This window comes from Balaenoptera acutorostrata, chromosome 6 (genome assembly GCF_949987535.1).
Source record: "Balaenoptera acutorostrata chromosome 6, mBalAcu1.1, whole genome shotgun sequence".
Taxonomy (NCBI): domain Eukaryota; kingdom Metazoa; phylum Chordata; class Mammalia; order Artiodactyla; family Balaenopteridae; genus Balaenoptera; species Balaenoptera acutorostrata.
Window position 1 is genome coordinate 24,641,559 of NC_080069.1, and position 144,179 is coordinate 24,785,737.

The 144,179-nt window shown below is 40.2% G+C and overlaps 1 protein-coding gene, 2 long non-coding RNA genes and 1 pseudogene across 3 annotated transcripts; 2 read left to right on the forward strand and 2 right to left on the reverse strand.

The window, feature by feature from the left end:
* The first annotated feature begins 4,498 nt into the window (after positions 1-4,498).
* Positions 4,499-59,716, forward strand: LOC130708335 (serine palmitoyltransferase 1-like; annotated as a pseudogene).
* A 362-nt stretch (positions 59,717-60,078) lies between these two features.
* On the reverse strand, positions 60,079-69,497 carry LOC130708344 (uncharacterized). Its single transcript, XR_009008564.1, has 2 exons — positions 69,066-69,497; positions 60,079-66,611 (listed from the first exon to the last, which is right to left on the reverse strand). It is a non-coding gene; the product is annotated as an uncharacterized LOC130708344 (long non-coding RNA).
* Positions 69,498-104,135: 34,638 nt separating this feature from the next.
* LOC130708399 (spermatogenesis-associated protein 31A1-like) lies at positions 104,136-109,333 on the forward strand. Its single transcript, XM_057548348.1, has 3 exons — positions 104,136-104,356; positions 104,940-104,991; positions 105,268-109,333. The coding sequence occupies exons 1-3, from the start codon at positions 104,335-104,337 to the stop codon at positions 109,331-109,333; spliced, it is 4,140 nt and encodes a 1,379-aa protein (XP_057404331.1). The 5' UTR covers positions 104,136-104,334.
* A 3,315-nt stretch (positions 109,334-112,648) lies between these two features.
* Positions 112,649-132,166, reverse strand: LOC130708346 (uncharacterized). The gene is made up of 4 exons (XR_009008566.1): positions 131,360-132,166; positions 118,548-118,611; positions 114,788-114,861; positions 112,649-114,672 (listed from the first exon to the last, which is right to left on the reverse strand). It is a non-coding gene; the product is annotated as an uncharacterized LOC130708346 (long non-coding RNA).
* Between the last annotated feature and the right edge of the window lie 12,013 nt (positions 132,167-144,179).

Below are 144,179 nucleotides of genomic sequence, written 5' to 3' on the forward strand. Positions count from 1 at the left end.
ACACAGAGAAAGAGGAGAAGACCATGTGAAGATGGAGATAGAAATTAGAGAGATGCAGCCACAAGCCAGGGAATGAATAGAGCCACCAGAACCTGGAAGAAGAAAGGACACATTCTCCCCTAAAGCCTTCAAAGTGAGTACAGCCCTGCAAACAGCTTGATTTTGGATTTTTGACCTCTCAGAATATAAGAAAATAAATTTCTCTTTTTTTTCCTCCCACCCCATTCGTGGTAATTTCTTATGACAGCCCTAGGAAACTAATACAGATTTTGGTACTAGGAAGTGAAGTGCTGCTGTAACAAATACCTAAAACTATGGAAGTGGCTTTGGAATTAGGTAATGGATAGAGGTTGGAAGAATTTTGAGGTGCATGAGAGAAAAAGATTTGAAGAGTCTGCAAGTAGAAATATGGGCTTTAAGGATAATCCTGGTGAGATCTCAGAAGAAAGTGAAGAGCATGGTAGAGAAAATGTCTGTCATCTTAGAGAATGGGGATCCCATCATGACCAGAATGTTAGTAAATATGGATGTTAAAGTCCTTTCTGTTGAGGGCTCAGAAGGAAATGTGGAACATGTTATTAGAAACTAGAGGAAAGGCAATGGTGGTGATACAGTGGCAAAGAACCTAACTGAATTGTGCCCTGTAGCTACGGTGGAAAGCAGAACTTTTAAGTAATGAACTTGGATAATTAGCTGAGGAAACTTCTAAGCAAAGTGTTGAAAGTGTGGTCTGGTTCCTTCATGCCGTTTCTTCAAAAATATGAGAGGAAAGAGGTAAATTGAGGAAGGAACTGTCAGGCAAAAAAGAACACAGCACTTGATGACTTGGGAGGTTCTTGGGTTATCCATATTGCAAAGGATGAAAAAATTAGTAGAGTCACTGTTGGGAAAGTATGCTCTGGAGAGAGGGCCAAGGATGCAGCTGGACAAACTTTTTGTAAAGAGATTAACTATGTGACTCATGGATCCACTCAATCATCTCAGCAGAGCCAGAAGTAGAGACGGGGTTATTCAGACAAGATCTCTGGAGGACTCTCTGTTTATGGCACAGTCTCATGACGTACATGGGAGACCCACAAGGTTTCTGAGAATGTTGTATCAGCAGAAACACGGTCAGCTTGGCCTGAAGGGACAGAGACAGGACAAAGTGAAAGAGTGCTGTTGAATTTCCAGAATTCTGTTGAATTTCCAGAGTTCTACAGGGCTGTTAAAGCTTCTTAGCTATAAGCATATGCTCCCCTTCAAGAAAAATGAAGAATGACTATAAGGGCAGAGCCATGGACTCAAGAGGTAGAAGCTGGAGGTGTAGGAGCAGAGACCTACCAATCTACCATAGGTGCAGAGGCCTATGGAGCTGTGTGCCCAGATGATGTAGCTTCATAACACAGAATTATTCTCAGGTCTTGAAACAAAATGAAACTGGCCCTGCTGGATTGCTAACTTTCTTGGGACTGATGACTCCTTTATTCCTTGCATTTTCTCCCTTTTGGAATGGAAATGTCTATCCTATTCCTGTCCCACCCTTGTATTTTGTATGTGACCTTCTGGCTTTACAGGTCAATAGATGGAGGATTTTGCCGTTGGATGGGTTATACCTAGAGATTCATTCATATCTGATTTAGATGACTTAGATGATGAGATTTTGGACTTTTTGAACTGATTTAGATGAGGGTTGAAACTTGTGGAAATGTTGGAACGGAGCAAATGTATTTTGCATGTGGGACAGATGTGAATTGTGGGCCAGAGATTGGACTGTAGCTGAGATGAATGGTGGGCCCCCAAAGTACATGTCCATGTCATAATCTCTGGAACCTGTGAATATGGTCTTATTTGGAAAAAGTTTCTTTGCAGATATAATTAAATTAAGGCTCTTGAGATGACATCAGCCTGGATTATCAGGATGGGTCCTAAATCCAATGACAAGTGTGTGTAAAGAGACACATATAGGACAGAGAAGATCATGTGAATACAGAGGCAGAGATTGTAGTTGTGCAGTCACAAGCGAAAGAATGCCAGGAGCCACCAGAAGCTGGAAGAGACAAGGAAGGATTATTCCCCAGAGTCTTTGGAGGGAGTGCAGCCCTGTCGACAACTTGATTTTGGACTTCTGGCCTCCAGAACTGTGAGAGAATAAATTTTTGTTGTTTCAAGCCACCCAGTTTCTGATAATTTGTTATGGCAACCTTAGGAAAATAATACAGGGACCATGCAAGAGTGCAAAAGCCTGCAAGGTTCCACAGGGTACCCATTCCAGTGATCTATTGTAGCAGATAACTTCTACATAGCAACCAATCCCAAAGCAGTGGCTTAGGACAATAACAATCATTTGTCTTGCTCACAAATTTTGGGGTTGTCTGAGCTTAGCTAGACATTTTTCACTCAAAGTCTCTCAGGTGGTTGAACCAGAGGGTGATTAGAGCCAGGGTCATCTTGAAGGCAACTTCCCTTACATGTCTGGCACCTGGACTGGTAAGACTCAAACAGCAGGGGGCTGGAGCAGGTGGGGTCACTTCACCATCTCTTTTCCTGTGTATGAGGTACCCACATGATCTCTCCACATGGCAGCAGCAATCTACTGTAGAAGTTGTCACAAGGTACACCCAGATTCAAGCAAAGAGAACATAGACTCTACCTCTTGATGGGTGTGTCAAAGAATTTGCACACAGTACCCTTGACTCAATCTAGAGGAGATGGTGAGGTTCACCCCTTCGAATTGTCTTGCTCTGTGCGGCCAGGAAGCTCCAATATTTTACACCCCAGCAACCATCAGTCACCCACCCAGTAAAGGGCTGCCTGAGAAAACATGTTCTCAGATCCTTCCAGTTCTCCATGAGAGTAGGAAACATGGGTTCTGGCAGCCTGAAGGTAGGCCTCTGAAAATTGCAGGAGCTGGCTGTTGGGAGTGAATGCACCTGGGTGAGGCAGCGTGCGCAAGCATGGTACTGGATCCCAGGGCACCAACACCATCGGGTACATAGTGGCAACTTCATGTGCAGTGCATAGTGCTGGTGCCATTTCACAGAATTTGGGAAAATCAGGATTACTCAGATAAATGGCACTGAGAAAAATGGTTATTCCTTTAGGAAAAAATAAAGGCCCATACCTCTCATCATACAAAAATATAATTTCCAGAATAATTAAAGAGCTAACTATAAACAACAAACTGAAGCATGGGAGGAAAACCTAAGTGTGGTGAAGATGGTCTTTCTAAGCAAGATACAAACCCACAGGCAATAAAGGAACAGACTGACACATTACATAAAAATTAAAATATAGGTATGACAAAAGACAATGTAAACAACTAGACAGAAATTGGGCAAAAATAATTGTCACATATGAAATAGGAAAATATAAGATATTCAGAATGCATAAAGAACTTCCATACATCCATTAGAAAGTGAAAAATAACTAATAGAAAACTGGGCAAAGAATATGAATTGATGATTCACAAACGGACTACAAATGTCAATAAACATATAAGAATAACCATGAATAATTTTACTTTCCAGCAGCAGGGAAAGTAAAATTCAGTGGAGACATTTTATCTCCATTAAATTAAATTGGCCAAAAATTTTAAAAGATTGATAATATCCATCATGAGATAGAGTGTGAATACACTTTCAAACATTTAAAATTGGTTGAGCCATTCTGGAGAGCAGTATGGCAGTATTTATCGACATTAGCGTGCATATTGAGTAAAATTCGACTTCGAGGAAACTTGTCAGATATACCCCAACACGCACAGAAAGACAATAGGGCACATCAATGTTTACTGTAGCATTGTTTGTAACAGGTGAAAAAGTAGAAAAAACCTAAGTGTTCACCAATAGGAAAATGTTTAAATAAAACGGAAAGAGAAATACACATAACAAATTATTCCAATCAATAGGCTTCTTCGTTGATTAAAAACACAAGATTTATAGCCAAAAAAAGAATGGAAGAAAAGCAATTGTAGAACAATATTGTCCCTATGCTCCCGGTTATATTGAAGAATTCCAACCGAAGTGTGTGTGCACACCACGTTGGGATACAGAGGCTCTTGAAGGTTCCACACCAAACTCCTATATGGCTTAACACCTGCAAATCCTTAGGCTAGGCTTTATACACAGTAAGTGCTATATAAGAGTTGTCTATTTTTTTTTACGATAATGCATTCCTGCATTACTTATGTAATTTAAAAGTAAAGAATATGTTTGCGATTGCATTAATAACTCCCTGCACCAAACTGCCTAACAAGCGCGAGGACCATTCATTAAAATCTCTCCATCCTGAGAGCCTAGCACGGGGTCTGGCACATAAGGGCCACGTTGTGAACACCTGCTGCGGGGACCAGCCTGCCGCTTCCCACCCCTCCCCGCACCCAAGCGAGACCTCAAGTTGACCTTCCACCCCGAAACTTTCCTCAGCCAGCGCAGCCACCGGCCGCCCAGTACGCAGGCGCGAGAAGGCGGGGCCCAACTCACGGCAGCCCCGCCTTCCGGGCGTGTCGACGTCACTGGACCGCGCCGCGCAATATCTGACGTGCCTGCGGCCCGCCTTCCGGAAGGAAACCCTGGCGGCTAACTATGGCGACGGTGGCGGAGCAGTGGGTGCTGGTGGAGATGGTCCAGGCGCTCTACGAGGTGAGCTTGGCGGCCCCAGGGGTCCACGACCACACCCAGCCCTGGGGAGGTGGGACGTTTTGTGTGGATTTTTGGTCTGAGGCCTGGGCAGGCCTGGCCCGGTTACGCCCGGACCCCCGGCGTCCCTCGCTGGAAAGGCTCATAGGCGCACCCATTTCCCAGTGGCGGAATGTAGGGAGGCACGGGCGGGAGCCGGAGCCGGGGGTCTCGTATTGCGCTGCTGCGAGCGCGGAGCCCTCTCCAGGTCCTGCCCGGATGCAGGAGAGAGGCTAGTCAAAAACAAGAGTTGGGACTGATGGTAAAACGGAGTGATGAAAGTAGAGTGGAAAATCTCAGTCTGGAGAGGTCCCAGGGAAGACAGGTTCTCGGAACTGTGGAGCAGGGAATAGAGGAAAGAATTGTAATAAGTTGGACTTTGTTTTTGTTGGGACGTGGGGTTAGAAAGGAAGCCGAATGATTTAGGTATGTGAAATAGTTTGTCATTCTTCCCGCCTACGTCCCATCTTCTGTCTTGTAAAGATAAAATTATTTTAGTAAAAATTTAAAGAAAGACCAGTTCGGAGCTTTTTTGAAAGGCCAGCTGTTTCAAGTAGGTAAAATAATATGAAATTTAAATGTCAGTCTTGGAGAATGTTCATTCATTTGACATTTAGTGAGTTTCCATGCACTGTGCAATGGAACTTTCTGCGTGTTCTCTGAGCTGTTCAGTACAGTAGCCCACTAACCACATGTGGCTGTTAAGCACTTGAAACGTGGCTAGTGCAACTGAGGGGCTGAATTTTTCATTTAATTTAATTTAGATGTGTATTGAAATAGTTGAATGATGCTAGTGACTACAGTATTGGACAGCAGAGATCTAGATGCTAGGAATAGTGCAATGAGGGAACCGGTAGAAGTCCCTGTGCTTACAGAGCTTACATTCACTTAAAGTGAATCTGTTTTCTTTTGATAATTTTCTTAAAACTTAATATAGCGTTTACTGGTAAGGGTGATGATGCAAGATGTATTATTGCAAAACCCATCAGGACTTTTTGAAAAAAAAAACAGTTAGGAGAGCAAATAGAGCTTAGGTGATGTCCAACCTTAGGTAGATTATAGTGACTAAGAAGAACCACTAAAATCTATGATTTCTTTCTTAGAAATGAATAATTTCTACTATATGTTGTTGCTGCCTTTTTGAAGACTGCCCTTTGACTATGTAACTTCTCATACCCTGGTATTGACCATGAGTGAGACTTGAGAGAAGGTCTCCTTGATGTAACATTTCCTAGGGAAGAAATGAAGCCACATTTATGATTTTTATTAATTCAGTAGACATTTCAACTTTTCTTAGGATTTCTTTGTGGAGTGGAATGTTTAGTGACTTGGACTTATGTTTGTCAACTATAATCCAATTATTGATAAAACCAAAAGGATTTTTTTAGTCGAGTCCTCATTCTTAAATGAATTATAGTCAGGAGGGATCAGCAAATTTTAAAAATAGTCTTAGATTTCTGGTTTTGCTTCTAATTTCTGTGCACAGTGTATGCAGAATTTGAGGAGTCTTGCTGTGTACCCATACATATGTAACATGTATGTAGTTTTAAAGTTATTTGTCCAATGACCTGAAAGTTTATTTATGAAATAGTCAGCAGTTTCCCTGGTCCCCGCTTCTGAACTTTTTTAACTATCGTGAATCATCATTGCTTTTTTTTTGTCTAATGTTTGAAAATAATTTGTATTTACGTTTCTAAATACCTCTTTTTTTTTAACATCTTTATTGGAGTATAATTGCTTTACAATGGTGTGTTAGTTTCTGCTTTATAACAAAGTGAATCAGCTGTACATGTACATATCTCTTCCCTCTTGCATAAATACCTCTTTTAAATGACTTTTCAATGACAACCTATTGGAATGTAGCACCCGATAACTGACTTATGGAGGTTTAGTTGATACCTGGAATCTTTTATATGCACTTACTGTATCTAGTTGTGTAAGACATAGAAGTCAGCCTGGCTTTTATCCTGGAAATGTTCAGTTGAAAAGAAGACCTGATGTGGATAATTTCATTAAAGTACCTTTGTGGATGTTGACATGGAACACACTACATACTTTCGGGGAACTGTGGTAGAAAAGAGACCTGCTATTTCTTTAAGCACTTATAAAGTCTTTTTTTCTCTGCCACGTTCCAAGGAGAATTTAAAGAGGCCTATTGGGGATACAGGAAATATAGTAAGTTGTGCAAAAGTCTTTGAGAATTATGGAAACTGGTGTCCAAATAATTCTCAATTTATCCATGGTATGTGGGGGTTGTAGAAGGCTTGTGAAGCTGTGAAATGTTTGTTACAGTCATTTCCCACCAGTAAAAATATAAATTACCTGAAGGATCTGATAGTTGATATTGTTTGACTATTGGAATTCTGTGTCAGATTTAATTTTAAAAATTAATTTTATTCCTAAAGATGTTTTTATTCCTAACGCTGCAGTTTTAGAGATTTTTCATGTAGGAGAAATTGCCTTCTGTTAGAAATGGGAAAAGGAATGAGTAGAAATGAAGTGAGCTTTGAAAGTAAATTTTAAGAAGTAATAAATAGGTTAAAGGTCATGGGAGCAGTATATGCAAGTGAATTAAATTTTATGTGCAGGTTTTGCAAATGTTTATTTCACTTCTTGTTTTTGCTTCTGTTTTTGACTGACTCCTAGGCTCCTGCTTATCATCTTATTTTGGAAGGAATTTTAATACTCTGGATAATCAGACTTCTTTTCTCTAAAACTTACAAGTTACAAGAACGATCTGATCTTACAGTCAAGGTAAGAAGTTAAATCTCTATTTTATTATTTGGTGTATGATTATAGTTGCTACATCTTTCGAAAAAGGACTTGTGGTGGCTCAACTATAAATGTTAAAATATTTTCTGGAATGTAAGGAAATCAGGGTAAGCAAAATACGGGGAAGCCAGGGATAAAGTGAATACACAAAGGAGTACCATGTTACAGGCCTTTATACTTTGCTAGGAGTAAACAGCAGCCTGGGAACGTACTAGATGCTGGACGGGAAGCATGGATGCATGCTGCATTTCAAATGTCCGTATACAAGAAAGATTACATGAGTTGCTTGGGAAAAGCACCACTGTTCCTGAAGCCTGAATGAAAGTTTTCCCTGTAGTCTTTATAAAGGAAATTCAGAGTTAGAAAGAATCCTCCCCATCCCACTGCTCTCCACCTTCCCACCCCAAATCAAATTTTGATGTGTTCTGTATGGTAAGGGACCCAGCTCCAGCCCAAGCTAGGCAAACCTTAGGAAGCAGAAGTGTCGAGAGGACTTGCAGTCCTGCCCACTTCGAGTCTGTTAGTATGAGGGACCAAGGGGTTTGTGGCATCCCCTACCTTCTCACGCACGTAGGAACGCTTAGTAACTGTGCCCCAGGTGTGAGAGGAAGAGCAGTTTTGACTGCAGTGTGGTTTCTGTAGCTTGGATTGTTTCCTTATCCGGCCTCTGTAGCAGTGTGCCAGAATACTACTTAGGGATACAGAGACGGTGAGAGATGTTTTCCCACAAAAATGCCTGAAACTTTGGTTCACAAGGCAGCATTGAGTGCGGCACAATGATGGAGCACAGCTCTCTTCTGGAGCATTCACAGAAGGAAGTGCAAGTGGAATGGAATTACAGCAATGTGGCGATTGTTTCCCTGGTTTCACTGGCTGCCCCTGCTGTCCTGATCATTCATATTTGTCATGAGATGGTCAGGCAGTATCCCCCCTAGGGGACAAGGGATATGCAGCAGATGGTTCTTAGGGCAAATAAGTTTTGGAAACCTGGGTAAAGAAGACTAAAGAGGTGTCTCATTGCATGATTTCTTGTAACCTTTAATATGACAGTGGCTATCTGAACTGCTGTTTGGAGAACTGCCCTAAACTTGACCGTAGATCCGCAGCCCCGCCTGTGTTTTATGAATACCGTGTGAGGCGAGTGTGCCATAGGACACACCTCTGATGGTGTCGCAGCAGGATCGGGCTCTCCGGGCCAGAAGCCCTGTCGCTGCTCTTTTCCCTTGGTATTCAGGAACTCCACGTGAATGACCGTGAGGCCATGGAATAGATTTCTAGCCCAGCTTTTTAAGGGGTTGATCATTGCTAATATTCTTAGTTTCAGTTTAAACAAGTCAGTCCACACAAATATGCATTTTAAAAGAAGGATACTGAAACATAATTTTAGGATAACCCTCTAAAAGCAGAACTTACCTAGAGCAAGATTCAGTAATCACTGACATCTTACCCTAAAAGCTGTGGAAGAAAAAAAAACGATATGAGTGTTTCTAAAGCTTAACTTATGGCAGCAAAGAAGAAATGCCCTTCTCAGTTTTATAGGTCTGCAGAGTCTCTTTTTTTATTATTAATTAATTAATTTTATTTTTGGCTGCGTTGGGTCTTCGTTGCTGCGCGTGGGCTTGCTCTAGTTGCAGCGAGCGGGGGCTACTCTTCGTTGAGGTGCGCAGGCTTCTCATTATGGTGGCTTCCGTTGTTGCGGAGCACGGGCTCTAGGTGTGCGGGCTTCAGTAGTTGTGGCAGGCAGGCTCAGTAGCTGTGGCTCACGCGCTATAGAGTACAGCCTCAGTGGTTGTGGTGCACGGGCTTAGTTGCTCTGCAGCATGTGGAATCTTCCCGGACCAGGGCTTGAACCCATATCCCCTGCATTGGCAAGCGGATTCTTAACCACTGCACCACCAAGGAAGTCCCCTGCAGAGACTCTTGAATACCAGGCAATCTTGAGTTGATTCTCAAATCTGTCTCTGTGGTAGCAAGTGGACAGTATGCATGATACATACTTCAGGCTTGTTCAGGCTGCTGTTCTGTGCAGTCATTGGCAGAAATAGATGAGGAATTTATTGGCTGATTTATTCAGCCAGCATTTTTGAGTGCCTGAGCATCAGGTGAATAAGCTCCTAGCCATGCCCTAAAATTGCCTATTCTAGGATTGCCTATTCTCTATTTCTATTGGAGAAAAGTGCACAGAAGCATTTAACAGGAGTGTGAAAATAGAAGTATTGAGAGTGGGCCTATGTAAGGCAAGAATTACTGTGGCTGTCATGTTCATCAGGTGCCTCATCTCATCCTGTACATCCAGACTACATTTTCAAAATTACATTGTTTTCTAGTTCAAGAAAGGATAAGAAACTCAAAATAGTCAAAATACTTGGAATGCATGAAATAACAGGTAAAAGGAATAAAGTGGTTTTTTATGAGAAATTTCCAAACAACTAAATCCTATTACAATAATTATTATAAGAGAGTCTTTTGGTATATTTCAGTTACTTCTGAATCCTTGCCAATGGCTTGTAGAAACAGTGCTTTGTAGTCTAGTTGATCCCTTCCTGTGACAGTCATGCCTGTAAGAACTTAAGGCATGGCTGTCTGTCATATCTTGCAGTAGAGGCTGAGCTCCCTTACCTGCAGTCATGCCTCTCACCTTTGTGTTATAGACTTTTTGTTTTATCATCAGTAGCAGTTATACTTCCTACTTCCCACAGTGAAAAATCCTGAACATAGAAATACAGTTTTTAAGAAATTTCCAGTCAGCCACAAAGCTTCATGGAAAAAGAGCCTTTAGCCTGAGATAAGGAAAGAGGTGAGGGGTTAAGTGCACAAAACTCAATAGTGATTCTGTGTCATTTCCAGGCACAGCAGCTGGACGTGTGTGTCTAGCAGTGTGTTCATTATGATGGTTCCATTACAACAAACAGCTTAGATACCGCTAGAGTTGCTGTCCAGTAATTAGCACTGCACTGTATTTTAACTGCTTTTCTCCTGTAGGAAAAGGAAGAATTGATTGAAGAGTGGCAACCAGAACCTCTTGTTCCTCCTGTCTCAAAAGACCATCCTGCTCTCAACTACAACATCGTTTCAGGGTAAATTGTTTTTGCTAGTCAAGGGCTTATATTTGGATTCCTGTAGGAAACCAAAGTATACAGTGGTTTATATAGTATTCCTTTTTTAACTGAAATAAGATTTTTAGAAATTTCTGGAGATCAGAAACTGCTTTTTAATAGTCTCCAATTTGGGTTTCTGAGTTTGTCCCTTTTTAAAAATATATATATATATATATATTTTTTAAAGTAATACACACATGTAATATTTCAAATGGGAAGACAGTTAAAATGAAAAACAGCATTCCTACTTTTTCCCACCTGGATTGTTTCTGATTTTAGATCTGTTGAAGGTTACCTTCATAGCTAGATATTAGCAGTATGCTTACACTACTGTTTCTTGATTGATTAATGATAGGCAGTGCCTGTTGACTTTCACAATATGAATTATGAAACTTCAGCTCACTTATGCTACCTACCTCCTGGCTTCCAATGTTTTATTTATTTTTATTTTTATTTCTTAAATTTAAGTATACAGAAAATATCAGGCACATATGTATCTGCCACCCAGAAGTAATAGGTGTTAACATTTTGCTCTCTTTACTTTAAATCTATTTTTTAAAAGAAATAAAACATTAGAAATGCAGTTGACCCTTGAACAGTATGGGGGTTAGGGGCCCTGACCCTCTGGGCAGTCAAAAACCTGCATATAAATTAGAGTCAGCCCTCCAGATACGCAGTTCCTCCAGATATGTGGTTCTACATCCATGGATTCAAGCAACTGTGGATCATGTAGTACAGTAGTATCTACTGTTGAAAAAATCTGTGTATAAGTGGACCTGCACAGTTCAAACCCATGTTGTTCAGGGGTCAAGTGTATCACTAAAGAAATCCCTTCCCATCTATCACTTACTCTTGCCTCCCAGGCAAGATAACCACCATCTTGAAGTTGGTAGATGTTTTTCCTTTGCTTATATTTATACTTTTGCCACAGCATGCCTGTTGCCATGAAAGTGTTTAGTATTCTATTTAAAAATATGATGTAGGATAGTCTCCTGAGTATGTCCTTCTACTTCTGGTCTGATCTGAGAGAGGCTTGTATTCTTCACTTTCGTGAATTTCTTTGGTCTCATGAAAGTTTTACTTGTCCTGAAATCAGACTTACCAATCATTAATGTTATGGTTATAAAATCCTTCCTACCACAAAGGTCTAATTTGCCTGTTTTCCATATGACAGTTAGTTGTCCCAACATTATTAGTTGAATAGTCCATTTTTTACCTACTGATTGGAAATTTCCCTTCTTTCATATGTCAAGTTCCCTTATAAAGGATCTGTTTCTGGCTTTATTTCTATTCTTTTGGTATATTTATCTCTCCCTGTGCCAGAACCTCGCTTATACCACAGCTTAATAATAGGCCTTGACTAGAGTGAGTCCTTCACCTCCTTGTTCTTCACAATTGTCTAGGCTATCCTTGACTCTTCACTATGAGTTTAGGTTTAGCTGCTCAGATTTGACCAGAAAATGGGTTTGGGTTTGTGACTAGTAATGCATTGAATTTATGGATTAATTTGGAGAGAATTGGTATATTGCTAATACTGAATCTCTTCACCACGTACCTTGTGTGTCACTTGTATACTTAGGTCTTTTATGTCTCTGAGAGAAGTTACATAACGTTCTTCATAAAGATTTTGCTTACCTTTTTTTTCCCTACTTTTTATTTGGAAATAATAGTAGATTCACATGCAGTTGTAAGAAATAATACAGAGAGATTTCATATACCCTTCATCAGTTTCCCCCAATGGTAACATCTTGCTTAACTATAGTACAGTATCACAACCAGGAAATTAACATTGCATATCTTTTAATAGCTTCGTCTCTGGGTTCCAAAGAGTTTTCACTTCTGTCATGAGGCATCATTTTCTTCTTGTTTCTGTGTTATTGCATTGGCTAGGATACCTACCATGCAGTGTTGAATAGGAGTGGTAACAAGGGCCTCTGTATCTTGTTCCGGATGGCTTTTAAGGGATAACCTGTATGGTGTTATAGGCCTTCCTTTCTCTTCCTAGTTTGCTAAGGGAACTTTTTGTTAGTTTTAAAGTCAGTGTTAAATTTTATTAATTTTTTTTTTTATTTATTGAGATGGTTGTGACTTTTCTCCTCTAATCCATTGCTATATTAAATTGTGCTGATCGATGTTTTTTACATTAATTAAGCATATACATAAATTTTTATGAGAAAAATTGCAAGCAACCATGCCACTCATCCTCACCCCAGATCTCAGCTCTGTAGACTTGCAGAAAGATGGGAGATTTACTCTCCGGAAAGGCTAAATATCAATTGAAAGTCCTAAGAATGTGTGAGGAGGCGGGTGCCATTCTCGAACAGAAAGCAAGTATATAGTGAATAATGGGATGCTAATCCCGTTTCCTCCAACGCAGCTTTCAGAACGTTGGCAACCAGATTTATATCCTCATATACACCTCACTGGAGGATTCCTCTCTGGTGAAACTCAAAGTCAAGAGAATAAAAACAGAAAATTTTGAGTTTGGGGTCTCCACAGATGAATAAACAAGTCTGTGTCTCATTATCATAGAGTGAAGCCCACCATTTACAAAGAAGCCAAGCCCATTTACACAGTGCTTGCAATTAGCATTTCAGTGTCTTACTCTTAAAAATGTGTGGACAACCTTAAATTATGGTCCATTGATTTTCAACAGAATGCTGAGACAATTCAGTAGGGAAAGAATACTCTTTTTAACAGATTGTGATGGGACAACGGGATATACACATGTAAAAGAATGATGATGGACCCTGACCTCACACCATGTGTAAAAATTAGCTCAAAATTAATCATGGGCTTAAATTTAAGAGCAAAAACTATAAGTTCTTAGTTTAGAAGAAAGAAAACAAAAGAGTAAATCTTCATAATCTTGGATTGGCCAGAGATTTTTAGATACGACACAAAAGCACAAGCAGCAAAAGAAAAAATAGACAAACTGGACTTCATTAAAATTAAAAAACATTTGTGCTTCAAAGTCCACTACTAGAGAAATGATACAAAACCCCACAAAATGGAAGAAAATATTTTCAAGTCATATATTTGTTAAGGGGCTAGTATCCAAAATATTAAATATATAAAAAGAACTCTTACAACTCAGTGATAAATCCTATTTAAGCATGACTATTTGGTTAATTTTTATTAATTGTTGTATTTTTTTTTTTTTTTGCTAATATTTGGTATTTTTAGCATCAGTATTGAAAAATGAGTTTAGTCTTTTTCTTTTCCCTTACTGTGCTGGCCCAGCTTTGGTATCAGAGGTATATTAGTCTTATAGTTTTCGTGGCAACATTATTTGTGTTTGTTCTGTTGAGCATAGATTTTTAATCATGAATTTAATGTCTTCAGTGAGTTTTTTTTTTTTTTTTTTTTTTTAAGGATTTTCTTTTTAATTAATTTATTTATTTATTTTTGTCTGTATTGGGTCTTCAGTTCGTGCGAGGGCTTTCTCCAGTTGCGGCAAGCGGGGGCCACTCTTCATCGCGGTGCGGGGACCGCTCTTCATCGCGGTGCGCGGGCCTTTCTCCATCGCGGCCCCTCCCGTTGCGGGGCACAGGCTCCAGATGCGCAGGCTCAGCAATTGTGGCTCACGGGCCCAGCTGCTCCGTGGCATGTGGGATCTTCCCAGACCAGGGCTCGAACCCGTGTCCCCTGCATTAGCAGGCAGATTCTCAACCACTGCGCCACCAGGGAAGCCCTTCAGTGAGTTTTTAAAGCTGTTCATATTTCCTTTTTGAGTACGTTTTTGTTACTGCCATTTAGTAATTGTTCATTTCTTCTTTTGTTTTCAAATGCATTGGCATGAAGTAGTTCATAGAAGTAGTTCATGAAGTAGTTCATAGTAGCTCCTTTCATATTACTTCTTCTGCCCTGGGTCCTGGAGTGTTTGAGATTTTGTGTGCAGTCTCTGTTTCCCACAGCACTCTGGCTCTCCCTAGAGGAAGCTCCACTGACCTTCAAAACCAAATGTTTGGGACTTCCCTGGTGGTCCAGTACGAATCCACCTTACAGTGCAGGGGACCCGGGTTCAATCTCTGGTCAGGGAACTAAGATCCCCCATGCAGTGTTGCAACTAAGCCCATGCACCAAAACTACACCGAGCCCACGCGCCTCAACTAGAGAGCCCACGTGCTGCCAACTACAGAGCCCATGCGCTCTGGAACCCCTGCGCCACAACTACAGAGCCCACACACCCCAGAGCCTGCGCGCCACAACTAGAGAAGAGAAAATCTGCACACCACAACTTGAGAGAAGCCCACGTGCCACAACGAAAAATCCCGCATGCCTCAATGAAGATCCCGCATGCCTCAACTAAGACCTGGTGCAGCCAAAAATAAATAAAATAAGTAAATAAATAATAAATTAAAAAAACAAACGCAAATGTTTTGGGGGTTCATCTTCCTGGTGCAGGACATCCAGGCTGGGGAACCTCTTGTCGGGCTCAGACCCCTCACTCCTTGGGAAGGGCTTCTGCAATTGTAATTATTCTCCCATTTGTGGATCACCTACCTGCGGGTATCGGTCTTGACTATACCATGTCTGCACCTCGCCTACCCATCTCATTGTGATTCCTTCTTTATATCTTTAGTTGTGGAAGATTTTGTCTGCTAGTCTTCAGGTCATTCTTATTGATAGCTGCTCTGTAAATAGTTGTAATTTTGGTGTGCCCATGGGAGGAGGTGAGCTCAGGGTCTTCCTAGTCTGCCATCTTGGCCACTCCCAATGCAATAAATTATTATTTATTTATTTATTTTTGGCTCCGTTGGGCCTTCATTGGTGCACGTGGGCTTTCTCTAGTTGTGGCAAGTAGGGACTACTCTTCGTTGTGGTGCACAGGCTTCTTGCTGTGGTGGCTTCTCTTGTTGAGGGCTCTAGGCGCACAGGCTTCAGTAGTTGCAGCATGTGGGCTCAGTAGTTGCAGCACACGGGCCCTAGAGCGTGCAGCTTCAGTAGTTGCGGTGCGTGGGCTCAGTAGTTGTGGCTCGAAGGCTCTAGAGTGCAGGCTCAGTAGTTGTGGAGCACGGGCTTAGTTGTTCTGTGGCATGCGGGATCTTCCCCGACCAGGGATCAAACCTGTGTCCTCTGCATTGGCAGGTGCATTCTTAACCACTGCGCTACCAGAGAAGTCCCAATAAATTATTTTTTAATTAAGGTGTGTACATTGTTTTTTAGACATAATGCTGCTGTACACTTAATAGACTACAGTATGGAGTAAACATAACTTACATGCACTGGGAAACCAAAAAATTCATGTGGTTCTCTTGATTGCTATACTTGCTTCATTGCGGTGGTCTGGAACCGACCCCGCAGTATCTCTGAGGTGTTCCTGTATACACAATTTTCTTGAGTTCTGGATTCTTTCAGTCGTCCGGTTGTCTGTTCTCCCTCAAGTGCCAAACCTGTTGTTAATGGGGGTCTGTAGTATTAGTTTATTTCTGGTAAAGCACCATTGTCCTATTTCTAAGTTCACTTATGTGATTACTGACTCTCACTAATAGTGTGGTTGTGGGTTTTGGCTGGGAAGGGTTTTATTTTCCCTCCTTTGACTCTTCTGAAGCCTTGTTGTGGAGATGTCTTTCTGTATCGGTTTTATTTGCCTCTGTGAGCAACTTTGAAGTGTCTTCAGCTCCAGTATTCCTGTGTTAAGTGCCCTGTCTGGCTTACTGCTGCAAGCCTGCGTGGGGCACAGGTGCTAGCCTTCCACTTCTCGTGGAAACTGTTTTCCTTTCCTGCCCCATGTGCTAGGCAGAAACAAGGTGTCTGCATCCCTACGTCATGCTGGCAGCTTATCGACTCTGGTCAGGGGCTTTGGGTGTACTTATTCCTGATAGTTTGATTTCTCTGTGTGTCACAGTTTTTGTAGAATGGCCTCAACTTTCACAGCAGCAACCGTTAGTACAGACTTGTCTACGTGGATATTTTGCTTTTTCATCTTTTTGTGGGTGCCAACACCTCCACATCAGGGAGGACTTACGAAACTAAAGAAGTCCTGGGAAGTGGGAAACTCAATAACAGTGGATTATTTGAAAGAGAAGAAGCTCTTGAAGCAATAGGAAAAAAGAAGAAAATATGTAATGAACACCTCTTACAAAGACAAGTTGAGAGATGAAGAAATTGAGGCTTATGCAGGCCAGGTAACATCCCTGAGTTTCTGAAGTGGTCAGTAGCCATAATACTGACGGGACCTGCCTGACTCCACAACCATGTTCTTTTCACCGAGTCTTGTGTGAGTTCATCTGCTTTTGTGAATTTACTTCAAGTAGTCATTCTTTTCCTTCCCTGGTTTCCCAGCATCTTTCGTTATTTTTCTCATAGAAAACCAGTTCTGTTAAAACATACCAGTGAGAGTGGTGTTCCCCCGTCTTTTCTGACCACAGTGCATTTTACAGAGCAGCCCAGTGCACAGAGCAATGCATGTGTAGAACAGTTCCGTGCCACCGTCCTTTCCCTGGCCCTGTTGGTGCATTTCCATTCCATCCTATTCTTATGGTTTACTTTAGGTGAAATAGGCTGGCTGTGACTAAGTGAATTGATCTCACAACCCTTTAATAGCTCATGTCCCATAGTTTGGCCAGTGTTTTTGAAGCATGACTTAAAGCTAGAGTATTTGTCAGCAGAGGACATAATAGGTTGTCTCCTCAAGAGCCCATCTCTTGTCTCAGCTGAACTCAATCCATGCTTCTCCTATGCAACTGGCCACTCTATTTTCCCCCCTTTTTGGATGAGGGGGATTCCTTTTAAATGGTATTCCAGCATTAACTTTAGAAATTGGGAACAGCGCTTACTTATTCTTTTGGTGGCTTCCTGTAGGTAACATGTAATTTTTTTTAATATTTATTTATTTTTATTTATTTATTTATTTTGGCTACGCCGGGTCTTAGTTGCTGCATGCGGACTTCTTAGTTGCTGCATGCAGACTTCTTAGTTGCAGCGTGCATGCGTGATCTAGTTCCCCACCAGGGATCAAACCCAGGCCCCCTGCATCGCGAACGCAGAGTCTTACCCACTGGACCACCGGGGACGTCCTAGTAACATGTATTTTTAAACCACTTAACTGTAAGATTGTTGCTTGCTCTGCCTCTTCATACCTTTGATCTTGATCTTCTTATGTTTCCTCCCTGTGTGTCTCATTCCAGGTACTTTATTTAGCAGCTTCTTTCTTAAGTGAGTTTTAGAGCTAAAGCAGCGGTGTGCCAGTAATCTAGGCGCCGTGGACTTCTAGCTCACTTCTTTATCTGAGTAGTGCGGGGCGACCTATTAAGAGTAGAGCTGATGACCGAGTGTCTGACTTTTAATATGCTACTGTCTAATTCTACTTCTTAAGAATAAAAAGAGAGAGAGGAGGCTAGAGTGCAAACAGAGTAGAATGGCAACACTTGGGTGTCCTGTCGCCTTCCCTCTTCTGGACAGCTGATAATGTGTGTCCTGTAACAAGAATGACTGCTGAAGTATACCAGTCTTGTCTCTTTCCCCAGCCCTCCAAGCCATAACATTGTGGTGAATGGAAAAGAATGTATAAACTTTGCCTCATTCAATTTTCTTGGACTGTTGGATAACCCTAGGCTCAAGGTAAGTAGCACATATGCTGAAGTGGACAGATAACATGACTGACATAAGCATCTGGACATAAAATAAGAGACAAATGCAGAATATCAGAAAGGGCTGTGTAAGTACTTACTCTTGACTCTTTAGTGACAGAGCTGTAACCTAGTTTTCAACAAAGGGAGGCAAGGGTGTCCTAATGTGGCTTCGTGTTGGGTGACAACCAGAGAACTACATGAACCAGACCCAGGTAATAGTTGGAGACGTATCTAGGAAATTGCTTCATCTCCTGTTGGGATTGTGGGCCAGTAAACATTTTTTGAGGAAAGACCTATGCCCACAAATGCCAGAAAGTGCGAATGCATTGAGTTAACCAGGTTTTAATGATCAAGCTAATATAACTTTTCCATGTTTTAAGTCGTATACCTAAGTCTTCCCATCCCTCTTTTCTTTATATCCTGTTAGAATGGTCTTAGTACTAAGAAAGGGAAAGCCAGGGTACTGGGGAGCTATGTGGGTTAAAGAATAGGAAATGTCATTTTTAAACTGTCGAAGATATATTATTACAGTCTAATTTTTTTTTTTTACTTTCACGAAGGCGGCAGCTTTGGCATCTCTAAAGAAGTGTGGTGTGGGAACTTGTGGACCTAGAGGATTTTAGGGCACATTTGGTATGTTTTCTGTCATATTTTTCAGACTCCTGCTTTCAAGAATTAAGATTCAGTTTGATTTCAGAACTCCTTGGAAAAGGTATCCTTAATGAGTTGTGGTAATAAGCTGGCGAACTTTCTAGATTTTGTGTTTGAGATCATTGGTAGGAGCTGCACTGGTCTGGGGCTGACTGTCCCTGTGGAGAAGAGCCATAGGTACCTAAGGCACACTGTCTCAGTAGGGCGGAGCCCGAGCTCTTGCTGCATTTGCCCCAGGAGACAGTGGTGTGAGGAAACTGTTTCTGCCGGGCATGACAGTTGTAAGGGGAGGCGTCCGGCTGTGAGTGGCTCTGCTCTTGGTAGTCGTGCAGGAGCCCAGATTCTCCCTGTCTCGTTGCTCTAGGCCTGAGGGCACCATCTTTGTCTGTGTGGCCGAAGCCAGGTGATGAGTATGGGGGAGCAGGCGTGCAGGGCATGGGTACCTGTTCAGGTGGGCGGGTGGGGTTGCTCATCATTCTGCCCACATTCTGTTGGTGAGAACATAACCCAGGTCACGTCTCCCAGCAGAGGGGCTGGAAAGTTGCTCTAGCTGGGCGGCCACCACGTGCCGGGAGGAAAGTGAGAACGGATTTGGGGGATGGGGCAGGTCATACACTGTGTAGCCCTTTTCTTTCTGGAATGAAGACAAAGGATCATTGATTTCCTTGTGTGTGAATGACCTGGAGATGGGCTAACTACATATTAGGATGAGAGTGTGATTTCAAACACTATGAACTCCCTAAATCAGAGTCATCAAAGAAGACCCTGGAATTTTATGGTGGTTTTTTATTAAACGTATATTGTTCTTTGCTTCTGAAAATTTCAAAAATGTTGTTAAATAATTTTCCAAATGAGTGTATTACTGGAAATAACATTCTGGTTTACAAAATGTCAGAGGGTAGGGACAATGGGGCCAGGGAAGTCTCTTTTGTCTTCTCTACTTATTTTCATTTCTGGGTCTTTGTTGTTTTCACTTTAACAGTTAAGATGTTTTTATTTAAGGGAGCACCTTTCTTTATCCCTTAGCTAATTTAGTGGTTAAATTATTTTTATTGGAAACAGATGATGGGAGTTGGTGTCCAAGAATCCTACAGCTGGAAAGGATCTTTAAAATCTTGTATTCCAGCATCCCAGCTAGTCAGAAGAATAGAAAGCTCAGAGAGGTTAAGTGACTTCCTCATGGTCACATAGCTAATTAATTTCAGCCCTAAAACTAGAAAATAAGTATTCTGATTTGCAATATTAATGGCAAGCTCAAAGACTTAAAAGAGCTCAGATCAGAGGCTCCCTCTTTCCTCTAGCCTAGTGCAAACATGATTTGTTTGCCTGCTTTTTATTGGTAGGGTATTATTTCCTTCATAAGAATTAGAAAACCAGAAAAGGCATTTTTTTTACAGGGTTGTTTGTTGTAATCTGATCAACAAGGCTTTCTTTCCATGATCTGCTTGCGGGGTAAAGAAATTTTTTCTTGAAAGCCTCTCTTTCTAGTAGATTTTATTTGCATGTGTGGCCTTGGCTCTTGCTCGGGAGTTAAATCTGAGAAGACCGATAAGAGATTTATTGCTAAATTTAGTGGAAAAAAAGTTTCAAATCTTCAAGACCAGTTTTCCCAGAGCTATGGAAATATGTTGTTTTAATTGCCCAGTCAATTTTTCATTTGGGTCACCTGAAATACGTGTAATAGGATGCTGTGTGCCTCTAAACTTGGGGAGGGGGGTCGTTAAATTAATGATTTAAAAATTTTTTAAGTTAAATATAGTTGACATACAATATTATGTTAGTTTCAGGTATACTATATAGTGATTTGACATGCATGCATTATGAAATGATCACCATGGTAAGTCTAGTAACTGTCTGTCCCCAAAGTTATTACAATATTTTTGGCCATATTCCTTATGCTGTATGTTACATCACCATTGCTTATTTATTTTATAACTGGAGCTTTGTACCTCTTAATCCCCTACACCTAATTTTCCCCACCCCTGATCCCCTTTCCCTCTGGCAACCACCCCTTTGTTCTGTGTTTCTATGAGTCTGTTTTCATTTTGTTTTATTTTGTTTGTTTTGTTGTTTAGATTCCACATATTAGTGAGATCATATGCTATTTGTCTTTCTCTGTCCAACTTATTTCACTTTTCATAAAACCCTCTTGATCCATCCTAAATTAATTTTCTTGATTGAATAATTCAATCCATGATATAAACCTCAAAGATTTAAAGAGATAGTGAAGTCTTCTCCCCACTGCCATTCCACCCCCAAAAAAGCCAGCTGCTATCAGTAGTTTCTTGTTCATTCTTCCAGGCTTTTTTCAGTGTGTGCAAACCACTTCCATACATTTTCCCCCCCGTTTTACAAAAATGGTAGCATACCACATACATGTGGTGTGCTGTTCAAGTGCGTTTTAAATTTAAATTGGATTTCATCTTTCAAGTGTCTGAATAGGCCACCAGAGTCAATATAATGAACACATAATTGTGTATTAGCTACTCTGAACTACTTATTGGTCACTGTGTCATCCTTATCCTAATGTAGTAGAAGGTTCAAACAGACTGTGGTATCTGGACAAAGGTTGAAGGTTAATTGGCAGTGTGATGGTTTTGTAATAAGACACCAAACCTACAGCTTGGAGTAATGTGTATTGTTTTTTGAGTACATTGTCCTTCCTGTAAACTTGTTTTGTTCCTTTTCAGCAGTTGCCCATGCTTGCTTATCATCTTTTTTCCTTTCTTTATGTGTATATCGTATGTATTTTTACTTGGTTTTCCAACAGGGTATTTTCTGTGTTTTTCCTTATTCTGGAACTAATCACTTAAATTACTGTAGTTGTGTTAAATTACCTTGAAATTTCAGTGTTAGATAAGTTCAAGAAGCTACTTGAGGTCAGCTAAGGCTATATTTTAAATCTCTAAAATACCCTTGGGACTTCCCTGGTGGCACAGTGGTTAAGAATCCGCCTGCCAATGCAGGGGACACAGGTTCGAGCCCTGGTCCAGGAAGATCCCACATGCCACGGAGCAACTAAGCCTGTGTGCCATGACTACTGAAGCCCGTGCACCACAACTACTGAAGCCCGCGTGCCTAGAGCCTGTGCTCTGCAACAAAGAGTAGCCCCCACTCGCCACAACTAGAGAAAGCCTGCGCACAGCAACGAAGACCCAACACAGCCAAAAATAAATAAATAAATTTATTTTAAAAATAAAAAAAATAAAATACCCTCTATAATTCAATTATTCTGAATATTTAGGGTACGTTTGCCCTTTGTACTGAGCATTAAAGCAGAAGTGAACTTCCCTTTCCTCTCATTTTAGTAGCTTACATGTGAGGCTAGGGTCTCTTTCCCAGGCCCAACCAAAAGGTTGCTTTTGATTTTGGCTTTTTCTTTTCCTGGAAGTACTAATATCACTCAGGCATCTGTTTTCAGTGATGAAAATGCTCCCTCTTTTAGCTCTTTTCTCAACTTTTCAGATAGTGAATGAAAATCACTTATTGGAAAAGTAAATTTCCTTATTAAAACATTTTCTGTTTATTATTTCATAGTAACATAATAGATGATACTAGATGATTAACACAGAAAAAGAAAATTGACAGTTGAATTAAAATTCTTCTAGTTTCTTAGGCTAAATGTTCTCCTGCCTCCTGAAGGCCCAGCAGGTTCTTAAAATAGTCTTGTGAGGACTGTGTGGATCCGAAGTTTTCCACCTTCTCATCTTATTGTTTTAATGTGTAGTTTAGAATCAGTCAAGTGATTTTATCAGGTTGTGGAGCCTTCCTTTCCTCTAAGGCTAATGGGGCCCCTATGCACTTTGCTAGTTTCTCTTGTTGAACCTCTCTGATTGTTTTGTTTGTAATGCATTCAGATCTCATTTACATGTGGTTTATCCCTGTGCCTGGGATCTGCTTTGCATACATGATGCCTACTTGACTCTTTGGTCTTAAACTAAATCAAAAGACAATTAGTGGCAGAGTTTCATGGTGAGAGATAGTGGCATGTAATTGTGTTCTAGAGCCAATAGTAAACAATTGTTCATTTGTTTATTTTAAAAAATATTTTCTCTCTGTTGTAGGACCATGACTACATGTTTTAGTAGGAAGGGCATTTGGTCATAAAATTCCTAGATCTGCCACTTCTTCCTACCAGTCATGGAATTGTAGTTTTCGCAGTGTAGGCAGGGAATGATCTTAGTTGCACAACTTAGAACATTTTGGTAAGAATCACATAAGATACCGTATGTGAAAACATTCTGGAAAACATTCAGCACTGTTTTTAATGTTCTAATGAGTACATAGGTGATATTTGTACTTTTAAGAAAATTGTCCAAGTCTCAAAGGATTTAAAAAAAGTATGTAACACAAAAATATGGAGATTTTAAGAGAAAATATAGTTGGTTGTTTTTAAACTGTTCTAAAGTTGGGTATTTCATAGTCTTTCCTCTGAAAAACAATCAAGAAGGCCATAACACCTCCTTTTATTCTGATAAATAGGAACTTGAACAAGTGGCTTTAATATAAGATAGTCCTTAAATATCCAGGATTTGGATAACTTAATTAGCAGATAGCGTACCTTTTTTCCTTCTAAAAGATTACTTTTTTTTATTCTACAAATATTGAGTTAATTGAACAAACACCAGCATGTTGCTTTTTCGATGCCAGACATCGTTCTGAGTGTTTTATAAGCATTCTCTTGCGGTTCTCCTAACAATCCTTTGAGGCAGGTAGAACTGTTAACCATTTGACAGGGGAAGGACCTGAGAGGCACAGAGCAGTTTTGGGCCTGTCCATGGTTCACACCTGGCAATGAGGGAGCCCAGATCTGAACCCCCTGTGATGACTGCCATGGCCAGGCCTTGTGTTTGGTGTGGGGCATCCTGCCCTGGCCTTGCCTCCCATCTGTTACGTTCTGGTGAGGGAGCAGGTGCCAGAAAGGGCAGCAAGTGCTGAGAAGACACAGAGGCTTTCTGGTCACCTTCCTCCGTGGCCTCTTGCCTACCATATTGGTTCCTAACAGTGAATGAGAGAATGACGCATGCAAATCTGTGGCACTAATTGTTGAAATGGATCATACACACAGAAGATAGGCATCCAAAGTTAAAGAACATGCCCTGGTAGTTTTTCTGTTTGCTGCCTCCCGCGCCCTTGGGTTAAGAGTTTCTTCCTTGCAGAGTAGCTATCAGACATCAAAAGAAGTTATGCAACTGTCCGTGTTTACCTGTCACAAAACCTGCTTTGCAAGGCTGACATCAGCTAAAACCCAGTGTCTTTAGATAGGAGGAGGAAAGGCCCATCTTTTTTAAACTTTTGGGACTAGGCAAGAACCAGTAAGTCATTGATTTATTGTAGAGGGATTCTTCTTACCACTTTATGGCAATGACATAAAAATGGCTATGAGTATGTATAATGAGAATACTAACATAATTTTTATCAACTGGGTAGCTAACTCTAAAGCCCTAAAACAAAGCCAAGATTGTTTTACTGTTTTATTGCTAATCAATGAGGAGAGTCATTTAGAGCTACAGAATGATTTAAAATCCTTTTTTGTAGTTGGCAAAAACAGTTTGTCTGTATCCATAGCATGTTTTTTCCTTTTTAAAATGGAGATACTGAATGAGAGCAATTCACTGTGGCTTGGGTTGTCCATCTGCTAGCTAAATTGTTGAGATTTGGGATAGATAATTCCCAGTTCAGAGGCAGCATTGTAATTTGAAGGAGGCCTCCTATGGGGGACCTGGCCTCCTGTCTCATCAGAAGTGAGAGGCAGCAGAGTGGTGGGGACCTATCTGTGGGCAGGGTGCTCAGAGAGCACTAACAAAGAGGAAAGGAAGACATGCCTGAGACACGCCCGTGCTCAGCTGCATGGACGTAGCTGGTTCTCTGGTGCTTTGCTGCTTTCCTCGTTCTTGCCAGACTTTGCCTGCAACACTTCCCTGGCAGCATATCTCGTGGAAGGGCGGGCAGTCAGGAGCAGGATCAAGTCTTCAGACTTGGTGGTGTTGATGTCACAGATTTGATGCTTGAAGAGCTAAGCACTCTTTTGGTGCCATTTTGATCAACCGGGATGCATTCTTCTACACGTTACTGTGAAATCTCATATTTATTTAGTGTTGCTCTAATGAAAGTGTCACTTCTATAAAAACGACTACCTGATTGGTAATGGAAATCAAATGGTATTTCATGTGTTTTTTATGCAATAAGCTATGTTGGTATACATTTTAACTTATAAATGGGAAGAAGCATGCCTAGTTGTTTATCATTACTTGATGGGATAAATTGGAATGGGATAAATAGTTCATTTTCACAATTCTATATCATCCTTTAAGAAGTCTACAAGTGAAGTGGTCTTCAGTTTATTTTATTATTTGGATATTGCTGCTAAATTTTCTAATTCCTCACTATACCTCTCTTGCCATCAAACTGAGGTGTCGTTCGGACCCTCTGTGTCGTCTCATCTCTCACTCAGTAGCTGGCGCCCACCCCAGCAGCCTTTGGTTCACAATCGAGGGACCTCTGTGCCTTTAGTCAGAAGCCACTGTGAATGTGTTGTAGTTCTGAGTGTAGAAGGGCCCCAAGTGCTTCAGACCAGGGGAGTGAAGGCACAGCTTAGCCTTGTATCTGCCCTCTGGGCTCCGAGTTCTCCATTGACAGCTGCCAGATGCTTCTCTTAGCTGTCTCACTTTGTCAAGTGGCAGAAACCCTATATTTCTCTTTGATCCAGTGCTTATCAGAGTATTTTTATGTGATACTTACTAAATGTTTGATTAACAATTGAATGAGATTGTTGGACAGCCCTCATTTAACTACTTATTAGAATTTAGTCCTTTGTGAAGTTGTATCTTTTATAATTCTTAATTTTGTCTTTTACTAGTTAAAAAGCATCACAGTAAGATTAACTTGCCTCTGATAAATCAGTGAGTGGGTTTACAGATTTTAGACACTTTATTCAAATGTTCTAAAAAGTTGTTTATTCCTGTTGCTGAGCTGACCTTACTCACTTGTTCCTCCCTGGAAGTTGGTGGAAATCTCACACTTAACAGCTAACCAGGTCTCTGTTGGAAATATTTAGTCCACTCAGTGTCCAGCCTTGTATCCAGCTGGGTGAAGTTGTTTCTTTTGTATATCTCAGTCCTGCAGGTCTTTTCCCTCTCCCCCTTCTCACCAGGAATGTCTCTGGTAGGGAGGGGCATACTTGGAGGGAAGGCTGATGCTGAAGGGGTCTCCTGGAGCGAGGCTCCCAGCCACAGGTCCTCGACATCTGAGCCGGAGGGCTCTGCCGGGCCATCAGCCCTCTCCACCGCCCCTCACTGGGGAACGTCTGGGTCCCCCTGCCACTGCCTACACTTCTGAGTTCCCCTCAGTGGACATGCCGTGGCTCTGAAAGTCTGCCTTTACTCCTCAGAGTTCCTCGTTTCTCCCATGAAGCTCCAAGGCTGGAGGGGCCTGGCTGCATCCTTCCTGTATCAACTTCTGAGTTCTCTTTGCGCAGAGCATGTGGTAAAACTCTGATCTCGTTCTCCAGACTTGGGTCCTGCTGTAGTTAAAAGAGCTAAAGAAAGTTTAAAAAAATTTTCTCTGCCTCATTTTAAGACACTTGGAAGTTTTCTAGTTCACAGCCAGCTGGTACACTATTTATTTTAGACATCGCTGGTCCCTCCATCCCAGGGTGTGAAGCCTCATGGCTTAGCCTGGGAAGGTGAAAGGCTATATGGAACGATGATGTAAGAGAGAAAAAAAAATACCAGTTTAATAATTACAGTTTATCCCTATAATTACATCAACATTCTTCTTAAGCTGCTTCCATAAAAGGACCATATTTCTCTTTGTACTATACGTTTGAATTCACCAGTACACTTCAAAAGAAATTTAGACAGAAACTCAGTACTGCAGAGTGATGGCAGGTGCCACCACTAAGTGCTGACACAAACTGTTAGAGGAGTGACCACCACAACTGAAAAAGTTCCTGTCTCTTGATGCAGAGTATGTGGGGTTCTTTTTAACTTAACTACTTTTCTTTTTTCTTTCTTTTCCTTTTAAAAGCTGGTTGACAGTTGTCTTCATGCCTGGTTTGGTCACTTCTCCTAAAATGCAAAACGGCGTTAATAAGTTAATGTCGTACATTGGTAAAGTCTTGGCATTGTTGGTTGAGGGAAGTTAAAGCAGGCAAGGTCACTGGACCTTGAATTCTTATTGCTAGAGTGATATAAAAGCAAAACCTAGAGTCAGAGCTGTCCCAGTCACATATTTATAGACAAATGAGTAGCTGATTCAGCTCACAGAGTATAGAAACAGTTTTGGCCCAGAATTATCTTAGTAGATATTGTATGACTTGTAACTTCAGAACAATTACATTTTGACCACAAGGTGACAGTATTAATAGCTAAACTGCTTATGTTATTTTATTTATTCTTTAGTCAAAGAAAAAGAATTATGAGACAGTTTAACCATTTAACTTTGTACTCTTGAACTAGATGTGCACTTGGATTTGGAAGACCGCCTGGCAAAATTTATGAAGACAGAAGAAGCCATTATATACTCATATGGATTTGCCACCATAGCCAGTGCTATTCCTGCTTACTCTAAGAGAGGGGACATTGTGTTTGTGTAAGTAATCTTTACTGACATTTCTTATCAGAATTCCTTTGGAAATAATATTGGCCCTCCTAGAGAATTCCTTTGTTAGAGGTCATCTGCCTAAAATAATATTGATTTTTTTTTTTTTTCATTTTTAAAGAAATATATAGTCACCCGGCCAAGTAGTTCTGCAGAACTAGTGAGACCTCCACTGGAAGGATGCCTTAAGGTGTCGGTACTTTGTTATCTGCCATTATGATTTTATTTATTGATGTTGAGAAGACCAAACTTATGTAGGAGCGGACCAGCCCTCTGTTTTCCCTGTGCAGCTCTGTGACAGTGTGGTGTCCTTGTGAGTCCATGGTCGTAGCCCACATAGCCACTCATACTACCTGATAAAGTCACTCCACTTCTCAGTACCCTCGCTGCAACTCTTGGTCTCTGCTGATCTTGCTTCATGGCTTGTTAAGAATATAGAAGTCATGAGTTGCAGACTTCCTTAACTTTCCAGGAACAAATGACACACTTGCATACATGTGCACTAAATGTATGGTGTTGCTTTTTACTGTGGAGGGGAAGAGCAGAGAGGAGTAGAGTGAGGGCTGGCATAGCCCAGGCAGCTGGTTATACCCGTCAGGAGCACCTGCCACTAGCCCGAGCCTCTGTTATCTTTTGAGTGGACAATTAAATGACTCTCTTAATTTAGGTCTCAGAGTGACTTTTGTTTCCTCTTTTCCTTTTTGACACCATAGCCAGACACTCCATTTAAGAGCTTCCATTGTTCCTAAAATAAATATCCAAGTTCTTATTATGATCTTGTACATTCTAGACTACTGTTTTAGGCCCATTTTCTACCATTTCCCCTTAGGTGGTCATGCTGTGTAGCCTTACCAGCCTTATATGCTAGTTTCCCCTCAAGGCCTTTGCACGTGCTAAGACCCTAAGTCCCTACGCCTAGAACGTTGTTCCTCCTCTCATCTCCTACTTAATTCCTGCTCATCCTGCACATGTACCACCTCTGCAGGAAAGCCTTCCCCAAGCTCTCAGACCAGGTCAAGACCCCTTGCTGCATGTGGAGAAAATTTTACAGCCAGAGGAGTTTGGTATCCTTGTGAATCCATGACCACGCAGGCATTTACGTGCCTGTCAGAATCACTGTTTCTCAAGCCTCCCTTAACTTACATATGCAGGTGTGTGCGTGTGTGCTCATGGGCGCCCGCACCGTCTGCTCTTGGCTCAGCTTGCCTCACGCTCACTGTACTCTTTTACACCACTTTCAACGGTTCATACCAGCCCGTTGCCTAGGATAGCATGTGCCATTTAGTGGTGCTCAGTAAATACCTTCAGTAAGAGAATGAATGGAGGCTGGAGCGCAAAAGAGGGGTCCAAGTGACTGGACTTCAGAGCCCGGCTCACCTCAGTCCCTGTACCATCCTGCTGCTTCTCACTCACTGTCGGAGCACCTGTAGTGCAACAAGCTCAAGCACACGCTGCAGGGCTGGCTCTTCCTGGGGGTTTTCAGCACGCTTGTGTCCCATTCTTCCCCACAGCCCTGTGACAGTTACCTGGGAGCACTCCAGCACATGGCCTGGGCCTGAGTAGAATTGTTTCCCAATGTGACCATGAAAATGAATGTTTCTATTAATTTCTTGCACATAGTTTAAAAAATCAGTAATAATAAAGACTCATCACAAATTTGAGAGCCAGTGATTTAAACAGTGATTCTAGGTTTTTAATAAAGCATAGTTGCAGACAACTACAATACAGTGTCAGCCAATATCGCTTTATACAAGCCCCCACCATAAATTCCTTTTTGAGTTTAAAGTCCAGAAGAAGTTTACAGTTACAGTTGAACTTGTATGCTTCCTTTGTCAGATAATAAATACTATATTGTCCTTTTGGTTTTCACTGCTAGGAAACCTAGTCTAAACTCACTTTCAAATCTTATGCCTGGTGTCTTAGAACTTCAGTTTCTAATGAGTCATTAGACAACTTAATTATTCCCTTATACATAATTTTAAATATTCCACCTGAAATTCATTTGAAAGTAGGAACACTAGAGGTAAAAATGGTGTTTAGTAAATTATTTGACAAATTGTTTTTGATAAATTCATTAGGCATAGACAATATGTTCGATGTTTTATTTTCTTTCTTTTGTAGTAAACAGTGATAATGCTTTGCCAGTAGGTCTCAGAACAATGGTTGTTTATATACCTAAGTCTTTCCTTGTCACTCTGTCTGTATATTACTTTGTGTACCGTTTTCTAATGAAATGTTTTATATTGAGATAATTGTGGATTCACATACACTTGTAAGAAATAATACAGAGATTTTATGTGCCCTTTACCCAGTCTTCCCCAATGGTCACCTCTTGCAAAACTGTAATACAGTTTGAAAAGTGGGATGTTGACATTGATAAAGTCAAGATAATCCCTCTTGTTGCCACACCCATATCCCTTCTACCCTACCCACTCTTTAGCCCCTGGCAACCACTAATCTGTTCTCCATTTCTGTAATTTCATGATTTCAAGATTGTTGTACAGGGACTTCCCTGTTGGCGCAGTGGTTGTGAATCCGCCTGCCAATGCAGGGGACACGGGTTCGAGCCCTGGTCCGGGAAGATCCCACATGCCACGGAGCAACTAAGCCCGTGCGCCACAACTACTGAGCCTGCGCTCTATAGCCCGCGAGCCACAACTACTGAAGCCCGCATGCCTAGAGCCTGTGCTCTGCAACAAGAGAAGCCACCGCAATGAGAAGCCTGCGCACCGCAATGAAGAGTAGCCCCCGCTCGCCGCCAACTAGAGAAAGCCAGTGCACAGCAACAAAGACCCAACACAGCCAAAAATAAATAAATAGATTAAAAAAAAAATGTACAAATGTGAGTCATACAGTAGGTAAAACATTTGAGGATTGGCTTTTCTCATTCAGCATTAATTATTTGGAGATTCTCCAGGGTTGTTATGTGAATCACGAGTTTGTGCCTTTTGATTGCTGAGTCATATTCCATGGTATGGATACACCACAGTTTGTTGAACCATTCACCTATTAAGGATATCAGAGTTGTTTCTAGTTTGGGGCTATTACAAATAAAGGTGCTGTAAATATTCATGTATAGCTTTTTCTGTGAACATAAGTTTTCATTTCTTTGAGGTATATGCCAAGGAATGCAGTTGCTGGTCATAAAGTATTGTGCGTTAAGTTTTTTAAGAAATTGCCAAACTTTTCCAGAGTGGCTGTATTATTTTACATTTCCATGAACAGTGTATAAGTGATCTAGTTTCTCCAACATCCTCAGGAGCATTTGGTGTTGTCGCTTTTTTTTTTTTTTTTTAGCCATACTCATAGGTGTGTACAGATATCTCATTGTAGTTTTAGTCTATATTTCCCTGATGCTACCATACTTACTGTTTTTAGGCTTTGGTCTTGGCATCAGGGTAATACTTCATAAAGTCAATTTGAAAGTGTTCCCTCTTTTATTTTCTGGAGAAACTGTATAAAACTGTTGTTAATTCTTTAAATGTTTGGTAGAGTTCTCCAGTAAAAACAGCTGGACCTCGAGATTTTTTTTTTTTTTGGAAGTATTTTTACTATGAATTTAATTTCCTTAGTACTTGTAAGGCTATTCAAATATTGAGTGAGTTGAAGTAGTTTGTGTTTTTCAAGGAGTTGGTCCATTTCTTCTAAATCGTCAAATTTGTATGTGTAGCATTGTTTGTGATATTCCCGTACTATCCTTCTAATGTCTGCAGATCCCTGTTTCCTTCCTAACTGGTAATTTCTGTCTGCTCTCTTTTTTGTCATTTTTGCTAGAGATTTGTCAATTTTATTGATCTTTTCAAAGAATCAGCTCCTTGTTTCATAGATTTTTCTACGTTGTATTTTTGTTTTCATTTCTACTGATTTCTGGTATTATTTCCTGCCTTCTGCTCATTTGCAGTTTAGTTTGCTCTTTCTAGGTTCTTGAGGTGAGAACTTCAATTACTGATTTGAGACTTTTCCTCATTTCTAATGTATTAGTGCTATGAATTTCCCTGTCATCACTGCTATAGTTGTGTTGCACAAATTTTGATGCGTTTATTTTCATTTTCGTTTAGTTCATTTTTGTGTTTTATTTCTCTTTGACCCATGAGTTATGTAGAAGTGTGTTGTTTAGTTTCCAAGCATTTGGAAATTTTTAATTTGTTACAGTTTGTTTTATGGCTCATGATGTGGTCTATCTTGGAATATGTTCCATAGTCACTTAAGAAAGAATATTCTGGCAAATACAGAGAAAAGGCCACGTGAGGACACCAGTGAGAAGGTATCACTCCATGATAGGACACATGTGATTAATTTCCTTCTTTATACATTTCTGTTTTTCATATAATAGTATTCAATGATCAAATGTTACACTGATCATTATTTTTTAAAAGTCACTGGTATGCAAATTAAAAACCAGAAAAAACATACAAATTGTTCATTTGCCACTTCTATCCTTTAATCCAGTAAGAGAGAGTGCTAGTTTTGCATGTCAACTTCCTAAGGTATACTTATATAAAAGTTTTAGTGAGACAAAAAGCAATTTACATATGAAACTTTATTTACCTTTTGAGAGAAATTTTTTTTTTTGTCATTATCATTAAATAGAAAAAAAATATTCTGCTGAATGGAGTGTTCTATAAACGACAATTAGATCTTCCTAGTTGATGGTGTTATTGAGTTCTATATCCTTGCTGATTTTCTGTTTGGTAGTTCTGTCAGTTGTTGTAATTTGTCAGTTTCTTCTTTCACTTTTATCAGTTTTTGTGTCTTATCTTTTGTAGCTCTGTTATTTGGTGCATATTTAGGATAAGTTTTCCTGGTTAATTGAGTCTTTTTATCATTATATAACATCCTTCTCTGTCTCTGGTAATTTTCTTTGTTCCAAAGTCTACTTTATCAGATATTAACATAGGCACTCTGCTTTCCCTTTTGAATGTTTGCATGTGTTTATTGTATGTAATATATATGTATACCCTTACTACCTATATTATTGTATATAACATACATACATATATATAGCATATAACTATATATATATATATATATATATATATATATATATATAACTACATGTGCGCCCTCAGTGCGCCCTACACACACACTTTCCCTTACTACCCATCTCATTACATTTGAAGTGAATTTCTTATAGGCAGCATGTTTAATCCACTCTGCCACTCTGTCTTTAAATTGTATATTTTAGCCATTTACATTTAATGTAATTATTGATATATGGGATCTTAACCTCCCAATTTTTATTTTTTGTTTCTTATTTGTTCTCTCTGTTTTTTGTTTTCTTTTTTCTTTTTCCTGCCTTTCTCAGGGTTAATTGAATGAGTTTTGGAGTTCCATTTTTATTTATCTTATTTATTTTATTTATTTGTTTTCAAGTGTTTCCCTTTGTATAGTTTTTTAGTCATTGCTGTAAGTATGATGTTGTATGTACGCATAAGTTATCACATTCTACTGGTGTTATTTTACCAGTTCAGTTATAGAATCCTTTATCTTCTTTTACATCCCCTTACTCTCCTTATTTATAATACAGTCGTTTTAAGTATTTCCTGTAAACACTTTGAGAACCACATCAGATAGTGTTATAATTTTTACTTTAACCATCCACAATGACTTAGAAAACTCAAGAGGGGAAGAAAAGCCTAGTGTGTTTGTTCATACTTTTTACAGTATTCTTTCTTCCTTCCTGATAATCTAAGATTCTTTTATTTATTTATTTTTTCTATGTGGAGAGCTTTCTCTAGCCATTCCTCTAGGGGAAGTCAGCTTGGGACAGAGTCTCTTAGTTTTTTTTTCAACTGAGAATGTCTTCTCCCCCTCATTCCTAAAGGATATTTTTGCTAGTTTTGGATTCTTGGTTGCCAGGTCTTTTTTTTTCAGCATTTGAAATACATTGGGACACTTTTTTCTGGTGTTCATGGTTTCTGATGAGAAATCTACTGTCACTCAAATTGCTTTTCTCTTACATGTAAGGTGTCATTTTTCTTGTGCTGATTTCAAGATTTTTTTCTTTGTCATTAGTTTTCAGAAGTTTGACTATAATTGAATTGGCATTTATTTGTTTGGGTTTACCTGCAAGAATTTTGCTCAGCTTCTTTAATCTATAGTTTTACGCCTCTTCTTTAATCTATAGGTTTTCAGCCATTATTTCTTTAAGTACCTTTTTAGTCCCACCCTCATTCTGTTCTTTAGAACTCTACAGACTTGAATGTTGCATATTTTACTGTAGTCTCACAGGTCCCTGAGACTGTTCTTTCCTTTCTAGTCTACTTTCTCTCTGCGATATACATTGACTTGATTTCTACTGTTACATCTTTCAGCTCACTGATTCTTTCCTCTCTCCATTCTGCTGCTGAATTCATCCACTATGCTTTTTCTTTTGACTATTTTGCTTTTTAGTTCTAATATCCCCACAGGATTCTTCTTTGTATCTTCCTTTTCTCTGCTGCAGCTTCCTGTTTTTTCATTTGTTTCAAGCATGTTCATAATTACTCATGAAACATTTTTATCATAATGGTTTTAAAGTCATTATCAGATCATCCTGACAACTCTGTCATCTTAGTACTGGCATTTGTTAATTGTTTTTTTTCTTTTTTTTTCATTGTTTGATATTTTCTGGTTATTGGTATGACAAGTGAAACATGAACAGTTTCATATTATGCTGTTATAGTTTATGCTTTATTTAAACTTTCTGTTTGAATTGGCTTTCTCTGACAGTCTTCCAACAAGGGCAGGGGGGCACTGCTGCCTCATTACTGTCAGGTGGAAGTACAAGTCCAGGGTCCCCACGGGGCCTCCACTGACACTGAGGTGGGGTTATTTTCATTTCTTCTGGTTGTTGGTGAGAGTCCTACTCTTGTCTGAGCCTCCCCTAACACAGCCTAAGCATAGGCAGGGGAGAGTGTCTCTCCCTGCAGGAGATTGGAAGTTAGGTCTCTCCACATGGTCTTCACTAACACCACAGTGGGAGCCACTTGTTACTACCCAACAGAGATACAAGTTCTGGCTCCCTTCTCTGACAGCTCCCACAGGGGTATTGGGGAGCCTTGTTATGGCCTCGTGAAGGCTAGAGTCTGGGTCCCCCTCTCAGCCTTTGCTAGTGTGGAGGGGACAGGCCCAGGTTTTTCTGTGGTTTGGCTGCAGTAGAGACCTTTGCTGGGCTGCCCCCTTTCCTGTCCCTTTGGCTACAGAGAGCAGACTTTTGTCAGAGCTTTTCTGTCTCGCCTGTTGGCATTTCCAGTTTGCCAGCTGCATCAGTTCCAAGTTAGGAAATTCCAGGAACTTGTTTCATGTCATTTCTCAGATCCCTCGCTGGTCTGCCTTTTCTCTCCATTTTTCAGCATCATCTTATGTTTGTCTTATACATGATGTCCAGGATTTTTGGTTATACCCAGTGAGAAAAATAGGGAAAATATGTCTATTTTCTCAGAAGTAGAAGTGTTGCATGTACTTTTAAATAATACACTTAACTTAAGAAATATATCCTGCCCCCCATTAACTCAATTTAGGAGATCTTACTGAAGAGTAATCTGCATGACTCAGAGTTCTCCCCTGGGTTATGTAGAGTCAGTAACCCAGTATTCCTTTTGATGGCAAAGTAATGGCAGAGTGGTGGCCTGTCAAATCAGAGATGCCACTGATGGTGAGATGCACCAATATTTCATTTATTTTTCAGAAAGAGAAAAGTACTTTGAATAAACTAATATGCCATCTATATAGTAAGATGCATGCTGATTTCTCAGAGGTCAAAATATGGCAAGAGTTTGCTTCGTAGAACAGAATCAGTATGGTAGTTATGTGGAAAGGTTTGCAGAGTGAAGTGCAAACAATAATATATTAATGTTCAAACATGTTTTATTTATTTGCCATGTTCAGTTTAACAAGTGGGATGTTGGTCAACTTACAAAAGCAAGCATTCCTTTTCTGAGAATGTTGACAAGACCCTTTAAACCCCAATTTGGTGGGTCTTTCTTCCTTGCAGAGATAAAGCTGCCTGCTTTGCTATTCAGAAGGGATTACAGGCATCACGTAGTGACATTAAGCTATTTAACCATAATGATATGGATGACCTGCAGAGACTATTGAAAGAACAAGAGATTGAAGATCAAAAGGTATGATTCTTTTGAAGAAAATTACACAGTTCTTTTGTACTTTCTAACCAGCTAAATTATAAATGAAATGGTAATTTGTCATGAAAACTTGCCTGTGGATCACATGTGGACATTAAATAAGGGTGTTTCTGCTTATTAAATGTACCTCAGATTAGAGAGTCAAGCCTGATAGTAATTGCCTCATCATTGCCATAATTATATATGGCAAATTTGGGGGAAGGTTATCTAGGCAGCTTTCTAAAAGAGAGAGAGAAAAACAGCATGCATTTTGGGGGTGGAGGGATGTACACTCAACTCTACAGAAGTAACAACAGAACTCATTAGGGCATTAACAAGATGTATCTAGTGAATTCAAAATAGGCTTATTCATATCAGAATAAATCATGTATCGATTCACCAGAAGAAACCATGGCGGCAGATCTTAATTAATGAATTTATGAACAAAGTGAAGACTCTTTCTCCCTACCCCAACCTCATCCCAGATCTCTGAGCAGCTGCTCCCTGTGGGAAGCAGCTGCCTCACGCATGGTTTCCTTCTACGTTGCAACCTATTTACACTTCTTCTCGAGCACCTGTGTAGTCCCTTGGGACAGGGAGGGAATTAGGCAGGTGGAACTTGCTCCTTGTTGTTCTGATAGAGAGTGGAACAGAGGAAACGTGTTCAAAGCATCAGTGTTAGAATTAGCATTTATTTGCCCCTGACAACATGAACAGAGAAGGTAGTTCTGTGGTCTGTGGTTCTGCAGCAGGAACCACTGTGTGTGAAGTGTACTGGGAACCTGGTCACCACATCCTTTGTCTCAAACACCACTTTCAAGTGGACTTTCCCAGTGTAACTCATCCGTTACTAGAGTAACTGATAAAAATGCTCATCACATCCTTAATTTTGTGTTAATTTCCATTTTCCCAGATATTTGAATTATTCCTTTTGGATTCTGTCATCTTTGTTTAGGTGATAGCCTAAGAGCAGCACTTCATGATTATACACATTCGTGTGGTGAATACGCATAGACTTCTGCTATTTTATGCTAGGTGTGCTACAGACAGTGTTTTATAAGTATACAATTTAGAAGAATGTATAGGGAAAATCTTAAAATTGAGACCGTTCCACCAATGAATTCTTTCTACAGATTGTAAAAAGATGTCCCTTTTCTGATTCAGTAATAGAATGCTACCGTATTGAAAAACACTGCCTTAGAAAGTGTGACCAATGAACCAGTCTGCTGTAGAGTTATTTCGCCAAGTTAGCATTGTACAAATTTGGAAGACAACATATTCAAGTTCTGTGTGTGTGTTGTATAAGATTTATAATCTGTGGAACTTTTTTTTTAATGAATAACAAGAAATAAAGTTATCTTAAAATTTATTTCCATTTTATAGTTTTTACCTTTTTACTAATTAATTTATACCACATATTCCTGCCAAGAGTAGGCTTTCTAAATTACTTTACATTTTGGTTTTTAGAAATAATTCTTTTTTAATTTTGTTTTCACAAAAATAATAAATGTTAAATTTTTAAATATTTTGTACTTAGATGCTTATATTTCCTTTGAAAGTAAGTTAAATAATCTGAGTTTGGATCAAACTCTTTTTGTCAGTTTCCCAACTAATGGAGTTCATATGTTTTTTCATTCCTTTTCTTATAGAGTTCTCTTATCCCATATTAATCCTTCTTAAAAAAAAAAAGATAATAAGTAAAAACAGCAGTTCATAGAGGAAATGCAGATAACTGAGCAAATAGAAAATAGTCTGACCTCACTAACAGTTACAGAAATTAGGGTAAGAGTTTTTGCCTGTCCAATTAGGGAAAACTTTTTATGGTAATAATCAGTGCCACACTGATGTACAGGGGGCCTTCCAAAAACTCTGAGGAGAGCTTCAGTTGGCACAGCCTTTCTAGAGGGTAAATGGGCAGGTACATTCTGGGATTCTTAAATATCTATACCCTCTGGAGTGCTATCTTTAGAAGAGAATCAGAAATGGTGTCAGAGATCGAAGGGTATTCACGTGATGTAAAAAAACAAAATGAAGGAAACAACCTAAATCCAGCACTGTGGGAACAGTTAAATAATTTACGGTGTATCTACAAGGTGGAATATTAAATCTCCATTAAAATCATGGTTTAAATAATATTAAATAATGTGAGAATGTTCACAACATAATATTTTAAAAACTCAGGTCCTAGAACGATTGCAGTAAAATCCTGATTTGAACAAGGTAATTTACAAAGATATGTATTTACAAGAAAAAGTTACCAGTGTGTGGTGTAACGAGCTCATTTGTTAAATTCTTTTTTGTACTTTTCCATTTCCCAAGAATATTCCAAAAATAAAATATTCCTTCATTGAGTATTTTAAGATCATAAGAAAGATACTTTGTGTTTTAAAGGCAGGGAGAGGCGGGATGCCCCCAGGTCCTCAGCTGTGACCTCCCAGCAGACCCGCAGCCTCAGGTTTGACTTAGGGACGGAGTGAAGATGACCAAGAATGGTGTAAACTTTCGCATGCTTCAGCCGACACTTTTTTCAGTATTACATACAGCTGCGGGTTCTAAAATACCCCTTAAAGAATAGCTCTGATATTTGAGTTTCTAGTTGTTCATTAGAAGCTTAGAGGCAAGAAACCTTTGAGTAGAAAGGTGGCGGCAAACTCTGTGGAATTTTTTCAGTGCAGCATACCTGAAACATCTACAGATTCAGCAGTGGGAGTGGTTTATTAGTGATTTGACGTCAGTGGGGTGTGGGAAGGTGTGTGTTACTTGAAAGAGTCCCTCCACTGCACCACCTCCGAACATGACTGGGTGAGGTCATAGTCCAGTTTTACTTGAACCAGTAGTGAGGAGGAAGGAAGGAGAAGGGTTTCATCTGTTTTTTGGTAAGTAAGGGAGGTCAGGGTTTGTCTGTTTTTAAACTTTTTATTAGGAACATTTCTGGCACATTCAAAGGAAACAGTAGTATAGTGAAGCCCCCTGTACCCTTCTCCCGGCTTTGTTTTCAATATTCTGCCACTCTTGTATCATCTGAACCTTCACCTAACTCCCCACTCAGTCTCTGTGATGATGATGATTATCATCATCATCATTAGAGTTCTTTTTATTTTAGGTAAAATTTACATTGAAATACATTAGTCCTAGTTATACAGTTTTGACCAGTGGTTATACCCGTGTAGCGCAGGTATCATGGCCCCCATCATGACATAAAATGCCCCCATCTCCCCCAGAAAGTTCCCTTGGGTCCCTTCCCAGTCATTCTGGGCTTGGAGGGTTTTGTTTGTGTTTTAGTATTCTCAGTGTCTAAACAGTTTGTGTTTGTGTGTGAGGCCTCCTAGTTGACTGTGTGACCTGAAAACATGTCTGAGAGAAGAAAGCACTGTTTTTCATCTCAAAATAACAGGATCGCAAACCTTGAGCTTGAAATTAATATAGTCTATCTATTTGTTGATTTATCTTGGTGAATAAATCTTGTAGGGTGAAAGTGCTAGAGAGCACATAACAGATTTTGTATTTGGAGTTACTGAAATTTAAAACATCTATTTTTTTTTCTTTTAAAGAATCCTCGCAAGGCTCGTGTAACTCGACGTTTCATTGTAGTCGAGGGGTTATATATGAATACTGGAACTATTTGCCCTCTTCCAGAATTGGTGAGCAACTATGTTTATTTATTATTTTAGTATTCAGACTATTTGGCAGTTAGGCCTTTTGTTTATGACCATTTTTAATGTATAATGTCTTCATTGCTTTGCTTACTATGTATCATAAGCACATTCTGATCATACTAGAGAAGTAGATTAACATTAAATGCCAACCCTGACCTTTAAAGAGTAATCAAGACTGAGTTTTATAAAACCAACTTTATGGAGGTATAGTTGACATGTAATAAAATATACTCACTTTAAGAGTACAGTTTGATAAGTTTTGACAGATGTATACTCCCCTATCACCATCACCACAGTCAAGATATAGAACATTTCTGTCACTCCAGAAGTCCCTCATGCCCCTTTGTAATCAGTACCCCATTCCTGGCCGCAAGCCACCGTTGATCTGCTTTCTGTTCCTGTAGTTTTGCTTTTTGTAGAATTTCATATAAATGAAATCATATAATATGTATTTTGTAAAACTCAGCTTTTTAAAAGGGGATACAATACACTGTCTTTAGAAACCATGACTATTGAGATTTTTTTTTTTTTAGGTGAAATTCACATAACATAAAACTAGCCATTTTAGAATGTCGAGTTCAGTGGCATTTAGTACGTGCACAGTGTTGTGCACTCATCAACTAGCTAGTTGTAAAACCTTTTTGTCACTCCCAAAGAAGACCCAGTACCCATTAAGCAATCACTCCGCATTTTTCCTTGCCCCTAGCCCCCACCAGTCTGCTTTCTGTCTATATGGATTTACCTATTCTGGATATTTCTGATAAATGGAATCATATAATATATGACTATGGCTTCACTCACTTAGAATGTTTTCATTGTTTATCCAATTTGTGGCATCATTTATCAGTACTTCATTCCTTTTTTCTTCTTTTTTTAAAAATTTATTTATTTTTGGCTGCGTTGGGTCTTCGTTGCTGTGCGCGGGCTTTCTCTAGTTTTGGCAAGCAGGGGCTACTCTTCGCTTCATTCCTTTTTAAAGCTAAGTAATATTCCATTGTGTGGGTATATCACATTTTGGTTTTTTTGTTAACAGATATTTGGATTGCTTCACCTTTTGGCATTTGTGAATAGTGCTGCTGTGAACATTCATGTACAAGTATTTGTTTGAATCCCTGTTTTCAACTCTTTCATGTATGTGCCTAGCAATGTAATTGCTGGATCATGTGGTAATTCTATTTTTAACTTATTGAGGAACTGCCATACTGTTTTCCACAGTGGCTTGTACCATTTTACATTCCCACCAGCAATGGAGGAGGGTTTCAGTTTCTCCACATCCTTACCAATGTATACTTTTTTTTTTTTTTTAATTTTTGCCATTCTAGTAGGTGTGAAGTATATTTGCATTTCTGATTTGCATTTCTTGAATGACTAATGATGTTGAGCCACTTTTCTTGTGTTGGCCATTTGTATATCTTTGGAGAAATGCCTCTAGAAGTCCTTTGCCCATTTTTAAACTGGGGTGTCTTTTTGTAAAGTTCTTTATGTATTCTGGGTACTAGACCCTTAATCAGGTATGTGATTTGCAAATATTTTCTCTCATTCTATAGGTTGTCTTTTCATTTCTTTGATAGTGTCCTTTGATGCACAAAAGTTTTTAATTTTGGCAAAGTCCAATTTATCTAGTTTTTTGTTGTTGCTTGTGCTTTTAGTGTCATATCTAAGAAATACTTTGCCAAATCCAGGGTATGAAGATACACCCCTATGTTTTCTTCTGAGGTTTTTATAGTTTTAGCTCTTATTTTAGGTCCTTGATCCATTTTGACTTAATTTTTGTATATTCTGTGAGAGAGGGATTCAACTTCATTCTTTTGCATGTGGTTATCCATTTGTCCCTTTACCATTTGTTGAAGAAACTATTGTTTTCCCATTGAATGGTCTTGGCACCCTTGTTGAAATCAGTTGACTGTAGGTATATGGGTTTATTTCTGGACTCTCAGTTCTATTCCATTTGTCTATATGTCTAGCCTTATGCCAGTACCATGCTTAATTACTTAATTCATGTAGCTTTGTGGTAAACTTTGAAATCAAGACGTGAGTTCTCCATTTTTGTTCTTTTTCAAGATTGTTTTGGTTATTTGGCGTCCCTTGAAATTCCATTTGAATGTTAGGATCAGCTTTTCCATTTCTGTAAAAAATGGCATTGAGATTTTTTATAGGGATTGTAGTGAATATTTAGATTGCTCTGGGAAGTATTGCCATCTTAATGATACTGAGTCTTCTCATTGATGAACATGGAATGTATTTCCATTTATTTCAGTTTTCTTCAATTTCTTTCAGTATTGTTTGTGGCTTTTACTGTAAAGTCTGGTACCTCTTTGGTTAAATTTATTCCTAAGTATTGTATTCTTTTTGATGCTAAGTATTTTATTCTTTTTGATGCTATTATAGATGGAATTGTTTTCTTAATTTCCTTTTTGGATTGTTCACTACTAATTATAGAAATACAGATGACTTTTGTGTATTGATCTTGCATCATTCAACTTTTGCTGAACTTGTTTATTAGCTGAAACAGTATTTTTGTGGATCTTATTCTGTATATAAGATCATGTCATCTGTGAATAGAGCTAGTTTTGCTTCTTCCTTTCCAAGGATGGATGCTTTTCTTTTTTTTTTCTTGCCTGATTGCTCTGGCTAGAACTTCCAGTACAGTGTTGACTAGAAGTGACAAGAGTGAGTGTCCTTCCTGCTCTTTAAAGGGAAAGCTTTCAGGCCATCACCATTGAGTGTGATTTTAGCTGTGGGTTTTCCATAAATGCCCTTTATCAAGTTGAGGAAGTTCCCTCCTATTTCTTATTTGTTGAATGCTTCTCTCATGAGAGGTTTGGGGTTTGTCAGATGCTTTTTCTGCATCAGTTGAGTTAATCATGTGGTTATCCTTCATTCTATTAGTATGGTGTATTACACTGATTTTCCTGTAATAAACCACCATTGCATTTGACCATTAAAATCTGAATCTCTGAGTCCATCAATTGAATAGGGATTCAAAATAAAGGTTTCATATCTTATTTTTTAAGTTTTTCACTATTTCTTGAGGAAATCTAGATACATCCTAAATGTCAATAAAAGAGATTTGTTTTCCTCTCCTTCCTCTTGTGAGTGTCAAAGACTGATAGAATAATGTAGGGGAGAGATAGTCGGCCACAAGATGTTAGAACTGTATGTTACAGGGGTACAATAATAAATCAGTACTGATGGGCAAATATACAGCCAGTGAAACAAAATGTAAAGTGTAGGAACAGATCAAGTACCTAAAGTACTGAGTATGTAAAATTACAGTATACAAATTAGGGTTTGACAAAAGGATTCCTGTTTTGTTTTACCTGTCTGTTTGTGTTCCAGTACTGTGATAATATTATTAAATATTTTCTAAAACATGGTTTTTAGAGACTATCTCACTCATATAATACCTCTTATTAATGGATGGGAAAGAATTAGTATTGAAAAGATGTAATTCTCCCCAAATTAGTTTGTTCATTGTTAATGAAAATTCAGGTAAAAGCCCAGTGAGGACCCCTCTCCCAATTTGATGTTGATTCACAAGATTAGCCTGTAAAATCTTTTTTTTTTTTTTTTTTTTAATGAAAGCTTCTTTCTTTCTTTATTTATTTATTTATTTTTGGCTGTGTTGGTTCTTCGTTTCTGTGCGAGGGCTTTCTCTAGTTGTGGCAAGCGGGGACCACTCTTCATCGCGGTGTGCGGGCCTCTCAGTGTCGCGGCCTCTCTTGTTGCGGAGCACAGGCTCCAGACGCGCAGGCTCAGTAGTTGTGGCTCACGGGCCCAGTTGCTCCGCGGTATTTGGGATCTTCCCAACTCAGAGCTCAAACCCGTGTCCCCTGCATTGGCAGGCAGATTGTCAACCACTGCGCCACCAGGGAAGCCCTAGCCTGTAAAATCTTGATGGTTAAAAAATAAATTATCAGACGCATGATATGAGACATCAACCCATCTTATATATTTCTGTGCATTATTTCTATAGTTTCAGTGGAAAAAATCATAGTAATTAAACATTTAATGATTAAAATTATGATTCTGGCACAAGAGAAGATTACATGAGTCATGGAAAGATTTAAGAGCCCAACTTCTCATGTTATATATATAAAAATTTAGTGGTTGAGGGACATCCCTGGTGGCACAGTGGTTGGGAATCCGCCTGCCAATGCAGGGGACATGGGTTCGAGCCCTGGTCCGGGAAGATCCCACATGCTGCAGAGCAGCTAGGCCAGGGCGCCACAACTACAGAAGCCTGGGCGCCTAGAGCACGTGCTCTGCAGCAAGAGAGGCCACTGCAGTGAGGGGCCTGCACACCGCAATGAGGAATGGCCCCCACTTGCCGCAGCTAGGGAGAGCCCGTGTGCAGCAACGAACACCCAACGCAGCCAAAAGTGATAAATGAATAAATAAATAAATTAATTAATTAATTAAAAAAATTTAGTGGTTGATAATCACTGTATTTTAATTCAGCTGTGAAACTTATTACATACATATCATAAAGGGGTAAATCAATTAAACACTAGGGGGAAAAAAATCTGTACATATGTTCAGCCTCCCAATGTATAAACCAAAAAATTTATGAAATAATTAGAAGAACATATAGATAAATATGCATCTAAACCTTAGATGGGAAAGGACTTTCTTATAAGCTGGAAAACAAAGGGGAAAAAAAAAGATTAAAAAACATATTAATGAAAACTTTTTCTGGATTAAAAAAATGAATCTAAATTGGAATAGTGCCTCTGAGGGAAGAATATTTACAATATTTCCCTAGGAGTTTTTATGTATAATCAGACCAGTATTTAACAGATAGATTACATGTCTATACTCATAGTGTCTTAACAGTTCCTTCTTTAAAAATTGGCATTGTGCTGTCTATATTACTGAGTTAAATTGAATCATTTTAGAGCATCTAAAGTACAGTTAATTTTCATTATTCATGGTAGTTATGTTCTATAAAGTGTGTGTGTATATGTGTGTATGTGTGTGTGTGTGTGTGTGTGTGTGTGTGTGTGTGTGTGTGTATATATATATATATATATTTATGTTGTATAAACCTGCTGCAAATACTGAATTACCAAATACTGAACTTTTGCTCCTAGGGAAATACAGAGTTAGTTTTCTGCAACCCTCTAGTCACCACGTTTTCATCAGTTACTCAGTACATAACCGTGTTTTATATGTGTTTCTGGGTAAAGACACCTTATTTAGTGTACACCGTTGACGTAGCCATATTGAACTCACAGCCGGCAGTGCTCTAACTCCGGCCTGAGTGCAGTTTATGTGACACACGCATGTTTTCCGTAAGGCACATCACAGCCTTCTTGCGCTGAGGCCCTCTGGGCCGAACTTCAGCGCTGTGCTTGGGGGCCGTTGTGAACAACAGAATCACAAGGAAAAGCACAAAATGCGAAAAATGTGGCAGTAAACAGAATGTGAGAAGGACACTTGTTTGCAGTATAAATAAGCTGAAGCAGTAGCCCGTTACCTCAGCTGGGAAGGTGCATTTCAGGTGACTCAAAGTTTTTCACCACCCTGCACATATGCCCTAAGTATTGATTTGGAGGTTACAAATAAATTTTAGCAAGTAGGCAGATTCACAAATACGAATTTTATGAATTTTCAGTATTTTAAAGTTGTGTTTATTTACCACTTAGGTTAAGTTAAAATACAGATATAAAGCAAGGATCTTTCTGGAGGAAAGCCTTTCGTTTGGAGTCCTGGGGGAGCACGGCCGAGGAGTCACTGAACATTTTGGAATCGATGTAAGCTCTGCTTTTTTGGAACATTCCTTCATATAGTAACCATGCAGTTCCATCCTGCTGGGCAGGTTTCATGGGCACAAGACAGTGTTCCTCATCGATGTGCAGGGTGCAGCTTTGGTGTCTGTCACTTCACTGAGCCCACAGAGGATTGGGTCAGCCAGACCAGGGTCCCCATCTTCCCTTGGAACTCAGTGGCTAATCATAGAATTTGTGTTCTGTTTGCACGGTAACATTTGATCCCAGCTTTCCGTGTTTCTTCTCTAGAAACAGTTAAATTTGCCTTCCATTTTTTCTTTAAAACCAGTAAGAATTCTCTAAGTTGTCCTTTAGAAAGTATCATAGCAGTGAAAAGATGTTCTTTCTAATATTTAAAATTCTGTATTGTTATTTGTGTGTATGGGGGTGATTTATATATATATATATTAGAAATACCACCAGCATGGATTCACAAAGCCGCTCAAGGTCCCAGACAACTGGAGTGAGTTTTTTATGTTTTCTCTTGCTGAAAGGAAATGAGCCTCAACTAGCCCTACTCTTAGTGGGTTTTGCTCCTAGAGCCTCGGAGAGGAACAGTGTGGGCCCATCTGCAGAACCTGTCCTCACCGACCACTGTGTAACCTGCCCTTACCCACCGCTGTGTGGTTGATGTGAAGGAAGCTTTTCTCCAAATCTTGTGCATAAAAGTTTTGCAGCTTGTGTTAAAATGTTGAACTATAAAATATAAACTCACCTTAGATTATTTGCATCCCTCTACCCATACAGACCTAGAGAAAAATGTAGAGCAGAATGACTATCACACCAAGTTGACTGAAGCATACTCTTCAAAGACAAACTGACATTTGGCAATGAAATGCACTGAAGAATTTAAGATAAATGGAAATTAATTCAAGTAAAATTTACACCAGAGCAATTTTTAAGGCATGAAACTTTTAAAGAAGGAAAAAGCACTATCTAATTTCACTGTTCTCGTTTTCTCACTGCTTCCAGCAGTTGTCTCAGAGGTAGTATTTATAATGGCTTGAGTAAGAGTGCAGAATGTATGGACCTTATTTGGACCCTAATTCAAACAAATACTGTGAAAAACAGGCTTTGTGAGACAGAGATACTTGAACACTCAGTATTTGATATTAAGAAATTTTTCATTTTTTAAGTGTGGTAATGTTTTTGAAAGAGGGCATATCTTTTAGAAATGCACACTGAAATATTTATAGATGAAAACATGTAAGGTCTGAGATTTGCTCCAAAGAGATGAAGAGGGCAGTAGGGGGCTTATACGTGGAACAGGATTGTCCGTAAGTTGATAATTATTGAATCTGGTGATGGGGATTCTTTATACTTTTGTATATGTTTGAAATTTTTCATAATGAAAGGTTAAAAAAAAAGAAGAAGAGTGCGCAGGTTTCCTTGTTGGATCTGTGGAACACTTGGAAAAACACCAGATGTGATCTGACCAGTCATTATTATGGCCATCAGTGAGTAATTACAGAATGGCTACTGTATGCAGGATGGAACTTGGTGCTGGGGGCTGGAGCAGACGGTGAGGACCAAAGGAGTGCTGAGCCGTTGAGAAGGTCGTGGGTACTCAGGAGCCCAGTGGGCACATTAGGTTCATCCACTGCCCAGTTGGTCCACTTTGGTCAGAGCCCATGATGGCCCATTGCCATCATGTTTGGATAAATTGATTTCATTTTTGAAAAGGTGGAAAAGGTAAATGGAATGTAGTACTTGTTCCAAAGTGCTCAAAACCCTGATAGATTTCTTTTTATTTCTCTCAAGTACCTTCTATGGAGAAGGACAGCTGAGACCACTGTTTTAGCAAGGAAATGATCTTATCTTGTACCTCTGAATATGTTTAGTATCAAACAACTTTAGATTTCATCTTTTATCTAGCTCTTCCACTGTGAATAAATTATCGATGAATGATGGAATGGCAAAAACGTATAAAGTGAGACATCTTCAGAGGTGGGCTATGAAACATCGGTCCTTTTAACAATTGATTTTGTATGACTTACCCTTTATTTTCAAGGAGGTAGTTTGAATCCAGATGTTGACATTAGTGCTGAAATTTTGTCTCTAGGATTGACATTGGCCTTTTTTTTCCCCCCTCCTTTTCTTTAAATTGAGAAATAACTCCCACTGTCCCTCTTTTCTGACAGATTGATGATATTGATCTTATCAGTGCCAACATGGAGAATTCACTTGCTTCTATTGGGGGTTTCTGCTGTGGCAGGTCTTTCGTAATTGACCATCAGGTGGGTTCTTTTTAAAAACAAAAGCAAAAACTGAAACCCGTTGCTCCACTGGTCAACTAAAAATGTAACCGCTATTACAAAATTTCATTCTAACTTAGTTTTTCACACAATTTTTATTTAGAAGTAGATTTGTTAAAGAATCATTCAAAATATTTACATTTAGAAATTATCTCCCTTTCTAAAAAAGTTTTGGTTTTGTTACATAACTTCTGTACATGCCTGGGTCTTAGCACCTCACCATTTGTACGTGCTATTTGGTAGGGAGTGCAGAGATTTGGTGCCTTTAGATTTTTTAGCCAAAGAAAAACAGAGCCAAAAATAGTGTTTATGTTTTATAACTTGTTTGTTTCTTCTCAGCGACTTTCCGGCCAGGGATACTGCTTTTCAGCTTCATTACCTCCCCTCTTAGCTGCTGCTGCAGTTGAGGCCCTCAACATCATGGAAGAAAATCCAGGTATAACCTTTAAACCCAGGAAATCAAAGATATTTCAAGTCATGTTAGCCATGCTGCTGGTTTGCCTTTTTGGAGAAATTAGCTGGAGGAAATGATTTCCCAGACAAAGCTCTGGCTCTGAATTACATTATCTGGCAATTTATGGGAAAAATGATGGTGAAGAAGTTGTCCCTGCCTCAGGGTTTCCGGGTTAGAGCTTCTCTCATGTTTCTGGAGATGAAGCCAGAGCCAAAGCAAAGCTCGCTCCCTTGGTGGGCAGAGATGCCAGAAAAAGGAGGGACTAGCTCTGGGCCAGTCATCATTTAGTTTATCGGGTTTTTTTGAGAAATTAGCTGAAGTATGCTAATTTTTGGTACTTATAATTTTATAACTGTTGTCTAGTTTTCCCCATCAGCCTTTGATTCATGAGTTGGTGCTGAGGCCATACAGGTTTACCAACTATTAAAGCTTGCTTAATGGGCAGTCGACTCAATTTAAAATGTGGTTCTGGGCTGTGATAGCGCCTCCTCACCAAAGACTAAAAGGAAAATGGAAAAGCAGGCCTGGTATTTGTAATTTTAAATTTTATAAATTTCTAAAGATTCAGCATTGGTTTTAATTCAGAGAATCAGTAAAAGTGAGTGTTTCTGTGTGCACATTCATATACTTGTCAGATACCCTGCCACTCCTGTCTCCTCAGATCTTTCAGTTTGTGGATTTTCCTTAAAAGAAAGTGAAAATATCAAGAAGAGATCATAAACATGACTGCAGTGTCTATTTTTTTCCCAAATTGTTTAGGGTCCAGAAATATTTAATATATTTGTACCCTTTTGTTCTTGGCCAGATAATTTATAGTATCTTAATAAGAACAGAGCCACTGTTTTGTTGTGGAAAACTTCATCCCAGATTTTGCTGAAAGTTGGGTGAGCAGGTGCCAGCTAGTATATGCCACAGATGAAAGTTGGGGACCTTCAGAGGAGTTACTGGCTGTCTATTTGTGTGTTATTAGTGGGCAGAAGGATTTGCTGCATTTTAAATTGATGAACTGGATCTTGAAAAACATTTTTAGATTAGTATATCCAGTCTTCCAAGTGTACTATCAAATGTATTTGTTTCCTTCAGGTATTTTTGCAGTGTTGAAGGAAAAGTGCAAACGAATTCATAAAGCTTTACAAGGGTGAGTTTTATATATTTTCAACCAACTCAAAAGTTTATCTGCACAACATTTAAACAACTTGTGAAAAATTTTGAGTGTCACCTCTTTGGTTTTCAGTGCATTTAATAGGCTTGAGTCAGTTTGTCTAAATCGCAACTAAGAAACCAAAAACACAATTCATTCAAATTTGTCTCTGTGTGTGAAACCAGAGCATCCATTTTGTCATTGTTTTAAAAAATCATAACTTTGTTTTTCTAAAAATGATACAAGCTCATTGGCAAAATATTACAGTAGTACAGAAGATAACAAAGATGAAAAGAAATAACAACATGCTGCCACCAGAAATAACCAGCATAAACACTGGAGAATTCCCACACATCTGTACGGGTAAAAGGATGTAATTAGATGACAGTGGGTTCATACTGTCCATGCTGCTTTTTAGAAAATTACTCATTTTTTTAAGTTACTTCAAGAAAAAGAAACAAGTGAAATCAAAGTGAACCTTACGAGTGTTCTGTCTACTTTTGTCTTAACTACACAAGAGTAGTTCTTTAAGATTCCTCTAGAATTGAGAAAAACATTGAGGCTAGTGACATCTTCAGGCAGATTTCTTATCTTACAGAAAATGATCTCACCTTGCCTGTGGTTTCTTTTTGCCTTTCCAAGTTGAAACCTGCCTTCTCAGTCGTGGAAGTCCTATCCCTATTGCCAGATATGGAAACTAGAAACTTTTCTAAAAAGGACAGTTAATAAATAAGCGGGTCACAGATGTTCCAGATAAAGTAGGGGGAGAAATAATTGAAGTCTGGGTCTGACTTATGATCCTAACAAAAGTTCTTGCATGATTTGTGGTAGAGAGATATTATTGTTTCCAGTTACATTAGCTTATGAAATCTTAATAAACCAGCTCAGCCTAGCACATTGGAGTCACTGTCAATTCATGAACACCTACCTCAGGTGCCCTTTATTCTATGAGTGTTAATGTGTTTATTTTTTAAGTCCAGTCCTCTACTTTTCCCAGCTCTCTCTCACTTTTTCTTCTCTCCAAAATCCCTAACCCTCTGTCTCACTCCACCCGCTTTTAGCTGACAGCCTTGCCTCATGCTGTCACTTGGGAACTCCCTCATTTTCCCTCACAACCCTGTACACCTGCGGGTATCCGAACCAGTCTTCCCTCGTGTTATAGCCAAAGAAACGTTCCTCCATCCATCACAGCTCTCCTTTCTTAAGGACCGAGTGCCTTTGGTTGTGTCCTCTCCTTTCTCTTCAGTCTCTCCCCTTTCCTGAGTCATTTGATTAGCATTCAAGTACACTCTGCCCTATCTTGTCTTAAATTCTTCTTTCCCGTGACCCCATACTCCCCTCTAGCAACTAGCCCATTGCTCTGCTTCTCTTTGTAGCCAGTCTTTTTCCAGAGTTGTTTATGCCCTCTCCACATCCTCACCTCTCATGTACACTTGAAACTACTGAAACCCACCTCTGCTCCTGCACTTTACTCAGAGTGTTCCTGTGACTACCGAGGGATGACTGTATTTTCTGATGTTAAAACATCCTTGCATTCCTGAGTAAACCCCTCCTTGATTACACTATATTTTTCTGCACTGTTAGTTAGGATTTTGAATTTTTATATCCATATTTATAATTTAAATGAGCCTATAATCTTTTGTTACAACAACCTAACATAACCTAGAAATCAATGTTGTGGTAGCCTCAATAAAGTATTGAGCAGTTTTTCCACTTCCCTGCATTATGAAGCCATTGTATAAGACCAGGCTTGATTATTTGTTTCTTCAAAGTTGAGCAGGACTCCTCTGTAAGACTCTCTAGACTTGGGGCCTTTGGGCTGGGTGTAGTCTGTGATTCTCTCTCTTGTGTCTGTATTATTTCCCCTTTTTATTTTCTGTTTCTGTCGTTTTCATTCTTACGATAATCTTTCCAGGATTTTGCCCAGCACGTTTTTTTAAGTTTGGTTTTGTTTTTTACTCATATTTTGTTTTCTTTGATTGATTTTTTTCCCTTATTTTTCTGCTTCCTTGTTTCATTGAATTGTGTTTTTTTACTCTTTTTTAGCTTTTTACATTTAGGTTATTGGTGTTATTATTTTCCAATAAATAGCTTAAAGATAAACATTTCAAAGCAGTAAGTATTTTCAGTGTTCAGTTCTAAGTAATTTTTTTTGGTCTCCTCTAATCAGTGATTTGCTTCTCTCATCTCTGAGGTTGCATTTGGGAGAGGAAGTCAGCGGCCTATGCTACTTTGGGTCCTTGCTGGAATCTTGAAAAGCCCCTAAATTCTAACAGATAATTATTCATGTCCAGCGCTTTCCCCACACTAAGCACATGATGGAGACCATGTCTGAATTGTTGATTGTTCTATCCCTAGGACCTAGACTAGTGTTTAGTATTTCCATTTGGTAAAATGGGTAAAGTAATATGGTAAATAATGTGCTCTCCAGAAAAGTTTTTTTAAGTATAACAGGCTCTGAAATACAGCTTCTAACTTTCTGAACTCAAGTTATAATTCTCTGTCCGTTTGGTTTTAGTTAAACTTTAATGCGACATTCAGCATCCAGGCAGCCAGAAAGAGAGCATTTTGTTTCATTCCTTCTCTCACCAACTTGCTCCACCTAACATGTGAGATGAGCCCATTTGATCGAATAGTAAGCTCAGTTGGGCTTGTAGGTGCCTTGTTTGTATCAGGGAAAATCCAGGCCATTTAATTCATGTGAAATGCAATTTGAAAAGTAATTTTTTAAGTTCTCCCTGAGAGTACATGACCTAAAACAATTAATACTTCTTTGTGTACAAGTTTAACACATTCAGAATTCACCTAGGAAATGGGTTTTGAAAGCATATTTCTTAGTTTCTACAGTAGTAAAACAACTGATCTATAAGGTTTCCCCATATTCCAGAAGCCCTAGAGTCTGAGATTCCATGATTCAAATCTGATTTATTGAGAGATCCTAGTGTGATGCATTATATTTAAAGAAAGTAGACACAAATTAATGATGTTCAAGGGTGGTGTGAAAGGCAGGTGAGCTTAGCTTCCTCACTTCATGTGATACTCGGCACAGGTAGTCATTCAGTAAAAGTTTGTTGAGTCCTAAACATATTTGAAGAATTGAATATGCTAACAAGTGCTTTTTGTGCTCATTTCATTCTAAGGGAAAAGCAGATCTTTCCAGGTAAAGCAGACTAAATGAAAGCCATTTAAAATGTTTAGCCCAATTTCAAATAGACATGTATCACTATTTTTGTCCTAGGAGATAGGTCAGAAATCAAACCATACCTGGCTAAATTATATGGCCTACAGTTCTCATAACACTGCAATAATCATTTGAAAATACAGGCTTTCACCCCTAAAGAAATCTCTCTTCCTTCCTGAGAAACAGCAGATTTCTGTGCTGTTAATCCTAAGAGAGAAGAAAATCATCGTAATTCAAGAAAAATTTAAAATTAAACATGTACACAAGAAGACAGCTTTACAACCTAAATATATTGTTGGTGACCAAAATATAAAATTTTAGTGTCAGAAATCATCCCTGTAGTTTATAAAAGACAAGATACAAACTAAAGATTTAGCAAATAAGGAAGCAGCATTAACAATTATAATATGTTATCCATGGAGGAAACAGAAGTAATAGAAAATGATGGTGCAGACACTTCCCTAAAGTGGGTGATGAGGGAGGCCCTCAGAGGAGTGACCCTGGACCTGGGACCGGGCGTGTCTGGCGCTAGCCGTGCAAGAACAGGAGAGAGCAGGTGAGGAGAGGAAGCGACAGGGCAGAGGCCCAGGGCTGAGTGGGCCTGCAAGGGGCCCCTTGAGGAGGGGGTGGCCCCAGCCAAGGTGGGTGAGGCATGTAGACCGTCTGGTGGGAGGCTGGGGATGACGCACGTGTTCTCTGTGAAATGTGAGCCGGAGGGTCCTGCGGGACCGGGAATCCTCTTCCCATCCGTGCTGCAGGGTGTCCTAGACTAGGGAGCACTGCCCAGAGCGTGCGTTTTTACCTCCCTTTGTCAGATCTGGAATCCCACCACATGATGTTTCCCATGGAAGTCCCAAGTTTCTGTCACATTCATTAATGCAGACTTTGTAAAATTATTTATATGTGAGAAATCTGAGCTCGGAAGAGGATTTATGCTTGTGTGTGTGTTTCCCTTCCTCAGCATTTCTGGATTAAAAGTGGTGGGTGAGTCCATTTCTCCAGCATTTCACCTCCAGCTGGAAGAGAGCACTGGGTGTCGAGAAAGAGACGTTAAACTACTTCAGGAAATAGTAACTCAAGTGAGTATCCAGTTATTCGGGCGAATCTCTTCATACCCTTCTACCCTGAACCCAAGGAATTTTTAAGGTCATTTTTTTTTTTTTCTTTTTTTTTTTTTTTTGTAATGAGGATCTTGAATCAGATGCGTATGTTTGATTGATTGATTGATTGATTGATTTTGGCTATGTTGCGTCTTCGTTTCTGTGCGAGGGCTTTCTCCAGTTGTGGCAAGCGGGGGCCACTCTTCATCGCGATGCGCGGGCCTCTCTCGTTGCGGAGCACAGGCTCCAAACGCGCAGGCTCAGCAGTTGTGGCTCACGGGCCCAGCCGCTCCGCGGCATGTGGGATCCTCCCAGGCCAGGGCTCGAACCCGTGTCCCCTGCATTAGCAGGCAGACTCTCAACCACTGCGCCACCAGGGAAGCCCCTAGGGTCATTTTTAAGAATGCTCTCTTTGCCCTAAGAGATTGGGTACAACAGAAGTTGTGGTTATCCCTCTGGTGACATGGAATTGTTCTGATGCCCAGCCTTCCTGACGTCTGTCCCTGCCCAGTGGAGTCTGTAGCACGTCTCTACTGACAGGCTGCAGGTTATTCCATTGGGTCAATTTTCAGCTCACATTGAAGTTGTGTTCTTTGCCACATTGTATTAAAATACGCTTTGCTTCCACTCTGAATAATTAGTCTTCCAGAAAACCCAGTTGCTTACTATTTACAAAGCCAGGCTTTCGCACATGTAGGTGGGGATGGCATTCTGTATGGTGATGGCGCACAACACCGGACAGCTGACTGTCTGGGGCTGAACACCCAGCATAGCTCAGAAACAGGTCGAAATAATCTTGTAAGCAAAAAGGAAGGAAGACGAGCCACTTCTTTACCATGCCTAACTTGGGAGCTTGATTTAAATGTCTGACTTCTGAAAGTCTTACTACTAAGTGTACCTTAGTTATTAACTAAGAAACGCATCACTAGGGAAGATCCCTTGGCCTTTACTGTTCAGTAGAGCTGCGTTCACCCAAGTCCTCTCTCCTCACTTTCCTCCTTCTGAAGAACGGTCAAGTGGCCCTGCAGCACTGAGCACCGAGGGTGGTGCTGCCTTGTACTTGAATCTGAAATACATGGCGTACGTATTTGAGAATGAAGACAGGCTTCACCCTGCTTCCCTGTCCTGCTTGTCCTGACGGTTCCTTTCAGAGGCTCCTTCCCCGAGTCCGTGCTGCCAGGCGTCAGGGTAGTGGTGCTGGTCAAGTCTGCCGTGTGCCCCTGCCCGGCTGTGGCACAGCAGGCAGTCACGTGGCTGCTCAGTGTGGAGACTGTGGTGCTAAGCCAGCCTCTGGCTTCACCGCTGGCTTCAGCTGACCTGTACCCGACGATGTGTGAACCACAGTACCTGCAGTCATTGATTCATGGAGAGCTTCTTGCAACTTGTGGATCATTGATTCGTGGAGAGCTTCTTGCAACTTGTGGCCTTCCAGAATCAGTTGTCCTAAAAAAACAAAATAAAACCAAACCCAGAATATGAGATTCCTAATTAAGGAAACGTGTCAGATTGTGAATGAACAGGCTGGAGTGGCTCTTGCCTTGCTGAGTGAGGAAAGGTCACAGATGTCTCCTCAGGTGCAGCTCTGCAGACTTGAAAAAAAACTCTTTAAAGGGGAAAAGCATCCCACAGACCTTTTTTACTGCCTCGGTGTTTTTATTGTCATATTACTTAAATGTATAAGCTATAAAAGGAAGTACAGCATCCTTTTAATTAGAGCTCCTGTACAAATGTAATACCAAAACAAATTTAGAAATTAAACATAAGCAGAACAGACAAGCCTAGTTAAGAGTCAAATTATGACATTACCTTCATGTGACAGCTGAGTTTGTTTTCTAACTGAGTTGCCGGGTGGTGTGACTGATGCTGACCGCCGCCAGAGCAGCCTTGTGAAGCTGCATGTCCTGTGTTGGAGTCTGTGGTGACGCCGTTATTATCCCAGAGCCTCCCCTCGAACCCCCTCAGGGTGCTTCTCTACACACTTTGTGTCACGGGACGTGGGCCTTCTCTAGGTGCCAGGGTGTCAGTTCCAGTCAGATCCACCTCAGTTCTTTTCTCACTGGGTAGCAACAGCTAAGGTCTTCCTGCTACTCTGTTCCAGAGGGAGACTCAGAAAGGGCATGTGAATCAAGTGACTCGATACTTCTCTTACATAGGTTATCCTCATAACAAAAAGAAAAAGTGAGTCTGGACAATTCACAGATCCCAAAATTACATCTGTGGGCTCCCACTGGATATTGGCTGTCTTCAGGAAATCACCTTGAGAGTTGAATGAGGAGAGAACAGGCTCTGGGGAAGGGAACAGAATACTATCTGGAAACTGCATTTGTAGGAAGGAGGAGGAAAACTCTTAGAGTTTCTTTGCATCATTGCAGCTTCCATCTTTAATAAGTCTTTTGTCCTGTTCCTCTTTGCTTTTTCTTTTCAATATTTGAAAGAGAAAAAAGGATCATGACACTGTAGTTCTTGTTTAAGCTTTGCAGAACTGAGCAGTTCTGCCAAATTTTTGTTGACTTGCTTGATAAAACAGTTTTTACAAACTGAGCTATGGTTTATACTGTTTCTTAATTAGACAGGACTAGAAACGGAGCCAGTCCAGATGTTTGCAGAAGGAGTTAACTTTTCCAAGTACACTTCCAGAATGTAGAACCAGCAAAAGACATTGCCTGCCGTTGTTTTCCATCTTTTCCTAGCAGAGGAAAACCTTACCTCACAGCTTACAGAATGGCCCCTCTTCAGGCAAATACCTGCACTGCCACACGCTGGCAGTGATTGTTCTTTCCTTTACAGCACCCCTTGCTCTAGCTGGTTGTTCGTTTGTTTGTTTGTTTAAAAATACGATTCACGTTCCATAAAATTCACTCTTTAAAGTATACAGTTGAGTGGTTTTTAGTATCCTCACAGGGTTGTGCAGCCATCACTCTCTGATTTCAAAACATTTCATCACCCCAAGGAAGAAACCCTTATAAACCATTACCCTCGTCTGACTTTATGCTTTATTTTGATAGTGATTATTTAATTTTTAAAAAAATGTTGGCTGGTAGCTGATGTATTGGAAAGCTGTGCAGAATGTGACACCAGACTCTTCTGTGCTTGGTAGCACTGTGTCCAAGTGTAGCACATGGGAATCAGAGGTGTTGTTGATACCTGACGTGTGAGCAATTCCTCTCTGAAATGATTCTGCTGGCGTTATTAAGTCCAGCTCTTGGTTAGCCTCCGGGGCTTTGTTGGTCCTGTTTCCCCTTGTCCTAACTCTGCTTTGCCTAAAGTGGTAATCACTAGTTACCTATGGCTGTTTAAATTAAGTCAGATTCAAAGTTCAGTGTTACAGTTGCACTAGCCATATCTCCAAGTGCCCGAGAGCCACGTGGGCCCCTGGCTGCCGTCGTGGACAGCACAGGATGGACACCTCCATCATTGCAGGAAGTCCTGTAGAGCAGTGCTCTCAAGATGATAAGATGATTCTGTGGTGTTTTGTTTTGTCTTTTAGCAGTTATAGTTGGAAAGGTGAATTAAAACTACTCTTGAGAGGAGCATTTCAGTGCACCTTCCTGTTTTAATGACCAGTGTCTGCAGTCCAGGCTGCAAATGTATTCCTTTTCCTCATACAGTGCATGGACAGAGGCATCGCGTTAACTCTGGCACGCTACCTGGAGAAAGAAGAGAAGTATCTCCCTCCTCCGAGGTTGGTAGACTTAAAATTATGACCTGAGTCATTGTTTTCTACTTTAAACTTTGTATGAAATGTATTATGTTTTGAAATTTTTTGAAAGACTGTCACAGGATAAGGAAGAATGTGTATTGTTAAAAGATAGAACATCACCTGTTTCTGTTCTTAAACGAGATGTTTTCCCATTTTAATTGAAAATCCCCTCAGGACTCTGTAATTAACTTAATGAAACATCTGCGATCCCAAGAACGACCTGGGACAGCCCAGGTTCGCATTGGCGACGACCTGCCACTGTGCTGCGGTAGCGTGTGCTGGGCCAGCTGTTTCCACCACCAGGATAGTCCTTACGGGGGGGGGGGGGGTGGCACAGTCTGGGGGGCGCTGCTCATCCCACCTCTGGCCCAAGTGCTGTGTGGTACTTCATCTGACAAACACGTATTAAGCACCCAAGGAAAAGCAAAGTGACAGTGGGGAAAACCTCTACAGAGGTTCAAGCGGCCCTCAGTGGGGAGGCACCTCGACTCATGATTTAAAATTGGCGTTCATTCAACACCTGATTCTGTCCCCTAAGCACTTAAACAGTGTAGTCCAAGAAGGTAGACACCCAGAGCTTGAGGGTTTCAGGGTCATGACACAGGTCAGGGAGGTCACAGAGGAGGAGGGCATGGTTAGTTCTGGCCTGGGAGGGACTGAGGCTTCCTAGAGCAGGAGACGCTTAAGCCGAGCCTGCAGAATCAAGCGTATCAAACAAGCTGGGGTGGGCATCGGGCCTTCCAGCAGGGTCTGCAGTGGTGTGGAGACCTACAGGTGCATCTGGGGAGCCCAGAGCACGGGTTTGATGGAGAGGGAGCCTGGAGGAGTCTGGGAGAGACCCAGAGAGCACTCAGAGTCAGCGCTGTGCAGGCGTGGGGCCCTGGGCTGGGTTCTGGAAGGCTGTTCTGGCAGCAGCTCGAAAGCACCCTAAAGATCCTGCTCTCTCCGTTCCAATTACACCATCCAAAGTTGTGATCCTGTGTTTCATGAGGACGGGGGCCACCCTCGTGCCCTCAGGACTCTGGGCACAGCCCAACTCAGTGTGTATGTGTCCAGTGGCTGATGCAGATGTTTGCAGAGGGGAGTGAGAGGGACCCGGGTAGAAGTGCCCTGTCAGGCTGATATTTCTTGTCTTCAGTTTCCTGAAAACTTGAAAATTTCTGCCCCGCATCAAAGTATTGTAGGACTTCTGTATGACTTACTGAATTACGCTTGTGAACAACCACACGCTCATTAATATGGGAAACGTTGACTTCCTGCTTTGGGCCTGATACTGCTTGCAGTGGTAGATTTAAAGGACAGAGTTCCCTGCCGGCCTGGGCAGAGCCCTACTGCAAGGTTACCTGGACTAGATCGCTACTAGTGCAGGCAGGGAACGGCAAACTCCTGTCAATAGCAGGTAGTAAAGTGCTTCCGGCTTGCAGGACACAGGTCCCTGCCACAACTACGCAGCCCTACCGGGGCAGTGAGAAAGTGGCTAGGGACAGTAGGCCATGTTCCAGTAGAAGAGCTTCATTCACGAAAACAGGTGGCAGGCTGACCCTTGGTATAGACTCTCATTTGACTATCTTTTGTGTCCCTTATTATTTCTCAGCATTAGGATTGTGGTCACAGTGGAACAAACAGAAGAGGAACTGGAGAAAGCTGCGACCACAATCAGCAAGGTGGCCCAGACCGTGCTGCTTTAGTCTGGGGCCTGGTGTCCTCTCACCACGCAACACGCAGACAGGCCTGAGTCACTGCACAGTGAGCCACAGGGGGCCTGCGGGTACCAGATGGGGCGTCACTAGATGGTGTGGGTATCGACTCAGTGTATGACCACGAGAAGGATGCTGGGTACTTAAAAGAAAACAAATCCAAAAGCCCAAGAACTGATTTTCTTAAGAGAAAAACTAATGACAGCATATAACTGATATTTAAATTGTGCTATTTAGTACTATTTAAACGTTTTATTAATACTAGTATTTTATATTCTTTTTTTTGTTGTCATTGTTTAAAAATGGAGCTTCAGTGTATCTTCTTTCCCTTCTAATGATAAAGATTGTGAGCACTCCTTAATATCTCATAGAAAATTGTCTGCAACATTAAGGCTTAGAGGCACTTCAGCATATATGATACAAAATGTATTGAAGATCTAATTCAAACACATCTTTTTCAGTCTTCGTCATGTGAAGCTCAATGTATATATTGGCTAATATATAAAGGAATACTTTATGTGTGATTATTACAAATTTTTCATTATAATATATTTGAATCCTAGAATTTTTATATACGCTAAATACTGATGTTGCACCATTTCTAACAGTGAATCTTAGCATCCCTAACCAGAGAATAGTCATTATACTTCCTAAGTGAGCAATATTTTAAATCAAATACTATTTTATTTTAGTATAATTGACCTTTACATTCGTTATGCGTTGACTTCTAATCTTTTCAGAAGAGGATTATTGTGATGATCCCAAAATAGAAATCATGTCCTTGATACTTTAGAATATCTAGAATGTATTCTTTTTTGTATAGGGACGTATAACTACAAGCTCTTTTTCTAAGCTAAATAAAATGAGACCTTTATTTCTTTTCAGCTTATGAATTCCAAATATCTAAAAAAGATGTGAAAGCACTAAAATTAAAATTTTTAAGCTGTGCTTTAGCTATCTGTTTTTTCTTTAGCAAACCAAGTTGGGTGGTGTAAATGTTTGTGATATGTGCCACAAGGTAGTACATAAATATTACACTATTACTCCATCTCTTATTAAAGGGAAAGGAATAAAATTATATTAAAAATGTCATTTTATAATATATGTTCATATTAACAAATGGTCTTCAACATCTTTTTAAATAACATATTTTTTTAATGTTTAGTTTCTATTTTGCTTGAGGTATTTTGTACATATGTGCCTTGTGATTGCTGCTGCTTTAAAGGATACAGTACTCTTTGGGGGATGAATCTGTTTTGTTTTGTTTTGTTTTTTAATGAAATAAACCTACATTCCTGATAATCAGTCTTTTGCATATGTAATCTATTCAACAGAATAGTCTTTTGATTTTAAATTCTGCAGACCTAGGGTAGTATTCTCTGTGTGTGTGTGTGTGTGTGTGTGTTTGTGTCTTGGGGGTTTTTGGAAAATATTAATTTAATTTCTTAGTGCCTTTCTTCAATGTACAGTATCTGAAATTTCCTTGGTTCCTACTGATTTAACCCTTGGCCGCTTATGACTACAAAAATACCAGACCTATTATTTTTATAAACAGATTAGGATTGTAACTTTTCAGCTACTTTTATAATACTCTGTAAGTCAAAATTGCAATAATCTAGTTGTTTATTGCTACATTTAAAAAATGATTGGACGTTCCTGGAAAAGATGGTGGACATTATTTAACTTTATTAACATTATTTAATGCTCACACATTATTTAACTTCAATCCTTGAAACACATCAACACGAACCAAAAATAGAGTCTTTATATTAAAGCTATACAGTGACCACAATCTGGTAATATACACCACAGAAAATATCTACTGGAAGCAGTAAATTTGTATGAAGCAAGCAAGATGTTGAGAAACAACAGTCATCTCAAACCTCAAGCAGGTTACAAATTGCTGTTTTAGAAACAGAGAGAGAGGGTTCTGAAGTGCTCTATCAACGGACCTCTGTTTAGAAAGGCAGTGGCTGGGTGAGCAGCATGGAAACCTTTTGAGCTGGTTTCCACTCAACAGTTGCCCCCAGGGGAGAAAGAAGCCACCCACAATGGCTCCCTTTCTGTTGTCCACAGGAGGCTCTAGCTCAGGAAAAGTGGGGCTTTGAGTCAGGTTAGGACACGTGGACCACAGGCCTAAATATAAAGCTTAAAACTACAAAACGTCTAAGAGAAAGCACAGGAGGAGATATTTTAAATCTCTGGTTAGGCAAACATAGATACAATACCAAAAGCGTAAGCCATAAAAGGAAAAATTGGTAAATTAAGCTTCATTAACTCATTGTTTAATTTGTTCTTCAAAAGACAGCTTGAAAGAAATGAAGACAAGTCACAGACTGTGAGAAAATATTTGCCAATCATATATAATAAAAGATGTGTATCCATAAGTATAAAGAACACAACCCCAAAATAAGAAATCCAAAAGCATAATTTTAAAATGGTGAAAGACTTGACATTGCATCAAGAGAGACATTCAAATATCTAAACTCATGAAAACGTATTCGACCTCATTAGTCATCAGAGAAATGCAAGTTAAAACTACAAAGAGATACTATTACACACTAGAATGACTATAATCAAAAAGATAACACCAAATATTGGCAAGATATGGAAAAAATTGGAAACTACATTGTTGGTGGAAAGGTAAAATGGTACAACTACTTTGGAAAAGTTTGGCAGTTTCTTAAGTTAATACAAATTTGTCATGTGGGCCAGCAAATCCACTTCCAAGAGAAATAATAACAAACGTTTGTGCAAAAAATTGTACACAAGTATTCATAGCAGGATTTTTTTTAAAATTTATTTTATTTATTTATTTTTGGCTGCATTGGGTCTTTGTTGCTGCGCGCGGGCTTTCTCCAGTTGCGGCGAGCGGGGGCTACTCTTCATTGCAGTGCACAGGCTTCTCATTGCAGTGGCTTCTCTTGTGGAGCACGGGCTCTAGGCGCACGGGCTTCAGTAGTTGTAACACGTGGGCTCAGTAGTTGTGGCTCGCGGGCTCTAGAGCACAGGTTCAGCAGTTGTGGCGCATGGTCTTAGTTGCTCCGCGGCATGTGTGATCTTCCCCGACCAGGGCTCGAACCCGTGTCCCCTGCATTGGCAGGCAGATTCTTAACCACTGTGCAACCAGGGAAGCCCTAGTCATAGCAGGATTATTCATGATAGTCAAATGTCTGCCAACTGATGAATGAGTAAACAAAAAGTGGTATATTCATACAATGGAATTTTGGTAAGTGAAGAAACCAGATGAAAACAACCACGAAATTATGTGATTCCATGTATATTCAATGTCCAGAGAAAGCCAATCTAAAAAGAAGATAAGTTAGTGGTTGCCTGCGGCTGGGGGTGAGAATGAGATTGACTGATGAAGACTGTCAGCACCAGGGACCTTTCCAGGAGGTGTTCTAAAACCGGATTGTGGTGATGAGTGCACAACTCTCTGAATATACTAGAAACCGTTGAATCAAGTACGAATCTCTGATAATGAACATAGCTACTAATGAACTGACTTTCTTCCAGTCATTACATCAAATACTTTCTTATCTGTGTTGTCCATGATGAACATTTGGAAGTCTATGACTTGGAGGGGGTGGCAGGCGTCAGCACAGAGGACAGTATGCCAGAACAGAACAGGAGGCAGCCCAAGGCAAATTCGAAAACAGAACAGGGTCTGGTCGTAGCTCATTTACTCAATAGCCATGAGTCCTTGGACAAGACCCTACTCCTCACTGAACAAGTTCTTTCTGTGAAATAGAGAGTTGGGCTGAAGGACTATATTTGAATTATCTTAAATCCTCCTGCTGTCTTAGTGTTTCCCAGGCCAAGTTGGAAAATTCTCCTTGTCTCCAGACAGACCTGTCACTGAGAAAGAACTACCCATACACACCTTTCCCGCAGGGGATGTGGAGGCCCCTTTGTTCGGCCTCACACCAACCAATGTCCTATTTTGATGACAATGCACAAGCCAGAAAACTTCAAATCTTGGGTTCCATTCCCCCGATTGTTGGTACTTATCCTCAGAGTGACTGTGCCCTGAGCCCCACGCCATCCCTCCCCTGCTTAATGGCTTCCAAGAACTTCCTTGGAGGCACCCTCCATGCTGCTCGTCACCATGGGCCCCTTTGTCCTCTCACCCTCATTTAGTCCACAGACCCCGTGACATCTGAGGAGGCTGCCGAGGGTTCCATGCACAGGGCAGAGGAAGCCCTGGAGTCAGGTCATCTAGAGGAGAACCAGCATCACCACCTGCCATCCGTGTGAACCTGGAGAGTGGCTTAAACTGACTGTGCCTCAGTTTCTCCATCTGTGAAATGAGAGTAATCGTGCCCCAGCCCACAGAGCCGTTGTGAGAATTAGGTAGGTGAGACGATACATGGAAATACTTGAAATTGCACCTGATGTGTAGTAAGTACAAAATATGTGTTATTATTATTATTAATGATAATAATGTGATTGAGACAAATTGGCAAAAAGAACTCGATACAGGAGTGCAGATCTCTTACCTCTTACATGATCCAGTAGGAAATCACTCCAGGAGGGCTTAGGACTTACATGGCATCCAGGTCCGTGATTTTTCCTGCAACTGCTTTATGGAAGCCACCCCAAATACTGAAGACTGAAGGAGTATTTCTGTCCCCTTAATTCACATGCACGGCTTAGAACCAGCTTCCTGCATGTTCTGTTGACAATCCAGATCTCCTGGCGGTTAATTCCAAGCCCACCCCTCCATCTCCCACACGGGGGCTGATAGCTGAGAAACGGAGTGTCCCACCCACCCTGGGGGCTGGAGCTGAAGAGAGAGACCTCTGTTCAAATTCCCAGCGTGTTTAGGCTCTGATGCCAGTGAAAGTGAAAGAGGCAGGGAAAGTGTGTGTTGTCGGGTTTCCCAGCTCCTTGCAGGTAAGAAAGACTTGTATTTGCAGCTTGGCCCTTTCTCAGCTCACAAGCTCAGAACTAGTAGAGGTCTGGAGGCCAGACCTCCCAACAGGCTGCCTCCATGCAGGCAGGCCTGAGTGCCCTACCGGGATAGCAGAGATGTCTCTCTACCTACGCATCCTAACACTGCTGCTGCTGAGCTGAGTTGAGTTAGAACAGGGCTGAGTTGCCATTTCCACGGCTTCAGATCTGTGGGTGATACATCATTTTATGGCTGTCACATCTGCCTCTTCCACATTCTTGATTTCTTTTGTTCAAGTGAAGAGAAAACCCTCATTTGCCCTGTGCAGTCGACCCACAGTCTCTGCTTGGAGCTGAGCACCAGGGGATTGGTGAGTGCACGTGGCTCACGGTTCCTCCACATCTGTTTTCTGTCCCTTAGTGGCTGGGTGGCCTCCCGGCTCGTCTGACTCCCCAGCTTAGATGGATGTGCAAAGTCCTTATTCTTCGTCCCTGGGGATGAGGAGCCTTGCTTCCTCGTTGTTTACATTTTTAAAATTACACAGTGATTACATGTTCAAATTAAACATCCGAACAATAAGGAGGCATGAAGAATAAAACTTGAAAATCCTATTTCCACCCATTCCACTCCCCTTCCCAGGGGTAACTCTTATTCACAGTTCATTGGAGATCCTCCAGGACCAGTTTCTATTTACATATATACCTATATTCAAATAGATTTTTTTAAATGCAGAACAACAGCCTTGTTCTTGTTCCTTGTTCTGACTTAACCTAGGAATTTTTCTATACCAGGCCTTCATTCCTTTTACTTTATGAAGAGTATTCTGTAGTTTGGATGTGTTACAATTTATTTGACTAATTTTCTTTTCGTAGACATTTAAGTTTCTTATTTTTTTCCTACGACAAACAATGCTGAAATGAACATCCTGGAACATGTAACTATATGTGCCTCTGTGGGGACTTCTACGATGTGGGTTTTAGAATTGGAATCTTGAGTCCAAGAGTTTGCAAAGTCTTTCTTTGGATAGGTACCAACAAATAGTTTTATCAGGTATCTATATGACAAGTTTTTTTAAATTTCTTTTCTTGACTTTGTTATCTTTCTCTCTACAACTATTTCAAATTTTTATGCTATCAAGTCCGCCAGTCTCTTCCATTATGGCCTGGAAATTTTGCCTTGCTAAAAAGGTGTCCCCACTCCACAATTATAAAAAGGCCATCCTTTCTCCCTCAAATACTTCTTCGTATGGATCCATAGCCGCTTGGTGAGCCGTTTGTCTTGCCTTGGCTAATGTCAGAACTTTCCAACTATTGTTGATTTCTAATATGTTTTTGTATCTGGTAGGACAAGTCTCCTATCTTTCTCTTGTTCGAAATATTCTTTGACATTCTCACACTTTTTCGCTTCTGGAAGAATGTTAGAATCAACTTATCATATTTTAAAATCGGCACAGTTGTATCTGCACCATACAGCCTTCAAACATGTTGATGGAGACCTTAATTCTCTCAGGCACAAACTACCCGATGAGATCAAATGCTCCAACCAGCTGTGCTGATGGAAACCTCTTCTGAACATGCTAGAAGATCCACAGGGAGGGACTTCCCTGGCGGTCCAGTGGTTAAGACTCCACGCTCCCAATGCAGGGGGCACAGGTTCAATCCCTGGTCGGGGAACTAAGATCCCACATGCTCCACAGTGCAGCCAAAGAACAAAATTTTTTTTAAAAAGAAGATCTATATTTATTAATCTTTGTCCCCTCTGCCCCCTGCATCAGTGCAACCTGACCCTCATTGACCCGGTAAACATTGAGTGAATAGATTCTAGGACAAGAGCAATGAGCTCTTGTTACAGACTCACGGCGTTGGCTCTTCCTTACAGCCTTGTACAACCCTGAGTAAATAGCTTTACTTTATGACAGTTGGCTTTCTCATCAGTAATATGGTCACAGTCTTACAAGTCCTGCCTACCTCTCGGTGATTCTCAAACCAAATGTGTGCCGTGCGGTGTCAGAGCACGAAGAGAATGAGCTAAGGTGAAACTCCCTGTCTAATGAAATGAAAAGGGGACGAGGTGGAAAGACAGGTAAAAGCTCGACAAGAAAGCAAATGTTCTCCTTAGACTGTTTGCTACCCATCCCCCAACCACCCACAGAAGGCTCTAGAAGAGACAAAAGACATCCTGTTCTCAGGATCCCTGGAAGTCTTAGGGAGCTGCCTGGGACCTGGGGGAGTAAAGCACCTCCAAAAATGATGGATGAACTTCTGCTTAAAACATCTGACAGAATTGCAGAAGAGCGTACAGAGCCCAGACCCAGCAATGACTCCTTCTCTCCTTATCCTTACCTGTCTCTGCTCCTCCTTGGCCTTCTGTCTGTTGGAAATCAGACCAAGGAAAACGATGGTCCTTAACTGAAAGCTTACAATGTACCAGATGGTGTTCTAAGCACTTTTTCATCCTCAAGGAAACCCTGTGAGGTGGGGATTATTGACATCCACAGTTTATGGTTGAGGAAATTGAGGCACAGAGAGGTGGAGTGACTTGCCCATCATCACACAACCAATAAGAGGTAGGATCTACATAGAACCCAGGTAGTTGGGCTCCAGCGACTATGTGCCCATCCACCAAATCACACTGCTTCTTATGCAAAATCACATTTTCAATGTGCCTTCTCTCTCTGTTGGTTACATGTATCTGAGGATCCTAAGAATCTTAGATATCCATCTAAGAGGTATATATTGATACTTACCTCCAAAGTAAGGTGTTTGGAGTGATGTTCAGCTAATGTTAATGTTAATTCATATTCAAAATGAAAATGCTTTGGAAACTATAGCGTACTTTAAACATAGAAGATTTATTTGGTTTACGAATCACTGTGCTGTATACCTGAAACAAATACAGTATTGTAAATCAACTAAATTTCAATTTTAAAAATTCATTAGTTAAAAAAAAAAAAAGACTTCTGCATCCTAATTCCGGGAATCTGTGAATGCTACCTTATTTAGAAAAAGGGTCTTTGCAGATGTAACTAATTTAAGGTTCTTGAAATGAAGAGATCATTCTGGAGTATTGAGAATTGGCGGGGGGGGGGGTACCTAAGTCCAATGATAAGTATCTTCAGAAGAGAGACACAGGGGAGATGAGAAGACGTGAAGACAGAGGTAGAGATCAGAGAGATGTAGCTACAAGCCAAGGAAAGCCAAGGATTACCAACAGCCGTCACAAGCTGGTCATCTTACCCCAGAGCCTCTGGAGGGAGTGCAGACCTGCCAACATCTTGATTTTGGACTCTGGCCTTCAGAACTGTGAGAGAATAAATTACTGTTGTTTTATTACCTATCCCCCCCCCCCAAAAATGATTTCTTGGTTTATATTTTTATGCACTCTCGCATTTGTATTTCATATCTATTTCATTTTCAATATAATTTTTTCTGTTCAATGTATTTTTGTGTTCTTGTAATCTGCTAAAAAGTCTTATAAAATATGATATATTTAATTCCTGTATAAGATTTATTAGATCTGTTTTTTATTTGTCACTTGTGTGTACCTATTTGAATCCTTCTATTTTGTAAATAGTATGTTGCCATCATTTTTGAAATTATATCTTAAAATTTTTATTCTTTTTTTTTTTTTATAGCTACTTTATTTTATTTATTTATTTATTTTTGGCTGTGTTGGGTCTTCGGTTCGTGCGAGGGCTTTCTCTGGTTACGGCAAGTGGGGGCCACTCTTCATCGCGGTGCGGGGACCGCTCTTCATCGCAGTGCGCGGGCCTTTCACTATCGCGGCCCCTCCCGTTGTGGGGCACAGGCTCCAGACGCGCAGGCTCAGTAGTTGTGGCTCACGGGCCCAGCTGCTCCGTGGCATGTGGGATCTTCCCAGACCAGGGCTCGAACCCGTGTCCCCTGCATTAGCAGGCAGATTCTCAACCACTGCGCCACCGGGGAAGCCCAAAATTTTTATTCTTATGCAACATTTTCAGTGTAATTACTACTGACTAGATGACTCTAAGTGAGATATTTCCTTTAATTTTTTGAAAGATATGGATGAGGCTATTTGACATTAGTTCTTTTTCTTTTAAATTTAAAAATCAAATTATATTGAAGGATTTCTACTCCAAATGTTCCCACCTTCAGCCACACTGTCACGAGGCAACCACTTAAACCTTTTTCTCTTTATTTCTTCTGGAGAACCAAACATTTATCTAAATAATGTTATGTCTCTATTTCCTAATTTATCAGCCTTAATTAGGATCTCCTATTTCGAAAATATTTTGTACATATCTTTTCCCCATTTCTCTATTTGAATTACTACCTTTCATCTGTTCATTCTTCTAGGAGTTCCTGGTTTATGCCAGGTAATAACCCCTTATAGTTTCATGCAATTGCATTTCTATCTGTCCTCTATATCTTAGCTGTCTCATTGAGCAGAAGCGTGCATTTTGATGTAACGAAAGCTATCAACATTTTTTCCTTACAGTTTTTGCTTTTGAAGTTTAGTTTAAGGACTTTTCAACACTCTTAGCTCTCCACTGATTTCAGATCTTTATTTTCACATTTAGGTCTTTAATCCAGCTAAAGTCTATCCCTGTATCAGGATTAGGTAAGGGTCAAATTTCATTTTTATTCTTCTTCACATGGTGAGATTGTTTTCCCAAATCATTCACTAAGCAAACTGTTGTTTCTCCATTAATTTATTCTTATAGTTTATCTTATATTAAGTCTCATACAAACAAGGATCAGTCTTTAAGTTATTATGTTCCCTTGGTCTGTTCATCTGTTCTTGTGCCAATTTCACTGTCTTTATTAAATTATCATCTTTCAACATTTCTTAATATTTGGCAGGGCACACTCACCCTTTGTTTTCTCTAAAATTGACTTCACTATTCATAGATTTTTCTTCCTTCATATATGTTTTAAAATAAATTTAGTTGAGTTCCTCAAAAAATATCCAAGTGGAATTTTCTGATATTGCATTTCATTCATAGATTAATTTAGGAAGAATCAACATCTTATAATATTAAATTGTCCAATCTAAGAGAATGGGGTATCTTTGTAAATATTTATTCAGATCTTCAATCTCCTTTATTAGAGTTAAGTTTTCCCATAGAGGGATTTTTGGATTCTTGGATAATTTCTAGATATTTTATACTTTTAGTTATTGTAATTTGTATTTTACTTTTATAGTATGTACTGGCCAGTTTTGCTGGTGTAGGAAAGCATTGACTTTTTTTTCAAATTTATTAGGAATTTATTATAGAGTAAATGCTCCAAGTAAAAGAAAAGAATTTTAAGATTGGATAGCAAAAACTTAGGTATATTAAAACTCCACATAATGTCCACTGTGTGTAAAGTGACATTAAAAAAGTATGGTAGGGCTTCCCTGGTGGCGCAGTGGTTGAGAATCTGCCTGCTAATGCAGGGGACGCGGGTTCGAGCCCTGGTCTGGGGGGATCCCACATGCCGCAGGGCAACTGGGCCCGTGAGCCACAACTGCTGAGCCTGCGCGTCTGGAGCCTGTGCTCCGCAGTAAGGGAGGCCACGACGGTGAGAGGCCCGCGCACCGCGATGAGGAGTGGCCCCCGCTTGCCGCAGATGGAGGAAGCCCTCGCACAGAAACGAAGACCCAACACAACCAAAAATAAATAAATAAATAAATAATAATTAAAGGTGCTAATAATTAAAAAAAAAAAAGTAAGGTAGTATAAGATTGAGCAATTAAGGAAAAGCAAACTGATATAACTACTGATATACTTACTGATGAGCGTCATTAAGAAGTAGGACAGCAGGGATCCTTGTTCCCTCTTCTTGCCCCAAACACGGGCAGATGTCTAGGGGAAGAGTTTTCATAACTGGATTCCAGATGCTTTTCTGTCTTTCCACCCAGACTGGTCACTACAGTTCTGCCTCTTCCAGGAAGCCACGTCTCCATCACCAAAACTGTTGGACTTGTGACTTGATTATTCCCTTCTTCCAAGGAAAGTTAGCCTGTTTGTCTTGGTTCCCTTTGTCTCTGAGTCTCTCCGGGGTGACACAGAGGGACCACGTGAAGTCTGCACATACACTTGGTTGTCTCACAGGAGAGGAATGCTGAGGCTGTGGGATTTATTTCAGTTTCTTTGAAGTAGGAACCAAGCCTGCTTGTTGTCTCAATGGGAGAGATGAGCTCGTCTTTCCAAGTTCCTCGCTGCATTTTTCAATTCGATGTTACTGCTTCAATTCCAACAGATGTTTTTCCCCCAGGATTATCCTGCTGAATTGCTGGGTCTTGGGGGACTCCTCTTCTCTCCACTGTCCTCAAATCTTCTTCTTGTTCTAACCAAGAGATCAGAGTGGGTTTCAATGATTGATACCCTGCTGTGGTCAGGTTCTTGTAGTTCTCTAGCATTACATCTCTGAAAAGAGTCCAGTAAAGTCCACTCTTCCTGGGTGAAGTCCACAGCCACATCAACGAAGGTCACTGAGTCCCAAGAACAATTTCTCAGACACTCAGTCATCATCCTTTCTGCCTCTGTGTTTTCCTCAGGAAGGCAGAAACGGTCCTTAGAAAGGACACTTTTTTCCATTTTCATTTCTTGTAGGTACTGAAAACAATTCATTATATATATGATATACACATCATATTTGTATTAGACACCACTGGTTAAGACTGCAGCTGGACATTTGAAGAGAAGAAAGATGAAATTTTTTTTTCAGTTGACATTCTTGAGCTTCCTTGATGGATGTTGGAGAAGCTTGAGGCTCTGGGCTTCCCTTTAATTTATCTCTGGCTTATTCCTTTATGCGTTCAGTAGTTAATTAAGAAGTTATGAGCAGTTGAGAGCAGAAACATTCAGAAACTGTCTTGGCATTATAATTCAAAGTTCCAAGCACACTCTGAACCACACGATGACCAGCATGACTCCAGCACTGATTTTTATAAGTTGATTTTGAAAACTTACTGAATCATTTGCTGACTCTTGTTTTTTTCTAGTTAGATGTTCATTATACCTCTTATTTCTTTTTCTTTCGTTGTAGCATTGTCCAGGATCTCCAGAACAAGATTAAATGGTGGCAGTGGTAGTGGGCACGTTTATCTTGTAATTAACCATAAAATAAGTTGGGAAGTGTTCTCTCCTCTTCTCTTTACTGGAAGAGGAGCAATTTGTAAAAATTGGTATTAATTCTTTAAATGTTTGGAGAAATTGTCTATTTGAAAACATCTGAAACCTGGGGGTTTCTTTTTCAGGAGCTTTTATTACAAATTCTATTTCTTTAATGATTATAGAACTATTCATGTATCTATTTTATATTGCTGAATTTTGGTAGTTTGTGGTTTTTAAGGAATTGGTCCATTTCTTCTACGTTATCAAATTTATGAGCATTGAGTTTCTTGTAGTATTTGTTTCTTATTATTTTAATGGCTGCAGGATCCTTTGTGACATTGGTGATTTGTGTCATCTCTCTTTTTGTCAAGAGGTTTGCCGATTTTATTGATTTTTTTTTGACAAATGAGTTTTTGGTTTCATTAATTTTCTCTCTTGTTTTTATTTTCATTGACTTCTGCTTTTTTGTTGTTGCTGTTTGTTTTGTTCCTTCTGTTTGCTTTTTGTTGTTGTTTTCTCCTTTCTTTTCTATTTCCAGTCTTTTGAGTTAGGAATTTAGACTACTGATATATTTTCTCTTTTCTAATGTAAGGATTTAGTGCTATAAATCTCCCCTCTCAGCCCAGCTTTAGATGAATCCCACCAACTTTGATATGTTGTATTTTTTATTTCATTTATGCAATTTTTTTATTTTTATTTTTAAATTTCTTTTGAGACTTCCTCTTTGACCCATGGATTATTTAGAAGTGTATTGTTTAATTTCCAAGAATTTGGAAAGTTTTCTGTTGTCTTTCATCTACTGCCTTTTTTTTTTTTAAATATCTTTAGTGGAGTATAATTGCTTTACAGTGTTTTGTTAGTTTCTGCTGTACAACAAAGTGAATTGGCTATATGTATACATATATCCCCATATCCCCTCCCTCTGGAGCCTCCCTCCCACCCTCCCTATCCCACCCCTCTAGGTCGTCACAAAGCATTGAGCTGATCTCCCCTGTTCAGCTACTGACTTCTTGATTTGATTTTGTTATGGACAGAAAACATACTCTCTATGATTTCAATTCTTTTAAATTCATTAAGGTTTGTTATATGACCTAGGACATAGTCATCATGGTGAATGTTCCATGAACACTTAAATAGAATGAGTATTCTGCTATTGTTGGGTGGAGTGTTCTATAAATGTCAGTTAGATCTACTAGGCTGATGGTATTGTTCACTCATCTGTATTCTTCATGATTTTATCTCTGGTAGTGCTACCAAATACTGCAAGTTGGGTACTGAAATACCCAACTACAATTGTGAATTTGTCTATTTCTCTTTTCATCTCTATCAGTTTTTGCTTCATGTATTTTGAAATGCTGCTAGGTGCTGCATACATACTCAGGATTGCTACATCCTGGTGGGTTGATTAATCCTTTATCATTATGCAATGCCCACTTTTGTTCCAAATAATTTTCCTTGCTCTGAAATTTACTTTATTTGATATTATTATGGTCACTCTTACTATTTTCTAATTCCTATTTACATGATACATCTTTTTCTATCCTTTTACTTCCTACTTATCTATGCTATCTGTGAAGTCATTTTCTTAGTCTGTATATAATTGATAAATGTGTATTATTCACTCTATCTATTTTTAATTTTTTTCCAACTTCTGAAGAATAATTGATCTCTTTTAACTGGTTTATTTAAATTAATCATTGATGTGTTAGAGCTTAAGTTCTGCCATTTGGTATTTGTTTTCTATTTGTCCCTTTGTTTCTCACTCCTCTATTTTTTTCTTGCTTTCTTGTGAGTTACTTGAACGTTTTTTAACATTAGATTCTTCTTTATTTGTAATATTTTTTCATATACCACTTTGTATAACTTTATTGGTGGTTGCTTTAGGTAAATTACCTATGTAATTTATCACCACCTATGGTGTCAGGGTTTTTACCCTTTTGAGTGAAGTATAAAAACCCTATTTCCATTTAGATCCCTTTACCCTACCCACTTGTTAAATATAATTGTCTTAAGTGTTTTCCACTATATACATTGAGCACCATATCAAATGGTACTATGATTTTAGCTTCAAACTTAAAGTATAATGAAAGAAACTCAGAGGTGTAGAATAGTCTGTTGGGTTCACCTCTATATTTCTTCATTCCAGGGTTCTTTCCCTCTCTGAAGGTCCCATCATTTGTCTGCTGTCATTTTCTGTCTTAGTCTGCTCAGGCTGCCGTAACAAATACCACAGAGTGGGGCGGCTTAAACAACAGAAATTTATTTCTCACAGTTCTGGAGCCTGGAAGTTCAAGATCAAGGTGTTGTCAGGTTTAGTTTCTCCTGAAGCCTCTCTCCTTGACTCATAGATGGCTATCTTTATGCTGTGTCCTCACATAGACTTTTCTATGTTCATGTGCCCCTGTGTCTCTTCTTCCGGTAAAGACATTAGCCCTATCGAATTAGCGCCCCACCCTTATGACCTCACTTAACCTTAATTATATCTTTAAATATCTTATCTCCAAATACAGTCTCATTGAGGATTGGGGTTTCAACACATGAATTTTGGGGGACACAATTCAATCCATAACATTTTTTTTTTATGTTTGGAGAGCTTCCTTTAACCAATCTTTAGATGTAGATCAGCTAGCAACAGATTCTCCTAATTTTCTTTCATCTGAGAAGTCTTATTTTCCATTCATTTCTGAAGGATAATTTTGCGAGATATAGAATTCAAGGTTGACAGTTCTTTTATCACTTGAAAGGTGTTGTGCTGCTAAGTTCTGGCTTGATGGTTTCAGATGAGAAATACGGTGTCATTAATTTGGTCTTCCTGTATAGTTAATGCATCATTCCTCTCTGATTGTTTTTAAGATGTTTGTTTTTTGTCTTTAGTTTTTCAGGAGTTTAATGATGATGTGTCTTAGTTTGGACTTGTTTGGGTTTATCCTATTTGGGTTTCACTTAGCTTCTTGACTCTGGAGTTTTATGTCTCTTGCCAAATTTATGATGTAATTAAGCATTATTTCTTTGATATAATGAAAGAACTATTTGAGTATTTTTTCAGCCACACTCTCTTTCTCATTCCCTTCTGGGACCCTGATGATAGAATGTTATATATTTTAAATATTTAGTTACATATCTGTTTCATAGATCCCTGAGGCTCCGTTCATTTTTTTTCAGTCTATATTTTTGTTTTTTTCATACTGTATAGACTCAGTTGATCTGTCTTCAGGTTCATGGATTCTATCCACTGTCATCTTTACTCTACTATTGAGTCTACCACGTGAGGTTTTTTTTTTTAATATTCATTATATTTTTCAGTTCTATAATTTCCATATGGCTGTCTTTTGTATTGATAATTTCTATTTTTTGCTGAGATTTTCTATTTTTTCATTTTTTTCAAGAGAATTTATAATTGCTTGTTGAAGCATTCTTATTAAATACAAGGATTTTTAAATCCTTATCAAATAAATTCAGCATCATAGTCATTTCAGTACTGGCATTTTTTAAATTTTAGTATTGGATTTTTTTTTTTCCTCATTAAAAGTGTGGTTTTCCTGGTTATTGGTATAATGAGTGAAATTTTATTGTATCCTACACATTTTGGTTATTATATTAGGAGATGAGTGAACTTTTATTGTATCCTACACATTTTGGTTATTAAGAGACTTTTAAATGCTATTTAAATCTATTTTATTAGACACTCACCCTTTTTAAGTTTAATGTCTAGGTTCTGGCCTATTTTTGTGAGCTGTAGTTCCAGTGACAGTTTAGTTCTCAGAGCTCTTGACATTCTATTCTGGTCTGCTTCATTCTTTGGCATTTCTGGGGCTCTTGCTCAGTCCCTGCAGGTGTTGCCTGAAGGGGTGGAAGTTGCTTTCCTGGGTCACCTAGAGTGCAAGGCCATGTTCAGCCAAGGGAGGTGGAGGGACTGAAACCACAGGGCCTGGATCTTCTCATGCCATTGGGTGGAGAGTGGAGCCATGCCAGGCTGTGCTGATGCTGCCCCGCGGTGGATCAGTCTACCCACCAGTGCCCAGAAGGGGTGGAGAAGGGGTTGGGTCAGCCCAGTGTGACTTTGAAGGCAAGTGGCACCCTCTGCTGTGCCCCCTTGTGAAGTGGGAGTTAGCATTCCACCCCACCCCCCACCATTTTGGCTCTGTTGGGTTTCTCCTTTCTGGGTTCTTTGGCCAATGCCTTTCTTGTCTGTCTGTTTGTTTGTTTGTTTGCTTGTCTATGCACATTGGTGATTCCAGGTTTCAGGCCTCTCTGGCACCCATATGAGGCATATAGGAGATAAAAGAACTCACCACATCATCAGTCCTGAAGTCCTGAGGTATCTAACTAGTCCACCTCTTCTTTCCAGCTTTCAGAATCCTTTATTCTTGTCTGTTGGATTATTTCCAGGCTATTTAGTTGCTTTTTTGGGGGGGTTGGTGGAGGAGGGATAAATGAGCCTACACTTTCTTGTTCTGGAACTGGAAATGCTATTAAAGATTTTGCATATGGAAAGAGGAATGAACCATTTAAATTGCATGGCTGCAAGAGCCATTTCTGGGCTTTGGTACAGAGTGGGCACTCTGTAATCATTATTGGTTGAATGAATGAAAAAAATGGAGTTTTCATACTTTAATTTCAGTGTCCTGGAGGCATGTGTAAGACAGAGCCCTGTTTTCCTGAATTCTTGGACAAGTACTTCTCAGGGCTTTTAGGCTTCATCTTTCTGAGAAAAGACCACAATGAACTGGTGGCCTGAAGGTAGGAGATTGCTATTGTTCAAAAGCGGATGACACTACTATGTCCTTATTTCTGTCTATCCATCCATCCGTCTGTCCATCCATCCATCCATCCATCTCTCTGTATATATATAATCACCTCGAGGATCATTATTCTTTTCTCTTTTCCAAAAAGAAGAAAACTTGCTCTTAAGTATTCAGACATACTTAGCATAATAAGTCAGGACTCAAAAACACCCCCTTAGCTAGAAACTTTCTTCAAGAAAAAGGCCAGTATTTAAGATACAGAAATGATAAAATTTTTGAAATTTTACTCTTAGTAACACCAGATTAACATGACAGAATGTCAGCGTTTTTTAAAGATGTTAATGTTGAGATTTCAATGAGATTGCCTTCAGCTCATATTTCCTTTTCTCTGTGAATATTATGCTGCCTCTCAGATGTGGCTTTTTAAATAAAAACATCTTAATGAAGCAGTAAATAATTCTACAGTGAGGGGATCAGCTGTGTGGGGTGTGTTTCACAAAGGATCACACTCGCAGGTTTTATTTTTGTCAATCTGAATTTTACTCCCCAGTGGATACCCCACTTTTTGTATTCAAGAGATGAAATACATAAGGAATTCATTAAGAAATCAGGCTTTGGTGGGACAACTTTGATTTGACACTTTTGAAATATGATCTAGGTCACAGTGGTGAATGGTGCAAACCTCTTTTTTGGCAACGGCATCTGGACTCGATTATTTTAAATTAGGTTGTGGGGTGCTGGCATCCACCCCTCTGCAAAACTGCTACTGCAGACAGCCCTTGTTCCCCGAGATGATATGACAGATTAGATGAGTTCTGAATACTTAGAAATAAACTTTTATATTAATTCTCAACTTTGTTGTTTCAGTACCCCGTTTTTATAAGCTTTTAGAATGTCACCTATTATCTTTCATTAGTAATTGATGGCTTTCATGCCAAAGATAAATTAAACCTGGAGCATTTTATTAATATTTAACTTCTTCCTTCAGAAGGATAAGTGACACTAAATAGGTTCTTCAGCAAATATTTATTAAACGAATGGAAAATTACCCCAAGGTAATCTACCATTAAGAACACGCAGTTGTGCTCCAGGAGGTCCGTGGGCAGCTTTGTGGCTACCTGCACACTTTGTCCCACGGGCTTCACTCCCTTTCCATCTCCAGTGTTCAGGAATTCAAAACCCAACTGTCTCCTTCACTCCACCCTGACTGCAGTCAAACAAGAGGGTGTAAAATTGGGTTTAAACCCAGTTTTCGGCAGCTAATATGTACAGTTTTCTGATTTCAGGAATGTTTATATTTGAAAGTTGATTTTTCAGAATCAGAGTCTGGTTAAAAAAGAAAGAAAAAAATACACTTTAACATCTAAAGAGTTTACCAACTGTACTTCCTCTTTTATGTTGTTTCAGAAATAGTCACACAGACATTTCTTAAATAATTTCATAGAAACCAAATTCCAAGTGTGTTTATGTTTCAAAGATGAATGGGTTATTTTGATGAGCTTTCAAATTTGAAAGGGCTTTATAACAAATATTTTGGGAAGAGATTGTGCACCAAGAAGATATGGAATGCGGATCTTCATTTGTACCCACACGTCAGGGTGACACAATTGGATCCCACTTATTCTTCTCCCCAAGACTTAGCTTAAAAGCACCCAAGGGTGTAGACTATTAGCATCTGTCATATTATATCTCAAAGCTCTCCAAGAAACTGAACTCATTTAAACCCACCCAAAACCCACTTACAGATGAGAAAAGAGACAGGGAAACTAACTTGCCTCTCGTCCTACAGCCAGGATGTCACCAAGACCTGTTCTTGACTCCTATTCACTCCATTTGCTTTACTTTTCTCTATCACACAGCAATCCAAAATGGGCTAAAAATAGCCCTGGAAGATAAAATGCTGGGAAAACAATAATTTCCAAAAGGGCCCTCGAATCTCCCTTAATTTCTAACCAACGTGACTTTCCTTTGTTCCACTGAACTGTAACAGTCTTTGTGTCCCACTCACTTACTTTTAAATTTGGGATTTTTTTTCCCTTCAAATGATGGTGTTTGGGGTTTTTTTTGTGGGTTTTTTTTGTGTGTGTGTGTATCAAAAAATAACTTATAAATCACAAAGTGAGAGAAACGCATTTATTTGTTAGAGAATAGCTGTTTAGAGTCTTGGGAACATTATTGATATTCCTGGGCTATTGTTTCCGAATCCCTTTTCATCTGTTTCTGGACAGGCAGGGCAGACTCTTCCACGTTAAGAACAGAGGACTCTGGAGTTTTTCAGGAAGATAGAATTTCAATAAGGGTCTCCCAGTTTCTTAGCTCTATGACCTCAGGCAACGTTTTGAGCCTCAGTTTCCCCTTCTATGAATTGAGGTGGGACAAGCTGCTTCCCAGAGGTGTGGGGCAATTCCACAAGGCAGAGGTAATCAGATACCCGACCCACTTAGGGCAGAGCCCTGATTCCAGCGATGGCCAATCAGAATGGAAGCACAAAACTGACGGCCAATCAGAATGGGCGCCCACAGCCAGCCTCAAACTCAGCTCTGACTAAGCGGGTCACGCAGGGCATCCAGCCTGGTGCTGATTGAATGTCTACTGACTGACTGTGGCTGAGCTTGGGCTCCCTCAGAAGCAGACCCTGAAATGAAGATGAAAGTGACAGCAGTGTATCTGGGAGGTGATCCCGGGAAGCACCTGCAGGGGAGCGGGAGGCACTGACATCTCTCCAGGGACGGATGTCAGTGAGAGGGTCACGCTGTGGACATCAGGGGCTCAGTCCTGCTGGGAACCTCTCAGTTGACTGCTTGGAGAGTCAGAGGGCTGGTTAGTGGCCCTACTCCTGCCCCTCTGGCTGAGGGCTGCTCAGCACATTCTTGCCCACTCTGCACAAGCTCCCGTAGCCACAGGCGCTGGCTGTAGGTGTCACAGATGGGCAGACATGAGCTCTGAGAGAATGTGGCATCCACAGCGTCTGCTACGACTGCTGTTACAGGTTTTGCAAAAGAGGACTCAGCATTTAGCGAGTCTCCAAGGGGACAGTGGTCACTTTCAGCAGAGGGTTAAACCTAGGACTTCGGAGGACCTGGAAGCGCCCTGCCTGGTGTGCCGCCTCTCCCTGTTCTCTGCACGGTGAGCAGGCCTGGCCTGATGCTCAAGTTCAACTCCAGGCACCGACAGCAGGCCTTCACCCCAATCAGTCACTGGGCGAGTTGCGCTCCCAAGGAAAGGAGCTCGCTACAACTGAGACAGACCCTGAAGGAGCTGACAGCTAGGGGCAACAAGCCCTTCCTTCAAGGAGTAACTGGATGGCGTGTCTGTCCAGTACGTTCTAGAATTCTGGCAGGCAGGCTCTCAGCTGCCCAGGGCCACCCCCTCTGAGGGTCCTTCTTTGGAGAAAAAACCTCCTAGCACTGACATGTGGAGTGAAAGAACTGGCTCACTCCTAGGAGGCCACTAGCCCCAAACTCCCTCAGCCGGCTTCTCAGCACCTGACTCTTCAATACAAGCAGATGGATGAGGGTCACCGTCGTGGGCGGGACCAAAACAAATGGACAAATCAAACATAATCAGGTGAAGAATTATTTACACACACATTCCCGTGGTTGGATATCATCAGAAATAGAAGAGAAAATTCTGCATTTGTGAATTGAGAAGAATTATCAGAGACCCCAAAAAAACAGCCGAAATTAATTTTTTTTTAAGTTCAGTAGGTGGCATGGAAGATAAAGTTAAGGGAATATCAGGGTAAGAAGGATGGAAAAAATAGAAAATATAAGAAAATTAGAGAATCATTCTAGGAGGAACAATATCGAATTACCAAAGGTATAGAAAGAACGAACAGGAAAATAAAATGTTAAATGTTAGCGGATTCACATTCACTTGGGTTTTTTTAATTAAATGCTTCCGCTTCAGTCAAATATTCTAGCCGAAGCTGAATTAAAGAATATGGGGCTTAGAGTTATCTACTTCCGCCCAAAACACCAGGGAGAATCGATAATCTTAAACTTCCATAGAGAAAAAAATACAGATCTTCTATTGTGACAGACACTGTGGATGTCCCCAGATCAGAAGCCTGCAGTATGGACCCTCCTGGGGGGATAATCATGGTCAGCCAGGGCCCCTTGGCCAGTTACTGGACAGGGTGTGTTGTGGCACAGCCCTAACCAAGGAAATGCAGGGAGACATCTACTGGGACTGTTTACTCTTACTGCTACTCTCCTTGTTGCTCGGGCTGTGATGTGTGGAGCTGGTGCAGCCGTCTTATCCCAATGAGGAGCACCATTGCTGACACACTGAGGAGGGAGGAACAGAGCTGGAATGAACCTGGAGCCTTGAAGAGCATGGGAAGGTGCCAATCCAACCTTGGGATTGCTTCCTTCTAGACCTCTCTTTAAGGGAGCAATCAGTGTACTCATGCTACTTTTAGACAGATGTTATGTTCTGGGGAGAATCAGAACCATGCACCCCAAAATATGCCACTTTGGCATAAGGATTATTTTGAGCTGAAAGCAGTTGAGAAGCAGCAGATATAGGAAAGGCTCTCTAGCCTCCCCCTATCTGCCTAAAAACAGGGCATAAGTTTCCCTTCGTGAAGCTGTACCCCTCTCCCCTACCAGGAAGGGAAGAACCACCTTTATCGCTGGAGATGGAGGTGCTAAGTCTGCATTAAAAAACCTTACTAAATAATCCTTATCTTTCACTACTTTCTCCCGTATATTTACCTCCCCAGAATTTACTGCCTCTAGAAGCCTAAACCCCTCTCCTTTATCTAATTGCATCTCCACAATTTATCACTTTGTTAAAATGACATAGAAGTCCCCAGGTCTAACCACTCCTTGGGGCCTTTACTTTTTTTCTGTAGAGGTCTCCATGTACACATAAAAATTAAAATGAACATCAAATAAAATTTGTGTGCGTTTTCTCCTGTTAATCTGTCTTTTGCCAGTTTCATTTGCAAATGCAGCTACAGAAACTAAGAGGGTAGAGGAAAAGTTTTGCCTCCCCTACAGCTCCTTGCTACCCAAGGCAGCTTAATTAATACACATACAAAGAAATCAGAAACAATAGTAGCATGGAACTTTTCAGCAGCAATATGAGAAGTTAAAAGAGTAAGAGATTAGTAGAGAGTGCGCATTTCCCTCTGTCCTCACCAGCACTTCCAGTGGGTACCCCATGGTTTCTCATTGTCATTTTAATTTATATTTGCTGATAGCCAGTGAGACTGAGCATTTATCCCAGATTTATTGGCCATGTAGATTTCTTCTTCTAGGAACTGTCCACTCATTTTATACACTTTGAATTCCTTGCTCTTTCCTTACTGATGTGTAAATTTCCTTTTGTCTTCTGGTACTAATCCCTTATTCTCTATGTTGAAAATAACTTCTCAGTCTGTAATTTGGGGAGATTAGGGCTTGCATTCTGGCTGTGTCATCTTTTTTTTTTAAAAGACTTTGTTTTTTAAAGCAGTTTTAGGTTCATAACATAATTGAGAAGGTACAGAGATTTCCCATATATCCTCTACCTCCTCACATGCATAGCCTTTCCCCTTATCAACATCACTCACCATAATGGTACATTTGTTACTGAGGATGAACCGACATTGACACATTATAATCACCCCCAAATCCATAGTTTACCTTAAGGTACATTCTTTTTTTCATTTATTTCATTTATCTTTTTTATCGAAGTATAGTTGATTTACAACATTGTGTTAATTTCTGCTGTACAGGAAAGTGACTCAGTTATACCCATATATACATTCTTTTTTATATTCTCTTCCCAGGCTATTAAATATAGTTCCCTGTGCTATACAGTAGGACCTTGTTGTTTATCCATTCTATATATAATAGTTTGCATCTACTAACCCCAAACTCCCAATCCATCCCTCCCCCACGCCCCCTCCCTCTTAGCAACCACAAGTCTGTTCTCTATGTCTGTGAGTCTGTTTCTGTTTCATAGATAGGTTCATTTGTGCCACATTTTAGATTCCACATATAAGTAATATCATATAATATTTGTCTTTCTGTTTCTGACTTACTTCACTTAATATGATAATCTCTAGTTGCATCCATGTTGCTGCAAATGGCATTTTTCGTCCTTTTTTATGGCTGAGTAGTATTCCACTTTATATAGATAGATAGATAGATAGAGAGTACACTCTTGATAATTGTACATTTTATGGGTTTGGATAAATGTATTATGATATATCTTCATCATGATAGTATTATACAGAATAGTTTCACTGCCCTAAAAATCTTCTAAGCTCTGCCTCTTCATCCCTTGCTCTCTCCCCCTTCAATGACAACCACTAATGTTTTTAATGTCTCCATTGTTTTGCCTTTTACAGAATGTGGTATAGTCAGAATCATCCAGTATGTAGGCATTTCTAGACTGAGTTATTTCTTCCTTTTTTAAATTGAAGTATAGTTGATTTACAATGTTGTGTTAGTTTCAGGTATATAGCACAATGATTCAGTTATATATATATGTCATATATACATACACACATATATATATGTATATATATATATATATTCCCTTTCAGATTCTTTTCCCTTATAGATTGGTTGTGTCATCTTTGAGACTGAACCAACTCCTTTGTGATCTTAGGCAAATTACTCAACTTCAGCCTCCTCTTTTCTAACCAGGTGATATAACCCAACTCACAGGACTGTTTGGGGCATTAAGTGAAATAAAGTATGTCAACAGGGTAGTAGATTAATATATGGAAGTAGCTTTTGTGATTTTTAGAGCAAGAAAGAACCTTAGAAATCATTGAGTCCATTGATCATCAAATCAATGCTATTTAGACAACACTTACCAGCTACCAGGGGCAGTTTTGAGAGTTTTACACATATTAGCCTGTCTAATCCTCACAACCATGCTATTCAATAGATACTATTATTACCCCAATTTTAGTATGAGAAAACTGAGAAACAAAGAGACTAGGACACTTGCCCAAGACATCTTGGAGTGGGTAAGCAAGATAAAGCTATTGATACAATTTCTGCTCTTTTATCAACTGGGAGGAGTGCTCGCAACAATTCAGTTAAGAAAAAAAAAAGAATGTTGTTTAAACAGGAGATCATTTGAAAAGGACTGATAACCACTCCTTAGCTATTGCAAAGACATCTCAAGTTTCTAAAGAACTATAGGTTGGGACCTACACCAGGGTGCAAGGAGCCATGAACCCAGACCTGAAGTGTCAGCTACAGTCCTCCTCCCAAGCCCACAGCGCCCCAGGCAGTGTTCCCTGATCATTTCCCATAAGTTTGCAAGAAATGCCTTTGGATGCTGTAAGGAGGGACCACCCACCCTCATTATACACAACTGTGCTCTTCTGGGAAGAGAGTCTGTAGCTTCCATCAGATTCTCAAAGGGGCTTATCATCCCAAACAAGGTTAATTTACTAAACAAGCTACCAGTCTAAAACTTAAGCTCCCCGCAAAAACCTAAGAGACAGAACTTTCTTCTTTTTACTTTTACAATGAAAAGAGCTCCAGTTTCCCTGAGCTGCAGGGGCTCCTTGAGCAAGATTTACTCATGTGGATAAAAGAGAGTCAAGTGGTGGTGTAATGAGAGGGGGAAAAAAAATCCATTTTTTCACACTCTTATGTTCAGTTCCTGGGATCCTGCAAATTAAACTGACAAAAAAAAAAACAAAACAGATTAAGGTGAGAAAAAGTTTATGTCATATACAAATGAGGGAGCCTCACAGAAATGAAATGAAAAAATGAGTGAAAGATTGTGGAAACAGGACAAAGGAAAGGGGGTTTATGTTTCTAGGGGCAGTAAATTGAGGGAAGATAAATATATGGGGGAAACTAATGGAAGATAAGGGTTGTTTTTGTAAGGTTTGTTGGTGGGGATCCATCTCGGTATTGACTCTGTGATAAGAATGTTCTCTGCTTAGTATGGAGAGAGCACTTTATCACTGGAAATTGATGGCCTGCTTTTAGGTGAGAAGGAGGAGGCCAGAGCCCTTTCTGCACCTGCTGTTTCTCAAGTGTTTGAAGCTCAAAATAATCAATATGCCAAAGTGGCATTTTTGCAGTGGCGTATTCTGATTTTTCAGTGAGGGGTATCTCCATCACTCCCCTCCCCACCTGCCCCATCCCACCAGCCTTCTCCCAGGACAGGGTCATTCACTTTCATTAAGCAGGTAAACAGCCTGGAGATTTTTAACCAGAATGGATACTCTATGCAAACAAATGCTCTGGGGACTTGGATGAGCTCTGCTCAATGACCAGACGTTGTGAGGCCCTGGGATTTGGGCCCCTGGGGGGACCTTCCCAGTGTCAAGGCCTCCGCTGCCCACCCCCCCCTTTCCCTGAACCATCAGGGGCACTGTTTACAGCCACTTAGTTCATTCCATCTCAACTGGAATTCAGGCTGGGCAGCTATATTCCAAGTGCTTTCTTCAATGCTTTCGAGGTTTATTGCTATAGAAAGAGTTTTCTGAATTAAACCCATCTAGGTTAAAATCCATTCAAGGTTTTAGCAGAGCTTGGTGAACAAATGCTAATTCGCCTATACGGTTACACTTAGGTAAGGAAACTCGTGGGCTTGTTGAATTTAATCCAATACTTGGCCCACAGCACTCCAAGGTCTGGAGGGAGTTTGTTTAAGCAATCCTATTTCTCAAAGCCGAAACATAAGTAAATTAAAATTCTTTACTGTATTGGGGAAATTTGAACAGATCACATTTTCCTGGTGGTACTATTTTCAAAAGGAGAACGATGAATCCAATTGTGTGTATTTTACAAGCTAACATAATAATCTCCCTAACACCGTTCTGATGTATAAACAAACAAGTGTGGGTGCCCAAGGGGGAAACAACTGTGCATTTCAATATGAGGAGCAAAACGGAAAAGACATCCTGTCTCTTCAACAAAGGGAGATTTCTAGTTCATTTTGAGCATGGTTTAAGGGTTACACTACAAAATCTTTTAAATAACATTTTATTATGATAGAAATAAATATATGTTCATTGTATAAAAACTTTAAATTGTTCAGGAAAGCATCAAGGACAAAAATCACCCTTGATCCTTCCCCACAAAGGTAACAAACCAATTATTATTAATACTTGCAACGAGTAACTTGATTAGTGATAGAGTTAGTTTAGGGGGTAGGGGAGTAACATTTAAAGAAGAAATGCTTGAAGATGGTCCACATAACACTTAAAATCAAAATAATAATAATAATAGTTATATATATATATATATATATATATATATATATATATATATATATAATATATTTTAATTCCGTGGAGTAGGTATTCACCCCATTGTATAAATGAGAAATGTTTTTCTGAATGAATTTCTGCTGGCATCTTTATGAATTGTCCTATTTATAATGACACTGTTCCTGAGTGATTGGAGCAATAACCATAATTAATGATTAGCATTTAATGAGCCCTACACTTTGTCAAGCACTTATTTGATTTTTTGATTTTTTGATTTTTTTGTCAAGCACTTATTTTGATTTTGCCTCAAAAACCAGGCAAAACCTCTCACGAATAACAAACTTTTTATGACTAAAAATTTAATCGTTAGGTCAAGATTAATTAGCAGGATATTGTATTAAGATATTAGAAAAAATCCAGTGCCTTTGGCATGGAGCACCCGTTGAAATGGTAACTAGCATAAAACAAAGGCTACCTCTGACTTTAGAACTGTTTTGCATCAGTTACACACACCAGGAGGGAGGCACCGGATTTTGGACCCAAGGGATGACGAATGCAGCAGCCACGTACAGAATGGAGTCTAACCCTTTGAATAAATAAGTATCTGCAAGTCCATACTGGTGCAAATAAAAACTTGAATAAGTAGATAAATGGGGAAGTAGCAACAGCTCTTTCTTACAGGTGAATTCCAGTTAACAATGGTATAAGGAACAAGGGAAATAGAAAATCAACATTAGGTGGATACAGACATAATAATCGTTGTAGGCAAGATCCGCCGATGGGTGTGAAAATTAGTGAGGAAACGTTTGAGAAGAAATAGGATAGTTGCATTGTCTCAAAATATCCCCCCCCCTCCAATAATGACACTGCATAGTGGGGACCCCAACAGACAACCTTCCCCAGGGGACTGAGGGTGACCTCACCAAGGATCGGACAGACCCACATGAGGAACCCGGAGAGGGCACCTTGCACTAAGAAAGGTGCAACACCGCTTGGGTGGTTTTCCTGCTGAAAATGTGTAACCTCAACCTAATCATGAAAAAGCATCAGACCCAAATCAAGAGGCATTCTATAGAAATAACTGACCAGTGCTCTTCAAGACTATGTTAAGGCCATGAAGGACAAAGATGACTGAGGAACTGTCCCAGAACCGTGGAGACTAAGGAGCCATGATAACTAGATGCAAGGTGGGATCCTGGAACAAAGAAGGGACGTAGTGGGAAAACTGGTGAGACTTGAATAAGGTCTGTAATTTGTGTAGTAGCAACCTTTCAACGCTAATTTCCTGGATTTGATCACCATGGTTTGGAAGATGTTACAGGAACCTGGGTGATGGTATGCAGGAACTCTCAGCCCTATTATACAACTTTTCTGCAAGACTAAAATAAGGTCAAAATAAAAAAAAATATAAAGAAAAGAAGCAATGGCAACAGAGAGAATGGTTTCCTCCCACTTGAGCACCAAATCACGAGTCCCACGGGTGGCCGCTCTCCGTCGCTGGCGTGGATCTGTGATCAGTGATCTGGCTGAATCTCTCATGGGCAACTGGAACAGCCCCAGGAGAATCAAGGGCAAGATTTATTTAGTCTCATGAAAAATGGAAAGGTGCCAGTTATTAGTAATAAGAGAACTGGCTCTTGATCACCAAGACTGGCGTATGACTTGAACAGAAAGTCGAATTAAGGAATCTTCAAAGATATGCCAACAAATTGACTAAAATGTGTTCATAATTTAAAATGGAAGGCATGCATGATGTTCTCAAGCTTGTGTTGAGATTGCTGGGGGGCCGCAAATAATACCCCTCTTTGCTTCTCCTGAATTCTGAACTAATTGACAAATAAGACAGTCAGTGACCAGGATACCAGTTTTACAAGTGTTAAAGTGGATTGGAGAAAAGAGTTTTTCCTTTACTTTCTAAGGGCTTTTTTTCTTAATATCCTCCCCCAGCCCCATCCAGTCACAGGCAGATCTGAGCCACCACAGCCCCTGAGAAGGCAGAAGAGCCCAATGACCAGATCTGGAGAGCCTGTTACCTCCAAAAGTCGTGGATGATCCAGAAACCCTCGGCTTCCCCCAAACACCCATCAGAGAAATTCCCCTCTTCCCTTGTGCTGACTGGAGTGAAGGAGAAGAGATTCCTTGCTCCTGGGCTAAGCTCAGAACGCTGGGGGGAGAAAAAGGGAGGATGATTTCCCTACGGCTTATATCTAAAAGTCTAGCAAAACTACATGAATTAAGGTTGCCAGGGGCTTGGGGAGAGGGATGAATGCAGAGTTAGTGTTTGATGGGGACAGAGTTGCAGTTTTACAAGATAAAAAGAGTTCTGTGGAGGGATGGTAGTGGCATAACAACGTGAATGTACTTAATGCCACAGAACCATATACTTAAAAAATGGTTAAGATAGTAAATTTTAGGTTATGTGTACTTTACCACAATTTTTAAAATTTTAAATTGAAAATGAAAAAAAAGGTACATGAATTAATAACATGGCCACAAATCAATTATGACTTTACTGTACCAGTACTATTCAAAAGCAAAATGAAATGCCATCACTATGTCTGGATTTATGCCTGCTCTGGAGAGAAGCAGAAAATGGTCTCAGAAACTTTCTTTTAATTATTCTTTCTCCAAGGACCACAGCATAGGGATGACCAGAAAAATAGTTCTCTAAGCCTTTGTACTTGCTTCAGGAGTGAGTGAGTGAGAGGATGCCGTGAGTTTCCCAGTGATGAACAGGGAAGAAGCTAACATGGGGTCCTAGCAAAGATAAAGTCAGTGGAGACAGTGATTGTGGGGAAGTCATTCAGGATAGCGTTTTGTTCTACATCAAAGGCACAGATGATGGACCCTGATCAAGGTCGCATGGGGAGGTAGAGGGGGCACTGCGTCCCCTTCCCAAGATCCCATCTTGACTCCTCTGGATACAAAGTGGCTCTGAGACGGCTCCAGATGGAGACTGAACCCATGACCTCTCCGCATAAAGACATCATGACACCCACTACGCCATCTGGGGCTCATAAAACCACATTCTCTATCTTTTCTTGGCTCTCAGGCTAGTCAAAAGCTGAAGGGCAATATTTGGGACGGCTCTGGTTTATTCGTGGGCTTTAATTCAGAACACATTTCCACAAAGAGAGGCAGAACAAAGCACAATAGCACTAAAGTTCAATTTACATTCTCAATCAGTGAAACAAAATGGAAATAAAAAACAGTTGTGCAAGAGTCATTTATAACTAAACTATGGCTCCAAAAGAGCCTTTCCTATAATGTCATGGAATAAAAGACATTTTTAAACCACCAGCAAGAGAAGCTTAAGTGACCAAAAAAGGAGAGGTGAAGGCTTTCTATTAAAAAAAAAAATGAAATGAAATTAGAGCACCCATGGCAGCGTGCAATCTCTCTCTCCTAATTTGGCAGATACAAAGTCATTTCAGTATCTCCTGATTTAAAGTGTTTTCCTCCTGGTGTTGTTGGTTTTGGTGCTGCTAGGCATTGGGAAGTCAGTGCTGTCACAGGAAATTCTGCAGGTTTCACTTCACAGTTTGGCGAGACTCCTCCAAGACCACAGCGCTTGTCTGCCATCACATCTCCGTGATTTCCAGGTACAAACTTGCCATAGTGAGTTATGTCTGGCTTGTTCTGCAAAAAAAATTTACCAAGTGCTAGCAGATGGCTACAATTGCAACCACCATTGGCAGCTCCGCAGTTAAGAACCAGCACACAAAGCACGAGTGTTCTTACAGGATGGGAACCGTTCTAAGATTGCAGTGCTAAATAAAGGGACTCCCTGAGTTAAATTTCAAACTTGATCTCCCACAGCTAGTCAGCAGCAGAACCAGAAGGAGACTCTTGACTCCACGTCTTGCACATCTTCTGCAAAGCTAAGAAATGAAAGTTCTTAGAAGAACACACACAAGCCCTCACAAGACTGGTCCATAAAGCCGCTCACAGCTCCTCGGGGTGCCAAGCTATCCTCACCACCAGGCCTTCATTTGTGCCGTATTTTCTCTGAAACGTTTCTGAGTCCCCGTGCTAGTTTGTCACTGTCTGTTTAGTGTTTCTTTTACAGGACCTTTCCCACATTATATTGTAACTATCTATTTATAGGCCTGTTTCCACAGTTGTACTGTAAACTTCCGAAGGATATGGGACATCCTTCAGTCATCCTTGTCTCCAGGGATTTCAGCCCAGTGCTTGGTACGTAGTCAGGGCCTTGTGAAATGTTTATGGAATGGATTAATGCTCCATCCATACTAAATGCAGTAATTTTTCCAAGTTAGGTTTTTTTCCATTTTTGTTTTCCTTTAATTTCTGTATGGATACCTACTAAAGAAATCTACTTAGAAGATACATTTCGATAGGGTAGGAAAGAGTTGGAGGGCAAACTTGTTTGTTAGCTCCTCCAGAACCCAATTCATAAAGTCAACTCCTTTGCTTGCCCCTAAGAGAGTTTAGAATGGCTTAATACTTGGATAAACAACAAGGTCCTACTATATAACATAGGGAACTATATGCAATATCCTGTGATAAACCATAACAGAAAAGAATATGAAAAAGAATGTATATATCTATAAAACGGAGTCACTTTGCTGTACAGCAGTAGTTAACACAACACTGTAATTCAACTATAGTTCAATAAAAAATTTAAAAAGAATGGCTTAATACTTGTTTCCCAGACTCCCTTGCAGCTCAGTGTGCCATGGGAGCAGTTATGGCCAAAGATATGTCAGTGAAGGTCCCATGGGAGGTGTCCCCTTCTTCTTGCACTGAAGGTCACCGCAGCCACCTCCAAACAGGGGGCAGCAAATGTGAATCTGAAATCCATCACATCAAGGATGGAGGAGCAGGGAGACAGAAAGATCCGGGATCTCGGGGTACATCACAGAGCAGCTGAACCTACATCGGCAACTGTTATCTCCAGACTTCCTGTTCTATAAGAAAAAGAAGCCCTTCTTTTTTTGAAGCCATATTTAGCCCAAAGGTGGCCTAATGTCTTTGAACATTTTCAATTCAACAAAAAATAGTGGAGCAATTGCTCCGAGCAGAGCACTGTGCTAGTTTGAGAGGAAAGACATAGTTTGACTAAGACAAAGCATCAAGGAAGAGGCTTTTTGGAATTTATAGCAAAGCCTATTTGAGAGTACTGTCATGTTCCCAAGTCTTATAATATTTTGTTTTTTCTGCTATGACTCCCCAGTATAAGGCTATGTATGTATTTTTTCTGAACAATTATAAAATAGGTTGTAGCTTTCATGACACTTTACCCCTGAATACTTCATAAGGAATCATTTCCAGATATAATCTAATGCTCAGTCCATATTCAAATTTCCCCAGTTGTCCACCCCAAACATGTCCTATAGTTCAGCCGTCCCCAACCTTTTAGGCCCCAGGGATGGGTTCCGTGGAAGACAATTTTTCCATGGACAGTGGGTGGGGTTCAGGCGGTAACGCGAGTGATGGGGAGAAGCAGATGAAGCTTCTCTCGCTTGCCAACCGCTCACCTCCTGCTGTGCAGCCTGGTTCCTAACTGGTTCCTGCTGTGGACCACTACCCGTCTGCGGCCCAGGGGTTGGGGACCTCTGCTCTAGTTGGTTTTTAGAACCACGATCCAAGCATTGCATTCTGTTTTTATCTAAACTAGCCCTCCCAACCCCTTATATCTGCATGATATTGGCTTGTTGGAGAGACCAGGCCAGTTGTCATGAAAAGTGGCTCACTTTAAGGATTTTTTCAGATTGTTTCCTGTTGGTGTTATTTTATTTTATTTTTTTACTTTTTTTTTTTGGCTGCATTGGGTCTTCATTGCTGCGCGCAGGCTTTCTCTAGTTGTGCGTAACTTCTATTTTGTTACAGACCAATGAGGCACATCCCTTGGCTTATACCTGATTGCGGCCACAGTAATTGAATTATGTTCACTTCACATCTCTCCTTGGTGCCCTTACTGGGTTCCACTTCCCATTTTGTACACTTTGTCTTTGGTATGTTCCCTTTGAACATACCATCTACTTGATCTATTGATGATGTGTTCGTTTTTTGTCTGCTTCCCAGCCCGAGGGCAGAGATCCTCCTTCCCTTTGTTGATGTATCCCCCAGGCTCCTGGAAGGGCATCTGAAGCATAGTGGGTGTTCAGGACATGCCTGCTGAGTGAAGATGTCAGCTTCCTCCACTGGACTCTGCCCCTTCTCCCCTCTCTGCATTCTCATGCGGGAGGGTAAAGCACAGTGCTTATTCTCAAATACATACAAAGGCCTAAAGTTACAGAATAAAAATGTACATCGTAGTCCCAGAATTTTCGAATCAGACAGTATGCTCGATATCAATATTTGGGTCCTAATAAAATCTCATATGTAATTCACTAAGGATTAGATTCTTTTCTAACATTTTATGAGTTACTCCAAAGGGGAAAGAAATATCTCTTCAAACTTTCATTTAACACAGAGTGTCTTCTTAGGGGTTGTGGATTTCTGGGCGCTGGGGAGGGCCTTTGGTTACTTGCAGACATTCGGGGTAGGTGGCCTCAGTGGGGCAGATGCGGGGCAGCGGGGGGGGGGGGGCTTGGCTGCTCAGAGCGGTCCCAACCAGCTCGTCAAACATGTTGCAGAAAAAGGCACGTTCAGTAAATGTGGGAGCTGACAGTCGGTCCTTCTCTCCCTCAATTCCACCCGGTAGTGCACAACAGACACTGTAAGGGGTGCAGAGGAACCTTTCCAGTGAGGTCAGAGGAAGCAGAATCTAAGACTGGGTGGGGGGCCTGGGTCCACCCCTTCCACCTTCCCACCTCCACCTGGTGGGCTTAAAGACCTGAGCACGCTGGTGGAAGCAGCTGGAATGAGAATTTGTATCGCCAGCTGTCAAAGGGAACAAGTTTGTCTGGAGACTTGGCTAAATTGGTATTGTAGGAACCCAGGTTCATGTTTGGTAAGAAGAAAAAAAATTAAATGAGGCCGTTAAACATGTGAAATGATCCTCTGAGATTTTTGAGTGACATTAATACTGGAAGTGAGGTGGAGGGGTGGAGGGGGAGGAATAATATTTGGAAGGCTATAAATCTCGGGTTAGTTGTTCAGATAGTCCTGTGCTCAGAGGCAGAGAGGGATCTGTGGGTTGATTGAACCGTTATTTTTACAAGCTGGCCTTTGCTTTAATAGGAATTTATACTGGATGAGTTTGGTATTTAAAGAAAGAATGGACTCAGAGAAAATAGGCTCATGTACAAATCCGGAGCACATCATGTTACACAGTTTGGCTGAGGAATTTTGGTTGCCTGAGAAATCAGCTGTTTAAAAGCAAGGGATCTTGTGTAAAAATCCTAATTATGTTAGTAGCTATAAGGAACACTTACTGAGTGGAGAAACTGACTTAAATGTGCTAATTTTTCCAGGATTTTTTACTTTTCAAAAATTAGGAACTGAGGGCAAGAGATGCACCATTAATTTATTTGAGACAGTTTCATAATTAAGCAAGTACACTTAAGGAACATATTAAACTACTACTTTGGGAATAATTTTAGAATAACAGCAAAGTTGCAAAAATAGTACAGACTGTTCCTTGTACCCAGTTTCCCCTAATGTTTCCATTTTATCTCCTCACTTAAGAGTGTAAGTTATACTCCTTAAATTTTTTATGGTTTCCTTAGAGTTTACAATATGCATTTTTAAAATAATCTAATCCCACCTTGAAATAACACTACACCACTTGATGGGTGCAGGAACTTTATAACATAGTATTCCCAATTCTTTTCTCCCATCCTTGTGACGTGGCTGTCATTAATTTCACTTATCCATGTGCCATAATTCCTTAACACATTGTTACTATTGTCCCTTAAAACAGTTATATGTTATCCTTTAGGCCACCAGGGCTGATAAAAGTTATTTTTTAGATTGATTAAGAAGCAGAAAACTCAAGGATTTCATTTTACCAGCATTCATTTCTCCTTGGAAGTTCCTCCTTTATGTAGATATAATTTTCTGATCTTTGTCAGTTGCTCTGTTTTTAATGTTTGTGGTAACATAGGTGCCAAAGGCTTCAAATTCCTCTAATGTCCTTGTTTTTGTCTCTCCTCTTTTTTTTTTTTTAAAACTTATTTATTTGGCTGAGCCGGGTTTTAGTCGCGGCATTCAGGATCTGGTTCCCTGACCAGGGATCAAACCTGGGCCGCCTGAATTGGGAGCACACAGTCTTAACCACTGGACCACCAGGGAAGTCCCTTGTCTCTCATCTTGATTTGGGGTTTCCCTAAGTACTGTTGCTCAGCTTGAGTCTGTGTCTTGCAGTTCTCTTGGCTGTGATCTACTCTTAACTATCCTGGAGGCCTGCGGGTGTGATGGTGAACTGTGCGGGAGGGAAAACATTCTATAATCTTGCAGTAAATCCCAGTCTCTAGTGGGACTCTGTTTGAGGGTGTGGCCTTCACAACTGTTTCTGACTCTCCCCAAGGATATGGCTCTTTCCCCTGCCCCTACGCCTTCCCTTGGCTGCAGCATTTCCTTGAAGCCCTATCCCCTGCTGACATGTTCCCCCAACACACCGCATCACATGAGAAAGGAAGGATGTAGAAGGCTGAATTGGGGGAGAATTTATTTCCTCTAGCTGGGATAAGATTTCAGAATTGCACTCTGGCCAAGTCCTTTCTCTGGAGAGTAAGATTCTGCTACATAGAAAGCTCCATTGCCACCCCTTCGTCCCCACCCCCTCCAGAGCCACCAGGGTACCTCTCTCCATCCTCACCATGAGAGCCTGCAGGGGTTCCTGAAGGTAATGCCCTCCAAGAGTCTGGCTCCCAGGATTTTCTCCCTCTCAACTAGTCATCCTTGGCTTCCAGCAGTTTGTCAAAATTACCTTTTAAGTCATCCTGCTAGTCTATGGCTCCTGCTGCAGGTAAGCAGATCTTGGCTCCTATATCTCTCTGGATGTGCCTGTCTCTCCAAATTTTGGGGTGACAATTAGCCTTGCAACTGTAGTTCTTTGATGAGTCTATGAAAACTTGCTGATTTCCAGTTTTTCCAGATTTTCCTTATCGTAAGGATAGGAGTGATGACTTCTGGAAACTGCTTCTCTTAATGTTAACATCTTATATAACCATACTACAGTTGTTAATACTAAGAAATTAACATTGGTACTACACTATTAAGTAAACTGCAGACTTCATTCTACTTTCACCAAGTCTTTCCATTAATGTCCTTTGTCTGTTCCGGATCCAAATAAGAACATGTTGCATTTAGTTATCTATCTGCCTAGTCATCCTCAATCTGTGAGAGCTTCTCAGTCTTTTCTTGATTTTCATGACTTTTTCAAGTTTGAATATCTCTCATTTTGCTTTTTTCTGATATTTTCTCATGATTAGACTTGGGTTATGGGTTTGGGGGAAGCATAGTACAGAGGTGAATGCTTTTCTTATGCATCATATCAGAGGGTACATGATTTCAAGATGACTTATAATTGAGGATGTTATCAGGACCACTAGACTTAGGTGGTACCTGCCAGGTTTATTCACTGTAAAGTTATTCTTTTTCTCTCTCAAATCTCTGTTAGCTAGAAACCCAACACTAAACCCAATACATGGTCAAAATAAAACTCCACTTCTTGGAGGCAGGAATATCTAAATATCTTTATATATTATTTGTAATTTTTCTGTAATTTATTTTTCTGGTCAATGATTTATTTATATAAGTATGGACTCATGGACCTTTATTTTATTCTTTGGTTTATAATCCGGTATTTGGTTGTTTGTTTTGTTGCTCAATTTGTTAAAATTGTCTAGTTTAATCTCTGGGCTTATAATTCATTCAGTCTGTGTCTGTTTTAAGTAAATGAATGTCAAGTTGCTGTTTCTCCCTGCAGGTGCCTGTCACTCTCTAGAGTTCCTGTTGGTTGCTTGTCCTGCAACCTCAGTTTTAGGAAGGGTTTGAAAAAAGTCATTAATTTCCAACAACACTCTTTCCAGCTCTCTACATCTCTGAAGTCAATTGTAAAATGTTGATATCTGCCTTTCCTGCCTATCAGGAACACCTTTCCATTTATTCAGAAAAATGTTTCAGAAAAATACCTGGTAAAACATGATCTAAGAACTCACATGAAAATAATGGATGTATAATTACAATATAATTTTTGACTCATTGGTTCTATGTGCTTTGAAGTCTTTTCATCCAGGCTGGTGACATTAAAGAAAATAAAAATGGACAGATTATTTCTTAGTTTCATTTCCATTCTCTCTCTTTGCATCACTTCCACTTGTCCCTCACTTGATGGAACCTATTACACACATGAGGACCACGACTCTTGGCTTGTTTTACACCCACCTTATCAATCATGCTGTTTTGCCTTACAGCAATATGCTCACTCCCTGCTTTGTCCACAGTGGAGAACATAGTAAATTATCTAAAACAGAAAGCTCACATTACTCCCATAAAGCACAGAAAACAAGCAGGGGGAATGTTCATGTGACACCCCCATCAAGCAGCCCTCGCAGAGAGGTATAACAGTAAATATCAATGGCGATAAAAAGGGAAGGCTTTTCAAATGGCCACACCTCCCAGGATCTTAGAAAGAGATGCAACGTGCATCTAGGACTCGAAGAGGTTTAAAGGTCAAAACAGGTCAGAGAGAGTAGACCTAAAACCATCTTATAGATTTGAGCAATTACCTGAGGAAAAAACCCATTTCCTAATATACCTGACAGATGCTGAGGAAGTAGTAGGGAAATGTACCATCTTGTAAGATAAAGCACAATAAAAACGTATTCTGACAGGAGACCGATGACATTTAAATTGTAAAAAGCTGTTTTCATCTTTCTCTCCAGACAACATTAATTAGAAAGAGATCCATACCTATGGCGGGTATTATCCAAATGAACTGGATAATCCGCAGACCACTTGATTTAATAAAAAAAAAAAAAAAAAACTTTTGATTGTTGAGGGCTCAAATTATTTGTCAAAAAACAGAAAACTTAAGTTTCTCAATTGAATATTATCACAACATTAAAGGATGACTCCAGAAACACTAAAATTGGAAAGGGAAGCAAAAAGTGTACTGCATATTAATGGCCTTCCTATTGTATCTTCAGCTTCTGCTGAAATAAGTAATGATTCAATAGGAGAGAAAGGGAATCTTTCTGAAATTCACCTTAATAACTGAGCAGCAGGCACTTCCTATACTTATGGCTTCTTTTATTACAGAGATAAAAATCATCACATAGGTCAGGGAAATAATCCAATATAATACTGCTTAATTTTTTAGGGGAGGGGTCTTTATTTAACACGAGGGTTCCTCTCTACTATACACACTATCCTAGTTGGATTAGGTTTTCTGGAAGAGTTTCCTTATTGATTTACATTCTAAACACATGCCCTAAAGGTTTCATAAGAAATATACATGTAAGCCTAGAAAAGTACTGAGCAGGATTAGGTTTTAGAGTTTGTGAAATACAAGAAACAACATTAGGATTGTCAAGAATATGATGCAATAGAAAAATAAGTCATTTAACATACTGGGTTACACCAAATTCTTTTTCTGCATCTACTAAGGTGATCATTGGACTTTCCTCCTTTATCCTATAAATATGATGTGTAATAATGATTGATTTTTTTGAATGTGAAAACAACCTTGTCTTCATGAAATAAACTCTCTTTAATGGTTTTTGTGTCCATTCCCATTTCCCCAAGATTTTTCACTTCTTAATTTCTGGCAGTGCTAGATTTCTCTCATCCTCTTTCATTCCTTCCACCTTGCTGGAATTTACATGCGTCGCAATCCAGACATTAGCATTGTGTGTCGTAGCAGAGAATGCTGAGACCAAAGAAACAGGCAAACTGGAAGACTATGGTGGAGGTCGTGGCATAGCTGTTAATAAGACCAGGAACCTTTCATTTCAGGAAGAACCACAATCTCCCTCATAAACATAGATGCATAATTCATAAACAGATCATAAGCAAAATATAGCACAGTGAAGATAAGATCTGTGATACTAAAGTCAACACATACATTGTCTTCAGATCCAATGACAATTCATATCATCTGCGGTGCATAAATGAGCAAAGGTAGTGGGCTATTTCCCCAAACTGGTACTTTACTATAAGGATGAAGGCTAAAAAATTCTATTTGGTGGCATAATAATAAATACATGATGGTTCTTATTAGTTTTCTTTTATTTCCTCCTTAGTCCCATGCTGCTATGTTAGGCATATTTTAGTGCCCAATATCTACTTATTGGCTTATTGGAAGGCCATCTTCATTATACAAGGACAATCAGGTCACAGTTGGCTTGAGCTGTGTGGTATAAAAATACAGGACTAAGAGTCAAGGGACTGTGTGATAGGCCTATTTCTGCCACAAACTAGACATATGATCTTGGGCAAGTCACCCGGCTCAAACCCTACCTAGGCCTTGCATGCAAGAGGGACGCCTGGGCCCACAGAATCTCAGGGTTTCTCCATGTTGCTTGAATCTGCCCAAAACTGTCCCTGCTCTCCAGAAATTTGCTATCTAGGAGAAAAGTCAGACATATCCATAGATGATTCCGCTATCAAGCAAATGCTAAGTGGTTTGACAGAAGTAGGATGATACATGTGGAGACATGTACTTTGCAGGATTCTCTAAAATTCTCTTAAAGGAAGTTTTTAAAGAACTACACTTTGAATCATGCTTACGATGTTACAGTACTGTTGTAAAAGTGTAGAAAGAAGGAAAACCTTGATCAAAACAGCAAAGTAGGGTTGAAATGCATATCATCAGAAGTTTCAGTGAAAAGTGATACACTGGGAATTTCATAGTAAGAACACCTTGACAAACTGCACAGTTATGGTCTGACATTGCTAAGAGCAATTCTATTTTCAGACATGCTTGTGATGCTCTTTTTTTGTGTTAGATCCCACAGATATACATTATTTATGTCACACATAAACTATTAAACTATTAAATGGTCAGTATTTGAAATGGAACCATACCTGACGCTTCACAAGTGTTATGTGTTTTTAAATACGAAGTAAATAAAATAACTCACAGTATACCCACTATCTTACTTGACATTCTTCTATATTTTTCTTAATTTGTTCCTACATCATTTGATGATAAGAGGCAATAAAGTAGCAGACTTGAATTTCAGTCCCAGCTCCAGAAAGAGACCTTTGTTTGACTTGTTAAGTATAAAGTTGTCTTATCTCTTGAGGAAGACATTAAACATGATTTTGGTGACTACTAAGAGAGTTAACTATGCAACAAATTATTCTCTGATCAAAATATGCATAAATTGGAAATAAATATACTAGCTTAGGGTAATAAGAACAACTTATACAAGACCTCTTTTGGTATAACCAAGATTATCTTTTTATCAAGTAAAAAATCATCTTTCCATAATCTGTAAGTGTTTGTATGTGTAACTGTCTAATACCTACAAAGGTGAATATCTAAGCACTCATGTGTACAAAAGGGTTCAGAGAATCAATAATTTGTACTCAGGAAATGATGCCCAAGACCCCCTCCTCGGGTTCCATTAATTGGCCAAAGTGGCTCACAGAATTCAGGGAAATACTTATATTTACCAGTTTATCGAAGGATATGAGAAAAGATATAGATGAACATTCAGATGAAGAGATACATAGGATGATATCTGAGAAGGTCGCAAACTCAGGGGCTTCTGTCCCCGCAGTGTTGGGGTGTGTCACCCTCCCAGAATGTGGATGTATTCACCCACCTGGAAACTCTCCAAATCCTGTGCTTTAGGGATTTTTACGGAAACTTCCTCATGTAGGCATGTGATCAGTCATTAACTCTCTTTTTAGCCCTTCTCCCTTCTCAAGAGAATAGTGGGGTGGGGCTAAAAAGGTCAAGCCTGCATCATGGCTTGGTCTTTCTGGTGACCAGCCCTCACCCAGGAGCCATCCAGGAGCCCACCCAGAGTCACCTCACGAGAGCAAAATGAAACCAAGCCCAAGCTCACTCTGCTCGCTGCACGACAGGCCAGTACATCAGGAGACGAGGTGTTGGGGTAAGGAATAATGACTTTGTTCAGAAAGCCAGCAGATTGAGAAGATGGTAGACTAGTGTCTCAAAGAACCATCTTCCTCCAGTCTGAATTCAGGCTCCTTTTAAACAGAGGAAGGGGAGGGGGAGGGGCCCACTGCAAAGCCAACCAGTGGCTGAGTGGGACTGCTGATGGTTGCTCGCTCATAGCCACGTGCCTGCCCCATCCCTATCACAAAAAGACACTTTTATATAAAATAGATAACTAATAACGACCTACTGTATAGCACAGGGAACTCTACTCGATACTCTGTAATGACCTATATGGGAAAAGAATCGAAAAAAGAGTGTGTATATGTCTATGTATAACTGATTCACCTTACTGTACAGCAGAAGCTAATACAACATTGCAAATCAACTATAACCCAATAAAAATTAATTAAAAAAAAAAAGACTCTCCTATCACCCAGGAAATCACAAGAGCTTCAGGAGCTCTGTGCCAGGCACTGGTGGCAGAGACCAATATATATTTTCCATTATCTCACAGAATCATATTGGAAGGTGATTCCTTGCATGCCCAAGCCTGATTTTCTAGGTCAAGATGAGACTCACATTTCAGTCATAAGTCCCCCTGCAAATGAAGCAGAAATCAGGACCCACCATGATCTCCATTGATTCTAGTTGTCTAAATTAGGGACCTCCATGCTCCTCAGGTGCCCTAGTTGTTCACACTGAGGACTGTCATGCCCCAGTGACAATATCATAAAGGGTGAAGAGACTGTAATAAAAGCAACAGTAGATGCTAGAGACATGTTCTTGAACATGTACATTCATGACAGTATAGCCAAATAAATATTTCACATATTAAGAAAAATTAACCAGCTAGTGATTAAAAAGTACAATCCCTAAGTGAATACCCAATTCCACCTGCCAAAAGGGATGTCCAATGATGTCATAGGGGATTTCCTATAAGACTCAAAGTGCCCTCTCTATAAGGTACAGGCAAGACTCGAAGCTCCAGGGTCTGGAGAGGGTAGGGTAGGAGGGGGAAGGCAAGGTGTATTATGAAAAAGAGAATATGTGTAGAACACACTAGGGATATCAGAAAAGGCTACTGTAGATGACTTTAACCCAGGCCTTGGTCCTCCAGTCCCAGTGTCTACTCTAAAGATGAGAACCTAAGCTCACCTAACCCATTTCTGACTTCTGGGTGATCCACACATGTTTCTAAACTCTGGAGAATGGAGACTGTCTATTTTGGGCAGAGTGAGAAGAAATGTGGTCAAGACAATATACAAAAGATTTAGAGAAAATGAGGACATGCTTAATTTTTGGATTTGAATATACTGCATTCGTCTGTCAAAATGTGTGTGTGTGTGTGTGTGTGTACAGTTTTTGTGAAGCTTTTCTAACTTCAGAAGTATATAATGTTACTAACACAAAACATATCATTTAGAGGTTAAATTACTTATCTTTTTGTTATACTTGGTTTTGTAAATTTGAAATAATCATCATTAGTTTGAATTTTTGTGTTAATTATTCTGAGTGAAGTCGGCAAAGGTGGATGGAAACTATAACAAATTAAATATTCAAAATTAAATAAGTCTAAAAAAAGTTCTATTTCTGGGTTGATGAAAGTAAAAAACTTATTATATGGGAAAAGTGGTGTTCATATTTGCAACAATGTGGATGAATCTAGAGGACATCATGCTAAGTGAAAGCCAGACAGAGAAAGGCAAATACTGCCTATTATCAATTATATACAGAATCCACACAGAAAACAGTCAAACTCATAGAAACAGAGGAGTGTTTGCCAAGGGCTAGGGTTGGGGAAAATAAGGAGAGGGTGGCAACAGGGTACAAACTTTGTATGAGATGAAAGTCTTAGGATCTAATGTACAACGTGGTGACCAGAGCTGATAATACTGTATTGTATAACTGAAATTTGCTGAGAAAGTATTGATACAACTTAAATGTAAATATGCGAGATGAAAAAACGATGGAATTGTGAACAAAGGAGATTCTGAGAGTTAAAATCGTTGGGAAACAGCCAAAATCCTGGGAGAATTTCAGAGTTTCAAAGGCTATGAAAATGGTGGGTGCAAGCCGAGATCCCCAAGAGATCTGAGGAACCAGGAAAAATGTGATTTCCAGGTGGAATGGATAGAAAATTGACTAAGGTCTAGAAGACTCATGAGGGTGGAGGGATAGAGCTGTGGGGCGGATGGTGGGGAGGGGCCGTGGTCCAGCCTCCTCCTCTATTACTCCCTCCCCCACCCTCAGGAGCCCTTTGTGACCAGACCACAGCTCTATGATGTAAGCCTAGGACATCAGTCCCCAAGTACACATCCTGTGCTCAGTTGCCTGAAGCCAGCAATGTGATTCAGATGATGGAGAATCCTCTCTTTTCTCTGAAAAGCACTTTTGATACTTGGCTGTACTCCAGTCGCACTTCCTGGGCGAGTGCCACCATCCTTGGCTTTCTGTGTGGACTGGGGCTCTATTTCCTGTTAGTCTCCTACCTCCAGAATAATCTATCTTCACCACCTCCTAGGAAACATGGAAACATCACGAAGGTAAGGAACCCTTGGGCCAGACCCACAAGCACATGCTTCTCCCTTCTTTTCTATTATTATTTCCACTTTTCTGAATCACCTACAGAGACTCCTGAAATGGGAAAGAATTGTTGATTTCCAGTTTTTCCAGATTTTCCTTATCGTAAGGATAGGAGTGATGACTTCTGGAAACTGCTTCTCTTAATGTTAACATCTTATATAACCATACTACAGTTGTTAATACTAAGAAATTAACATTGGTACTACACTATTAAGTAAACTGCAGACTTCATTCTACTTTCACCAAGTCTTTCCATTAATGTCCTTTGTCTGATCCAGATCCAAATAAGAACATGTTGCATTTAGTTATCTATCTGCCTAGTCATCCTCAATCTGTGAGAGCTTCTCAGTCTTTTCTTGACTTTCATGACTTTTTCAAGTTTGAATATCTCTCATTTTGCTTTTTTCTGATATTTTCTCATGATTAGACTTGGGTTATGGGTTTGGGGGAAGCATAGTACAGAGGTGAATGCTTTTCTTATGCATCATATCAGAGGGTACATGATTTCAAGACGACATAATTGAGGATGTTATCAGGACCACTAGACTTAGGTGGTACCTGCCAGGTTTATTCACTGTAAAGTTATTCTTTTTCTCTCTCAAATCTCTGTTAGCTAGAAACCCAACACTAAACCCAATACATGGTCAAAATAAAACTCCACTTCTTGGAGGCAGGAATATCTAAATATCTTTATATATTATTTGTAATTTTTCTGTAATTTATTTTTCTGGTCAATGATTTATTTATATAAGTATGGACTCATGGACCTTTATTTTATTCTTTGGTTTATAATCCGGTATTTGGTTGTTTGTTTTGTTGCTCAATTTGTTAAAATTGTCTAGTTTAATCTCTGGGCTTATAATTCATTCAGTCTGTGTCTGTTTTAAGTAAATGAATGTCAAGTTGCTGTTTCTCCCTGCAGGTGCCTGTCACTCTCTAGAGTTCCTGTTGGTTGCTTGTCCTGCAACCTCAGTTTTAGGAAGGGTTTGAAAAAAGTCATTAATTTCCAACAACACTCTTTCCAGCTCTCTACATCTCTGAAGTCAATTGTAAAATGTTGATATCTGCCTTTCCTGCCTATCAGGAACACCTTTCCATTTATTCAGAAAAATGTTTCAGAAAAATACCTCGTAAAACATGATCTAAGAACTCACATGAAAATAATGGATGTATAATTACAATATAATTTTTGACTCATTGGTTCTATGTGCTTTGAAGTCTTTTCATCCAGGCTGGTGACATTAAAGAAAATAAAAATGGACAGATTATTTCTTAGTTTCATTTCCATTCTCTCTCTTTGCATCACTTCCACTTGTCCCTCACTTGATGGAACCTATTACACACATGAGGACCACGACTCTTGGCTTGTTTTACACCCACCTTATCAATCATGCTGTTTTGCCTTACAGCAATATGCTCACTCCCTGCTTTGTCCACAGTGGAGAACATAGTAAATTATCTAAAACAGAAAGCTCACATTACTCCCATAAAGCACAGAAAACAAGCAGGGGGAATGTTCATGTGACACCCCCATCAAGCAGCCCTCGCAGAGAGGTATAACAGTAAATATCAATGGCGATAAAAAGGGAAGGCTTTTCAAATGGCCACACCTCCCAGGATCTTAGAAAGAGATGCAACGTGCATCTAGGACTCGAAGAGGTTTAAAGGTCAAAACAGGTCAGAGAGGGTAGACCTAAAACCATCTTATAGATTTGAGCAATTACCTGAGGAAAAAACCCATTTCCTAATATACCTGACAGATGCTGAGGAAGTAGTAGGGAAATGTACCATCTTGTAAGATAAAGCACAATAAAAACGTATTCTGACAGGAGACCGATGACATTTAAATTGTAAAAAGCTGTTTTCATCTTTCTCTCCAGACAACATTAATTAGAAAGAGATCCATACCTATGGCGGGTATTATCCAAATGAACTGGATAATCCGCAGACCACTTGATTTAATAAAAAAAAAACAAAAAACTTTTGTTTGTTGAGGGCTCAAATTATTTGTCAAAAAACAGAAAACTTAATTTTCTCAATTGAATATTATCACAACATTAAATGATGATTCCAGAATCACTAAAATTGGAAAGGGAAGCAAAAAGTGTAATGCATATTAATGGCCTTCCTATTGTATCTTCAGCTTCTGCTGAAATAAGTAATGATTCAATAGGAGAGAAAGGGAATCTTTCGAAATCCCCAAGAGATCTGAGGAACCAGGAAAAATGTGATTTCCAGGTGGAATGAATAGAAAATTGACTAAGGTCTAGAAGACCCATGAGGGTGGAGGGATAGAGCTGTGGGGCGGATGGTGGGAAGGGGCCGTGGTCCAGCCTCCTCCTCTATTACTCCCTCCTCCACCCTCAAGAGCCCTTTGTGACTAGACCACAGCTCTATGATGTAAGCCTAGGACATCAGTCCCCAAGTACACATCCTGTGCTCAGTTGCCTGAAGCCAGCAATGTGATTCAGATGATGGAGAATCCTCTCTTTTCTCTGAAAAGCACTTTTGATACTTGGCTGTACTCCAGTCGCACTTCCTGGGCGAGTGCCACCATCCTTGGCTTTCTGTGTGGACTGGGGCTCTATTTCCTGTTAGTCTCCTACCTCCAGAATAATCTATCTTCACCACCTCCTAGGAAACATGGAAACATCACGAAGGTAAGGAACCCTTGGGCCAGACCCACAAGCACATGCTTCTCCCTTCTTTTCTATTATTATTTCCACTTTTCTGAATCAACTTCAGAGACTCCTGAAATGGGAAAGAATAGGACATCTACTCCTAAGAATAGGACGTCATCCCTCTAAGGGCAAGCCAGCCTGGGCAGGGGATAGAGTGAACACTAGGATTTGTATCCAAAGATCTCAGACCAGTTGTCCAGGTGTGGTAGAGGGCTCCAGGGCAAGTCTCACACACAGTGACCAGAGGTCGAGGACTGGATACTGAGTTCAATCTCAGCCAGAGGACAGGCCCATGAGCAATGGATCACCAGCTGTGAACACGTGTCTCGGATGAGGGCTGATCTGCTGGCAGTGCTGAGGCCCTGAGAGCCTCAGAGCGGGGGTTGGAGTGGCCCTGGCCTCGGGAAGCAGAGACCCACCTGCTGGAGCTCAGATGAACCCGTAGTTCAGAGAACGTGTGTGTTTCTTGAGCAGAGGAACAGTGACAAAAGAAATCCAGGGTGAATCTCACATTGAAAATCCTTCTTTATGTCCTTCACAGAGAAGGAAAACAGAAAATATTTTTATCCTCTTTAAAAATGAGTGAAAGGAAAGAAAAACCACAGAGCTCTGTTAGTTAAATGTAAAAAGTCCTATTATGTATGGACACTGAGTGTCTGATGCTTGTCTAGAGAGGGGAGAGTGAGAATTGGGTCCCAGGTCCTCGTTTTTTCTGTCTCTCAGCATCAGACGGAGTGGAGGGGGAAACACAAGGTTAAGATGAAAAACAGAGCTTTGAAAGGTAAGTTGTGCCATCCAGCCCTGTGTGGCCCGAGGGTTGGGCCCCATCTCTCCCAGCCCTGAGGGCCCACTCCACAGGCTCCGAGGAGGCCAGGGGCAGGGCCTGTGCCTCAAGAAACAGAACCCTCAGGGAGGTTCCTGGGAAGGAGAGCAGAACCCAGATACTTCCCAGAGTCCATGTGCACAATGAAGCAGTAAGGGGCCCGGAAAAGGGTGTGGCCCAGCAGGGGTGTGTGGGCTACAGTGGACCAATAGCGCCTGGATTGGGAGGTGGGACCTCCAGGTCCGACCGTGGACAAGTTGTTTAACTTTGCTCAGATTCCTCTGTGATGTGACCCCTGCCCATTGTCCCCCACAGGGAGGATGGGAGGGCAGCAAGGGGTAATGGATATGGAAGTACTTTGTAAATGATAAACCCTTTCATGAGCTTCGCCATCACTGTCAGGGATCATGTGGCCCTGGACGCTGGTGCTCAGGCTCCAATCTCCCAATGGTGTCCCCTTAAAGGGACACAGCACTTAGCCTCCTGTAAGACCCCCTAAGCCCTTGCCTTCACCACCATGACCCAGTCTGCTCTTTTCCAGTTTTCAGAGATTGCCTGGAAGAGGTTCGGGCCCTGACTTCACGTCTACAAAGGTAAAGAATTTTCCCCTTCTCTCCTGGGTTCTTCTTCCACCCAAAGCCTATGGTGTGACACCTGGGCTGCAGGCAGCCTGGGGCTGAGCTGGGAGGGGGAGCGCTGAGGGTGGGGTACGGCCAAAGCCGTGGGGTAAGGGACAGCAGGAGCACTGTGAAGTCAGCATGGGGGCCATGGAGGGCCGTGGGCCACAGGTGCCCACCCCTGCCTGGCCTGCCCAGCCCTCCTGGCCCTGGGCGCTCCTGGCTGCAGCTTGTGCCTCATGTCTCCTCAAGCCACCTGGGCAGGCTCCCTGACAAGGGCAGCTCTCATCAGCTCTCCTATCAAGACCCCCCTGGTGAGGTGTGCAGAGCAGCGTCTGCTGGAGCCCACCCGCCCTGCAGGGAACCTGCAGAAGAGGCTGTTCCTGCCACGTGCCCATCAGCTGCCCTGGCTCCTCTGACCCAGGGTTCTTTACCTGTGGCCTCCACCCTGTCAAAAGAACCTCAAGACCAATCCAACTTGAAGAAAATCACCCTTGGCACTGTTGCCAAGAGCTCACCTCCAGGTAACTCTTTTTTGGCATCTACCATCGCAGCCATCTTGAGTCTTGGCCTCGCATGCTATCCCATTTTGTTCCTGTCCTTCTGGTGGAAGACTACCAAGGCCTTGTTCTTCCCCACCTCATCACAGAGTGAGTCCCGGCAAGAACACCTGTCCCACCAGCCACCAGGGGCCCCCTTCCAGGAAGAGCCCACAGACAAGCAGGTAGAGACTGGTAGCCCCTCACTTGTCAACCCTGAAGTCCAGAAGGTGCTGGAGATTCTAATCACCATGAAAGAAGAACTAAAGATTCATAAGGGGAAAGAAAAGGATGGGTCATTCTCGGAACAAATGAGCTCAGACTACCACCTGAACACTTTAGGGAATGTGTGGAAATCACTGGGTGCTGAGCAGGACAACACAACCCCTCAATCTTTCTGGAACAGGAAAGACAAAACAGAGCAGCTACCCGGTCCTCGGCAGCTCTTACACTCCGAGGTCTTGAGGGACCACTTGGAACTGACATACACCCAGCTCTACTGGGGTCACCTCTCTCTGCACAGCGAGCCCCTGGTGGCTACTAGGAGCTCTACTCAACAGCAGGCACCCTTTGTTTTATTCAGTGGAGTTTCTAAAGGCTTTCCAGTTTCAATTCAACCTAGAATACCTTTAGGCCCTTCCCAGGCCGCAGTCTTGCCCTGCCCGGGGGTCCCACCCCAGCCTTTCACTCAAACCTTGCCTCCGTGCCAGTCCCCACCTCTGGCTCAGATCCAGGCCCAGCCCTACCTCCCATCTTCTCTCCCATTCAGACCACCTTATTCTCCACCCCAGATGAGTACCTGTGGACTAGACTGTCCTACATTTCAGAACAAGACACCATATTTTATCCCAACTGAAACTCAATGGCTGAAATGCCCCTTGTTGCAGAAGCAACTGAAAAGTGGGAAGCCTTCATCCTCTGTGGTCAAAAGATCTCAGAAAGGCTTTAGCCAACTCAGTCTCAACCTTCCCCAAGAGAGGGGGCGCTCTCAGGCCCAAAGGTCAGTTTCTATTCATCATGAGGACTTAATTGGCCCTGATCTCCAGAAGCAACATCTTCAAAAGAGGCTCATCAAAGCTCAAACCAAGAGGGGCCTGTGCCTCAGTATCCACCTGTCTCTGTCTCTGGAATTGAGTTCCTCTCAGTGCCAAGTTTTAAGGACTTATCAGGCACAGGGCAAGCAGGGACCCTGGCAGCCCTCTGCTTTTACAGGCAAAAGGAGACTGGACCCACAGAAGATAAGGTCCAGGCGCCCTAGGAGATCCCATAGGAAGGGTCAAATGCAATTTCAACCAGGGAAGGATTTCGGCAAGGGTCTAAGGCCATGTCTGAGGAGGATCTCCAAAGCTTCCTCCAGGGCCAGGCTCCCAGGGAAGTTTCTGCAAAGAAACTCTGAAAAGGAGTCTGAAAGATACCTGATGAGGCCCTTGATGAGTGACTCTGGAAACTGTTTACCCAGTAGCCCAGAGAAGAAACATCTAGAAGAAATCTTGAAAGCCCATTTGAGCACAAAGTCGACGCAGATTAATCAAGGTTTGATCCCTGTGATTGTGCGTGAATCCTGCCTTGCTGCCAACTGTGTTTTTCCTAAGCCCCACCCTCACGAGGGAATCAGAAATCTAGCACCCTTGAAGTCTTGGAAACCCTGTGTAAACTCCTCCCGTATGCTTTCCTTCCTCAGTCCAAGCATTCGGCAGATGCTGGAAACACATATTCTAAGGTGGTGGGTAAGGCACAGGTGGGGCCTACCCAAACAGGCCTTTGAGCCCATAAATCTCAAGCCATGTGGGGCTCAACCCTTGTCCTCTCCAAGGTCCACCTTTTCCCCCTCTGCCACCTGGCAATCTGGGGCACACTCAAAAGCCAACTTTGCTAATAAGTTCTTGGGAAAACCTCAGCCCCATCAGGGAATGAAAGTGATAACAAAAGCAACAGTTCCCACCCTGGTGAGTCCCCTCCCTGTTCCCTCACCTGAGCATACAGAAATCCAGAGGGCCCTGGGAAAGACTTCACCTGGTGACAGCTATGGGCCCTCAGAGGCCCCTCTGACTGGACAGGAGGGCAGACTGCCTTATCAGATGCCCACAGTCAACCTCATGGGCAGAAGCTGGGAGAATGGGACTGTCTTGGGGTTTCCAGCCGCTAGGAAAACCCTGTCACTAACAACAAAGTCAGTTGCCCAACATCCAAAGGAGCCATGCCTTAAAACACAGGTGGCTCAAGGCCGTGCCACTGGGGAGCTCCTTCAAGACTCTCACGCTGATGTGCTCCTTCCTGCAGACACCTTGGCTTCTCATAGGTCTCTTTCCAGTTCCCAGAGGGAACGTGCCAGTGAGGACGCGCCCGCGTTCCAGGCGGTGCCATGTGACCTCAACGCGAGTGAACGGAGCAGCCGGGGGCCGCGGGAGTTCAGAAACCCAACACGTACGGGCTCATTCAAGAGCCAGAGCGAGATGTCTGCCCCAACCGAGGAGCGGAGGGGCTCTAAGAGGCTCCAACCTGGAAAGCATGAAGAAATGAGGAGCAGCCAGGGACAAGAGGAACCCAGGGAACCAAAAATTAGGGACCCGTGTAAGGGCCAGTTTGCCTCAGCTGATGAGGGGGTGGTCTGTGAGAGGCTCAAACCAGAAGAGGATGAAGAAATGAACAGCCAGAGCAAGATGTCTGCCCCAACTGAGGAGCGGAGGGACTTTAAGGGGCCCCAACCGAAAGAGCATGAAGAAATGAAGGGCCAGACGGAGGTGCTCGCATCAGCTGAGGAGTGGAGGGGTTTCACGAAGCCCCAACCAGGACAGCATGAAGAAACAAGAAGCCAGAGCGAGACGCTTGCCCCAGCTGAGGAGTGCAGGAGCGTTAGGAGACTGCAACCAGGAGAACACGAAGAAACGAGAAGCAACCAGGGACAACAGGAACCCAGGAAAGCAAAGGTTAGGGACCCGTGTAAGGGCCAGTTTGCCTCAACTGATGATGGGGAGGTCTGTGAGGGGCTCAAACCAGAAGAGGATGAAGAAATGAACAGCCAGAGCAAGATGTTTGCCCCAACTGATGAGAGGGAGGACGATTGGAGGCCCAAACCGGGAGAGTATGAAGAAAGGTCTTCAGCACTAAAGGCTTCTCAAGCAAGTGGGATGAGCCACGCTTCTCAGGTCAGGGAAAGAGGAGAGTCCCTTGGGAGCAAACACCCCCAGCTCTCGCCAGAGAAGAGAGAGCTTTCACCAGAAAGCAAAAAATGGACAAGGCGCTTTCTGCAGTATCTTAGCCGCAATAAAAAAGGCAAAAGAACAGAAGAATCCCTTCAAAAAGGCAAGCCTGTATCAGCCACTGCTCACCACCAGGAGCCAATCAAAGGCAAATCTGTTGTAGAGAGCAGGGCTATTGATCCTCGGGCGATTGGAACAGCTGTTGGACAGGCCCTAGTAGACAAACTGGGGCTTCACCAAGGACTCTGTGCCTCAGAGTTAAATCAGCACCCAGAACAGCTCCAGGCCCCAGCAGAGGGGCATTCCCACTACCACAGGGTTCTCTCCTCTTCAGAACAGAGAAGAGTGTTGAAAGATACAGCCTACAGTCACCAAGCCACCCGCAAGGACCACAGCTACCTTAACAACAGCAGGCATACCAGAGGCAGGGGCGACAAGTTGGCCTTCCCACCCAGGGAACTGGAGTCCCCAGTCAGACCCTGCCAGCACAGACCAAGGGTGGCAGGTGACTCAGGCCACCTGCGCCATCTGTGTTCCCTCTGGTCAACCAGAGCGTGCTTCTCATGCCTCTCCCGGTAGGAAAGCAGTGCAAGAACAAGTGCAGTTCATAAAAAGAAAACCTGTTTCTTCTCATGTTAACACATTGTCTATGTGTTAATGGCTTCTTCCTACCACAATTTTTGTTTCCCAAAATAAATGTTTCTTCTCATGAGAGGTGGTGGCCTCTGTCTGTGCCCTGCTGGGGGGAAGGGAAGGGATCAGGGTCCACTCTTCCCAGGTGCCTGCTTTGGCTTCCAGATGGGATGGGGCCATGGAGGGAGGTTGATCCCAGCATGGAATACCCATCCTCACCTCAATTCCCTCACTGCATTTAAGTTTCCATAATAGCAGCATTACAGAAACAAGCAACAGCATTCAGGACGTGTCAAGGTGAACTAAACCTAAAGACCTCCCCCTTCTCAGGAACCGGCTCAGTCCTCTCCTGCTCTCTCTCTACCCTGAACTTGTGGGACTGTAGGGGAGGGGTCTGCAGAGGCTGAAATTCCCCTCAGGCTCCAGCAAGTGTCAGAGACAAGTTCACATGTCAGAATAAGGAGGGAGCCCAGAGTCCAGACGTGGCAGAAAGCTTGCCCCCATGTCTTGGTGGGGATAGATGATGCCTGCCCTGGAAGCTCCTTCTCTCCCCGATGGAGCTGGGATTGAGGTGGGCCGGGAGCGTCACCCGTCCTCTGTCCTTCTCACACTCTGGAGCAGCGGTGAGGAGGAGGACCGCGCACTCCCAGGTCTGAGGGTGTGAGGTGACGAGCATGGAGGCCGCCGAGGGCCATCCACCCCTGCCCCGGAGGAGAGGACAGCCCTACTCACAGTGCTCACCGCCCCCTGGGGAACGAGCAGGGGTGTGACTGTGTGTGCAGTCACCTCACTGTCTGTCATGTGCCCCTAGGGTGGGATGCAGGGGAAGGAGGCAAGTGGCAGAGGCGCCCATAAATGGCGCAGTGACCAAGGAGCCCCTGGCGTCCCACCACCGTGTACAGGCCCAGAGAAAAGAAGTCAGGGGCCAGTGGCTTATGGTGGCCCCAGCCCAGACTCTCCCCCTACTCCAGCTCCCAGAGCCCAGACAGAGGGAAGGCCCCTGGAGCTCCTCCACGGAGGGCCAGGCTCCCAGAGGCCGTGGAGCCCCCAAGCAGGGAAGGTTCACTTCCCCACAATGTATTTAATCAACTTTCACAGGACTGGGAGCTCACGACAGACTCGCGGTCTGTGACCTTTACCTACACGCGTGGCCCAAGGAGGCCCCCAGGGGACAAGTGGGACTTCACAGGCTCAGGGATTGTGCTGGGGTCGTAGCAAGTCTCACCTGCTGTCAGCCTTGCTCACCCCAGAGCCTGGAGGGGGAAGAGGCCAGCAGACAGGATGTGTCACCCAGCGGGCTGGAAGTGACCTGCGGAGAACAAGGGTGCCGTCAGCTTTCCTCCCCGGCCCGTCCACACGGGAAACCAGGGAGACAGGAGCAATTCCACAGAGCAACCCGGGGCTCTGTGTCACAGTCACTCCCGTGCTGCAGAGTCCTGCTCCAGGAGGGTCCCCTGATCCAGGTGACAGCTTGAATGGCCCTGCCCTACGCCTGTCAGGACCCCAACATGCGGGACCAGGACCTGCTGAGGGGGAGCGGCCACAGGCCTGCTTGTGCTGTGCTTTCTCCCTGGAGCCAGGTCTCACCTCTGGGCCCCTCCTCCGGGGCCGACACCGCACTGGGGGCACAGCCAGGGGCCCTGGGAGGGGCTGGGACCCAGAGCACAGCACAACCTCCAGAGCTCAGCAGAGGCTGGCACAGAGCGGGGCCCCTGAGCCTGACTGCTGCCGGGTCCTCTCAGGGGCACCAAGAGGTGAGTGCTGGGTTTGAGGGTGCTGGACGCCCAAGGCACCTGTCGGGAGAAGTGACACAGAGGGACACTGACAGAGCAGCAAGAAACAAGAAGCTGCAAGTCCCTTTGCCCTTCTCCTTCTGTGAGGTGCAGAAAGGCCAGCAATGGAGGGCCCCCCACTAAGAGTCCCCACAGGGGGACCCACACTGACCCCACACGGGGACCCACACTGACTCCACACGGGGACCCACACTCACCCCACACGGGGACCCACACTCACCCCACATGGGGACACACACTGATTCCACATGGGGACCCACACTGGTTCCGCACAGGGACCTGCACTCATCCCACACGGGGACCCACACTCACCCCACACGGGGACCCACACTCACCCCACATGGGAACCCACACTGATTCCACATGGCGACCCACACTGGTTCCACACGGGGACCTGCACTCATCCCACACGGGGACCCACACTCACCCCACACGGGGACCCACACTCACCCCACATGGGAACCCACACTGATTCCACATGGCGACCCACACTGGTTCCGCACGGGGACCCACACTCACCCTACACGGGGACCCACACTCACCCCACACAGGGACCTCTCAGAGATAATACATAGACTTCACAGAGACCTCTCACAGGAGCCTTATACAGAGCCCTCGCTGAGAAGAGAAATCGCAAGGGACCTGCACACAGTTCCATGCAGTCCACACACAGGCGCCCAGCGCCCCAGCGAGACCACAGAGACCCTTCAAACAGCGGCCTGACACCCACTCAAATGACACCCTGACACCCACTCACCCACTTCTGAAAAAGAAGAATTACAGATTCCCCATGAAAACCCGCAAAATCCTTTCCTTCACAGGTTTTAGTTAGCTTGAGCTCTGACTCACAGTTGAAAGAATGACAGACTTTGAAAAGAAGTAAAACTCTGCCAGCATCTAATGAGGGAAAAATCTTTGTCCAATTTTAAATATCGTTCAGTCAAATGGCATCAGGGGGTCACATGCTTTGTTTTGCTGGGGACAAGTTCCTGCACTCAAAGTGACTTCTCTCCTTTGGAAACATGATGTAGAGAGGCCTACAGCAAGTGGGATCCATGGTGAAATGAACCAGCAAAGAGGCATCTAACCCCTACTTCCTAGCTGTGCAAATGGCGTGGGATTTCGCACAGAATAGCTTGTGTCAGGTTTGTGAGGTTTGCTTTATTTTTCAATGAAGTGAGCCACCTTATCAGACACAAGAAGCTTATTCACAAATGTGACAGATTTTTGGCAATATCTCTACTACATTATCTGGCATATTTGTACTTAACTGCCTAATATTAAATGATATTGTTTATTTTACTCCTTTTAAAATACAGTAGTACAGTCAAGATGGTTGTATGGTATGCATGTCTCTAGAACGTGAAAAAATTCTAATGTTCACCTGTGATAACTTAAACTTCTGAACCATTTAGAAGAATTCATATTTTATATAATTAATAAGAAATGTGCATTTTCCAAGACTCAGGAAATTTATATTTTATTTATTTATTATAGGGCTACAAAAAGGATACATTGCTTAAAAGAATTTTGAAATCTTAGAAAATATGTCACTTAATTGGTGCTTGAAATATATATTACCTCATATCGCTTGGGAATTGGCATTTTAACATCTGTTAAAGAAAGTATATCTTTAATCAGCATTTCTATTATAATAATAATAGAGGTCTCACTGTCTGCCTAATACTTTCCAAATTTTGCACTCAGTTGAGACTACAAATTTCTCATTGGTCATAAATTCTGTTGCCCTTTACATGGTAAAAACTGGATAATGTACAAATGTCAAGTATTATGTCTGGTTAAGTCTCTCAGGTCACTCTGTGGGGTAACAGTGTCATGGTCCTTTCTCTCAAAAGAGAGGAGTGAGCTGATGTGAGGGCCCTGTGTATTTTCTTTAATTAAGAAAAACAAATATTCAGGCTGTAAAATATTTTACAAAATCATAGCTATTAATTTTTTGAAATGTGCTCCCTTTGTGACATTTTCTTATGTTACTGAATCACAGAACTTGGGAAAGTAGCCACAGATGTCCTCTAATAGCCAATCAATAGTATTTACTAACTAGACTAGCTCGTTGTTTTCCTATAGATACCCACAACTACAACATCTCACATTCATGAAAATGACACTCTCTTCTTGGAAGTTTAAGCCAATATTTCTGAACCATGTGTTTGAGATAAAACTAAATTCTAGTAAGAGGCATTATAAAATAATGTAATTCCCAACAAAATATATGAGGATTTAGGAAATACTGGCATCTTTCATAGGAAAACACAGTTGCCTCATCTCATCCTGATAACAAGAAATTTGAGTGACACAGCTCTTTGGTCTAAGCATTTGTGTGTGTGTGTGTGCTTCAGCTGGTCCTCTGGATGGGATGCATTAACATTCTTTTTTTAAGATTTGTGGGCTAGAATAATTTTACATAAGGGATGCATAGGATATGCGGTTTATAAATTAGGCTCTATGGCCATTCTCATCCCTCATGGAATGGAACATGAGGGTAAACAGAACAACCGGCACAAACAGTTTCTGGAAAAACCATTACATTTCCTTGAACTTTCCCAGTAGAAGAAAAAAGGTGGGGACTTCAGGTAGGCAGCTGAGATACATTTGCCCCACAAATAAGTACATAAATTTTAGTCTATTAAAACTGGAAGGACTCCCCCAAAGCTATCTGATGAAAGGATTTGCAAAGAGTAGATCAAGAAGGACAGGCAGGTCTCGGGTCTGCTGGCCATGGCCAGGATACCACCTAAAAGATTTGTCCATAATTGAAGGAGGAACTACAACTTGGCCAAAGTGATGGGTGCTGCTCCTTCCCTCTATTTACTCCTAGATGACCCTGCCTTTCACCACCCTACACCCTAGAGCCCTCCTTCATTGTCTGTCTGGGGACTTAACTGCGGACTTTAGATGAAGGAGATTAGGTGAGGAAGAAGAAGAGGAGAAGGAGGAGAGCAGGAGTGGGGAGGGAACAGGAGAAGGAGGATGATGAAGGAAAGTCATTACCAAAAAATGACTGTGGCCTCTTCTGTAGTCTGGTCACCTAATGAACAAATGGGGACCCTGAGACAGAGAGGGATTCCCCAAACCATACAGATACTCGCTTTCCACAACTGACGCAGACCAAATGCTTCCTCTGCTACATCATATAACCTGTGTGAAAGAATCCTTTTCATAGATCATCCAGATGATAAACCTAGTGTAAATTATTTCCACCACCACGAGGTTATGGCACGTATTACTGTTTTAGCAAAAAAAAAAAAAAAAAAAAAAAAAAAATCGTTTTGCCACTTAAAGTATTTAAGAGTATACTACCCTTCTTTGATAACAGTCTGTTATTTTTCATCATAGCATGGCTTAAAAGGAAAAGAATAACAAGAGAAAGAAACTTCCAGGAAAAACAATGCAATGTAGTGTGATCCACATCCACCTCTCTGGATAGAACTCCATCATGAAAAACATTAACTCTCTGAATCTTGAATCCACCTGCAATTCAAGGTCATCCATGCAGATTTCGAGAGTTGAAGGCAAAAGTACACAAAATCCAGTTCCTGGAAATACCATCCCTGCTTTGCCCCCATGTCCCCACACACCCCCTCACCTGAGCGGCATGGAGTTTCACTAAGAGACTTCTTGATGGGGAAGCCCGCCAGTCAGAGTGGACAAGACAGTATGCTAGAATGCAGGAAGAAAATGTTAGAACTTCCATTTGCATTCCTCCTCATCTCATTCTTTTAAAATTCCTATATCTGTATAATCTTTGTCTTGCATATAAATTACGGAACCATAGTACATGCATTTAATTTGCAAATGCATAAATCTACACACTGGATCTTCATGCTCAGAAAACTTTTTACTGAGTAGGAGAAGGATAGAAATGTTGGAGAACACTGACATGAACCAGATTCCTGGCCTTTTCTAAGGAATCAAACCAGAATCCAAAACAGCCATGGGCTCTGGGCTCTGTCAGGCAAAGCACATGTGTGTGGCCTGTCCAGGGAGAAGGAGAACCATGAAGAAACTCTAGAATATCTGTTTCACCAAACTCTGAAACTCAGAGGGACCCCGTCAGCCCTGAGTTTCACCTTGTAGGCAGAGGGCAGGTAACACACGTAAGGGGACCATTCTCCCCCCACTGGCCTGCAAACACCATGCAGCTGTGGATTGGTAGGGACCCCAAGTCTGTAGTAAGAGCACAGATCCAGTTAGAATACAGTGCAGGAACTTCCGGACCTTCCAGCAGCATCAGAGCTGCAGGGGGAATGTGTGAGGGTGTAGAAGCAAGGGGGACCTCAGGCAGCATCTAGCAGAGATTGGTGAACAGCAGCACACACCATACCCAGGAGAATGGCTTTTAGTTAAGAATGCAGTGGTTTGCATTTACATTAGATTGTTGAAAGCATCCTGTTGCTTTCGAGGCAAAATTCTGAAGGCAGTAGTTTTATTTACTAATTTAAAAAACAGGTTTTACATATAGAAAATCCACTGGAAGGTGTTTTGGATCAGGTAAACAGTTCTGAAGAAAGAAAAGAAAAATGGACTCATTAAGTCAAATTTATGGATATAGTGACTTGACTAGTAAGCAGGAGAGTAAAAATATTAGACAAAATTAAACATCAGATCAATATACCTAGGGTGCACAACCACTGATCACACTCACAAGCTGGCATATTGAGAAAGGGTCTCAGCTATTAGGCCAAGCAACTGCTGTGATCCAGCTTAAGCACAGGCAGATCGGATACACTTTCTCCCAATTCAGGGGTTTTAAGCTAAGATGAGGGGAGTTTAGTCAATAATGAAGTTTTAGTGAAAGCAGCATCTGTAGTTGTCAGCACTTGCCATTGGAAGATAATGTGTGAACAGCAAGTTGAGAAAGAGAAGTATTTCAGTTTTGATGCCAAAACCAATCACTTGAACACATGACTAGATGTAGAAAATGGACTTAAGAGTCTATACTGGTCGATCCACTGCACACTGTCTACATTACCCAGTAATCTTCAGTAGTTGTCAATATTTCACACACTCTGATCTCTAACACAGCGGGAAGGTCAGATATACTTGTCAAGGTCAAGCTGGATGTCTGTGAAGCACTCAGTGAAAGTGTGAAAATCTTGCAACTTGCTCTCAGATAGATGACCATCAAATGAAACATTTCATGATATGATATATAATAAATGATATATAATATGACATGACATGATTAATGTATCAATACACAAAGGAATGGTAAAAAATACTGATTGATATGATATGATATGACATATAATACAAACTATATGATATGATATGACATGCTTGATTTATCAATACAAAAAGGAATGGTAAAAAAAATACTATACATTACAAACTTGAAAAAAGTGTTGCCTGATAATCTCTGGAGACATACTCTATTTTTAATTTCATCCCACATGGCTTCATGGGCTATCATGTCTACACTCTTTTTATTAGGGTAACATTTTTGCTTTTACTCAGTATATGGATAATTTAGCAGTGGTTAAATTCTTTTTTATTAAAACACTTTGTATTCAAATTATGAGCAGACTTTATATACAGTTTATTTGTGCATGTGGATGTCTTCTTTGTTTTATGTCATCCCACTCTGATATCATTTCACCAGTTTCCTACTGAATAGAGTTGGGGAGGTGGACTGATAAGAGATTTAAATCCTAAGCAAAGGGAATCAACGTGCCCAGGCTGAGAAAGTATTTAAGGGAAGATGGATGAACTGAAATCTTACTGGTGGTTTTCACATTTATGAATGTTTACTGTATCAAAATATAACAAGTATAAAATATGGGAGTAGGGGAGCTAAGCAAATCTTAGAAAACAAATTCAAGCTACCAATGCACTTACTCTGTTAATCTGTCCTTCATACAAACAGATGTATGGGTTTGGCTAGAAGACCTGTACTTTTCCATTGATTTCTAAAATTCTAGAATGATGCCTTCCAATTGAAGCTAAATGCTTCCCCCATGCTTCATTTGTCTTGTGAGAGGAAAAAAAAAAAAAAGCAAAAACAACAACAGCCCTGATGATATCCAGAGGTAAGCCTGGACATAAATACCAAAAGGTATCACAGAATACCAATGCCAAGCAAGATTACTCTGAGATAATGATGAAGTGAGATAAAGTGAAGGCAATTCACAACTGTTTTCTAAGTACAGAAAAAGAAGTCACTGTGCCATCCCCCCAAAATACCAAACACTCCATTCTCTTGGTTAAAATGAGTGACATCTACTTTGTTTCCAGTAATGGCTTTATTTTGACTATAGTCTTCCCTCTTGTAGCTAAAATTTATTGAGATGAATTATAGAATTGCCTTGGCTTTCAGCATCCAATTTAAAGTGGCCCATCACTTTTAGACCCTCTCCCAAGTCACCCAACTAAAGCCCAAATCTTGTAGTAGCTCTTTTCTAACACCCTCTTACTGAGACACCCCAGGATTCCCCATGGTGTGTGTCTTCCCTCACTGCCATGAGTAATCAATCCAACTTGTTCTAGACTAAACTGGTTCCCAGGTATGTTCCTGGTTGTTTGGCTGGAGAACATAGACGTTGGAATGATCTCATCCTAACCAGCTAACTCTGGCACCCCGTGGAGAACACCCCCATTCTTCAGCCCTTTCACTAAACACTGCTTACTGCAGAAAGCCTTCTCTACTGCCCCAATGAGGACTGGTCCCCTGTGCTGTGTTGCCTAGACCACTTTGCACTTCTCCCCTGTGACAACCACTGCATATCTTTTTTTTTTTTTTTAACATCTTTATTGGAGTATAATTGCTTTACAATGGTGTGTTAGTTTCTGCTTTATAACAAAGTGTATCAGTTATACATATACATATGTTCCCATATCTCTTCCCTCTTGTGTCTCCCTCCCTCCCACCCTCCCTATCCCACCCCTCTATGTGGTCACAAAGCACTGAGCTGATCTCCCTGTGCTATGTGGCTGCTTCCCACTAGCTATCTATTTTACATTTGGTATTGTATATATGTCCATGACACTCTCTCACTTTGTCACAGCTTACCCTTCCCCCTCCCCATATCCTCAAGTCCATTCTCTAGTAGGTCTGTGTCTTTATTCCCGTCCTGCCCCTAGGTTCTTCATGACCTTTTTTTTTTTTTTTTTCTTAGATTCCATATATACGTGTTAGCATACGGTATTTGTTTTTCTCTTTCTGACTTACTTCACTCTGTATGACAGACTCTAGGTCCATCCACCTCACTACACTGAAAGCTCCTTGCAGGCAAGAGAGAGGAGTGAAGCATGTCTGACCACATTGCCAGTACTTTAGTCCCTGATGAAAAGTGTTTATTAAAAGTTTGTTAATTAATGGACACAAGAATTAAAGTTTTCTAACTTACCTTCTGTATAAATCACAGGAGTGTAATGACATCTCTCAAGTAGCCAATATATTTTGAGAAGAATCTGTAAGAATAAAACAGCATTAAAAATTGATGTTTAATAGGGCAAAGAAAATTCCCAATTACTGAATTTATCATTTATTTTATATTTCAAATATGGATATCCTTGCAGCTTTTGAAATTTTTCATTGTAAAATTTAGGTGTTCACAGAACATGGATTAAAAAGCAAATTTACTTCGAGGTATTGTTTCTATTTTGACACAAAGTCATAAAAAAAAAAACTATTACCAAAGAAGATGTTTAAAATAATTTAAATATGTGACTTGTAACAGCTACATATATTGTAAATCTACTGTTCTAAAAATAAGGAGCAATTATCCCTTGTTTACTTTAACATTTAATATGCTGAACAGTCTGGAGAACCATTTATTTACTAACAAATATATGTAAAATAGGGTAGTGAAAAACAACTCCGTGTGCTTTTTTGACTGTTTGAAAATTATATTTGAATTATTGAAAAAACTGAAAATGTTTCACAACATTATTTGAAAGATGTGTAAGAGAGAGGATAGGAAAATATGCCTGCATATTTATTGCCTAACAATTTAAATTACAAATATGGAGAGTACAAACTTTCAGTTATAAGATGAGTAGTTCTAGAAATTTCATGTACAGCATGGTGACTATAGTTAGTAATAATGTACTGTATACTTGAAGTTTTCTAGAAGAATAGATCTCAAGTGTTCTCACCACACACACAGACACACAGGCACACACGCACACAAAAGATAACTATGGGAAATAATGAATATGTAAATTAGCTTGATTATGGTATGATTTCCTGATTTCACTTTGTGAAATGATTGTGGAATCATTTTCACAATGTGTATGTAGATCAAAACATGATATTGTACAACCTAAAAATATACAATTTTTATTTGTCAATCATACTTCAATAAAGCTGGAAAAAATACACAGACGTATATATACAGATATATACATGTATACATATATATGTTTTGTGTATGTATATATGCACATACATATGTGTGCGTTTTAGCATCCTTAAATTTGCATTACCTATTCCAGTTTTTGCTGGAAAATACTATTTTTATTGCTCCACAAAACATAGCACACCAAGGTTGATCAGCAGATTTGAATCCCAAGTAACTGTCCTCTCTCTCCAGCAGTTTCTGACAGGTTTGCCTGTCCTTGGGTTTGGTGAATTCCCTCCCTGCTCTCACCTCCACTGGCAGAATCCCCAGCTTACCCCGACCCTCTAGTTACAGCCCTAATCCTCCAAAAATTTCATGAACATAAAGAAAGGTTTCTCCTCAGGAAAACACTGCATGGTTCTACTGTTGACCAACTATGGGTTTATAATATGATCAATTCATGTGATTTGTCTATAAACCTGGAAGGGCAAATTGAATAGATTTTATTTTTTCTCAGAATAAGTGAAGGTACACATCAATCTACAATGGAAAATAAAATATCATTAAAATGTACTTAAAGGGGCTTCCCTGGTGGCGCAGAGGTTGAGAATCCGCCTGCCAATGCAGGGGACACGGGTTCGAGCCCTGGTCTGGGAAGATTCCCACATGCCGCAGAGCAACTGGGCCCGTGAGCCACAACTACTGAGCCTGCGCGTCTGGAGCCTCTGCTCTGCAACAAGAGAGGCCACGATAGTGAGAGGCCCGCGCACTGCGATGAAGAGTGGCCCCCGCTTGCCACAACTGGAGAAAGCCCTCACACAGAAGCGAAGACCCAACGCAGCCAAAAATAAATAAATTAATTAATTAAAAAAAAAAAAACAAAAAACAAAAAAACCCCCACAACTTTATTAAAAAAAAAAAAAAAAAATGTACTTAAAAAAGAACTCCTTGCCTAGCCCTAGATCCCAGAGGTTTTCTCCCAGGATTTTTTCTAAAAGTTTTATAGTATTATATTTTATATTTAATTTTGTGATCCATTTTTGAGTTAATTAGTGTGAAAGGGGTGAAGTTTGGGTTGAGTTTTTTTAGCCTGTGGACATCCGTTTTCTCCAGCATCATTTGTTAAAAAGACTAGGCTTCCTCTCTCAGAACGAAATTAGTAAAGTGAACAAAAAAATGAAACATAAAACTGAAAGTGAAGATTTTTATTCTTTGTAAAAAAGTTTTAATATCTCTCCGTTAATAAACAAATAACAATTTATGGATAGAGTTATGTTAAACAATAATTTTGCAATTGAATCATGCTCAAAATCAACCCACCAAGTTTGAGAAAAAGACCTCGTTAACTGAACCGCTATGGAGACCAGCACAACTCCCAGGTATATTGGTGAATTTGAGAGAGAACTTGATAGCACATGGCCGCAGTTTACTTGGCTGAGTGCCACCTGCATAGGCACAAATGACCCAGTTCTGAAACTCATCTGGCTCCTGAGCAAACGAAATGTAAAGGACTATGTATTCGTTTCCTGTTGATGCATAACAGATTACCACAAGCTAAGTGGCTTCAAATAACACCCATTTATTAACGTATAGTTTACAGCAGGCTGGATTCAATGGTCAGAGTATCATAAGGCTGAGAGGAAGGTGTTAGCAAGGCAGATTCCTTGTCTGGAGGCTCTAGGAAGACATCTGCCTCTAGGCTCATTTAGGTTGTTAGAGTACGGTTCCTTGCTGTTGGAAGTGCTAGGTCCCTTATTTTCTGGCTGTCACCCAGAGTCCTTTCTCAGCATCTTAAGACCACCCACATTCCTTTTCATGTGTTTTCCTCTGCCTTCAAGCCAGCAATGATCTATCAAGTCACCTTGTACATCAAATCTCTCTGACCTTCTCTTCTGCTGCCAGATGGAGCAAACTCTGTACGCAAAGTGCTTACCTCATTGGGTCCAGTCCACCTGGATAAACTCTATGTATTAAGATCAATCCATTCAGTTTTAACTACAACTGCAAATTCTCTTCACAGCAGTATCCAGATTAGTGTTTGAATGAAGAATCAGAGAACAGGAATCTTGGAAGACCAGGTTTAGAAATCTTCCTACTATAAGCCTGTAATGAGTTAAGTGCATTTAAGCCCTTCTGGGATTTCCCAGAGGGGTCTTGTAGTTGATGATGAAACATTCTAGTTAGTTACCATGTGATATTTACACATTAATCCTCTACATCTTCCTGGGACCTGCGATGTCCTCCAGCTCTTCCACATTCATCAGGTTCCATAAAGTTCCTCAAAGGCACTACCATCCTCACCTGGTGTGGCCGAAAATTCCACCAGTGGCAAAGCAGGAGATTCCTTGAGGTGCCCCTTGATGAGGGGCAGGAGAGAGGACATGGTCTTCTTTTCTGCTTTGGTTTACAAAATTTAAAGACGTATCAAAATTTCAGAGCTTTTGTTGACAGTTTTTTTGTTTTCACGTCTAACTCTTTGTCCTCTCCTCCATGGGGCTCAGGCATCAATGAATGGACCTGGTCCAGGTGATGAATCTAACTAACAGGAACAACCAGGGTTTGACCCGGACCAGACCTCCTCTAAGATGTCTAAGTTTTGGTCTCACTTTAACTCACGACCAATAACTTCACAAGGGCCCTCATTGTTGCCCAACAATTCTAACATATTCCTTTGTCTGTTCACTCTCTCATGCTCCTAAATTATTTCATACTTCACATCTTCTCTTTCTGAAAACTTTCCAAGTCTCCTCCTCAGTGACCACCCTCAGCTGATGACTTGCTTCTGCTGACTAAAAACAATTGCACAGCGTGAGAGTTGTGAGTTAAGTTTTATCTGGGGCAAAATGAGGACTATAGCCTGGGAAACAGCATATCAAATAGCTCTGAGAAAGTGCTCCAAAGAGGAAGTGGGGAAGGTCAGTATATATGTGATTTTGGTGAAGGGGGAGTACATGCAATCAAGCAGGTATTTTTTGCAGAAGGTTCTGCTAGTTTCGTGAAGGTTACTGCTAGTCATGAGGAGCAGACATCACCATGAAGAATTTTTTAGTGCTTTTCTAAATATGAGGAGATGCAAGAATTGGGCTCATAAAATCATCTCCTGAAAATATCTAACTGTCTAAGGACCTGTTCTGCCAGTTTCTTCCAGAGCACAGAGTGCCTCATTTCTGATCTCTACCCTGAATTCCTTTCAGGGGGTGTTGAAGGTCAGCAGATGCAGCGGCTCATAATTTAATTTTTGTAGAGGTAGATGGCAAGTGCCAATTTGTATGTGACATTTCCATAGGCCTGAGAAGACAGAAGCAATCGGAAGGCAACTTCCCTATTTTCCCCACATCTGCCCACCTACAGGCCATTGTGTCCATGCACCCTGCCTTCCCTCCTGACACAGTGGATTCACTGTCCATGCCCCGTTCAGAGACCAAACCTTCCACTTTGCACCAGAATCTATCTACTCTCTCCAACAAAAAGATACAAGGCAGTATACTGCCCCAGATATTCAACGACACCACCTCATGGATAAACAATAAAAATTTTATTTAATCATTACAATCAGCATACAATGGTACCATACTTTTTGCATCTTAAAAAATAAATACATAATACCTCTTTTGACCTCCATATCCACCTCTAAATACTCCTCCATTTCTCTTCTCCAACTTACATATATACTTGAAATTTTCTTTTTTTAAATTGAGGTACAATTGACATAGAACATTATATTAGTTTCAAGTATACAACATAATGATTCAATATTTACATATATTGCAAAATGATCACCACAACAGATCTAGTTAGCATCCATCACCATACACAAGAATTTTTTTCTTGTGATGAGAACTTTTTTTTTTTTAATTTATTTTCTTTTGGCTGTGCTGGGTCTTTGTTGCTGCATGTGGGCTTTCTCTAGTTGCGGCAGGCGGGGGCTTCTCATTGCAGTGGCTTCCCTTGTTGTGGAGCACGGGCTCTAGGCACGTGGGCTTCAGTAGTTACAGCATGTGGGCTCAGTGGTTGTGGCACATGGGCCCTAGAGCGCGCAGGCTTCAGTAGTTGCAGCACGTGGGCTCTAGGGCACACGGGCTCAGTAGTTGTGGCTCACTGGCTTAGTTGCTCCAAGGCATGTGGGATCTTCCCAGACCAGGGTTTGAACCCATGTCCCCTGCATTGACAGGCGGATTCTTAACCACTGCACCACCAGGGAAGTCCTGATGAGAACTTTTAAGATCTACTCTCTTAGCAACTTTCAAATACGCAGTACAGTATTATTAACTGTAGTCACCATGCTGTACATTACATCCCTATGACTTAATTATTTTATAGCTGAAAATAAATTTTATTTTAAATGAATTTTATTTTATAGCAGATGCAAACTATTATATACAGGATGGATAAACAACAAGGTCCTACTGTATAGCACAGGGAACTATACCCAAGCACAGGGAACTATATCCAATTTCCTGGGATAAACCATAATGGAAAATAATATTTTTTAAAATGTCTCTATGTGTATAACTGAGTCACTTTGCTGTACAACAGAGATTGGCACAACATTGTACATCAACTAGACCACAAATAAATAAATAAATAAATAAATAGGATGGCAAAGAGTAGAAATCAATCAGTCTCCTTCCTTTATTTTTAAAAGTAAGCATGCTGTTATGTTAAACAAAATTCAAAATTGAAAGTACGTAAAAATTCCTACAGAATTCATTCTGCAGAAGAGGCTGAGGAAATAACAAGCAAGGCAGCCATAGCAATATAATAAAATATGAGGCCTATGGGACCACAGAGCTCCTACTATCAGTAGCAGTTGAACAGAAGTGGAGAGTCAACATCAAATAGCAGCTACCTGGATCTGTAATAGCTAAAATAATACTCATATGATTATAAATATAAGTATCACAGGGGAGAAAAATGGGCGTGGGTTTAATAAATTGAAATTCAAGTATAATTCCAGAATGAAAACCAATTCCTTAGGACTGATTATGGCAAGATAGTTGTACTTTATATACTTTATCTTTTGGTACATTATTAGAAACTTGTGCAAACATCAGAGCACCTTATTACTTTTCCAGCACAAGAATTATTGATTATAAGAGACACCATTAATACTTTAAGAGGACTAAAAGAGGAAAAATAAATACTAGATTAAATATGCACTTTAATTTTAAAATTCATACTGACTAGTAAGTATGAAATAGTAAGTATGAAGAACATGTCTAACCACTGAAGGATCACAGCAACAGTCTCAACATACTGATTAGTAATTAGACTATTTTAGTAGCTTCAGTCAGGGTGAATACCACATTACAAAAGGCACATTAATGAACAAATGTAGCTCTAGAGGAAAACAAACAGGAGATGAGGATTCTGAAAATTTTTCCTTAGAACTCAATGGCCATGTCTAAGATTGGCTGAAAGTATAAGACCTAAAGGAGGAGGAGTAACATATGGAAGTAAGATCCAACTAGCTAAGAAAAGATAGGTGAATACCACGGACATTGGTTTTCAAAGAGGGATGTCTGTAATGAACCCAGACTCTCCTGGTCTGCCTGGAGCCCTCTCAGCAGAGTTGGGCAACACTTGCAGGATGCTATACAAAACAACATCTGTGGCACAGAAAGTTTAACTAGAGGACTGACATGTGTGTGACCAGAGGACATGCATTTAAGAGGGACTTTAAGGATATCTAGTGTGACTCCACAATTCCATGGATGAGTTAACCAAGGCCCAAGGAAGAGAATAATAATGCAGTTGATAAGTAGCTGGGCTTGGTCTAATCCAACTAATCCAAGGCAAGGATATACAGTGGAGAAAAGACAGCCTCTTCAATAAGTGGTGTCGGGAAAACTGGACAGCTACATGTAAAAGAATGAAATTACAACACTTCCTAACACCATACACAAAAATAAACTCAAAATGGATTAAAGACCTAAATGTAAAACCAGACACTATAAAACCCTTAGAGGAAAACATAAGCAGAACACTTTTTGACATAAATCGCAGCAAGATCTTTTTCGATTCACCTCCTAGAGTTATGAAAATAAAAACAAAAATAAACAAATGGAACCTAATGAAACTTAAAAGCTTTTGCACAGAAAAGGAAACCATAAACAAAACAAAAGGACAACCCTCAGAATGGGCGAAAATATTTGCAAATGAAGCAACTGACAAGGGATTAATCTCCAAAATATACAAACAGCTCATGCAGCTCAATATCAAAAAAACAAATAACTCAATCAAAAAATGGGCAGAAGACCTAAACAGACATTTCTCCAAATAAGACATACAGATGGCCAAAAAGCACATAAAAAGATGCTCAACATCACTAATTATTAGAGAAATGCAAATCACACTACAATGAGGTATCACCTCGCACTGGCCAGAATGGCTGTCATCAAAAACCTACAAACAATAAATGCTGGAGAGGGTGTGGAGAAAACAGAACCCTCCTACACTGTTGGTAGGAATGTAAACTGGTTCAGCCACTATAGAAAACAGTATGGACGTTCCTTAAAAAACTAAAAATAGAGCTACAATATAATCCATCAATCCCCCTCCTGGGCATATACCCAGAGAAAACCATAATTTGAAAAGATATGTGCACCCCAATGTTTTTTGCAGCATTATTTACAATAGCCAGGACATGGAAGCAACCTAAATGTCCATCAACAAAGGAATGGATAAAGAAGATGTGATATATATATATATACAATGGAATATTACTCAGCCATAAAAAAGAACAAAATAATGTCATTTGCAACAACATGGATGGACCTAGAGATTGTCATACTGAGTGAAGTAAGCCAGACACAGAAAGACAAATATCATATGATATCACTTACATGTGGAATCTAAATAAATGATACAAATGAGCTTATTTACAAAATATAAGTAGAGTCACAGATGTAGAAAACAAACTTGTGGTTACCAGGGGATAAGGCGGGGGGGGGGAGGAATAAATTGGGAGACTGGTATTGACATATACACACTATTATATATAAAAGAGATAACTAATAAGAACCTGCTGTATAGCACATGGAATGCTACTCAATACTCTGTAATGGCCTATATGGGAAAAGGATCTTAAAAAAAAAAAAAAAGTGGATACATGTATATATATAACTGATTCCCTTTGCTGTACACCTGAAACTAACACAACATTGTAAATCAACTATATTCCAATAAAAGATTTTTAAAAAGAACATAGGTAAATTTCTCTCCTCAAGAACCTTTATACTTTTTAAATTATTTCATACTGCATGACAGTTAGTAATAGCAAAGAAAAGTGATTTCAGTTACCCCACAAAGTGGTACTATAGTGCCGTGAAGACACTTGATTGACTAGGATGTTAGTGCACTGTAATTTTCTGATTAATTAAAATATCTAGGTTTCTTAAAGTTATATATTTAATGTAGCCAATAAACGGGTGATAGACATTAAATTTAATAAAGGAGGAGAAAATCAGGATCTCCAATACAGGGAAACCAAAATAGTTTAAAAAGTTATCATGCATTACTATTAAGATTAAACCTCAAGGGAATGAAGTCCGGGAAGATAGTGAAGTTGGAAGCACCAAGAATTCACCTCTCTACCTGGACAGCAACTGTACTAGGAGAAACTATCAGAGGTGGATATTTTGGAACTTTGGAGTTTATTTGAACACTTGTAACTTCAAGGGGATAGCTTGGCTAGGACGTTTTCATTAATTTTGGTTTATTTCAGCCATTAGGGTGGTTGCAGCTACTCAGCCCCCTACCCCAGCCCCATACCAGACAGCTGTGAAGAACGTAACCCAAATTTCTGGAGCAGCTTCCTCTGGAGCTAGGGTGGCCAATAAGATCCTTGTCATCCACATGTAGGTTCTTGGTTCTAACTGTGAATTACTGCTCTCACTGCTGAAGTGTGGATATGGAGGCTGGCCACCAATGTTCCAACTTCCACCAGCTGAAGTAATTTCCAGGAGATTTAAAAGAGCCACCTGTTTTTTTGTTTGCTTGCTTTTTGTTCGTTTGTTTGTTTTTGATATTCAAAAGCAACTATGTATATGGGGGAATTTAGAAAGCCACCATGCATACCTAGGGAAATATGGAGCTCAGAAAAGACATGCAGAAGATCTTAAGCTTTTACTCCAATACAGAGACACCTTATAGCAACTTTTTAAAGTACCAAACTCTGAGGAAAAGGGAAAATCTGATTTCCCCAGTTTCCATGTTATCAAATTCAAAAGTCCAATTTTCAATAAAAAAACAACAAGGCATACAAAGAAACAAGAATGTATAGCTGATTCAAAGAAGCAAAATAAAGCAACAGAAAATGTACCTGAGGAAGCATAGATGTCAAAATTACTAGACAAAGATTTTAAAACAACTCTTTTAAAGACACTCAAAGAGCTAAAGGAAGACATGGACAAAGGAAAACAATATATTAAAAAATATCAATGAAGAGATTAAATTATTTTCAAATAGAACCAAAAAGAAATTTTGATGCTGAAAAGTACAATAACTGAAATGAAAAATACCTCAAAAGGGTTAAAAAGCAGATTTGTGCAAGTGGAAGAATAAGTGAACATAAAGAAAGAACAACTGAAATTATCAAGTCTAAGGAACAGAAAGAAAAAAGAATGAAGAAAATTGAACAGAGCCTAAGAGACCTGTGAAACACCATCAAGTGGACCAACATAGGCGTTGTGGGAATGCCATCAGGAGAAGAGAGAGAGAAAGGAACGAAATGAATAACGCCTGAAAACTCCCCAAATTTAAAGGATTGAAATTGCAATAAATGCATCTACAAATCCAAGAAGCTCAAAAACTCCAAATAGAATAAACTCAAAAATACTCACACTGAGATACATTATAATCAAAATGTTGAAAGACAGAGACAAAGAGACAATCTTGAAAGCAGCAAGAGAGAAGTGACTCATCACATACAAGTGATCCGCAATGAGGTTATCTGTCAATTTCTCATCGGAAAGCTTGAAGGCCAGAAGTCAGTGGGTTGATATACTCAATATGCTTAAAGGAAAAAAAACTGTCGATGGGCAACTTTATATCCAATAAAGCTACTCTTCAAAAATGAGGGAGAAATGACCCCCCTAGATTTTAAAAAGCTGAGGGAGGTCATTACCACCAGACCTTCCCTCCAAGAAATGTTAAAGGGAGTGCTTCAGGTTGAAATGAAAGGAAGATAGTAACTTGAAGCCATATAAAGAAATTAGGGTAAAGGTAAATGCATGGGCAACTGTAAAAGCTACTATTACTATAATTTTGGTTGAGCCTGACTTTTATTTTCTAAAGGGTTTAAAATACAAATGCATAAAAATTATTAATCTATTTTATTGTATACAAAATGTGTAATGATGTAATCTATGACATTAATAACAGAAACTGAGGGTGGTGTGGTATAGTAGTAGAGCTTTTTTATGTTATTGAAGTTAAGTTGGCATCAATTCAAATTAGATTATTATAACTTTGGGATATTAAATATAATACCCATGGTAACCACCAAGAAAATATCTATAGAATATACGTATAAAGAATTAAGAAGAGAATTGAAATATTTCACTATAAAAAGTTAACTAAAAATAAAGCAGTAATGGAGAAAATGAGGGACATAAAAACCTAAAGGCATATAGAAAACATATTTGTTTTCTGAAAAATGGCAGAAGTAAATCCCTCCTTATCAGTAACTACCTTAGGTGTAAATGGATTAAACTCTCCAATAAAAATACAGAGATTGGCAAAATGAATAAGTATTTATAATTCAACTATGTGGTCTCTATCAGAGACTCACATTACTTCTAAAGACAAATAGGGGGCTTCCCTGGTGGCGCAGTGGTTGAGAATCTGCCTGCTAATGCAGGAGACACGGGTTCGAGCCCTGGTCTGGGAGGATCCCACATGCCGTGGAGCGGCTGGGCCTGTGAGCCACGGCTGCTGAGCCTGCGCTTCTGGAGCCTGTGCCCCGCGACGGGAGGGGCCGCGATAGTGAAAGGCCCGCGCACCGCGATGAAGAGCGGTCCCCGCACCGCGATGAAGAGTGGCCCCCACTTGCCGCAACTGGAGAAAGCCCTCGCACGAACCAAAGACCCAGCACAGCCAAAAATAAATAAATAAATAAATAAAAATTAAAAAAAAAAAAAATAAATAAAGACAAATAGGTTGAACGTAAAATGATAGAAAAAATATTTCATACAAATGATGATGAAAATAGGGCTGGAGTGGCTACACTAATATCAAACAAAATAGACTTTAACTCTAAAAAGTTTACAAGAGACAAAGAAGATGTATCTTAATAAAAGTCTCAAGAAATAATCTAAGTATTCATCAACAGATAAATGGATAAAGATGTGTTATATATATACTCTGAATATTACTCAGCCATAAAAAAGAATAAAATTCTGCCATTTGCAACAAAGTGAATGGACCTAGCTACAGAGTACTATGCTTAGTGAAATAAGTCAGACAGAAAAAGACAAATACTCTATGTTATCACATATGTGGTATCTGAAAAAATAAAACAAAGGTATATAACAAATTAGAAACAGACTCACAGATATGGAAAACAAACTAGTGGTTACCAGTGGGGAGACGGAAGGGGAGAAAGGCAAAATAGGGGTATGGGATTAAGAGATACAAACTACTATATACAAAATAGACAAGCAACAAGGATATATTGTACAGCATAGGGAATATAGCCATTATTTTGTAATAACTTTACATGGAGTATAACCTATAAAAATATTGAATCACTATGTGTACACCTGAAACTAATAAAATGTTGTAAATCAACTATACTTCAATAAAAAATTAAATTAAAAAAGGTTCGATATCACAATGAAAATAGAAATTATAAACATTTATGCACCTAATAAAATACCTCAAAATATATGAAGCAAAATATTGATAGAACAGAAGGTGAGAAATAGAGAGCTCTATAATAATAGTGGTGATTTCAATGCCCTGCTTTCAGTAATGGATCGATCAGTCAGACATAAGAGATGTAAGAAAATAGAGGACTTGAAAAATGCAATAAACCAACTAGATATAAAAGATATATAGAACACTACCCCAAAACAGCAGAATACAGTTTTTTTTCAAGTGCACATGGGACATTCTACAGGACAGATCACATGTTAAACCACAAAATAAGTCTGAATAGATTAAAAGACAGATATCATACTAAGTGCCTTCTCCAATCACAACAGGACGAAGTTAAAAATCAGTAACAAAGAAAACAGGAAAATTCACAGATTTGTGGAAACTCAACAACATACTCTTAAAGAAGCCATCACAAGATAAATTAGAAAATACTTAGAAACAAATAAAAACACAACATACTAAATTCATGGGATGCAGTGGAAGTAGTGCTCAGAGGGAAATCTATAGGTGTAAATGTTTACATTGTAAAAAAATGTAAGATCTCAAATCAACAGCTTCATACCATAAGGAACTAGAAAAGGAAAATAAAGCCAAACTCAAAGCTAGCAGATGGAAAGAAACAATAAAGTTTAGAGCAAAGTTAACAAAATAGAGAAATAAAACAATAGAAAAATATTAATGAAACCAAAAATTGGTTCTTTGAAAAAATAAGCAAAATTGACAAACCTTTACCTAGACTGACAAAATAAAAAAGAGAAGACACAAATAACTAAAATCAGAATAACAATGGAAGTATTACTACAAACCTTATAGAGGCAAAAAGGAATTATAGAAGAATACTATGAACAACTGTAAGCCAACAAATTAGATAACCATTAGAGAAGTGGGCAAACTTCTTGAAACACACAAATGCCCTAAACCAACTCACAAAGAAATAGAAAATCTCAACAGACCTATAACAGGTAAAGAGATTGAATTATTAATCTAAAACTTACCAGCAAAGAGAAGTCCTGGACCAGGTGGCTTCACAAAAGAATTCTACCAAACATTTAAAGAAGAATTAATATCAATCCTTCTCAAGCTCTTCCAAATCATTGACAAGGAGGGAACACTTCCTACCTCATTTTATGAGTCCAGCATTAATTTATATCAAAGCCAGAAAAAAAAATACCACAAGAAAAGTAAATCACAGATCAATAGCCCTTATGAAGATAGATGCAAAAATCCTCAACAAAATATTAGTAAATTGAATCCAATAGCATTTTAAAATCATTACTTACCATGACCAAGCAGCATTTATTCCTGAAATGTAAGAGTCGTTCAACATAAGAATATTAATCAATGTAATGTGTCACATTAATAGAACAAGGGAAAAAAACCACATGATTATCCCAATTGATGCAGAAAAGGCATTTGACAAAATCAAACACTTTCATGATAAAAAACTTCCAGAAGTCTGGAAATGGAAAATCCCTCAACATATTAAAAAATATTTACAAAAACCCACAGCTAACATTATAATCAATGGTAAGGGACTGAAAACTGTCCACCTAAGATAAGGAACAAAAACAAGAATACCCACTTTCACTGCTGCTATTCAACATTCTACTGGAAGTTCTAACCAGAGCTATCAGAAAAGAAAAGTGAATAAAAGGCATCCAAACTAGAAAGAGCTAAAACTATTGCAGATGACACCATCCAGTATATAGAATACACCAAGTAGAAACTAATAAATTCAGCGAAGTTGCAGAGTACAAGATCAACACGCAAAAATCAGATGTGTTTCTAAATACCAGCAATAAAAAAAGGCCAAAAAAAATTTAGGAAAACAATCCTACTGATAATAGCACCTAAAAGAATTAAATACTTTGTAGTAAATCTAACCAAGCAGGTGAAAGAGTTGTACACTCAAAACTACAAAATATTGTTGAAAGAAACTGAAGAAGGGACTTCCCTGGTGGCGCAGTGATTAAGAATCCGCCTGCCAATGCAGGGGACAGGGGTTTGATCCCTGGTCCGGGAAGATCCCACATGCTGCAGAGCAACTAAGCCCATGCGCCACAACTACTGAGTCTGCATTCTAGAGCCCACGTGCCACAACTACTGAGCCCACGTGCCTCGAGCCCCTGCTCTGCAACAAGAGAAACCACCGCAATGAGAAGCCCGCGCACTGCAACAAAGAGTAGCCCCCACTCACTGCAACTAGAGAAAGCCCGCTCGCAGCAACGAAGACCCAACGCCGCCAAAAAATAAATGAATAACTAAATAAGAAACTAAAGAAGACAAAAATAAACGGAAAGATATTTATATTCATGGCTAGGAAGACTTAATATTTTTATGATGTTAATACCACCCAAAGCAAGCTACAGGTTCAATGTAATCCCTATCAAAATACCAATAGTTCTTTTCACAAAAATGGAATTTTAGGGGGCCTTAAATAGCTAAAACAGTCCTAAAAAAAAGAAAGAAAACTGGAAGACTCATACTTCCTGACTTTGAAACTTACTGCAAAGCTGTAGTAACTAATACAGAATGGTATTGGCATAAGGACAGACATATAGACCACTGGCATAGAATAGAGAGCTCAGAAATAAACTCTCACATATATGGTAAATTGATTTTTGACAAAGGTGCCAAGATCATTCAATGGGAAAAAGAAAGTCTTTTCAACAAATGGTGCTGGGAAAACTGGATATCCACATGCAAAAGAAGTTGGACCCTTACCTCATATTAAATGCAAAAGTCAATTCAAAATGGATCAAAGATCTAAATTTTAGATCTAAATTTAAGAGCTCAAACTGTAAAACTCAGGGAAAAAAAATTTAAAGTCTTCATTACATTGGATTTGGCAACGACTTAATGACTATGACACCAAAGCACAGGTAACAAAAGAAACAAATGATAAATTGGACTTGATCAAATTAATGTTTGTGCATCAAAGGATACTATCAAAATATATAAATAAATAATGGGGTAAAATATTTGCAAATAACATCTGATAGGGGATTAATATCCGGAATATATAAAGAGCTCCCACAACTCCATAACACCAAATAACCCAATTCAAAAATGGGCAAAGGACTTGAATAGACATTTCTCAAAGGAGATATGCAAATGGCTAATAAGCACATGAAAATGTGCTCAATATCATTAGTCATTAGGGAAATGCAAATCACAGCTACAAGGAGATAGCATTTTATACCTACTAGGATGGGTTAAAAAAAAAAAAAAGAAAACAAGTGATGACAAGGATGTAGAGAAATTGGAACTCTTGTTCATTGCTGGTGGGACTGTAAAATGGTACAGCTGCTGTTGAAAACAGTTTGTTGTTTTTTCAAAAGACTAAACATGAAACTACCGTATGACCCACAGTTTCATTCCTAGGTATACATTCAAAAGAATTAAAAGCAGGGACTTGAACATATATATGTACACCAATGTTCATAGCCAAGTTATTCTCAATAGCCAAAAGGTGTAAATAACATGTGTCCTTGAGCAAAGGAATGTCTAAACAAATTGTGATATATACATACAAAGGAATATTATTCAGCCATAAAAAGAAGTGAAATTTTTATATATGCTGCAACATGGATGTATCTTGAAAACATTATGCTAAGTGAAATTGTCCAGATACAAAACAACAATCATTTGGTGATTCATAGAGACAGAAAGTAGAATAGAGTTAAAGGGGAAAGAGGAATTATTGTTTAATTGATACAAAGTTTTTGTTGGGGATGACCAAAAAGTTTTAGATATAGTGGTGATGATTACACAACATTGTAAATGTTATTTGATGCTACTGAATTACACACTTCAGAACAGTTAAAACGATAAATATTACGTTATGCATATTTTACCACTATAAAGAAAAGATCCTCAATTTCTTTGAAGTTAAGATAAACAGGTGAGAATACTGAGTTTTAGGAAAAAAACTACAAATATATGTTAATTGAGAGAAAGTTTTTTTGGCAATAAATTTTAAAGGAAGTGTTTAAATTGGACCTATACAGTAAAAAATGATAAACATAATAGATAAAAATCCTTGATAGAAGTTTCATAAGTCACAGAAGTACTTGTTAAAGTTACAGTTTTTAAGGTCACTATGCTTCTCCTTACTTATTTTCATTTTGACTTTATGTCAACCTGAGAAAAAATAACCAGATATGTCCAACAGTAACTCCAGAAAATTAAACAACACAATGCTGGAAAGGTAGAATCCGTTAATTATCCAAGGCACTATAACATAAGTAGAGTTGCTATACTGTTCTGAATGAATTACTGAAGTTTTAACAGAAGTATTCTTTTAAAAAGCATTTGACTGAATGACCACTGGACATCAACTCAAGGTAGAAGAGGCATATATAGGATTTACCATCTCTGATTGTTTCCAGAATTTCATGGTGTATATAATGTAATATCCCAACTCTAGAAAGAAGACCACATGGACCAAGAGAAAGGCTGCTTTCTTAATCTTAGTTTCTGATCCAAAATTTTCAGTGGTTTTTCACAGTCTAAAAGACAAACCCAAATTCCTTAATGCGACATTATCTGGGGCTCAAAATATAATATTGCCAATCACTCCCCCAAGTTCTGAAATCCTCCTAGAGTCAAATTGCTTCTGTCAAGTATTCAGCACAGATGTGATTCTGCTCAGATGTGTGATTATTTAATTTCTCCCACTGTATTAGACTGAATTTTTGCTCAGCACATATCCCCAGTGCTCAGCAGTAATTAATTAATTAGTTAAGACTCTTAGAGCCATCTGTCTATGCATCATCCTTCCTATAAATCCCCTTCTCACCTTTCACCTCCTACCAGGCCTTCTCGCCTCTAGCCTCTTACTACTCATCCCATATGAAAACCACCTTCTGATGAGTTTGCTAAAACCCAGTTACATCACATCCCTGTTCCTCAATAAGTTGTATTCAGATCTAAACTTTCTTGGTTCTCCAGATCTCAACTTTCTTGGTTCCTGCCTTATATTTTGCTCCACTCATCTGGCAAACTGGACTACTCACATTAGTCCCAAACATTCCTCCACACATTAGTTAATGCCATGCTCTCTGTCACAAGAGCCCCTGTGCTTCTCTGCCCATTAAAATAATACCCACATTTCAAAGTTGGCCTAAATGTCACTTCTTCCAGGCAGCTTTCCTCTTATTGCCCTACCTGAAAATGAGATTCTTGTTTTTAACTTCTCTGGCATTGGAGACATACCTCTTTCAAGGCGCGCATTACATGGCATGCTTACTTCTCTTAAAATTCTCTTGAAATCATGGATTGGACTGGGTTTACCTCTCTGTCTATGGCACCCTGCAGAGAGTCGATGCAGGCTCAGAGGGCTGGACAAGCTGGAGAAAAGGCCCCTGAACTGCACCAGAGAGCAGGTGAAAGATCTGAGAGAAAGTGTGAGAGCCCTCTGACCCAGGCATTCTAGGCAGATCTTCAACTAACAAGTTGATCTCAAGTCATTGTCACTGCTCATCATTTATCATTGGTGCGCTTAAAGAAATGTATCCATACCATCTCAATGGGCAAAATGGCGCTAGGAAAATGCATATTTAGCTGATAAATTTGAGTTTTTACTTAAGATACAAGGATCACACACATTACACACACTTCTCTTTTTTTCATGTCTAACACACATGAATATTAAAGAGAGATACACTTTATTAGTGCTTGTTGTCACCAAAGAAAGTGGTGGTGGGCAAAAGCAAAAGCAGCAGAGATGCTCTGAGTGTCCTTATTCTAGACTTTATTGAATTTTAAAAGATTCTAAGGCTCAAACTAGTCCAGTAGAGGCCAAGACATATGCAACTAAAAATCTCATTGGGTACATATTCTATTGTGTAAGCATGGCAAGTGGTGAAAATACACCACCTTACATTCATTTGGAGGTCAATCCAGTACCATCATATGAATTCTTTAGCAATTTGGAACATTTGGGTCAGGATGTTTATTTGCTGCCTTTGAAAATAGGAAAAGAGAGGATCTGGACAGAGAAGAGATCTTGATTAGAATATGTTGGAAGTCCTTTCAAGTCCAAGTTTTGAAATTCCCATTTGAATGATTGGAAGAATAGCTTATTTTCATGATAGAGCTCTTTTCTTGGAACCAAATTCCACAGCTCGGGTACAGAGCAGAAAGAAACAGCCCAGCCCCACCCACTTTATAGCTTGGTGGTGGTGCTCTGGTCTCTGATTAGCAAAGAAGCTGAGGCAACAGGCTACAGTTATGGCAACACTTGGCTTCCTGCAGATTTCCACAGATGAAGGAAGAAAACAGGGGTGATAGTGCGCACGGGCTGCTGTGTATGGCTGTGCATGCTTTTCATTGTACAGTCTGTGCATCGAATATTGCAGCAGCCCTGGACAGAGCTGGGTAAAGGAATACTTACTCGTTTCTTCATCATCATGCATCCTCCGACCTGGAGAATGTGAAGCAAATTTTCAAGAGGTAAAAGTTTACTACATCCAAAGAACAAGTGAATAATGTTATCAGAAATTGTACCCAGATGAAGAAGAGGTGGAATTATTGTACAGTGCTCCTACTGAGTGGTGTATTAAACTGACGACATATTTTAGTCTCTTTGGTGGAAAATCATGACCCATTAGGATTTCTGCTCATAAATATTACTTCTTTTGGGCTTTTCTTTATATTTTTCTGTTTTGTTTATTTATTTACTTATTTACTTATTTATTTTTGGCTGTGTTGGGTCTTCCTTGCTGCGTGCAGGCTTTCTCTAGTTGCGGCGAGCGGGGGCTACTCTTCGTTGCTGTGTGCGGGCTTCTCATTGCAGTGTCTCCTCTTGTTGCAGAGCATGGGCTCTAGGTGCGTGGGCTTCAGTAGTTGTGGCATGTGGGCTCAGCAGTCGTGGCACACGGGCTTAGTTGCTCCGTGGCATGTGGGATCTTCCCAGACCAGGGCTCAAACCCGCGTCCCCTGAATTGGCAGGCAGATTCTTAACCACTGCGCCACCAGGGAAGTCCCTTTTTGTGCTTTTTTTTAGCCTAGTTCACTATAAAATTAGACAGATGTTCAGAGAGAAAATTAAGCACTGATATCGGATTGAAGCATTTAGTGTATTTCAAATGAAATACATAGATAATCCTGCCTATTCATGTATGTCCAAGTTGAAAAACAAGTGATTTGAAGGAGTTTAGCCCCATTTTATGCTGGAGAAATTCTACAACCTAAAACAAATTCAGCTCTATTTATTCTGATTCAAACAGAAAACATTTAGGTGTCTACAAATACTCATATATGTAAGGTGGTCAAGCAAGTCCTTAGGTGTATTCATCCAATGTAGAAAAAGTTCTGGAGATCACATTCATATCCAGAGACCATACATAATGTAACCCACAAGAAAGATCTTCAGCTACATACCTATTCTTCCCACCAGATATTAAATTATATCTTTATACAAACTAAAAGTTATTTTTTCATGATTTATGTAAATAAGTTAAGCATGGAAATGGTATTAAAAATATATTTATACATATGCATAAGAGAAAATTTTAAATTGAAAATGGCTAATCAATTTTATAAGGAAATTAAATATGATAAAACTAAGAATATAGTAAATTTTTGAAGCAAAATATTGTTGTCTATACCATTTTTATTTTAGATATTTTTAGTTTTTATTGAAGTCACTATAGTTTGTCAATGACTTTTGGGAAATTAGAAAATATTTTAATATATTTACAATCACTATGCCACCATTACTCAGGTATCTCTAAAGGGAAAGAAAATCTGTATTTTAATTCTGGGAGGAGGAATAAGACCTTGGTCAAGGCTGAAGTTGGTAATTCAGAGTTCCCCTTTTTGCATAACTGACATTTCGTAGTTCCTATTTCTGAGTGATCAGGTTATATAGATTCTCATACTTCTCCCAGTCCCTCCTTATTTCTGTCATCAACCATTTCCCCTCCCTTATTGTTTATCTTAAATTGCATGGCCTCTACCAGGCTGCTGGTCTTTCCAGTGGACCTTAGTCCCTGGGCTTCATTCGCCCCCTCCATGTCTCTCCTCACATTTCACACTGCAGGGCACAGGTGCAGATTCACACCCAGACACACCTTCGCACCACACTCACACTTCAAAAATTAAAAAAACAGGACATTAAAAAAAATTACCATTGGTATTTTACAGGCTCAAAAAAAAACAGGCTTATTTTACCATTTATTTATATATTTCCTCTATGGTGAAGTTTCTATACAAATATTTTGCCAATTTCCTTACTGGATTTTTTTCTTCTATTGCTGAGCTGCAAGTCTTCTTTACATATCCTGAATATAAATCCTATGTCCAATATATGTTTTACAAGTATTTGCTTTCAGTCTGTGACTTGTCTTTTTAATTCCTTAACAGAGTATTTTGAAGAGCAAAAGCTTTTAAATGTAACAAAATCTAGTTTATTAGTATGTTGTGTCCCATATATCAATAAAAATTTTTATGAGTCTATATAGAAACTCAGAACTACAAATATCTTCTCATATTTTTTCTACAAGTTTTATAGTTTTAGCTCTTCCATTTAGGTCTATGATCCATTCTGAGTTAATCTTCATATATGCTTTGAGGTAAGAGTCAAAGATCGTTTTATTGAATATGTATATCTAATTGCTCTAGCACCATTTATTGAAAATATGTCTTTCCCCTTTGAATCACTTTGGCACATTTGTTGAAAATCAACAGACCATCCCTTTATGTGTGGATTTAATTCTGGACTCTATTCTCTTTCAGTGATTTACATATCCATCTTTACACGTCTCATACTGACATGATTATAGTAAGTCAAAATCAGTTGGGGTAACATTCCCAACTTTGTTCTTATTTATCACAATTGTTTTGAACTAACATCTTAAAAATATTGTTTTCTTGGCTATTTTGGCCCTATTTCTGCCATATACATTTTGGAATATTCTTGCCAGCTAGGTAAGTACCACCTTTGGGATTTTTATTAGAATTGTATTTAGACACATTTGAGGAAAATTGATATTCCTTTAATAATGTCTTGGGACTTATCCAATGTTTTTCAATAAAATTTGAAAATGTTCTTCCATAAAGGACATAAACACATATTCTTTTAGATTTATTCTTGGGCATTATATATTTCTGTAAATGATGTCTTCATGTTTCCTAATAATTTGTTGCTGTGATATCTAACTGCAATCGATTTTTAGGGTAATATTCTTATATCCTGCAAACATGCTAAACTGTCTTTGAAATTCAAAAATTTGTTTAGAGTTTTGTTTCCATGTTGACAACTATTTTATCTACTGCTAATAATGATTTTGTTTCCTCCTTTATATTTCTTATACATGATAGTTTCGTTTCTTGTCTTACTACCTTAGCTAGGCTTCCTAGCACAACGTTGAATAGAGCAGTGACAGTGGGCATTCTTTTCATGTTCCCAATTTTAAAAGAAATGGTTTAAACCCTTCACCTTCCAGTATGATGTTTATTTTGTTTTGTTTTTTGATTTTTGTCTTTATCAAGTTGAAATAAGTATCTTTTCATTTCTAGTCTGCTGAGGTTTATTGTTGTTGTTCTGGTTACTATGAAAGGATGTTAAATGGTGTCATGTGTCGTTTTCTGTAAATACTGAGATAATCAAAAGTATCATGTCTCTTTTAATCTATTAACAGTGGCTTACACTAATAATTTCTAAAAGTTTTATCATTTTTATTCCTGAGGCAATCCTTGTTTTTGTCTTTCATTGGGTGTTGATTCTTCTTGAATATTCTGCACACCACACCCCATCCTCAACATCTACTTCCAGAGAACCCAACCAGTGACAATGGTTGATTATTGCATTTTATGACAGTTTCAAGCCACCTGGTTATGACTTTCTTAAATACCCCTAATGCTACTGGTTTCCAAACTTCTTGCCTGACACTCCCTCTTCTGCCACCTTATAATCTTACCTATAGGTATATCCAGGTTAAACATTACAGTTTCCACAAAATCTCTTTTTAGTGCCCCTCCACTTCCTTATGGCAATGACCTTCCACTCTGCTCGCAAGGTACTTTGTTGTGATATGTAGTTAAATTTATGAATAAAAATCAAATAATTACCATAAATTTGCTGTCAAGGTTTTTAGAGACTAGAGAAAATAGATAGGAGAATGATTGGACATAGAAGGGAACAAAGCAAATAATGAATGAGAAATTAGGCACCTAAAGTAGAAAACATATTTACAGACTAATCTGTGATGGTTGGTACCCAATGGCCTGTAGTGTCAAAACAAGTCATGTGGCCAAGTGAATTGGGAGAGCAGGACAAGTAGGAGTGGTGTGTTAGAACTAAGAATATGTTCACAACTACATCTCTGAGGATGATTACCTCTCCTCCTGCCTCACTGTAGAAATGTGTGTTAAGTAATGCCACTGAGTAAAAACGTAGGAGTTCATAATCCCTTTGGATGTCGGTAATTAGCATAGACACGACCTTAATTCTCCCCAGTGGTATTTCTTTAATAATCCTGATTCCATAATCTGTGTGTCATTTCTTATGGCTTAGCATGGTCCTCACTCTGGGGCTCTACACCTTAGGTTGAATTGGTTTTGCCGGATGTTTTTAAGAAGAGGAAACACAGAAGATAACATAAGAACACTAAGTGATTTGCAGAGAGCACAAAAGGAAAAAAAGCACAGAAGAGGCAGCTGGAATGCATGACACTGCAGACCAGAGCTCTACTGTTGCTTCTTACCCTACCTTGAGACCTCTTTGGCTGTAAACATTACATTTTACTGTACTGGCTGACTCTGCCATTTTCTTTAGGAATTATGAAGCAAACAACAACAAAAACTTATACAGTGTGGTCCTATCTCTTTTGTTAGTCACCTTGTCTTGCAATTCTTCCCAAACCCTATGACTAGTCATTTTGAAAACTTTTATTATTGCCTAATGCACTGTTATATTTTTGTTGCTGTTGATTTCCTCTCCCCACTCTGTGATTTCTAGTGTGTCTTCTAGGAATACCTATCCTTTTCACCTGGTGAAGTCACACTGCAATGTTTGGACCAAGACGTGCATGGCCTCACCTGAAATGCTTTCTCCAGCTCCCTCAAGTCAGAGCAAGTGACCACCTCTTCCAGATGTCCTTACGATTTTCTGCAGACCTTTAAGTTTTCTTTGGTACACTGTTAATGTCCATTTTCCCCAATTCGTCTTTGCTATCACCCCTCTCCACTTCAGCATGTAACATGGGGTAATGCATATGGCAGACAATAATGGGGGCTGAGTAAATCAGTAAGAAAATAAATGAATACTTAATGATACCAAAGCACACTTCCAAAATGATATATTCATTACAAATCAAAATCTCTCTTTCACATTCCTTAGTAGATAGTATTTCTTCTTGTCTATTTCAGAGAAAGAGGGTGGACTTTCCTCTTCGAAGGCATTTGATCTATCTTTTAATTTGTATCAAGGATGCAGGGTGCCTTTAGTCTTTTCTTAGCATGGTATTACCTTGTCATCAACAATAATTCAATTTCAGCTTTCCTGATTCCATCAGAAATATTATTCTAAAGTATTACCGTGTCGTCAACAATAACTCAATTTCAGCTTTTAGTAGAAAAGCTGAAATTGAGTTATTGTTGACGACACGGTAATACTATTCTAAAGTCTTAAAGAAATGTAAGTGTAACACAAGCTGGAACTTGGCGAGAACACGGAAATAGCTATGGATATATAAACAATCAAGCAAGCAAACAAAGCCCTAATACGGATTTGATAGCTTGGCAAAAAGTTGTGGTGTGCATCGTATAGTCACGTGATACAGATAGAAAAGCCCTCAATTCCTTAACTTGAGATATCTGGTTTTCCTTAATTAACAATAATCTTTTGATGTTCAGACTACCTGCCCTTTGTTACAAAACTTCTATATAACCTGGCTCCCCGCCTTGCCTCCTCGGAGCAGCTTCTCAGAGCTATCTGAACTGCTGTCTCTCGCTCTGCAGTCCTCATTTTGCCCCAAATAAAACTTAACTCGAAAAAAAAAAGAGCCAAGGGACACATTTATTGGAAGCCATGTAATCCTTTTTTTGTTCTAGAGAAACAGAAAACTGTATTGTACATATATGAAAGTGTTATTTAGTTGTATTATCAAAGTCACATAATTCTTAAGCATTTATTCTGGAATTATCAAGTTGCTTTGTTCAATTTTCATATTATATTTTCTATCTTTATAATATGTTAATTTTAAGATATTCACACTCTGCTTTAAAGTCTGCCTATGGTATACTTGACCCCATAGGGTTCTGTTACTGTTGTTAAAAATCACACAAATATGAAAAAACTTATTGAAAGAAAAAGTAAAATATTTATGTGGGTGGATATATATACATATACATGTACATATACATGTTTATATGTATAGATGTGTGTGTGCATTTTAGATCTCTGTGTATGTATGAATTTTCCAAAGTTCTAAAGGCAACAGAGAAGGCATCCAGTTGCTCTGACTGAGAGAGCTGGAGAAGGTATCTCAGGCAATGTGACACTTGCATTGATGATAAACAATGCAGTTGGGAATTACCCAGATGCAACATACATAAAGTGCCTAATATCTATTTTTTATTGCATGAAAATAATAAGCATCCCATGAATCAAGAACCATCAATAAACATAAATGACATGAATTCACAGCAGAAGTAAACAAATACTGCAGATCTACCATGAGTGAGTCTCCGTACTGATCCCGATTAAAAACACCGAACACAAACATTAAAAGGAAACGTGAAAGGCATTGGCTTGATGTTCCATCTAAAGCTTATATTCAATACAACATCTATGACTCCTGGAGGAAAAGAAAAAGCCTTTTCTTAAATTCATACAATAAGGAATACACTATCTCCCTTTTGGACTGATCTAATTGTTACAAAACAAGAACTATTGTGATGAAATTTGCTTCCAAAAATTATGCAATTTTCAAAATTGGCCCTAATTTTATTTTCTATTCTGTATTTTAAACACATGCACTTCCTTAAATTAATAATCACTTGACTTGGTTTCTAGATAGTCTACCATGTGGGTCACTTTATTTTAGAAATATTCAATGTCTCTCTTAAAATGCAGAGTGGATGACTGAGCAACGTAGTAGATATGATCTCTTTCTACACAACTTTTTGACATTCTTCTACTTGTCTTTCCCCACTAATAGATTTTCTTATATTTTGATAACATATTTATGACAAACACAGAGTGGTATATTTTCATTTTAAAGGGTCATTTTCTGTATAGGTCCCTAGAAGTTTTGGAAGTCCATTGAAAGCCAGTAAATGAATAAAAAAGTGTTAAGTTAAAATTTTGTGTGTGTGATCAAATGTCAATTCATTTGATGTCATTATTATAAAGTATCATTAACACTTTACAAAAAAGTCAAAGTACCCAAAGGGCCTACAATGCCTCAGGCTTCTTTGAGACACTTAAAAGAAAACATATATAAGTAAAAGTCAAAAGAAAGATGCTTCTTAGGAGAATTCAGTGATCACACGGCTGTATTTGTGATTTAAACATCTTACCATGACCTTCAGGAGACATAGTGGGAGTCTTTACAGCTCAAAACCAAGTTCCTGAAAGGGCAGCTCCCATGGAGTGTAATGTGCATGTCTGCATAATCATTGATTACCTTTGGGAATGAAAGCCATAAAGAATATTTAAAACTGCATGAGGAATTAAAAAGCAGGAAGTTCTAATCTTTGGGTACAGTATACATGTGTTTCTTTTCTCTCTTTGGTCAACAAAAGTCTTAGAGTTCATTGGAACCATTTGCATAAACATAATTATAAATTGGAGTATCATCAGCA

What these genes read in the sequence shown, in the direction of transcription:
- LOC130708399 (XM_057548348.1), top strand. Translation starts at nt 104,335, where the DNA reads ATGAAAAACAGAGCTTTGAAAG. An exon ending in GAAAAACAGAGCTTTGAAAG is followed by an intron (nt 104,357 to 104,939) that starts GTAAGTTGTGCC and finishes GCTCTTTTCCAG; the next exon opens with TTTTCAGAGATTGCCTGGAA. An exon ending in CTGACTTCACGTCTACAAAG is followed by an intron (nt 104,992 to 105,267) that starts GTAAAGAATTTT and finishes TGTCTCCTCAAG; the next exon opens with CCACCTGGGCAGGCTCCCTG.